This window comes from Periophthalmus magnuspinnatus, chromosome 5, assembly GCF_009829125.3.
Source record: "Periophthalmus magnuspinnatus isolate fPerMag1 chromosome 5, fPerMag1.2.pri, whole genome shotgun sequence".
Lineage (NCBI taxonomy): Eukaryota > Metazoa > Chordata > Actinopteri > Gobiiformes > Gobiidae > Periophthalmus > Periophthalmus magnuspinnatus.
The window spans coordinates 16315010-16431251 of record NC_047130.1 but is presented as its reverse complement, the minus strand read 5'-3'; the positions used below and the strand labels follow the sequence as shown (position 1 = coordinate 16431251).

Here is a 116242-nt window from a genome sequence, read left to right as displayed (position 1 = left end):
ATACATATATACACACGTGTATATATCACGTGTGTATATATCTATATATATATATATATATACATACACACACATATATGTATGTATGTGTATGTGCATACATATATATATATGTGTGTGTGGGTGTGTGTGTAGATGTGTGGGGGTGTGTGTGTGTGTGTGTGTGTGTGAAGACCCCGAGATACTTCACTTGAGGCAGAGATTTTCCATCCTCGCGGAGAGAGCAAACCACCTTTTTCCGGTCGAGAACCATGGCCTTGGATTTGGAGGAGCTGATTCTTAACCCAGCCACTTCACACTTGGCTACAAACAGCCCCAGAGCCTGCTGCAGGTCCTGGCTCGATGAAGCCATCGGAACAACATCATCTGCAAATAGCAGAGATGAGATTCTGTGGTTCCCAAACCAGACCACCTCCGGTCCCTGGCTGCGCCTAGAAATTCTGTCCATAAAAACAATGAACAGAACCAGTGACAAAGGGCCGCCCTGGCCCAGCCTTGTCGGCAACGCGAACACAGCTCCTGCTCTGGTCATACAGGGACCAGACAGCCCTTGGCAAAGGGCCCCAGACATGTGGACTGATTGGGCAAACTCTCATCAACCCTCGAGGACCTGAGAGCTGGTCCAGTGTTCCGCAACCGGGACAAAAAACGCACTGCTCCTCCTGAATCAGAGATTCAACTATTGGTCGGCTTCTCCTCTCGAATACCCTGGTATAGACCTTATCAGGAAGGCTGAGGAGTGTGATTCCCCTGTAATTGGAACACACCCTCCAGTCCCCCTTCTTATACAGAGGGAGCACCACCCTGGTCTGCCATTCCACAAGTACTGTCCCCAACCACCATGTGATGCTGCAGTGACGTGTCAGCCAAGACAGCAACATCCAAAGACTTAGGGTACTCGGGACAGACCTCATCCACCCCCGGACCTTTGACACAAAGGATCTTGCCAAACACCTTAGTGACTTCAGCCAGGGTGATGGACGAGTCCGCCTCTGGGTCCCCAGTCTCTGCTTCCTTCTCGGAAGACGTGACAGTAGGATTGAGGAGATCCTCAAAGTATTCCTTCGACCGTCCGACAGCATCCCCAGTCGAGGTCAGCAGCTCTCCGTCTGCACTGTAAACAGTGGTGGTTAAGCACTGCTTCCCCCTCCTGAGGTGTCGGGTGGTTTGCAAAATTTCTTCGAGGCCAGCAGGACTTTAACTGGAAACCCTCAGATCAGTAGACAAACGTTCAACCAACTGAGCCACTGTCACACCCCTTATAGTTTTCCAAGTACCAGCAGATCTTAACCAGGTCTTAAACAGTACTAAACCAAGTCTAAATGAGAACTAAACCAAGTCTAAATGAGAACTAAACCAAGTCTAAATGAGAACTATATCTTTTTTTCTGAAGTTCAAAACAAGGACTAATAGAAAAGGAGGAGAAACAAAAGAAATGTAAGGCATTAGCTTTTTGTAAAGCTAACACAACAGACTATATTAAAGGCACTAAGTAACTTTTAAGGTGTCTTCCAATTTCTTGTCTCCATGGAAACATTATTCAGTTAACCTCCTTGGCTTTTTGTATTCTTTATTTTAGAAGAAAAATACCTTGGGATATGGGGTCTCTTCTCCACAGATCCTGTAACTTGACGATTACCCACTTGTCTCCATGGAGATAGATCAGTTTAATGTCATATTGGAAAACATTTCCAAGCATCATTTCCATGATGAAAAGCACCTTCTGGAGAGTCAGATACAGTTTTTGCTTGTTTCCATTCTTTTATTTTGAATTCTCAGAGATAGCATACGTTCAGACTGTACAAGTTATTCATTTCCAACCCAAATCTCTGCTGCAGACAGTTATGAAAAAAACTTAAAACATGGACAAAACCTTGCAATGACATGAAGGGACCATCTCACAAAAATAAAAATTTAAAAGTAAAAAATAAGGGACAACAGTATGGAAGTTCAGTGAGTTATGAAATACTCAAATCTCAAATGCTGCACATCGCACAAATAGTGTCCAGTTCATCGTACAAGACTCCAGGCGATGTTGTTATAATAATAATAACAATGAGAACCACTCACTCATTTCATAATAAAAAAATATATATTGCACTACTCTTTACTCAAATTCTCAAATGAAACTACCTGGATTATTTCAAACATTGCAAACAACAGTGGCTCTCAGCTCATTGTAGATTTCATTCATTTTAAGGCAGCAAAGCATTTCAAAATCATACTATTATTTCCACGGTTTAGCCAGAAAGGTTGCTAGTTTGAATCCTGTTCTGAGTGGTAAATACAGTTGTGCCACTGAGCAGGACACATCCAGATTGATGTCTTTTCAATTACTGGCAGATTGTTAATTCTTCATAAAGGGGAATATAAATTGTAAAAATTATAATTAAAAAATTTGAACTAGTGTTGGTTTGATAAATATGTAATGTGACAATGCAGATATTGTTTATAATATTTAAATTTACCCTAAATCGTACGTAATTTTAAGTGTGAGTTCACACTCACTGTGTGGTATTAGTCCAGTCAAGTCCAGATGTATTTGGTTTGGTCTTGTTTTAGTCGTAGGTCGATTACTGGGTCGAGTCCAGCTTTAGTAACCTTGGTCTAGTCCTGTTTGTTAGTCCTCTTTTAGTCCTCTTTTAGTCCTCTTTTAGTCCTCTTTTAGTCCTCTTTTAGTCCTCTTTTAGTCCTCCTTTAGTCCTCCTTTAGTCCTCCTTTAGTCCTCCTTTAGTCCTCCTTTAGTCCTCCTTTAGTCCTCCTTTAGTCCTCCTTTAGTCCTCCTTTAGTCCTCCTTTAGTCCTCCTTTAGTCCTCCTTTAGTCTAGGTCCAGTCCCGGTCCAAAACAGGACTGTTTTTTCACTCCTGTTTTAGCCCTAGTCTAGTCCAGGTCCTGAGTGTGAATGTATCTTGAGCATTACTGGCATTATCCTATAAAGAAATTTGTCAAACTAAACCCTATGACTTTTCTTAAGAGCCGAGAGCCGCCGCTGTGGTCGTGATTATCGAGATCATCTAAAGCTAAACATTTCAAGTGTTACATTGAAAAGTGAATTCTTACATCGTTTTTGCGTCAATAAGTTTATCATATTTTAAAAAGACATTTAGAAAAAGCAGGAACAACGATAGATTGAAGCACAACAGTGGTCGTCGTCAGCCATTTTGAATACGTCCATGCAGTCTTTAGGGTTCGATACATACACTTAATGCTATGACATTTTAATATGTTTGGAACAAAATGGTAAAACGCCAGGCACTACACAGGGAGAATCTGTGTTCACATCTAAGTTTGGTTTATGCACAAAACAGTTACATGACGTGGGTATTTAGGTAGAAGAAATTATATTAAAAATGCACTACGGAACTTTTCTGATGTGGGGTCTGCCGCCTGCTCATCTCCATGGTGATGGTAAACTGTTATACAGTGCTTTTTCACCTTCAAGTGACTCAAAGCGCTTTACATGAAGGAACCACTCACCCATTCACACACACATTCATACACCAGAGTACACAGACACTGGGGGAGAAGTGGGTTAAGTGTCTTGCCCAAGGACACAACGGCAGCAGTCATCTGTGGGAGCTGGAATCACACCGCCAACCTGTGGGTCAGTGGATCTGACCGTTCAACCAGTGATGTTTATGTCAAGAGTGGGATTTGAACTGCAAAACCTTTGGATCAGTTGACAAACACTACCAACTGAGCTGCTTCATTTCTGTCCTGTCAATTGGACATTTTTAGCATTGATACTGGCTCAAATGAGTATCTAGTTTTGATACTAGTTTTAGCATCAATTAGCATCTGATTTTCGATACTTTTGACAGCCCTACAGCTCAACTTTATTCTGACAATGTTCAAATCGAGGCAAAAAACGTAAAGTTACACAGTATTGCTCTAATCTTACTTCTATCTTGCATTTACTCCAATAAAAACAGAACTAGTTCATTTCAAACAGTTTGCTGTGGTAATTACAGACGATAAATGATAATACTGAGAGCGATTTATGCCACTGACAGAAAAACCCAAGAGATTTAAACCACAAAAACTATTCTTAAGTCACAGATGTTACTAATTCAACGTTCTATGGCTCAAATCTGATCATGTAGCTAAAAAATAACCAAAAATCTACAAAGAGTCCGAAGAAAATGTACCCATGATAAATATTGATCTGCAATGATTTTGAGGTTTTTTTGCCATTACTGTAATGCTAATGACAACTAGCATGGTAACTGTGCACTTCCTCATTCTTGGACAATAAAATGCTTTACGCAGACAGTGAGCCAACTTATTTTGTATAAGCAGCTCTCGAGGGTGTTATACCTGTAGTACATGGACCTTTAATGCCACACTGTGACCTGTTCGTAACATCTCCACGGAGACGAGCAGGCGGCAGACCCCATCTCAGAAAAGTTACATAGTGCACCTTTAAAAACGACAACAAAAAGTAAACAGAGTATTCGACATACCCCCCAGTGCGATCTTTACTGCAAATATGGACAATCAATGTATTTAAAATCTTTTCTTACATAATATTTACAGAGTATATTACACAGTATAGAGAAGACACTGGGAAGTACTGAACCGTGAACCAAACCTGACCAGCCATTCAGATTCACTATAGAAACATGTGAGGGGTTATTAACATGTTTTTTATGATGTACTAGGGCTCATGGACTGTATAAAGAAGTGGACTAAGTGAGTGTGACGTCTCCCACAGCGTTCGGCTCCAAATGAAGCTCATCGAGGCTAGCAGGTACAGCGGCGAACATGGACCTGAATTCCGACTGGGAGTATCATAGCAACCAAAGAGCCAATCCAGAGTGACGCTTCTGAAAATAACGCCCCTTCTCGCCCGTAACGCTGGTTTAGCAGGGAGCGGGCGCTTAGCAACACTGTCAATCAAACCTATTGCTAACGCTAGCAGGAGCGACCTTGGGGAAAGAAGGCGTCTGATTTGTCTGTTATTAATGTTCATATCTTGATTTACAGACACAATAGTAAAATAAAAACCCCAGGATCACGTAGAGCGGATTAATATGAACATTTAAGACCAAAATGACAAGTCTGACAGCAGCAGTTACAGAGAGAGAGGACACAGTTTTTCAATGTAAAGTGAATTGGAGCCAGAGTCGATGGAGCCGGAAGCGTGTCCATGATCACTTCCTATTTGGAACGTGGCAGCTAGTGTGTTAGCTATGTCCATTTATATATAGTCTGTGGTGTATACTAGTCTATGTGTCTTAAACTTATTCGGATACAGCTCAAGATCATTCTAAAGATATTAAGGAAAAGTTCATTACTGTCAGTTGACCTTTTAGTATGCAAAAAATGCAAAACATAAGTAGTTTCGATACTAGTTTTAGTATTGATTAGTATCTGATTTTTGACACTTTTGACAACCCCACAGGTTAGTTGTCAACCTTATTCTAACAATGTTCAAATCTAGGTACAAAATGGTTCTGTTGAGCTGTGCATATGAAAACTTCGTTTGTTTGTTTTTTTCATTTAATGATCATGATATTGTTTTAAAACACTGAATTGTAATTTTTAAGTACATTTCAAACTGTTTTTGTTCTGCAAAGCTTTTTGGGGAATTACTTTGAACAATGGCAAAAATAATTGGTAGAGCACAAACTTTTTTGAGATAAAATACACCAAAATAAGAAAAATAATTAAATTTAACCATTATTTAAATTAAACAGTCCAACCCAGGGGAGTCGACGGGGGTCTGTTGTCCCAGAACTGGACCCTCCTCCTATTAATTTATATTAGAAGGGGGCCCATGTGTGACTTCTTGCCCTGGGCCCCCAAATGTCTGTCAATGGGCCTGGTCCAACTGATATTCAAGAATCCCTTTAATTCTCCTTGCCAAAAACGTAGAACCTTATTGTACATGTTTAAGTAAAAATCAGACAAAAACAGAAGACTGGAATGGAACCTGGGAACTTCTTGCTGTGGGGCAGAAGTACTAACCGCTACACCACCATGTCAGTAATATAAACTTAAAGTAAATGTGAATGGCTGATCAGGCTTTGCGTCAACAGACAAATAAAGCTGTATTTTTAAAGAGAAATGAGAACATATTATGAACTTAAATCCATTTTACACTATTCCATTTCATAATCGAGCCAATAAGACGAGGGCCCGAACTCAGAAGCGCAAATGTATTTACAAATGCAGATTTATGGAGTTTTCCGGGCGAGGAGGAGGCGGAGGAGGCACTGTGTTTTTGTGTCTTAAATTAAAGGTCCCTTATGTTATTTACTGAACACATTTTTGCCCTTCTTGCCCTCCTTGAGTTTCAGTTCCACTACCGGCATGGACCAATCATCTCGGGGCAGAGGAGGGGGAGAGCGTCGACATTAGAACGCCCGCTGGTTGTCCGGAGCCCATCCCAGCCAGAATAGCAACAGCCTCGGCAGCCCGCACGCTCATGCCGTTGATGGAGGGGGCAGAGATAGGGGGTGAGGGGGCAGGGACAGGGGGCGAGGGGCCGTGTTGGATCACAGCGGCTGGAGATCCGACTGGCTCTGGGTCCTCTGCTCCGCCTGCAGCTAGGTACATACACACACACATCACCCTTAGAGAGTGAGAGGTACAGGGGATTAGATGAGGTGGAAGATGGGACCAACAAAAATGAAATTAAAATACTGAAGAGGAGAACAACTGAAATAAATATATAACCAAAAGCAAGCAAAAAATGATAAAAAAAAATACTGTGGTATTATAAAAGTTAAGACATAATAAGGAGTGAGTGATATGTCAAAAAGTTTTTATCATGGTTCATGTAGATTCACCCAGTAATAAGGATAATTTGCCTGATTTAGACCCTGATTTGCTTCTTTTCTTTCGCCTCTTTTAAATCCAGGTTCAAAACTGCTCAAAACGGCTCTGTTTAACTGTGCTATGCTATGACTGAACATTTTTTATTCTGCCTCTTCTCTTTTATTGATAATTTCATGGTGATGTTTTGATTTGTTGTGTTGTGATTTTAATGTCTTATCTTATTCTGTAAAACACTGAATTAGCTTGTGGACCAATTGTGCTGTACAAATAAACTTTCCTTGCCTTGCCTCCTCCCTGAGTTCAGGCAGGAGTGACTGACTTTGGCTCCTCTTGTGTGTGGTGTCAATGCAACTGTCACATCGTAACCACAAAACATCACCACGGAAACAATAAAACAGACCGCCGAGAGCAAACTGATCTTTTGAACTCAGAGTCTCAAAGTCGTTTCACAGGGAACAGTTGACACGAGGTGCGCTCACAACTTTTAGCTTGTGGTGTGCGGTCTCTTCGCTGCCATATGCTACTGCAGTCTTCGCCTTTTGAGATTTACAATCTTATCTCTTTGTGTCTCTGGTCTGCACTTTTTAATAAACACTCTTAAATTAACAGTTGCTGTGTAAAGTTGAGTGTGGATCTTAGCTTATTATTTACATAATCCAAGAAATGATGTGACATTAATTAAAAGTTGGATAATAAAAAAAAAACATAAGAAAAATGGCAGTCAAATGATAGGTATTTTGCAAGGGTTCATATAGAAAAAAGTACAAATAGGGGTGGACGATATATTGAAAAATATTGCAATTGTTCTGGAAAAAAGCAAAATCTGAAAATCGAGTGTAATATTAAAACTTAAAAATTAAAAAGTCATTTAAAAATAAAATTAGCTGAACGTCTAGGGCCGTCTCCCAAACAAGGTTTTGTCAGGGCAAAAATGTCACTTTTGGCACTTTCTGGAAGAAGTACTCAGTTTTGTTACTAAAGTAAAAGTACAGATAACCAAGTAAAAGTATCACATTCAAAAATGTATTAAATAAAAGTATTGAAGAGCCCATTTTTAAAAGTACTTCAAGAGTAAAAAGTAAAAGTATTTTGTGCAGATTTTGAGCTTGAAATGTAGTGATTTTGATACAAATTTGTGCTGAATTTTGTTCAGCAGAATCAATTGAAATATTTAATTTTTTTTCTGGCTGTTTTTATTTGTGTATTTTTGTTGCTCAAATTATGAACGTGTTAAAAATAAACCCTCAGACTTGTCAGCACGTCTCAGACAACAATAAAAATACTTATACTTTTCAGTCCAGTTAAAAAATGTAGTGGAGTAGAAAGTACAGATACTGGTCTCAAATGTACTGAAGTAAAAGTAACTGCTGTAAAATGTACTTAAGTATAAATTATTAAGTACAGTATCTGTGCTTTACTTAAGTACAGTACTTTACTATTTTACTTCGTTACGGTCCACCACTGCCTTTTTGTGGTAATTTTTATTCATGTTCTGTGCAATACTTGAACTAGAGAGATATATGTTTTTGACAGTATCGTCCACCCCCAGGTCCACAGAGACATGAGATGAGTGACAGGTGAGGTTTTGAGTGGGCTGTACCTAACAGAGCAGCTTTCTTCTGCATTAGCGTCACTGGACAGTCTTTATGAGCCAACAGCAGCTGTTTGAGCTGAGCCACCTCATTCCTCAGGAGAGTCACCTCATTCTGAAACACAAAACATATAAACATGTAACATAATCATACAACAAGACATAAACATACAAACATACAAGACATAAACATACAAACATACAAGACATAAACATACAAACATACAAGACATAAACATACAAACATACAAGACATAAACATACAAACATACAAAACATGCACACATTATTATTAACCATAATATTTTTCATGTAATAAAGTAAACTTTTTCTTGCTCCAGTATAGGAATACTGTAAAGGCAGATCTTAGGGTCAAAATGAGGCCGCTGTGTTCGTCCACTGACCCGAAGGCTGGTTGTTCGAATCCCGCTCGTGACATAAACATCATAAACAACCATTGACCCACAGGTTTGCGGTGTGATACAGATTAAAAACTGACTCTTGTGAGATTTAAGTCATGTTATCATGATGTTACCTCCTCAAAAACATACCTGGAGTCGTTCTTTGTTGAGTAACACTTTATTATTAGTCTGTCTACATCTCCAAACCTCAAAATGCTCTGTTCCACCTTGTGATGTCATGAAGTGGTAGTTTTCAAGTTAAAATCTATCTTTTACCTTCAGTTCAGTAGAAATTGGAATTTCCAGGGCTGAAACTATCAAAAATGATTGTAGTGAAGGTGTGTGGAGTTTAGAAACACAGTGAAGCACTTCCTGTATTACCACATGATGACATCACAAGGTGGAACAGGGTGTTTGCAGTTTGAGAGAAGAATAAATATGCAGAGTTTGAGTGTTAAACATGTGTGAATGAACAAAACACAAGTCCAGGTCTGTTTGCGATGAGGAAACGACATTAGAACAGAGATCAGAAATAGCGTAACATTGGGCCCTTTAAGACCCCACAGGCTGCAGTAGTGTTGGTCTCCTGTGCATCTTCAGACTGACCGTTAGCGACACATTCATGGAGGCCAGATCTTCAGCCTTCTTCTCCAAAGAATTCACCCACAGTTTCCGTTTCTGTCGACACCGTGAAGCCGCCGCTCTGTTTCTCTCCAGGAAACGCTGCCTCCTCTCGTCCGGGTCCATCTCTGAGGCACGGCGCCGGCGCCCCCCGGTGGGCTGAGCGGGCGACACCTGAGACATAGACAGAGTAAAGTAAAGGATGAGATGAGAAGGAAATATATTCATCCCAAAGCAGAGAGACTGAAGACGACAGAACGATAAAAGCCAAGAATGATGCTGTGCCTGAGCTCAGACAATTCAGATTTATGCCTGTTATTCTGTCGTAGAATAAGAATGTAGATAGTGTGGGATAAGATTCCATGAGTGAGCTTAAGTGTAGGTTAATCTGTCTGTTTTGATAACAAAACAGACAGATTAACGTATGTATGTTTCCCTGTTGGATTTTTTACTTTCTGTTAGTTAAATCAATGATCTTGTGAACTTCTTGCTATATCAAAATAAAATGAATTGAAGACCATCATGAAAATGTGGCAAATTGCGATTTTCCTATTTTTTAACATTGGATAAGCAAGAGATGTAAAGACATAGTTTAATAGTTAAGATTATTCTCTCTCCCTTATCTGTGGCTGTGTGACCCTCTTTCCTACCTCCCCATCCCCTCATGCCCCCGCCCCCCACCCTCTCTATCTCCCTTTCTCTCTCTCACCTGTGGCTGTGTGACCTTCCCTCCTAACCATCCCCTCGTGCCCCCGCCTCTCCACCCTCTCTCTTTCCCTCCCTCTTTCTCTCTCTTACCTGTGGCTGTGTGACCCTCCTCCCTTCTTCCCCATTACCTCATGCCCCCACCCTTCCCCCCTATCTTTTTCCCCTCTTTCCCTCCTTCTCTCTCACCTGTGGCTATGCGGGTGAGGGGGTGTCTGAGTTCTATTTGGGCTGTTGGCTTTGTTCCCTCCGTCCGTCCTGTGGCTGTGTGACCCTCCTCCCTTCCTCCCCATCCCCTCATGCCCCCGCCCCCACACCCTCCCTCTCTCTCTCTCTCTCTCTCCCTCCGTCTCACCTGTGGCTGTGCGGGTGAGGGGGCGTCTGAGTTCTGGTTGGGCTGTTGGCTTTGTTCCTGTCTTTGGGGCACAGCTGGGATCGATCCTCCGTCTGAGCTAGAGCTCTGGTGACTCAGAGCGGCCTTTAACCTCTGAACATATGAACATACACATGGGTTCATACGGGGTCATTAGTGCTGAAGGGCATTGATCAAAGCGAACGGTGGCCATTTTCAAGAATCTAAACTATAAAACACTTTTTACTTTATTACATTATACACTGCCCGGCCCAAAAAACTAAAAGTCGGCACCTAGATTTAACAAAGGAAATAGATATGAGCCTCCTCCAGTTGGTCAGGTCTAGGTTAAGCAACAGTCTGTGCTCAAAGAATGAGGTCAGCTGACACCTGAATATACTCAATGTCCAGGTTATTCCATCAATGAATTTTTTTCTTCCCTGATGACACGGGCATATTCCAAGATGACAATGCCAGGATTCATCAGGCTCAAATTGTGACAGAGTGGTTCAGGAGCATGAGACATCATTTTCACACATGGATTGTCCACCACAGAGTCCAGACCTTAACCCCACTGAGAATCTTTGGGATGTGCTGGAGAAGCTTTGTGTAGCGTCAGACTCGACCATCATCAATGCAAGATCTGGGTGAAAAATTAATGCAACATTGGATGGAACTAAATCTTGTGACATTGCAGAAGCGAAATCGAAACAATGCCACAGTGAATGTGTGCTGTAATCAAAGCTAAAGGCGGCCCAACCAAATATTAGAGTGTGTGACCTTGTTTTTTGGCCAGGCAGTGTAAATGAGTTCATTCATAGTTTAAGACTTCAGTTAGAATCCACAATGTAAATAAAGACAAAACACTAAATGAAAAAGTGTGTATATGTTTAACTGGTAGTGTAAATATGTGTTGTGAGTTCAAAGGGCTTTTTATTAATGTTAATGTTCAAACAGAACTCATCACACATATATAATAGTTGTGTTTCACATTCTCACCATCTTGGTCTCTGAGTGCAGACTGTATCCAGACGGAGAGGACGAGCCGCTGCTTCCTCCACCGACCGGAGGCCCAGGAATCCCGGGGACATTAGGCACCGAGGTCACAGGTCGAGCCAACTGCAGAGACACACATAAACACGCAAACGCACACGAAGACACATGCAAATACACACACAAACAAAAAACACACACAAGTAGGAGATTAATAAGAAAATAAGACAAATGTTTTGTCAAGATTATGGTGCAGCAAAGAAAAGAAAAAAAAAATCTGACAAAGTTTATTGGCTGAAATGTCAAATGAAAATGAACCCGAGTGTGCTATGTAGATTATGGTGTCCCCATAGACTGTTTGTATACATTGTCATAGCTAACCTGCTAGCCGCTGTGTTCCAAATAGGAAGTGATCACGGGTGCACTTCTGGCTTCATTGACTCCGTCTCCAATTCACTTCAGATTGAAAAAGTGTGTCCTCTCTCTCTGTAACTGCTGCTGTCAGACTCATCATTTTGGTCTTAAAATGTTCATATGAACCCGCTCTACATGATCCTGTGTTTTTATTTCACTATTGTGTCTGTAAATCAAGATATGAACATTAATAACAGGCACATCAGACACCTTCTTTCCCAGAGGTCGCTCCATCTAGTGGTGACAACAGGCTTCATTGACAGCGTTGCTAAGCACCCACTCCCTGCTAAATTAGCGATGCGGGCGGGAAGGGGTGTTACTTTCAACAGCATCACTCTGGATTGGCTCTTTGGTTGCTATGATACTCAAATTCCAAATATGGAACTTGGCTCTAAATCGGCCGCTATGACTGCTCTAGCCTCGATGAGCTTAATTTGGAGCCGAACGCTGTGGGTGACGTCACACTCACTTAGGACACTTCTTTATACAGTCTATGGGTGCACCCAATATTTTTGTCCTCAAGCAAGCAAAAAAAAAGCACACATAGGATAAACATACCATTTCCAAAAAGAACAACTTGAAAACTATTAAATCCTTAAGAATTATAATATAAATTATAGCAATAGAAATTTCAATTCTTTCAAATGTACAAGATATAAACCACAAATGACTTACAGATATAACTGAGGTCATCTGAGGGCTGGGCAGGAGAGGAACAGTCTGTCCGTTGGGGAGGTGCCTCATGAGGGGGTAAGCGCTGGTTGGTGACCTGTATAAATGGTTTAACTGTTTAATTTGCGATTTATTTTTTAACTGCATAATTGTGTTCAAAGTTCACAATTCCTATTACTACAAGAGACCAAGAATAAGATATATTATTGTAAAAACTCATTGATGCCCAAATTGTTTTCCTCAGTAGGTTAAATGAACATGTATCAGTGGTCCCAGAGCCAAGTCTATCTATCTTGCCTGGCAAATCCAAACTGATCTCTCTGTATTTTTCATACAGATTGATATCAGTCTGGTTCCCTCATCCTCCATTGCGTCTAAAGCTCAGCCAAATGTGATCGTCCAATCAACTTTGTTTATTTCACTGTCACGTGAAACGAAGGAGCTCATTGGTCACTTATGATTTACAAAAACTTACAAAAACTTCCCTCACATCAGATTAGTTAAGTGCTTCGCTTAATGAAATCCGTGAGGTTTTTCAGTCCCCTGTGATGGTCCATGCTTGTCCCTGATTGACTAAGCCACCTGTCAATCATGCCCATTTGAAAACAGGGAGATTCACTGGTAGGAATGGGACAATAAACAATAATATAATTTATCATGATAAAAAGGGCTGACAATAATTGTTTGTGGGAGATTTTATATAATTGTGATAATTGCCAAAAAGGTTATCGCCATTATGTCACCAGGATGTGCAGAAAAAAACCTACTTACGTAAAAAAAAAACTACTTATCCACAGGTGAGTCAACGCGGAGGGACAAAGGGGTCTGTTGTCCTGGAGTTTGGGGGCCCAGAATTGGACTATCTTTCTATTAATTTGTATTAGAATCAGGCCCATGTGAAACTTGGCCCCCAAATTTCAGTTTACTGCCCTGCTCATCCAGAATATAACAGCTCTTTAATCATGGAACATATTCATAGGATTAAAATTATAATGATTCATTTTAACATCTTAAACTGTCAGCAACTATAATAATTATGGTGATATAATCGTTAATCACAATTATTTTGGCCATGATAATCTTGACACTAAATTTAAATATCGGCTCATGCTTATTCACCGGTGCCCAGACTTTCATGTCTTGACAGTCTTATCAGCACAAGATTTCATCAAAATAAAAACTTCTTCCAAATATCAGCACCCCCCCCCCCCACGCGGGCACCACTTTGAGCACCTTTGATACAAGCAGGGTAAATAAACGGCCTTACCCTAGTTGCCGGTTGGAGGGCGGTGCTTGTGTGATGACGGAGGTTGGAGAGGGGAGGGTGGGCTGGAAGTGTTCACTGCTCAGATGAAGAGGCAGAGACCCAGGACGCACGATGGTCGGTGTGGGAGCGGAGGATACCACGGGCTTCTGGATTATCTCCTGTGAACAAAAACAGAATTACATCTGAGATTACGGATGGTCCTATATTGATTTTTAAAAACTCCATATCTGAAATTTGTCGTGTTTCCTTCCACCAGAATGCTACAATATTAAAAATGAATATATACTATAACTATTGCAAATAGCTATACTCATCCCTCTGATTTGCATTCTAGTTTTTTTTTTCCAGAACATTACATAGCTATAAACATAACAAAGCTATAAATGTCTAGTTTATTCAGTTAAATGCAGACTGAGTAACTAGGCAACCATAGACTTTAAAGCAGCTTTGCTTGTCTCTCCATGGACGAGCACCAAAGAACATCTCCCACATGTTAGAGCCACATGAACCATCTCACACTCTGAGGACTAAACCGGGACTAAACCGGGACTAAACCGGGACTAAACCGGGACTAAACCGGGACTAAACCGGGACTAAACCGGGACTAAACCGGGACTAAACCGGGACTAAACCGGGACTAAACCGGGACTAAACCGGGACTAAACCGGGACTAAAGAAGGACCAAAGCAGGATTAAAGCAGGACTAAACCAGGACTACACCAAGGCTAAACCTGGACTAAACCCGGACTAGACCAGGACTAAACCAGGACTAGACCAGGACTACACATGGGGAATCAGCGTTTCAGTTTTGTGCAGTTAAAACCTGTAACAATCTTCCTGAAGATGTGAGACGGGCCTCTACTTTGACAATAGTTATGTTTAGCAGTGCATATGACTGAAAGGTGCTTATGATGCTTATTTATGATTATTTAAGTTTTGATTAGTTGGATTGTTATTTTAATGTATTTCTTATTCTGTAAAGCACTTTGAATCATTTTATGTACCAGTTGTGCTGTACAAATAAACCCGCCTTTCCTGTCTGCCATGTAGTTTGCATCGGCAACACACCAGAGGTACAGCAGTTTTCAGAAACAGCAGTTTCTGAAGCGAACTGACGCAAAACAAACTATAATTTCCCTTTCTTAGCCTCTTTAACCGTTTAACCCTGTGTGGACTTGCCTTAGTGCCTCTGGAGCTGTCCGACATGCTGGAGGAGGAGTCTGGACTTCCTGGAGCAGAGGAATCGACCTGTAAAGGGCTGTCATCTTCATCTTTAACGTCTGACGGAGTTTGTAAAGGAGCGGGCTGTGAACAAACAAACAAAATAACAGAAACATGAAATGGGCAAATATTACGCTGTTTTCTGATTTATGTTCTAATGTTTCCTCGTCACAAACAGACCTGGAGTTGTGTTTTGGTTCATTCACACAACACACAAACCCTGCATATTCAGGGTTCTTCTCCCAAACTGAAAACACTCAGTTCCACCTTGTGATGTCATCAAGTGGTAATACAGGAAGTGCTCCACTGTGTTTTTAAACTCCAGACACCTTCACTAGAATCATCTGGATAAGTTCAGCCCTGGAAATGCTATTCTCTACTGAACTAAAAGGTAAACGGAGCTGTTAACTTGAAAACTACCACTTCATGACATCACAAGGTGGAACAGAGCATTTTGAGTTTTGGAGATGTAGACAGACTAAGAATAAAGTGTTACTAAAATTATTTCCATGAAGAATGTTCCGAGGTAGGGATTAAACTTTCTATTTCTGTAGAATCCTGCGGTTGACTCTCCACCTCCAGAAAGTTCTATATTATCACTTTAATTAAATGTTTTTTCTATGATGTGTGTCCTAACACAGATAGTGCTCACGCTAACAGATGTCATTTACACTGACCATAGCTTTAGTCCTGTGCTCGTCGTCTTGTGTTTTGGTGAATTCTTGCTCAAATGAAGTGGCCAGCTCGTTGAATAATCCGACCTCTTCACAGTTTTTCAGGAAACGTGTGGGAGTTGGTGTTTGGTCTGAAACACAACACATCATTACTGAGAATAGGGCAAAATGTCTTCTATAGCAGGTTTGAATCTTACAAACAGAACACTTTCAGACGAGACTAGGGAAGGACTAAATATGAGAGCTAATTAAAGGCCTTGTATCCATTTCCCCATGTATTTGAGCAAAATGTGTCTTAGCCCAGTCTAGATATATTCTATAAGCAGCTCTTGAGGTCAAAATAAGTCAACATGCAACTATAAAGCATTTTACTGTACGATAATCAGGAAGTGCACTGTTAGCATGCTAGTTGTTGTCAGCTTTATCATCATGTAAACTCTGCTCTGGTCTAAACTCATTAGCATACTCGGAGTGCATAAGGTAAGTGACGAATAACTTTGAACTACTAGAAACTATTTTGATCCCACAATGAAGATAAAACAATGTAATTTTTATTTGCAAAAGAGACAATCCAGAGCGAGGATCATGTAGAGCGGGTTAATAGGAACATTTTAAGACCAAAATGATGAGTCTGACAGCAGCAGTTACAGAGAGAGGGGACACGGCTTTTATACAGAAAGTGAATTGGAGCCAGAGTCGATGAAGCCGGAAGTGCGCCCATGATCACTTCCTATTTAGAAAGTGGCGGCTAGCAGATTAGCTGTGTCCATCGATATATACAGTCTATGATCTTGCTTCCAAATTTGTTATCGTGACATGTCGAGTGAAAAGTTGATTTGTAAAGTTAACTTCTGTTTGTGGGCCTTGCTGCTGCTGTAGATTTTCAACAGTAATCTGATACTGGATGAAGATTATCCACATAGAACCATCCCTAAAAGACTAATGCTTTGCTAATCCAATGAAAATGAATGTAATTACCTGCAATGATGACGGAGTCTGTTCGGGCTGGGCCAAATTTTAAAGTCATTTCATGTTTGTGTTTGTGAACCGAGAGGTGGTCCTCGTTTGTGAATCGCTGGAATAAAAATATAAAAAGACACGATGAATGCAATATATTTAAAAGGGCACTGTTTCCGATCTCCGTTCTAATGTTGTTTCCTCATCACAAACAAATCTAGAGTTGTGTTTTGTTTCATTCACACATGTTTAACACACAAACCCTGCAAATTTAGGCTTCTTCTCTCAAACTGAAAACACTCTGTTCCACCTTGTGATGTCATCATGTGGTAATACAGAAAGTTCTCCACTGTGTTTTAAAGTACATACGCCTTCACTAGAATCATTTGCATGATTCTGCCCTGGCATTGCCAAACTAAAGATAAAAGGAGCTGTGAACTTGAAACCTACCTCTTCATGACATCACAAGTTGGAACAGAGCATATTGAGCTTTGGAGATGTAGACAGACTAATAATAAAGTGTTACTCAAACATGTGTGAATGAAACAACAAAACTGAGCAGGTAACAGCTTTAGAACATGACTTAAAGCTCACAAGAGTCCATGTTGTGTAATATAGGACCTTTAACTATGTCTTAAGAAGAACACTGATTCCACCACTGCCCTATTTACAAACACATTTTAGCCCATGTTGGAAAAGTGTGTCAATATCACCCATCAACATCGATAGATGTGTCCTACCTGTCCACATCCAGGGGCAGTGCAGACAAAAGGTCGGTCGTCCCCCATCTCCGAGCGAAATCCTGGGCCTCAACAGCTCCTCTGACCTGGAAATCTACAGGAAGGAACAGGTTTTTGCAAAAAGTTAGAGGCAGGAGTGCTACTTAGATGCATAGAGATTGTATTTGAGACTGGGCCCTACACTGTAAAGAACCAAAAAGACAATTTTGTACAAAGTTGAAAAAAACAGAGACACTCAAAAAGTACAAAAGAATGAAAAGCCTTAATTACCACATGGCAGATAAAGTTAAAATCATGCCCACACATTTCGCCCTTCGGCCTTCATCAGGCAAACTCGAGATGGCTGTCCCACATGATCAAAGTGGACAGGCACACAATCACCTGGTGCATGATGGGGCGTGTAGGCTGAGCCAGGTTTACATGACATTTAGATTATACATACATTCATGTCCATATTAGTGTAAATAACTACTACATAAAAGTAAAAAGACAAAAGTACTGGGGGAGGACAAATCACTTTGTCAGGTTTTTACTTATTTTGTACTTTTTGAGTGTTTCGATGTTTTTCAACTTTGTATTAGAGGAAGTTTTTATTTAACAAAGCAGGGGTGTAAATGGGTTCACTGCAACTTCAGTTCAAAATGTTTTCAGCCTCACTTATAACAAAGTACAATACTACATAATACAACGGCAATACTGGAGCGGCAGTAACTCAGTTGGTAGATTATTTGTCCACTGATCCAAAGGTTGGCCGTTCGAATCCCACTCACAACATAAATATCATTGGTAGAGACGTCAGGCAGTGCGATTCCAGCTCCCATAGATGAATGTTGTCATTGTGTCCTTGGGCAAAACACTTAACCCGCATCACCCCCAGTGTCTGTGTACACTGGTTTGTGAATGTGTGAATGTGTGAGTGGCTCCTAGATGTAAAGTGGCTTGAAAGTGGAAAACTATTGTATAAAAATGTGACCATTTACTATGACAATTGTTTAAATAAATATGGAAACTATTCATAATATTAAAATGATAATTAGTCATATCCGTAAAATGTTTTAGACTGTCAGCAGCTTTAATGATTATTGTGATATAATCGTTAATTGCAATTATTTTGGCCATGATAATTGTGACACCAAATTTCAATACTTTTCTATCCCTAGACAGCACCGTCAGTCAGTTTGGTCTGCACCTGGGCCTGAGAACAAAGATGTGTAATGAAACACGGAAAAGTCTTCTGAACACAAGGGCTACCGTCGGCCGTAACCCACACCAAAACAAGAGCTAAGTGAGTGTGACATCACCCACAGCGTTCGTCTCCAGTCAAATGAAGCTCATCGAGGCTAGAACAGTTATAGCGGACAATCTGGAACCGAGTACCATATTTGGAATTCCGACCGTGAGTATCATAGCAACCAAAGAGCCAATCCAGAGCGAGGCTGTTGAAGGTAATGCCCTATGTAGAGCGGGTTAATAGGAACCTTTTAAGACAAAATGACGACTCTGACAGCAGCAGTTACAGAGAGAGGGGGACAATTTTTCAATGTAAAGTGAATTAGAGCCAGAGTCGATGGAGCCTGTTTGGAATGCGGCAGCTAGCGGGTTAGCTATGTCCACTTATATATACACTATATGCCAGTAACTGATGAAGAGCGCATTCTCGTCAACTTGTCGTCATAGCAACCAAGTGTCACATACAAAAAGAGTTTCAACATAACATAAACAATGACAAGAACAACAAAAGGTGTCATAGCTTCATCTGGGTCAATATTAGTAAAACATTCTTATTCACAGCCTTTTGGAAGTTAAACTACTAATGAACTAACAAATTAATACTGGCTAGATTAATCGATCTAACAAAATTCTGTTTCTTTCAAGTTTATGTCTATAATCACATTGAAAACAGTTTGAGCTGACCAAAGTGCTTCACATAACAGTCACAACAAAAATTTTGATTTTGATCTTTTATTTTTTCTTCCATCTTCTCCACTAAATTTTCCACTGAATTGTCAAAACAAAAAAGACTGTTTCAGTTAAAGTTGTCATGCAGTAAACAGAAAACAGCTCCTTTTGGCTGAAAGGATCATTTTTGTTGTGGGCTGTAAATAGAAAAGGCTAAAGTGACAGTAAACACTGGTCTCAGAGCAGTCAGCTTTGGTCCTTGTGTTAAAACTCTGTGCTTTTCTCTGTGAGGGACACACAAACTTGTGAGTCAGTCAATCTGACGGCTCAACCAATAATGTTTATGTTGAGAGCGGGATTTGAACTGCCAACTTTCATGGACTTTAAAACATTTCAATACATTTCAGTTATATCACAAAAACATGAATCCACTGCAAAAAGATATCTGCACTTTTCTTTATAATACTTGCATAATGAACTGTTTTTTATGCATTACTTTTATGCATTACCATAATAATAATTATTATTATTACTATTATTACTATAATAATAGTAATACTAATTATTATAATTATAATGGGTATTATTATTACTACAATAATAATAGTAATAATAATACCCATTATAATTATAATAATTAGTATTACTATTATTATATAATAATAGTAATACTATTATTACTATAATAATAGTAATACTAATTATTACTAATTATTATAATTATAATGGGTATTATTATTACTACAATAATAATAGTAATAATAATAATACTAATAGGCTATTAGATGATTTTTTCCTATTTGACCAAATTAAGCTAAAGTAATGCCGCATGAGGACAGTTTATTCATATTTTAAAATTGCCATGACTGAATTTAGAAAACTCTGGGTATGTGGAATCTTTTAGTGTGATAACGTTAACAGTAACACAGGCTGTACTATTTAAGTCTGTAGAAAATAAAGTCTTGGGCCCTGTGATCGTTTGGCTTCAGGATTCAGCCCAAGGTATTTGTTTTAACCATGACTTGAGTTTGTTTAAGCTCGTCCATAAGTGTGACCTCATGTTTGTTATTCTATGTCATATACTGAACTGTCAGCAGAGCACACACACAAAATATACATTGTTCCACTATTATTACAATACATTTACTGGGGTGTATCTTTGCCTTTGTGAGTTCAGTGTCCAATTTCATATTCATGTATTAACTTGATTTTGTCTTATTTAGGTTTATCCATTTGTTGAACCCCCAATAAGATTCGCCTATTGTTAAGGTATGTGTTAAATTATTGGGCTAAAGAAACAAAACTGGAGAAACTGGAGCTGATACTGCAAACATTTAACATTATAAATAGTTTTTTTAAGCAGTCCTATTTGAGTAAGCATAAAAATAGCATCTAAAATGTTAAATATTTCACCTTTTTAGCTGCAGAAAAGACAGGAACATATTGGGTGGGTGTACTAGCATGTTCTTTGGGTTAGACCACGTTTATAAAGCATGAATAAATGTTTGAAAAGCTGCAGATTGTATCACATGTGCTCTGAATAGCTGTGTGGGCGGTGGTCCCTGGTTAACATGTGCTAGTTTGGCTTGGTGTGTCAATTCAAGAGGCTAGCTTCGACTTTATAAGGTGGGCCTGTGTCTGATTAGCATAGCATAACACAGCATCGGCTACAACAACTTCAACAAAAGCTTCCAAATACAACCATGTCACCTCGATACAACGGTAATATTTGACACCCGAACACCAGTACAAACATCTGGCAGGCCTAGCTAAGTAAAACTGCAATAATAGGTAAAGATATTGCAAAGTGCATAGCCTAACTGAGCTAACAGACATGCTAAATGCTAACTGAGGCTAGCTCACCTTTACCACGACAGATCCGCCAAGTTGGAGACGTGAATGTTCATGCTATTTCTTCATTTAAACAGCATTTTTATAAACTGATCACTCCATATAAAAACAACTATAATCCCACTGAAATATCATGCCTTGTATTATTTTATTTAGATGTAAAAATATGCCAGAAATTACCGATATTTGAGAGGCTTGTGTCCCCACTCCCCGCTGTTGACACTTCCATTCACGAAACAACGCGATATCAGAGGCTTCCACGAGGCTTACGTAACGAGATTAACCCCGAGACTTAAGGTGATGACAAAAATACTACCATAACAACAACTGCCTGCTAAATTTTAAGTTATAAAGCATTCTGGGTACAGTTTCAAGCATTAATAGCAGGGAGCTGGCTGAAGTGAATGCAAAATGGTGTTTTTTAAGTAAAGCAAGTGCATAGTAATCCCACATCAATTACATAACGTTGCTTTTGTTTACACTGTGCATAAATCCTCACCAGGCTGTGACTGTGTGCACACTGGCTGCAAAAGCACTCAACCTGCACAGCTGACTATTTAAAGATTTAGTATGTGACTTTTCTGCTCTTCTCCGTGGTGATTTTAATGGTTTTGCAAGGAATGTAACTACACTATCACAATAAACATAAATATCTTGTATTTTTTAAATTAAAGCTGTTGTGTAAAAATACCTTAAACATTACATATTTACTCTCTTCTCCACAGATCTGACCTGTAACTAGGCCTTGTGAAGTTACCTGCTTGTCTATATGTAAAAGATAGATGGGTTTTGACACCTTGTACTCTCCATGGAGATACTGAATGAAATGTTCCACAGAATGGCGTAAAATGTGGCAAGCTCCATGGAGACAAGCCAATGACATCACCAAACCAATATTTGTGTGCTATGAATAAAACTTAAATCAAATAAATAAACTTAAATGCTTTGCACTAATAGTAAAGACAACACTCGGCCAAAAGGAATACACACACAGACATTTAATTAAAAATCATCCACACAATGCATCAGTCTAATCATGCCCAAAGAGATCCAAAAACCATGTTATACAGGTGAAGGCACAGCTTAATTTGAGGCATAATTCTCCATAATACAGTGAAATTATCTAGTAACTATGGAAATTAAGAGAAAAAAAAACACTACAAATAGAACTGTAAAGATTAAAACAAACGCTACAGTGACACAATCCCAGACAATTCAGTAATCAACATTTTCAGATATAATTTCTATGCTTCATATAAGTGCGTCGTTATTCAAACTATGACAAATATATCCAAAGCTATACTCAATTTGACTAAACGTAGTACAAGAGCCCATATATATATATATATATATATCTATCAAGGAGTAAAAACATTTCAGACTTTAACATAAGTTACAAGTTTAAAGACGATAACAAACCCAACTACATGAAACTGTATAACCTTTTTATAACCACACAAAACATAATTACATAGATTTTATCTCAATGAATGAAGATAAAAGTCAAATATTATGCTACAGATTAAACTTTGCCCTGGATCCAGAACATATTTATTTAGTTCTTTATAAAAGTCTGGTCATTGCTAGAACAGCCCATTTTCAAATGGGCTTCATTGACAGGTGGGTTAGCCAATCAGGGACATGCAGGATCCATCCACATTGAGGAAAAAACAACAAAAAAAAAAAAAACCCCAACCAACTATATACCTCACAAGTGAGCTGAAAAACATGGTGGATTTCTGCAGAATCAATGAGCAAAGCCGCGGAGAAAAGCCTCGTCTCCATGGAAATTTCCACATTTCATGCTATTCCCTGAAACATTTAATATCTCCATGGAGAACACAAGGCGTCAGAACCCACCTACTTAGTGCATAGTGTCCCATTTTAACTTGCATCTACATGGAGACAAGCAAGTTACAGGTTAGATCTGTGGAGAGGAGACAATGTAAAAATCATGTTTGTAAATCGTACGTGAGCTCCTTCGTCCAATCGGATTTGTTTTTCCAGTGACGCATGTGAAACGATCATGTTTGGTTCTGGCTTGAGCCGCAACGAAAAGGGCAGGTACCAGACTGATATCCCTCTGTATAATAAAATACAAATATTCTGGACTTACAAGACAAGGTTAAACTAGTAAAACATCTTAGAATAACTATAGTCTTTACAGTCAAGGTCAGAATCGATTACAAAAGGAACTTATGAGAGAAAGAACAACAATTTGATAGTTAAATTATCAACAAGAAATTACTTTGTTTAAAGTATTTAGACACAGTTCGGTTCATTTTGACTGAAATAAACAATTCTCTCATTTAGCCAACATTATATTCCTCTTTCAAAACATAGAACACTCAAGCTCATGATTTCAGTAGACCTAGACGTTTCATGACTTCATAAATGTCTAAAAATGTGCACTTTGACACAAAATAATCCATATTTTCACTTCAAAACCGCAGTAAATTCCAATTAAAATCTATAATGGACAAGGCAGCCTGCCCGTTAATAATCTACACATGGGAACAACAACTGGAAAAGCTGTCCTCGAAAATATATCTCCTTATTTACAATTATGTACAAATATTATTATTATTATTTTTTACATATAATTTCATTTCAAGAGTCTACTTTGGTGATGGAGGGATGTTCTGCTCCTTCCCGCTGCGTTTAGATCCTCGCTGTGCAGAGAACGATTTGTTGAAGTTCCTGGGTCTGTCGCGGTTCTTGGGTGCTGGTCTGTCTGCGTCATGGGAACCTCTGAAATGGCGCGGGTGCTGGTGGTTTCTGGGTTTTTCAGAGTTGTGTTTGTTTGGGTGATTCCTTGGTTCTTGTACCCTGTTCACTTTGAGTTCCTGCAGGGGCTGGTTGGGCTGAGGTGCGGGGGGAGATGGAGGAGAGGAAGGATAGGGGGGAGACGGTTGGATGGATGGAGGGTCTTTGGCGAGTCTCTGGCAGACCTCGGCGTAGCTCAACTTTTTGGGCTCCTAAGACATTTTTAAAAATACAGTTATATCAGGCTTCAGAATGTCTTGTGTATTTTGATCTATTGCTACAGAGAAATAGTACAAATTTATAATAACATTTCTTGTTATTGTGTCGTTGGCATGATGTGGGGCCTTTTAAAAAGAGGGAACACTCTAGTCTATGCCTTTTCCTGATCTATATTAGGTTTCCTCATCAAAACATGGTTGGAGGTGTGTGTTAAACATGACTGAATGAAACAAAACAAACCCTGCAAATTTAGGCCGAGTTCTTCTCAAACTGAGTTCTTTCAGACTGAAAACACTCTGTTCCACCTTGTGATGTCATGTGGTAATACAGATAGTGCTCCACTGTGTTTTTAAACTCCACACCCCTTCACTAGAATCATTTCAGCCCTGAAATTGCCAATCTCTACTGAACTAAAGGTAAAAGGAGCTGTTAACTTGAAAACTACCACTTCATGACATCACAAGGTGGAACAGAGCATTTTGAGCTTTGGAGATGTAGACAGAATAATAATAAAGAGTTACTTAAACATGTGAATGAATTAAAACAACTCCAAGAGTCAGTTTGTGTAATATACGACCTTTAAATATACATCATTAAAAGCCTGGAGCTCGGCTGCAAAAAAACCCCAAAAAAATAATGAAGCAACAGTTTGCCATAAAATTTCAACAAAATGATTTCCACTATTGCATAAAAATCTACACACAATATTGAAACCAAAAATATTGTTCAATAAATGAACAATACAAGTCCCTATAGTAATTATCTTGACCTAGCTATACATGGTCTGGTCTAAAAAAACAAAACAAATTGAACATTACCTTAGTAACAATGGTTAGAAGATAAAGTCCTTCACAATTCAATACATAACTCACAGTACTGCCGACTATTTGTATGGCAATTCATACGTATAAAATAAAAATTAAAAAAATAAATTGATAAAAATGTCCATTTCTATGTAATTTCCAGATTCTTAAAGTGACCAGGTTGTCCTAATAATATGGCCAGTACATATATTTTAATATTTGAAAAGCTTTGTAAGTGTACTTACGGGTTCAGAGGTGGGGGAGGGGGCGCTGGGGGCTGACACAGTAGTTGCTGATTGGCTGGTTGTGGTCTGAGGTTCTTCTGAAACCGAAGTCTCCGACAGCAAGTTTGAAACCTGAGTGTCCACTTCAGTGTCATCTTTATGTGACTCAGAAGAGCTACTGTAACGAAAAGACAATTTTATACCCATGTATTTATTTATAAATGTAATATAATTTTGCATATTTACCATGAGGTTGCTGGTTCTACTTCTGGCGTAGGAAGTGAAGGAGACACAGGTTTGCTCTGAACATCATCTGGTTGATCTGTAGGTTTAGACTCTTTAAATTCCTGACTCCCCGTCTATAAGAGGGAATAAAAATATATACGTTAGCAATGTTTTAGCTTTAACAAAAAAAAAAAAAAAAAAAGTATATTACAAATGTGGTCGTGGCTGAACTAGGACTGCACCAGAACTGAACCAGGACTAAACAAGGACAATTCTTACCAAGCTCAAACCAGGGCTGCTAGCCAAACTAATAGGCCAAACCTACTGTTCCACAGCGTGCCATTCAACTTACTCCTCAAGCATTTATTTAACTTTGAGTGTTACCATACCTTACAGTGCACCTTTGAAAAATATTACCGCCTCATGTAATGCCATCTCCTTTGGATTAGTTTTTGTCCTTCCTGCATATTTCGTAACATATTTCGTCAATCTAATGTGTCAAAAGCTCGTCTGGGGACTGCCGTTTGGGAATTAGTCAAGGCCGTTAACTGTGAGGCTTGCACCAGAACACTCATAAGTTTGTTGCTTCTCACTTCTCAGTATCCTCACTGTCTTAATTCATCGATTTTATATGTTCAATACTTGTGGTCAGCCGAGAAAGACTTGTAATGTTTGAACTTGTCCATCTCTCATTACTGCAGGACAGCTTTGTGTAAATACAACAGCTACATAACACATTAGGACCAGTTTTTATTTTTGTTTCAAGTAAATAAATGCCGTTTTCACTCTCTGATGATCCCCCAATATGAACCCAGACCAGAGCAGATACTTCAAATTCAAGTTTATATAAAAATAAAAAGTTTATTTGTCAGAGACTCTGACAAAGCTGTAGAGCAATTCTAAACAGTCACTTATTGAATTCTGCAACATAATGAGGCCTAAATCATGCGCTTGCTTTTGTTATTGTTGCTATTCTCATTGCTGTTCTCGTCCCCGTCCTATAAACCGTTTAACATCAACCTGCCGAGGGATTGAAGATGGAAATTAGCCACATTGGCTGTAATCTTTACTTAATTACATTTTGAAATGTGCTGTCCCTTTACAAATAAAATAAGTAAAAAATAAAATTAGCCAATTAGGAGCAGATAAACTCTTAAGCTTCTGATAAATGATGAAGTAACACACACATGCTGAGACATCATCACCTTATCAGACACTTTGAGGCCGCGCACCACATCAGCCATGCACACGTCCAGAGCAGTTTCCTCCTTCGCTGTCACCACACTTCCTGGAAGAGGAGGGAAATTGCATGCAGCCAGGTCAAAGTTCGGAGGGGGCGGTTTGACCTCAGCTGTGGGATGTGGTTTCTGTGATGAAGACAGTAAGACAGAGGTTAAGAAAACGATTGACATGGGACTACTGTTTAGATGTTATGATTGCCTCATCTGCACTTTTATCCTTATTACATTAAAACTTTATAAACTCCAGCAAAATTGTTCAAATAGAGAGAGCAAGACAGTTATTTTACTTCCTGGTTGAACACGGGCGGCAGATATGACATGGCAAAGAGGTCATTCCAGTCCTGTTACCTAGCAACCGTAATGTTTACAAAGGCCAAAGCTAATTTAATTTACAGAATAGTGATTATTTGACACAAAAACACAGAACTGCATCTTTGTGTTTTGTCAAGTGAAAGTTTACGCATACGAAGGCATTTTTCTGACAGTTTAAAGTCCTACATTTTAGATTGAGTTTTCAGTGAAAATGACAGAGGGATTCCATTTGAGAACTCAGTTTATGGGAAGTTGAAGTACAAAAATACAGGAAGTGGCACTGACACAAAACTATGATAAATGTTTGGCGGGACAGTACCTGTGCTAAATAGAGTCAGAACTAAAAAAACAAAAACACCTGTCATTCACTTTAAAGTTTATTATGGTGAGTAAACAAAACAAACTTACAGCGTTCACATCATCTTCTTTTTTCCTCCTCATTCCTCTATGGTTCGGTCTCCTACAACAAGAAAACCAGATAAAATGGAAAGGTCTTGGAAACTAGGAATACATCATTTTAAAAAGGGGCAGTTATAACCATTACTTAACATTTTTATTCCACTGAATCCTACATAATTTGAATATTTATTTAAAATTTGCACATATAATTAACGTAATAACAGTACAGACATGTGTGGTTAATAACATTGTGGGACAAATAGTGGAACAGTGTTTACCTGGGTCGCCCATCTCCATTGTGCACAGGGGGCAGTAGAGAGCTGTCCTTGGGGTGGAATGAGGTCGGGGACAGGGCATCTGAGGGGGGTCGGATGGGAGCTCCGGATATTTGAGCCTGAGGAGCGACATCCATGAGGCAACCGGACCCTGCGTAACCCTGGTTTCTGCCACCGCAAAAACAACAACGTCAGATACAGCACTAATCCATATGATCCATGTGTGCTTGAGTTTAGGACTGTGTAGAAAATCAGATACTAAAACTAGCATTGAAACTAGATACTCATTTGAACAAGTGTCAGTACTGGAATAAATAAACGCATAACTGGATCAAATTTGACTTTTCCTGAACAGTTTCATCTTGTTTTTTACCATGTGACCTTACACTAGTTCTGATCAAACTCAATATTGTCTTAAAAAAAAAAAGGTAATCTTCAACTTAAAATGAGATAAAACAAACATCAAAATAATCATTTTAATGTGTTTGAATTATAAGAAAAACATTAAAATCACCATACAAAGTGCTTTACAGAGTATGTGTTTGACTTACAAGGTGAATCAAGATGAACGCCAAGCCAACAGGACTATTCTAGGGCTAAACCAGGTCTAAAATAGGACTACATTTGCTACAGTAGTTCTAAACCAGGACCAACGCAAAAAACGACACCGGACTAAAATAAACAGCATAACTGCAGAGGAATGTGAACACCCATCTCACAGTGAGACCAGATATGATTCTGAAATAAAGATTTAAGTCTCGTACCTGCTTCTGGGGCCATGGCCGTTCACAGACAGCGAGTTTCCCTTGTAGTTTCCTGAGCCTCTGTATCCGTTCATGTATCCACTGTTTTGAAAAGGGGCCTAGAACAAAAAGTTACACTGGTCACAAATATGGGAAAATACAGATCTGTGAGGACACAACTAGGTTTAAAAAATAATAAAATATATATATATATATATATATATATACACACACATGTGTGAATTCAACTGGCCAAAGTGTTCAGTGGGACTGAATGCATTTGTAGCCAAAATTAGCTATTAAAATGTATATGATAAAGACTGCTGGTTTTGTTTTATAGTTTACAATGAACAAAAATACTGTTTTGTTTTGTTTAACTAAAACTGCATTTCTAGAAATGATTATTCCAAAAGTGGCATTTCACCTGCCAACCATTACGGCTTTTAATTGCCATGTACCTGAGGTCTCCATTTTTTAAATTACTACAAGCCAGCTTTCACTTATGTATGAAACAATCTGAACAACTTTAATCAGCTTTAATGATGATGCAATAAGAAAATATTATATCATCGTCTTAATCGAAGTCTGTTTTGCATAATCTAAGGCCTATAATGGTGACTCTTTATTGCCTTATTAGCCTTATGCTGCCCCACCCACTTTTGCCTCTGGAAGTGTGGTTTAGTCACATTTAGTTAAGTGGGGATCATATTCATGTCAATAGAGAATTTGAGAAATGTTTTGCTGCTAAAATCTGATAAAGTGGTTCATTTGTGAAAAATGTTCAGTGTCATGTGACCAACATGTCAACACTGTTGATCCTCTGGATGTTTTAAAAGCTTTATGTGCTGTCAAGATCGGCCCCATGTAAAATATAACCCGAATGACGATGGCAGCTTCAGTCCATTTCCAGATTAGTCGAGTGTTTTAATTGATACTTTGCAGTGGCATTACACTGGCGGGGTTCTGCATGTATGTGTATGGCGGGATGTTCAGCCATTACCATGGTGCACACAGTAGCAAACACAGCCAAAGGGGAGTGACTAAATGAAAAACTGTTGGCTAATGCTAGCTAGCTTGTGACTGTAATGTTACGTGAGAGGGACTTAGAATAATAGACTAGTTAATTTTGTGCTGTTAAACAACTCAAGTCACTTGTTTAAAAAAATAAAATAAAAAATCTGACCAGAAAGAAAAGCTCAGATTAAAGTCTAACTTGAGTAACAGCTTCAGACAGAGCAGTGCCTGCAGTTAGCATCACAACCCCAGGGAATGTTGATTGATACTTTGTAGCTAAGGACAAGATTTAAAGTAAATCTGTTCTCACCAGAGGCGTCTCGAAGTAGGGCACAGGTGTGGGGCTCCAGGAAGGCGACACCACAGGATAGACAGGGTACTGCGGCTGCGGGCTGTAAACCTGCTGCATGTCGATGTAGACTGGGCTCCCGAACGGCTGCGGAGTCTGAGGAGGAGGAGCAGGCTGAGAGAACACACTCGAGTCCACGCTGTGAAATCCACTTTTACCGAAAAATGTGTTGATGGCTTTGATACGAGCCTGAAAAAAAGAAGTGTAGATATAATAAGATCATAGATGCTGCTCATTTAAAAAGTCAGAGCCAGTTTTCTCTTGGTATAGTTATGTTTTCAAAATCAAAATGCATTTTACAACATTTTAAAGACCACGCATCAAGTATATTAATCACCAAGATGGGATTAGTAATGAAAATACTATACCACAATATCCATTTTTACAACTCAGATACAAAATAAATCTTTACTTTTATGCCTTTCAAAAGAGTGAGAAGTGAAATGCAAATATACACTGTCAAATAAAGCCACAGTATGCAACTTTTTAGCCACAAAAATAGACAAAAGCATGCTTTTTCAGTTAGATTTTTATTTTTCTGAAAAACATGCGTCCTTACTATGGGGGCAGGCTTGCATCTCCACAAACCTGATTTGTATTTGGCCTGGAGGGGGGCCTCTTTCTGCTCATTTCCACAGAAACATTGTTGCTTTGGCTATTCATGGTTTTTAGACAAGCAACTCCTTCCTGATCTGAATGACTTTCCAAGATATAATGATTTACCAATTCAAATCAAAATATTATAATGACGGGAGAACGGTTGGATAGTGTGAAACCCATGAACAATCTTCCACAATATGGCATAAAACTTCTGAGACATGTCACCTCCTGAAAGTGACATACTGTGGCTTTAATATATTTTTATAAACTGTTTCCATGCCACTTGTTGCCAGCGTCACGCAAAAACACTTTTGTCCCCTCAGATCTCATAATCTCACGGTCATTAGGCCATAAAACAATGTACCGACTAGAGAGGGGGAGAGGGAGAGAGGAGGGAGAGAAGAGAGGAGAGAAGGAGAAACAGAGAGGGAGAAGGGAGGAGAGGGGGAGATGAGAGAATGTAGAAAAATAGCTCCTCTCAGCCAGAAACAGTGCATCTGGGTCCTTCCAAGCGCGATACTGATCATCACTGGGGGGTTACAGTCTACTGGAGGGTTCTGGTCTACTGGAGTTATGTAGGAAACAGGCTTCAAGTTAATTACTTTGCTTATAAGTTAGTCTGTTTTATCTAAAATTCTAAACTGAGGAGCTAGCTGTATTTATGCAGAATAACAACGTCATTGTGGAGCCATTGCAATTTGCATTCATTCAAAATGTGGTTTGTTAGACTTTGATTAACCTCTCAGCTCGACTGTGTGGTCACATTTAACCAGCTCCAGTGACAGCACCTTTAAGCCTGATGTTTTGAGTCTGTAAATCATCTGGCCTCATGTAAAGCTCATTGTTCTGTCTTGAATGTTCCACAGTGCGGCATAAACTGGGGATGTAACAGTAAGTCAAATATGGAGATGGCCCATGATACAAGTGTGTCTCTCTCTCCCTCCCCATCTCGCCACCTGGAAACTACATAGACCATGATCCTTTGCTCCGTTCCAGCACAGACAAGAAGAAATTACTTGAAAAGCACAGTTCTTTGGATTACGACCAAGTCTTTTGAAAGGCAAAAAGTAGCATTCTATTAAAGTCTCCAAAACAACACATAATAAATAGGAGGTAATTGTGTCCAAATCTCACTCTTGTATAAAACTTATCTTTCATTTATTCAATTACAGGTCTTTTTATGGCCAAAAAAAACAACACTTGTTTGGTGGAGCCTCTTGGTTGTTTTTAATGTCATTTTGGGGGACGTTCCAGGCAAGACTAACATCTCCATGAAGAATATAATGTTTCAGACCCTGCACAGTGTACCTTTAGTGAGGTTAGAGGGGCTGGTTTGTATGTTCTTAAAATGCATTAAGTAGGCGCTATGAAAGTACTGTAAAAGTAAAAAAATTGTGCTTACTATGAAACAGTTGGAGAATCAGTCCCATAATTGACTTTTTTAATGCAGATTTTTATAAACAAAGAAATTAAAAAAGTACTCACCATAATCGGTTTCCCTTGAAAGATTTTGACTTCTTCCCTCAGGTATTTCAAAGCCTGAAGAGTTACATTATTTTAATTGTTCCATTAACAAAAGTAAAAAAAACCTAAAGTAAAACGTGAGATTTACCTGCAGCGCATCGTTGTCAGACTGGAAGGTGATGTACCAGTTGCTATTGTGTGCAAACTCGGCACTCAACGTCTTCGGGCAGTTTTCATTGTTAAAAAGTGCTTCAACTTCCTGCAATAAAAACAAATACAAGGACAATGACATCATTTTAACCACAATCCAAAAATTACACAGATTAAAGTCTTAAAACGCACATATGACAGGTTAGGCTGCCAAAATGAAGACTACAAATTCAACTAAAACAATACTTCGGATGATTGTATTTAAAGTTTAAAATTTTACTTTGTGGTTGGACATAGGCAACAGATATGACATACGCAGAGGTATTTCCATAGATTAACTAGCAACCATAATGTTACCATGGGCTAAAACTTGTCTAAAGTGCAGAGTAGTTATGATTAGACTAATTAATTCAACAAAATAAAGGGGTTAAGCTTCAAGGGAGAGACACTGTAAATTTAGTCTTGCCAAAAAATGCTATGTATGTTACCAGTACATACTTGTCTCTATCAAATACATATATTTTTAAAAAGTCTTCTTTGCGTGTAAATAGTTCCTGTATTTTGATGGATTTTTTTTTGCGTTGATGACCTAAGCAGAGGGATTCTGTTTTACAACTCACTGCTACTTCCTGTATTTTTGTAATCCCCCCCCCCCCCCCTCCTCCTCCCCCCAACTACCACTTAACTGATGTAAAACAATGAGAAATATTTATCACAGGAACCATCGCACCAAACCAAATCAGATTTGGAACATGAAAACCTGTCATATGCACTCTAAGATCAGAAATAAAATGGGTACCTCAACGGGTGTGGTCTCGGGTACCTCCCTCAGGATAATTATACAGCGGCTGTAATTGGGTCGGACTTTCTCACCAGACTCATCAACTTGGACCAAAGGAGACGCTGCAACAAAAACAATTATTATTTCATTATTAGAGATGCGGTTAAGGTTGGGCTCATCACCACAAGATTGCAATAATTTCTTTTTATATTTGTAATGGACAGCCTGGCACCACCATAACTCTACAATGTTCTAATCTCAGTAAAAACTTTCATAATGAACCATATCATTCCTGCAATAAATAAACTGCATAATAAAACACTTTAGTGAAGTAATTACGAGCTGCAGAACCTACAGACAGATACCTTTGACTAGTGGTTGAGTTGTTTAGATCAAGAAAGGCCTCTGAATAAGTCAGTTTTACCAAATTCAACAGAGATTAAGTTAAAGTGATGTGGCTTGAGGGCATATTCACAGACAAAGTAGGTTAGCCATCAAAATTTTTTTTACATGTTTGATTAGCTTTGATCCCCTTCAGCTCATGGCGTGTTTTGGAGTCTGTGTGTGGACCTTATAGCCATTAATCGATTACTAATTTGGTTGCCAATCATCTTGGTAATGGATTAGTTGCAATTAAATTGATGGCAGTATATAAATATTTAGATAAGCATTTTCAGAACAAAACGGTAAGATGGTAAAGTCGCCAAAAACAACATATTAGCAAGTTTTATAAGTTTCCCTTTTGTTTTTGACACTGCGAGTCAAGTCACTTTCCCTTTCCATTACAATCAGCCTTAATGAAACTACAACTTCACCAACCTGATGCAATGTGCTGTAGTGTATTGTTTTGTATATTTATGGAGAATTGACATGTGGGAGCATGGGTGACGTAGACTTGTGGGCAGAGCCTTGGACAGAATCTTATAGCTAACCGTAAAGAAGGTTTGAGTAATTTAATGATCTCTCCCTGGCCCTAGTCAAACTGATGGATGACATGTAAAACCTCTTCAGGTGTGTTTTTGATGAGGGAATTATTACATTATAACATGGTACAAAGCTCCAAAAAGTACATTTTGAGGAATAAAAACAAACAAACATACAATTATTACGTGGATAAAATGATAAATTTGAGAGGCCTAAGTTGGGTACATGGGTTGTATTTATAGACTTCCATTTACACTCTGTTACTACTGTGCATACTTTGTCACCCAAACAATGACTGGTTCCAACACTTACTTTTCAAAACATCAACAATGAGTTCCAGGTCAGAGGTCAGAGACTTGATGTCCTCCATACAGGCGATGGTCCAGATCGGCACAAACTGATCACTGTCCATTTGGGAAATCAGATACAGGTCCTTGGACAAGTTTTCCCTAAAGAATACAAGGAATTATAGGCTGTAATATACAGTGGTGGAATAATTAGGATGTTCTGAATGCATAAGGTAAGTGAGGAATAACTTTGAACAACTGCAAACTGCTTAAAATGAGCCAGATCCGTTTTTGAGACCATTAAAAAACAACAACAACAACAACAACAACAACAGGTACAATGAATGCACTGAATGGGTCCATAAAGTACACGAACAGGCAAAAGCTTGGACACACTACCTCATTGGCAACTCTACAGTACCGTTAACATGTTTATGCAGTTTTCTGAGGTGATTTTACCTGGAGAAGTAGAACTCGAGTTGCTTCTTCAGAGACTCCCTGAGGTTTTCTTCAGACAGAGTTTTGTCAGCCATCACTTCCTCCTCTACTGTCCCGTTGTACGGAGGCTCAAACACCAGATACGCCAGATCAGGGTAATCGCACGTGCCCCCCATCACCTCTGGGGCAGCGGGGTCATAATCAGAGCCGTAGTCCGAGCCATCGGGATACACCAAACCAAAGTCCTTTCCATCCGGAGAAGGAAACTCGGAATAATCTAGAAATGAAGGAAAACGTACATGAGTACCAGAACACTGCAGGGACTGGGGTCTCCTTTATAAAAATTAACATGGAATTTCTACTAAAAAAGGGACAAAAAAAAAATGCCACAAACTTCCTAAAAACACCCTCACTTCTGAGTTTTTTTTCACACCAACTTGTCTTTTTATAGATCACAAGTATCAGTAACATTTTTGTACCCAAGCACACTTTATAAACAAGACCCCTCCTCTGTTCCCACTTCCCCCTTTTACCCATTTTATACTATACTAATGTTTATTCTGATAAAACAGCTGTTACCACAAATGTAAAATGGGTTTGCCCCAAGCTTTTGCCTACTCCCTCTGGGCATTGCCGTGTTACTGTGATTATAAACTGTGAAGCCAAAGTGCTCAGTATAATAAAGAATGAACACATCGTTCTTGGCTCTCAAAACAAATTTGTAACCAAGTAAACAATGTGCTGCAATGACAAAGACAAAATCTGACTTTGCAAACAGCACGTAAAACAGTCTGGGAAGAAATCTTTGAGTGGGGTTTAAAGATGTTTATGTAGTAGAGGTAACACAAAGCATCCATTAGCAGCACCAGTGCTTTAGTATTCTGTTTAACCTATAATTTTTAGATATTGTTTATAGTTAAAAAGGAGATGACAAGAGACAAGTTTGTACCTTCAACAAAGTCGATGGGAGGGGGGTAGGTGCTGATCCAGGCTGAGTCCTCAGTGACCTCCAGAGCGTCGGTCTGAAGGACGGGGACCTCCTGCCAAACCTGGGCGTTCGGGTTCAGACTGGTGCCCTGAGTTGTGACCTGGAAACACAATGAAAGTCAAAATTAACTGTATTTCAGATTTTTGATTTTCAATTTCATATATATGACCTCACTGTAGCCCCAGATAAAAGCCAAATTATTCAACACAAATATAGCTTTTACAAATAACAATTGTAAAATAAATGTCCTGTACTTTTGTAAGTATTAGACATTTATTTATTTTATAATTTGGATAATCATCTTGAGAACCAAAACACCAATCAGCAGGCAGACACGAGTTGAGAGGTTCCAGGCTGAAACATGAGACGTGGCCTGAGAATGAAAACTTGTGTGTGTCCTCTGTCTGGAGGTTAAGGCATTGGCAACCATTGTGACTGTAGTAGAGTGCAGGCTACATAAAGTTCATTTACTGGGCTTAACATCAACACTAGACAATGAGACAAATGAAATCTTAATTTGCGCAACTAACACTGCAGTCCCACAAGCAACCTGCTAGCAGATTTTCATATATTATTATTATCCAATCTTGACTTGAGGTGAAGTGTAAGAATGATTTCTGGTAGGGTTCGCCACCTGCTTGTCTCCATGGAGATGTACAAAGTTGAATGCCGTGTTCTGCAGTATGACATTAAACATATCTAAGCAAAAGAATAACCTCTCCATGCAGACAAGCAGATGATGGGCTCTCCAAAGTTAAAGGGTGAACCTTTAAAATGGTGAGTAAGCAAACCAAATGTACAATTTGGCCTCGGTTTGGCAGCTACTCATTGAAACACTTCACTGAAATAGTAATAAATACACTCTTGAGAACTTTGCCAGCAAAAAAGGCCTTGAACAGTGGATTTAAGAAGACCTGGATAAGACAGTGAACTCTCCCATAGACACAGAGCACCATGCATGTTTTGGAGATTCAAACTGCCCGTGTTCGGGTGACAGGGCAATCACAGCTTTCACAAAGATCGAATTTTGTAGGGATTCATTTATAGTTTAACTCCATTCACTTTTTTTTTTTTTTTTTTTTTAAATCAAACACCTAAAAGTTAGCTTGGTAAGATTTAGCCTAGCTTCGCTCCAACTCCCGCGCTAACTCCACGCTTGCATCTATCGCTCTGACGCATGTTTGTGACGTCGCACATCGAGACGATTTTTTTTTTTTCGCATTTCGCGCTAATGAACACAGGCAATTTGAAAACAACACGACACCATCTTTGGTTCATTTTCCAGATCCTATTACACTTCCATGCCTTTGACACACGTTTCTCCCACAAACACGAAACAGAGTTTTGATTGGTCCTCCGTGGTCACGAGTGAGGAAGTAGCGCAAGAGCGTTGATCCCGCCCACAGCGTTCGTAACTCCAACGAGCGCATTTTGACCTGTCATCCTTTCAAGGCTAATATGAGCTTCAATCCTCCTTTAAACCCAGACACATTTAAAATACACGCAATAAACAATATTTAGCTAAAAAAAATGCATTTAAATGACGGTGACAGTACCGCAGCGAACCGTATTTCGACGCATATGTGATTTCTTACGGGGTTATAACGGCAAAGCACATGGCACGGCTGTCCACCATGCTCCCACCACGCGCTCACGTGCGGCGTAACGATGAAACTAAGCTAACGCAAAGAATCAGCAAAACAAACTTAAAAACATAGTTTCAGTAATTCTACATTTTTATTATATACAGTTGACACAAATGGAGCACAGCGGAGTGGCGCGCAGTAAATATATTAAGCCACTTAGCCGCAGTTGTGTAACAGCTAGCTGTACGCAGACAGATTATGATTCACCACGCTGTTAAAGCATTCAATCACATGTACCGGGGCTTATCTGCAGGCATTGTCTCGCATAATGTCCACCCAGGGCCATGTTAATTAGTAACCCAACACGCTTCACCAGCAGCTTGGTGAAGTTTTGACCGTTTGACCAGTTTAAACCGCCCTGAATTGCATTTTGGCTAACCTTGGATAGGCTTAAGGAAGTGCGTCTCAAGTTACCAGCTGTGTTGATATAAAAAGTTACATTTTTATTTGACATCCTTCGTTTTAAAATGCAACTTTCATTATTGCAAGTTTACATCATGAACAGCGTGTTCCAGTGTCGTACCAGCACGAGGAAGGACGCACACACGCAAACAGGTTGTTGGCGGTGCGTTAATTGTCATTTTAAAGCCTAAATACTCACCATTGTCCCCGAAATATCGTCTTTTTTTGTCAGTTACTCCCAAAAGTCGTTACTTTCTTGTTTTTTTAAGCCTTAGTCACGTCAGCCTTCCCTCTACCGTATGGCGTCTCCTCGGTAACTCCAAAACGCACGGCCGAACAACGAGCCAAGCAACGAAATTAGCCAAACTTTCGCTTCCAAATACACTGTACTCACGATACAAGCGAAATTACCACCATAAGAAAACACATTTCTTGTTTTTAAGTAGTTGTTTAGCCAGTCGGTGAAGGTCCTAGCCTGCGCAGCATGTGACAGCAGCCGTGTCCTCTGCGCCGTGTGCGTCTCACCGCCTTTATCCCAACGACGCAACGTAGTAACAGCAGCGACCTCCCCCACAACAAGCCCCAGCGCGACTATATATAGATTAAACTGATAAAAATACATTTTCAGTGCTTACAATTGACACAAAATAATCCAAACTGAAAATATAGCATCAATTTACCAAACTAAACCAATGAGTGCGCATGGAAATGTAAATATCCTTTTACGCACGGACTTTCATTCGCCATTTTATTAGTTACACCACGTTCTCCAAAGCTTCTAATGTTTATCTTATCGGCAAACCTCATGGCTGTAACAGGTTTGTAAGAATGTAAAGGTGACTGTAGTAACAATCGAGTAAATATTGAGGTGAAAGTAAAAGATATATTGAAAGTAATCATTCACTTTATTTTAAGTTAGTAGTGCACTCCTCCTCAGTCGGTCAGTCAGCCAAGACCACTGCTCTTGGGCTCTGACCTTTGCCATCAATAATGCGTTTTCAACATAAAACTGAAACTAGAGGGTGTTTATGTGTTAGTGTTACCTACACTACCAGGCAAAAGTTTGGACACACCCTCTCATTAATTTTTTTCATCGTTATTTTTAATACTTTCTACATTTTATATATATGTACATCAAATATATGAAGCCAGGCATATGGAATTATGTAGTGAAGAAAAAAAAGTTATATTTTTCGACAAAGGGCGGCTACTTTGAATATAAAATATATTCTAAAAATTTGCATTTACCATTTTTTCTATGCTACATAATTCCACATATCTTGCTTCATAGATTTGATGTACATATATATAAAATTAAGAAAGTATTAAAAATAAAGCCCAAAAGAAAACATTGAATGAGAGGGTGTGTCCAGACTTTTGCCCGGTATTGACTCTAGCTAGACAGGATATCTTAGTGTTTTATGGTTGTTTTTTTTGTGTTAACTTTTGTGTGAAGCACTTTGGTCAGCTGAAGTCGTTTTAAATGCTCTATAGAAATTAACTGAATAATATCAATCTATCACTGCAACTCCACCAGCTTGTCTCCACGAAGACACGCAGAAAAGACATATTGCACCTTTAACTTATTGTAATCAATTATGATAGAAACACAAAACGTTCATTCATTCATTTATTTTGACAAGAGAATATAAATAATCATTTGCTTCTGATGGAAACAAGCTAACTTTTATGCTAGGCTGTGTTCACGTCCTGGTCTGAGCCCTGTTTAAGTCTTGGTGGTAGTTGTAGTAAACATGGGTTGGTCAAGTTGAAGTCTTGGCTTTGTTCTGGGTTTAGACTTGGTTTTGTTCCGGGTTTAGTCCCCATTCCAATGTGTTTGTCCTGGTTTGAGCCCTGTTTAAGTCTTGGTGATCATAGGAGTAAACATGGGTTGGTCCAGTTGAAGTCTTGGTTTCGTTCCGGGTTTAGTCCCATTTCTGATGTGTTTGTCCTATTGTCACACTGACAATAGGCTGGGATCATGTGACTTCACCTCACTGTCTTGGTAGTAGTAGTACTAAACATGGGTTAGTCCAGTTGAAGTCTTGGTTTCATTGTGGGGTTTAGTCCCAATTCCCATGAGTGAAAATGTGAACGCAGCCTTAATGACCTCATGTGTAGTAAAGTAAACAGAAATCTAGCCCATCGATATCTCCTCTTTCAAGAATCACATGTCTTTATTATGCCTTGACTTGTGCTCCTTGTTGGCTCTGTTGAAGTTGCTGCATCTTCATGTTCATTACTTCAGTTACACCTGAAAAAAAGTAAAAAAAAACAAAAACGTTTAAAAACATAATAATTAGTGTGTGTACATCATACGGTGCAGTGTCTTCCACATCTGATAATAGATTTGGGTTCAGATGAGTTCACCACACTGTAGAATCCCTTTAGAGCTGTTAAAGGGCCCATATTACGCTGTATTCTCATGTTCCATGTTCTCATGTTTCCTCATCACAAACAGACCTGGAGTTGTGTTTTTGTTTCATTCACACATGTTTAACACACAAACCCTGCAAATTTGAAAACACTCAGTTCCACCTTGTGATGTCATGTGGTAATACAGGAAGTGTTCTACTGTGTTTTTTAAACTCCATACACTTTCACTAGACTAATAAGGTGTTACTCAAACGTGTGAATGAAAGAAAACACAACTCCAGGTCTGCTTGTAATGAGGAAACAACATTAGAACAGAGATCAGAACATAGTCTAATATGGGCCCTTTAAATGACTGCAATGGAAGAGTGGAAATTGTAAACGTGTTCATTGTTTTGTGATGTCACTTCCTGGCTTGTGGTTAAACATGGTGTCTTGTTTAATAACGTGCTTGAGGGACAAAAGTAGAACTCAGGTGAAGTAACATCATTTAACGAGTCTATAGTATCAAACACAGGTGGAGGACAGGTCACTGCAGATGTGTGGACCTTGTTTATGGTTAGTATCTCTGTAATTACTGGGTCCTATCTACCTGAAACCAAACTGGGCAAAAAGTTCATTGTCTTCTCAGTCTAAATAAACAAATGTTTTTTTTTCCACAATAGCTTCAGAAAGTGGTGCCATATTAGCACCCAAGTATATCGCCAACATGTTAATGCCGTATCAACGATCTCTCGCACTCTGAGGACTTCACAGACCCACCTCCAGTTTACTCCTAGCTTAGTCCTGCTGTAGTCCTGCTCTTACTTCAAATATTTCATGTCTTTTGTATGTATATAAAATGTATAAAGTAGTTAAAAAAAAAAAAAATTCAATGAGCGGTCGTGTCCAGTTCAATGTACACTACCAGTCCAAAGGTTGAAGTTTTATCAATACATTTTCTGATACAACTACCACCTCTAATGACGATCTGATCCCTTTGACGAAGCCATATCAGGAGTCACTGTTTTTACTGTAGCTCTATGCTCCAACCACAGACTGAATAAAGAAGTGGATTTAGTGAGCGTGAGGTCACCCACAGCGTTCAGCTCCAGTCAAATGAAGCTCATCGAGGCTGGAGCAGTTATAACAGCCTATGTGGAGCAGAGTTCTATATTTGGAATTCTGATCACAAGTATCATAGCAACCAAAGAGCCAATCCGGAGCGATGCTGTTGAAGGTAACCAGAGCTTAGCAACGCTGTCAATCAAACCTGTCACTAACGCTAGCAAAAGCAACCTCGGGGAAAGATTTGTCTGTTATTAAATGTTCATATGTTGATTTACAGACACAATAGTGAAATAAAAACCGTGTCCATTTATACATAGTCTATGGCTCAAACACAGAAACTACACCACAAACTCCCACTCCTCCTCTCCTCCACTCCTATTGGTCAGTCTCTGTAAGGTTCTGAGTGAGTGACAGATGGATTCAACCAATCACAGTGAAGCATGGACTTTCAGGAGGACTTATTACATCTTAAAGGGAATCATAAAGCTTCCGTTTAGCTGTGTATATGACTGAAAGGTTTTTAATTTTGTGCTCAAGTCAATTTTATTATGACTAATTATGTTTTGAGTTGTTTTATGTCTTTATTCTGTACAGCACTTTGGATAATTTTGTGTACCAATTGTCCTATATAAATACACTTGCCTACTAAATATTACAACCGTCATGCAAAATTGAAACCTGAAATCCAAATTGTGAAAGAGCATACTCTGATGAGATGTATATTATACACATGTAAGCGTTTCTGTTTGTACACTGTAGATTATGTAAATAACAGAAAAATATTAACCTAAAACCCAGTGTGTTTCTTACCTTGTCTGATTGTGTGTTTCTCTTGTAAGGCCGGCTGAATTGACTCTATCTGCTTTGTAATAAAATCAATTTACGTTTGAAGAAACCCTTGCGCGTCGTCCACACTCTGAAGAGAGAAAGTGCAGTTTGCATTGAGCAGAGACACAAAGATAATGTGTTTTTAGAAAGAACGGGACTTACCTTTTCAACATAATACCCAGTGCCGACATCGACTAAAACATGTTCAACGTCATCCAGTGTTCCAGGGACATACATCTGAACAAGAACAGGTCAAGAAAACACATCTGACCTTAAACTGACCAATAATATAAATGGGTGTTCATAACTCATAATGCAGCACCAAACTCCTGTACACTGGCTCCACTGTACAGTCCTCCAGCTGCATTTTTAATCTACATTTTAGAATGTTTATGTGGTGCAGATCAGAACTACATTCATTTCAGTTTCATTTCTTTAGCACATTTAAAATACACACGCTAGGAGATTATTGCAAACAAATACGCTGAGATCCAAAATGTGTTTTCTGGTGATTTATTCGGTGAACACAGAGCTATCAGCAGCACAGCAGAGGACAATGGACATGGATGAAACAGCAGACTATGGTAATATGAGTAAATGGAGATAAAACTGCCGTGAGAAAATGTCGTCAACAAAAATTATGGCTATCAGGCCCTGACTCTCAAAAACCTGTGCCCGAGGTGAGTGCCAACCTTTACACACACATGTGCATGCGTACCTGCCCATGTGAGTCCCACACCCTCGGCTCTCAACCAACCAGACGCACACATGCAGCAAACACACCTTCCTTTTCCTGTCTCCTACAGTAATAGTCTTATACAGCTCGTTTCCACACACTCAAAGTCACTTTTTGTGTATTCTTCATCAAGTCACACTTGCTGGTGGTAATATTGTAGCCACATCTCCCCTGGGACAGACTGACGGAAGCAAGGCGGCCAACCGTGCCATCTGCCCCTCTGACCATCACTGATGCATGCACACACACACACACACACCACTTTCATACCAGGCAGTGTGGGTGAAGTGTCTTGCCTAAGGTCAGAGATCAGGCGAAATCAGGCTTTGAGAAGGAGGTTGGTTCCATGTTGTGCCTGTTGGCCCACTTTTCTTGTCCCTGTGTTCACATGACTAGCCACATGTATTTTAATGTGCATTTTAGAATGTTTATGTGGTGTAGATCTGAACTCATGTACAGGGTGTCCAAGTCTCTCTATAATTTAAAAAATTATTACAAAGACTGTTAAGATATGTTAATCAGACTTTTTGTGTTGTACTCAGAGTGTTTGACCTCATTTAATACACGAACCACACCAAGACAGGACTCGGGCTTTTCTTGCCATGCTCGCTGTAGCAGAAGCCTCATCAATGGGTCAATCACATCTGTATCTTATGCTTCTGTTCAGTAATGTCCCGTATCTTTGATGATATCTTTGATGATATCTTTAACATAGCTCCATAGAACCATGATCCACAATGTGCCTTCTTTTGAGGAGGAGCCATTTCTTAGGGTTTCATTCAAACGATGCCTCTATAATGAACACGATGCCTGACAAAAATGCAATGTGTTTAAAACTTTTATAAGCACTGAGTACAACAGAACAAATCTAATTAATATATCTTATCAACTGGCTTTGTAATTAAATTTTAAAATTGTAAAGCAACTTTATGGACACTCTATTGTTCTTGTTTCGTGGTATGAATACTTTAGAGACACCTTATACCCTGACAAAGACCATCCTGCTGATCCAAATGCAAAAAAGATCTTTTAATACAGTCTGTCAGCGTGCCTTAGGTTTGTACATGACCATTTTTACATCAAGTGAGGGCTACGTGTTGAACTTAACCCTCAAACAGCATTGGTACTGCCGGTTTCTATATGTTTTATGACCCAATGAACCACTCTGCCTCTCCTCTTAATCTGAAACGTTTATGTAGTTGATTGATTTATATATACAGTCTGATTACATCACAGCCTTGCAACTATCACTGGAACCTATTTTCTGTTAAGAGTTTTTTTTTTTTGTACAGAAGTCAGTGTTGAAAGGATACAGAACTGGTGAGTGGAACAAGCAACTCCTTTCCTAAAAACAGAGCAAAAATAATTAACAGAGAATGCAAAATATATTTAACAGCACAAGAGAACTTTTGAGAAACATAATAATTCTCACCTTTATTGTTTTGGTTCAAAACACTAAGACTCTCCTTCGCTTCCACAAACTTTGTCTGTCCACTTTGAGTTGCCCGATGGAGGAGGTCAGGAACTCGATCTCCTGGAAAACAAAAAAGGTTAAAGATTTATAATTTCATAAAAACAAAATAAATCCAAAAAAGATCTTTAAGCAAATTAGGAAAGCTATTCTCTTCATAAGTGAGCAAGTGAACAGTCAAGGGAAAACCACAAACTGTATAAGAAGTGGACTGGGTGAGTGTAAAGTCACCCACAGTGTTCGGCTCCAAGGCTAGCAGTTATAGGAGTGAATTTGGGGCCAAGTTTCATATTTGGAATTCAGACCACGAGTATCATAGCAAGAAAAGAGCCAACCCAGAGCGAGGCTGTTGAAGGTAACGCCGCATCCCGCCCACACACTGGTTTTGCAGGGAAGCGGGTGCTTAGCAACGCTGTCATTCAAACCTGTTGCTAACACTAACGGGAGTGACCTCAGGGGACAAAGATGCCCGATTTGTCTGTTATTAGTGCCATATCTTGATTTACAGACATAATAGTGAAAAACCCCAGGATCATGTAGAGCGAGTTAATATGAACGTTTTAAGGATTTCTCAGGATTATAAAAAATGTCCCATGAACATTTATGGTTGACCATTTTATCATTGTCCCATCCCTATTATGTAATGCAATGCAACAGTAATGAAAGGTCGACTGACATGGGTTTTTTCATGGTTTAAGCTTCCAGGGTACCTGATGGTAGATTTTTTTTTTAAATTATTATTATATATCAGCCCATTTTTACCATTTTCCCCAAAAATATCTGATTTGAAATTACAACAAATATGAGTTTTGTCAATACTTTTTACTGCTCTGCATAATTAAACTTCAATAAGGAAAGATAATCTCAATAGAAATTACTTTTAGACATTCAAAGCCCTGTTTTTACTACAAACCCATAATGGAGCAATGTAATATCACTTTGTGAAAGCCATCGTCGCTCTAAAGTCTTAAAATAACGCTTATATATCGGCTTAAGCAGGAGATTTAAGGACAAAAGTCGAATATCCTAACTTAAACACATATCCTAACTTAAACACATAAATAAGACAAAAAGAAATGGTGCTTAAACAAATTAGAAAGCTTTTTAGTTATATAAACAGCAAAGGGCAAACATTGAAAATATATAAAATAGAAGCAAATACATAATAGATATTATATCTACCAGTTTAAACTAAACGAACATATGCAAAACAATTCAATATTAATGTTGTAATTTGCAAACAAAGCCATAATTTATACATAAAACGAACAAATTACCCAGAAAAAAAAAAACAAAGACATAAGCATGAAAGTAAAATTATAACTTAAATAAAAAAAATCTGTAAAGAAACGATAAAACTATTCTATTTCTAAATGTAATAAAGCTAAAGGTCAAGCATAGAAAAAAATGTATAATATAAAAACACACAAGAGATACAAATAAATACAAGCAAAAAGAAAATGAAAGCCTTGAAACACATGCAAAGCAACGCAATATTCATGTTAGCATTTATAAACAAATATAAGAAACTAAAACTTAAATACGCTTATTTTAACAGAAGCTGATTTTTTTTTTTTTAATATATATTTAGTGTTTATAAATAGGAGTCTTTCACAGGGGGAGTGTGCTGTGGACACAATGCTAACTCAGGGAGAATGCTACACAGGGAGCTAACTTAGCAAACGCCATGTTCACCGCTCGCGTTCATCAAATTGAGTTTTTGGACACACCTTTGGCATTTACTGCTTTAATTATATAAAACCGGGGTTGTTACCTGGTCCATTTGCGCTTTAAAAGTCTCTAACTGAGGCAGAGAAACGTCTGTCAGACTCACAGCCATGTTGATGGTGAAAGCGCAAGGCGTGGATCAACCAAAACAACTCCTTCCGGGTTAGTGCGTCAGTAAAAACGCTGCCCTCTGGTGGTAATGTTTGAGATAACACACGGATCACAGTATTTACAGGTTTTCGCTTACAAAATGAAAAAAGGGAAAGAAAAACACCAAACTCTCTGTAACACAAAAAGCAATCTCCTATTTCAAAATACAATTATAAAGACAATTTTAACAGCCAATCAGAACTAATGATCTGTACCTTTTTAATGTGGAGCGCAGTCTGTATTATGTGTTTTAAAGATGGAACTGCATTAAAATTACAACTGAACTTGGGTTGCCAGCCTATTAAGGACTGTTTCAGCATTATGATCACGTTTACTATTTAAATTACATATGCATATTAAAGGAGACGTATGTAGCCTGCGCTATAACTGTACTAAGGTAAGACAAATAAGATCTGATCTCAGCTGAGTACCCAGAGCCTAAACCTGCAAATAGACATATCCAAGTGTGTTACATTGTCAGTATGTGGACAGCCCTCATGTGAAAGAACTTCAAATTCACTGAGCTGCAGAGCCTGCACTAGCACTGAGTCCTGATTGGCTCCAGGTGCTAGCTTAAAGTGAGGCAATGTATGCTCCTATTACAACATCATTAATTACAAACAATGGTGGAACCTAACAGAGTCAAAGGAGAACTATACTTAAAAATTTTACTTAAGTACATTTTACAGTGGATACTTATTACTTTTACTTCACTGCATTTGAGAGCAGTAACTGTGCTTTCTACTCCACTACATTTTTGAACTGGACTGAAAAGTAAAAGTATTTTTATCATAGTTTGAGACCTGGTGAAAACGCTGACTTTTTTTTTTTTCATAATTTCATTTTTTTAACAAAAATATACAAATAAAAACAGAAAAAAAACAATCCATTCAGTTGTTTGAAGAACAAAATTCAGTTCAAATCTTAATCAGAATCACTATGTTTGAAACTTTTTAGATCTCAATATCTACGTGAAATACTTTTACTTTTTACTCTTTAAATACATTTTTAAACAGGTACTAATAATTTTACTTTCAATGTCGATTTTTCCATGAGATACTTTTACTTGAGTATTTCTCTGCTCCAGTATTTGTACTTTTACTTGTCTGTACTTGTATTTGTACAGACTTGAGTACTTCTTCCACCACATAGTCCACTGTGATGGTGACTGGTTAAACCTCAGACTGGACACTGCATAGTCTTTTTCAGCTGTTGGATAGCCAGAGAGGAAAACGGTCCTAAACTTTTGGCTGGTAGTGTGTAAACATTTGAGAGGACGCCATTTTGTAAGAGGAAAAAAAACACAGATTACTAACTTTACATTTATTAAAATTTGATTGACAGGCCATCGTAAAAACATTTAAAATCTTGTATTAAAAAGATTTTAATAAAAGATTTCAGCTCATTTACACTGCAAAATACAAACACCGTTTAAAAATATTTAGACCATTTAGCAATTTTAGCAAAAATGTAAAATGCTAATAATTTTAAATTAATTCAGAAATGTGCTGGTTCATATGTACCCGCTACAGGCCATGTTCACAACTGGAGAGATGGAGGGCAGAAACTCGTGTTTGTTTGGGATTGGCTCCACCGGGTTGTCATATAAATATTCATAGCCTGAAGTCCTTTTAACAGACAAAAATCACATCTGTGGTGTTGACTTTTGTGGAAAAAAATAATTGAAATTGATATATATTCTGACCTTATTATTTTGTGCCACTTTTTGTTTCATGTGGATAAACTAGCGCCATTTCAGGATGTTGTGATATCGAATGAACACAACCTATTGCAGTCTTAAGTATCAGTCTCGTTCAAGGGTTTCAGAGCAGGTGGATAGGGAGGCCGTAGACCACTGGGGCGGCGCCGATGAGGTGTCTGAGGATTGTAGCCTGTCGAGCCGGACCCATAAAGTCCAGTATCGGGGTCCCAGGTTCAGAACTCAACCAGGACTCCAGGAGAGCCTTAGTGAACCGATCTATGTCCCGATCGGTCACGTCCCACAGGTTTCCCAAAACAAAGGGGCTACAAGAGAGAAAGATATGAAAGATACAAACATTCAAGTAGAACTAATCAGTAAAACAACTACTACAGCTACTACTGCTGCTTTGAATTTTTCTTTTACTATGACTTTCATGTGAAGCACTTTGGTCAGCTGAAGTCGTTTTAAATGTGCTAGAAATAAAAACAGAAATAAACTTAAATTGAATTTCTGACAGAGTGAACTCACCATCCAGCAATGAGGTAATAGAGCAGGAATGCCCTGTCCCTCCTTGTTGTCCTCTCACAGACAGGGCGGCACTAGAGGCAGCCGAAGAGCAGACGCTGCCCTCATCTGCTGCTTCAGAACAGACTGACTGTCCAAGAACCGAGCCCCAGCACCATGACCCACATAACTATGACACAGAACAAACAGCATTTAACTGTGAAATCATCTGGAATGTTCCTCTTTCATCAGACAGTGTGGAGTGAATGGATGGAGTAAAGTGATTTAAGCTCTTTGAAACTGAGACTTTAAAGCAGCTCTGCTTGTGTACAAGTCTATGGACCAGCACCAAAGTACATCTCCCACATGTTACAGTGTGAGATGGTTCATACGTCAGGGACCAGGTTTAGTCCAGGTTTTAGTCCCAGGTTTAGTCCAGGTTTAGTCCAGGTTTAGTCCAGGTTTAGTCCAGGTTTAGTCCAGGTTTAGTCCAGGTTTAGTCCAGGTTTAGTCCAGGTTTAGTCCAGGTTTAGTCCAGGTTTAGTCCAGGTTTCTTTTAATGTTTTTTTATAATGATTATTTATGTTGATGTATGTATGATGGCTAATTTGTTTGTATTGTGATTTTAAGATCTTTCTTATTCTGCTTGGACCAGGCTGTGCCAGCCAACCAGGGTTGGGCCATCAACATTTATGCATTTCTTAGTAACTGACAAACTTCCACAGCTGTTAAACGCAACATGACAAAAAGACGTTTATTCTCAGCGCTTGTGTCCACAGAAACCAAATAATACTCCGTTCCCTACACTAGTTGTCGCTTCTTTGCCTTTTGGGAAGCTGTGGCTATTCAAAATGTGTTTCATAAATGCATCTGATTTAGTTAGGAGCTTCAGACTGGAACTGAAATGACAAAGAAAACATGAACTCACATGTACAGATCCTTGGATGAAACAGCCTCCATAAGTTTGGCAGAATCAGGCGCCTCTCCACAGACGCCCTCCCAGTTTGACTGACTACAGGAGCAAAAGAAACTATGTAAATACTAAAACGCCCTCACGTTGTCCTCCATTGACACAAACAGGGACTTTACCTGCTGAAGAACTCTTTAAATCTCTCCTTTGAGTTTTCCAAATTTCCATCTGGATCCAGGACATAAAACACTTTGTTTGAGTCAACGCCCTGCTTCAAAACAGACCGAGGGATGATCTTTAAAATAAAAAATAAAATAAAAAGTTTACACAGTTACATCACAATAGGAGTACAGATTAACTGCAAACTGCAAAAGTGAATGTTAATTGTAAATGTTATTCCAAAGACTACAGGAAACATGTTTCAGATGTAACTGCAAAGAATGACCAGCTCATCTCTCGATTAAAGTTGCACTATGTAACTTATCAGGAGGGGCCCCGATCAAAGCGTCTCCATGGAGATGTTACTGCTTAGTCTGGAATTTTCCAGAGCATGGCATTAAACTGATCCAACTTGCATTTATTCAGTTGGTGTTTTATTGCTCAAAAATGCTGTGATGAACATGCTTTCTTATCATGAGCTGGTTTGCCTCTCCACAGATCTGGCCTGTAACTGGCATGGTGGTGTATCCCGTTTCCACAAGCAGGTGTTGGATCCTCCACCAGAAAAGTTACACTGTGCACCTTTAAATGTCATCAAGTATACATTTTAAGCTTAACAAACATGTTCTGAATGGTCAGATTCTTGTAGATCAAATTTGAGACTTTGAGGCTTTATGAAGGAAGGGCATCTGATCCAACCTTCTACATGTGGTAATGGGAGTATTCACCTCTTTGTCAATGCTCAGTCCGATCAAAGAGTGCAGGGAGGGCATCCGGCTTACAGAGCGAGACCTCAGCACAGAGATGGACTCCCAGGGCAACTTCTGCAAAAACTGGAGAGAAAAAGACCAATGGGGATCACAGCCAGAAATGATTTTAGTAAAGAAAAGTTTAACAAGACACGGGATTAAAGCCATGAAAACACAACATTTAAATTATTATTTTTTTTGTTACTTCCTGTACACATTAGCTGCTTGAAAACGTATCTCTCAATCTCTCGTATATCTCTTTCTGAATTTATAAGAAGTAAAACTACTGTAAAGCAGGACTCACACAACATCAAAATGAGACCACTGTGAGCTGCCTGCGACAAAATATACAGCGTTTTATCGTCAGAATAAAAAGAAGCTGTTAGGATGCTATTGTTATCAGCAAAACTCAGCTCTGAAGTGGAACTAAACACACACTTTTTTGGCGACAGTAATTTCAAGTACTAGGTGAAATCAAGCAAGACTGCCTTGATTACAAACATCCAAAAAAAAAAAAAAAAAAAAAAAAAAAATCTGTTATAAGATATTTAGATTTCATTTTGTATGTATTAAAATAAAGATGAACTAACCTTGTCTAGAATGAGAACCACATGTCCTCTGGGTTCCTCGCGGTCTAACAATTGTCGCACAGCGTTCTGAAGGAGCCGCTCACAGTCTGAGCCCCAGTCTGGACAAATGCCAAATGCAAAAGTCCTCAGGTCGTGATCAGACAGAAGCGGAGCAGCCGAGAGCAAGGCCTGGGAACAGGGTCAAGCTGAGGTCAGACTTTAGAGAAAGGATTTGAATGTTTTTAAAATGTTTTGTTGTTAAATGGTGTTGATTAAAAGTCTTGTTTACGTTTAAGAAATTAATACTGAAGGTCATTTAATTTTGAAGTCATAGTATGCAACTTTCTGGAGGTGGAAAGTCAACTGCAGGATTCCACAGAAATACAAAGTTAAAAGCATACTTTCCATGGAAACCAACAGTGACAGTCAGGTTTGTGGAGAGGCAAGCATATTCAGAGTAAAGAAGCAGGTTTATCTATATTTTTCAGTGCAATAAAAACACCTATAATAAAAAAGATTGCTCAAGAGAGAAATATTGACATTTATTTAATCGTCCAGCCTTACATGGCCCTCTCCTGGATGAATGAGGAATTACACTTTGAGATTATATTAAACGCTGCTGCAGATGGAGAGCTGTACTTTGATCTGAACATTTGAAGTCAATTTCTCATAAAAATACGCACTTTTAACATGTCTGTACTGAGGCGGACTCCTTTGGCAGACAGGGCTGCGTGGAGTCGCTGGACTTGTGTCTCGAGCTCCAAATCTGAGGTCAAAGGTAACAGAAGGCTCTTCCAACAGGTCAGCACCTCCTCCATCTCCCTCAGCAGCTCCTGCACAAAAAAGATATTTAAAATACAATATAAACACTGTCATTTATAACCACAACTCTGAATATTGTCCATCATCGTGAATCTAACATTTTGTGCAGTCTAAATACACTAGTAATCCTTCAGACTGGAAAAGTTTGAGACATTTGAGGGACTGGAAAAAATATATATACCGTACATCAAAATTCCCCAATTGTTAATATTAATAAACTTAATAAAAATATTAAAAGTTACAAATTTGTATAAATGGCACTGTAATGAAATTGTCCCATCCTATAGTTGTGCGAGTGTTGGAATGCTAGCAGTTATTAGCTTTACCACAAAGGCAAAGCTCCACACTGGTCTCAGAGTTTAAAAGAATTTATAAACTCAAGGTGAATGATTAGGACTAGGATGTTTTTCTCGTGGCTCACCTCCACCCTCGTGTCCAGAGATCGCCGTCCTTCCCACCATTTTGCTTTATCAGCCACAGAACTCACAGCCTTCTGCTCCACCTGGATACTGTCGATCTCCCGAACCATCCAGCTCAACGCCCTCTGAGGAGACACACACGGTCAAGACCAGAGACTGGGTGACGTCACACTCACTTAGTCCACTTCTTTACACACAGTGTTCGGCTCCAGTCAAATGAAGCTCATCGAGGCTAGCAGTTATAGGGGCCAATGTAGAGCAGTTTCATATTTGGAATTCCGACCGTGAGTATCATAGCAACCAAAGAGCCAATCCAAAGCGAGGCTAATGAAGTTAACACCCCTTCCCACACCACTGATTTAGCAGGGAGCAGGCGCTTAGTAACGTCGTCAATCAAACCTGTTGCTAACGCTAGAGGGAGTAACCTCATGGAAAGAAGACGCCTGATTTGTCTGTGAATCAAGATTAATCAAACCTTAAACAAAATAGCGATATATCATGTAGAGCGTGTAGAGTGGGTTAATACGAACACAAGACGAAAATTATGAGTCTGACAGCAGCAGTTACAGAGAGAGGGGACACAGCTTTTACACAGAAAGTGAATTGGAGCCAGAGTCGATGGATCTGGAAGTGCACCCATGATCACTTCCTATTTGGAACGCGGCGGGCGAGCAGTTAGCCATGTCCATTTATATATACAGTCTATGGTCAAGCGTAATACCACAATTACAGTATCAGTCTTGACCAAGAAGCCAGAAGAAACCAGAAGTTTACATGCCATATAAAAAGACAAGTTTGTTTCTCAGTGTCTGACATAAAATCAGACTGAAACCTTTCCTGTTTTAAGTCCATTAGGATTACCAAAATTATTTCCATCCATCTATTCCATCTTCTTCCGCTTATTCGGGGCATCAGTCTAAGCATGGTCTCCCAGACTTCACTCACTCCGGACACGTCATCCAGCTCCTCCGGTGAGACCCCAAGGCGTTCCCAGGCCAGCCGAGAGACATGGTCCCTCCATATGTATGTAAACTTCTGACTTTCTTCAAAGTCAGAAGTTTACATACATATCTTCTAGTATTTAGCAAATAGAAAATAATTTTGGTACTCCTAATCGACCTAAAACAGGAAAAGTTCAGTCTGAAAGTGTATGTTGCATGCATACTTCTGGTTTCACTGTATGTTAAATAGACAGAGGACACCATTTCAGACCATTTCCACAAGATACAGCACTGCTTTTTCGAACTACAGCTTTACAAGAGGTGTTAGGGGTTGTTTTAACCAATGCGAATAAAAACTCAAGATCGTTTTCCAGATTGTGTGATCAATCTTGGAAATTTTTGGAAAGTTGGGGTATTTAAAAACATTTGGGCAAAATGTGTTTTGTTTCATTTACCACAAAATCAAAAAGGGATATTAACAAATTGGCACGACATCAGCTGAGTTTTGGCTTCTCTCGTCCTGCTGTCTCTGTGTCTAAACACCGTCTAAAACACTGTAAACACAGTGATGTGCCTCCTGTTTTAGATGGGGTTGTTTAGACGCAGACAGTGGATGTGCCTCGTGAGACTCTGACCTTGCGTCTGGAGCTGGGGATGTGCACAGTGACGGGAGCGTGGTCCTTTTCAAGACGAGACAGAAGAAGAGAATCTCCCATCTGCCCCGGCCTTAGCCCCACAGCGGACAGAACGCACACCACTACTCCTGAGAGGGGTGGAGAGAGGAGAGGGTGAAGGATTGTGGGCAGAGAGAGAGAGAGAAAAAAAGAAAAGAGAGAAGGTGGAGTTTGGGAAGAGAGGGCAGGGGTGAAAGGAGGTGGAGGGCAGGTAGAGGAGAAGAGGAGGAAGAGAGGGGAGGAGAGAGAGGCAGGAGGGTAGGGGTGAGAAGACAGGGGGAGTGGGGAAGGCAGGGGAAAAAGGGTATAGGTTATAAAGGAAGAGAGGGTGGAGTTTGATAAAGGGAGTGAAAGGAGGAAGATAGAGGAGAGGAGAAAACAACAGCATGAGAAACTCTTTCAAAATATTCCAACTTGTCTATATGTGACAGGACAAAAAGCATTTTCAAAGAAACAGACACAACAAGAGTGATGATACATGACGATTGACCCATTTCAACGTTCCCACAGTTCTGACACTATTGGCTTTAACTCTTCTCAAGCCATTTCTTTAGTCATTTATTTTAAAGAAGCCATTTTTGTGAAGAAAAACGATTCATCTTTGAACAGGAATCGGGCCTTAGACATCATCTATCTCCTGTTTATAACGGCATCCTCAAAACAAAGTAAACAGTGCTAGCCAGGATGCTAATAGATGTGAAATCACTCATTTGTGGTTTGTATGATTATGATAATCAAGTCTCTCAGGCACAGTGCACTAGATAGACTCAGTAGACCTAGCCTACAAACAGAAACTGTAAACAATAGGTGCAGTAGCTTCAATGTAGCTAGCTCCTCCCTTCAGACAGATATAAGGCAGTGTCCAGCAGTAATCTCTAAAAGGGATCTGAAAATTCTGTATAGATACTTACTCATTCACTTGTGTTTTTAATTGGTCTCTGCTCATATTGCTAACAGTAGCTTACCTGGAGGAAGACGCCGAGTTTGCTGCATAAACTGGTGACAGTGGGTCTTTGGGAAATCTGAGCCGTCTACAATTGGGAAAGAAAAAACATTTTCGAGCTGTGCGAGTCTCTGAGCCGCTGACGCTCTGGGGTCGTCTGGACCAGGGTCATCCAAGGTCAAGGAGGCCATCTTGTCCTGAAGCTCGTTTGAACTCTTCTTTAGCTTCCTGCAAAAATAAAGCTTTAGCTCCAAGACATTATGCAACTAAAATCTGACTCTTACCATCTGAATGTTTTTTTAAATAGTTCAGTTCTTGGTTCTGGCTGTTGCTCTTTACTAGGTTTAGATTTTGACACAGTACTTCAAATACCACAAAACTTTATCAATACTACAATACTTGCCTGATAAGTCTAGAATGATCTCTGCATCTTTTTATACAGGATAATATCAGTCTGGTCACCCCTCCCTCCATCGAGTCTAAACCCAGGCTCAAACATGGCCATCCAATCAGGTTTGTTTACAGTATTTCAGTGGCACATGTGAAACAAAGGAGCTAAGTGGTCACATGTTCATCGATTGACAGAAATACTACCGTAAATTTCGGACTACAGAGCGCACCTTGATATAAGCCGCACCAGCTAAATTTGAAGAGAAAATCAATTTTGTACATATATAAGCCGCACCTGAATAAAAGCCGCAGGTTTTCATATTGTAACATGAGATATTTACACAGAAAGACGGTGCATCGACACGCTTTTTTTAAACTGTGCCTGAAAATTGGAACCAACACGACAACAACACGGGATGAACACATCTGCAGGTTTAGAAAATAAAGCTGCACCAACACGGAAAATCTGCTTTTATTTCCTCTGAAAACTTTTGTCGTCTTTTTACATTGACCAAGTTGGATTCATTGATGTCGAGCTTACGTGCAGTGGCTCTATTTCAGGGGTCGGCAACTCGCGGCTCCGGAGCCGTATGCGCCTCTTTCAGCCTTATACTGCGGCTCTGCGTGGCTTGGGAACTGACACAGACACAGCTCACAGTCCTGCGTAAAGAGCCCTGATTTTCAGACGTTGTGCGCACAGGGGTCAGGAGCAACTTTGGCCCGTCCCTAATGACACACTAATAAGCTCGTCCGTAGATGTATCATGAAAATCCTGCTGAAATCGCCACAGAAATCTATTTGATGTAGTAGCAAGTATATTATCTGCTCTTGTCTCCGCGGTGACGTATCACGTATAACACATCAGACACGACGCACAAAAGTAGAGCCACAAGCGAGTGAAAATGAGCCAAAACAAAAGTCTTTGGAGATCTTTTTAACAAAGGGGAAAAGGACAACTGAGGAGCCAGAAGAGGAGACTACGACCTCCAAGAAAAAGAAAGATAAATTTAACAGACAATGCCTACTTAAAATCTGGGTTTGTCGCTACAGGTGACTCTCACGCACAGAGTCCGCTCTGCGTAACATACGGGAAAAGCAAATAAGGCAATGAAACCTTCAAAACTGCTTTGGCACATGGAGAATAAGCACCTGGGATTAAACGATACGCTACGAGTTTTTTTGTTGTTGTTTTTTTAAAGAAACTGCGGAGTAGAGTAGACATAATCACATAATCAGCGCGATGCATGATGCAGCGGTTTGGTGAGTTGTATTTTTTTAATGCACTTAAGTTGTTTTTGCCATATTTATCTGCCACGTGTAGAAGGCTTGTCCGTGAAAGTAAAACCTACATTATTCCGTTACATTATTGTTATTATACAGTGTTATCTTCATTTTAGATGTCAAAAAGTATTTGCGGCTCCCAGTGTTTTATTTTATGTGGAAAGTGGGTCCAAATGGCTCTTTGCGTGTTAAAGGCCGACCCCTGCTCTGTTTCCTTTCTGTTTCTTTATCTTAAAAACTGCATCATATCCATTTCATGATGCGCAAAATGATCGTTCAAAATCAAAACTAGTGAATTCTTCAGAGCAGAATCTTTCCCCACGTCTGTCTCACTTTTACGTTTACAGCTAGAGAGCGCCCCCCAGGGGCCGTTATCCAGTAAAATTCCATATATAAGCCGCACTGCTGTAAAAGCCGCAGGGTTCAAAGCGTGGAAAAAAAGTAGCGGCTTATAATCCGAAATTTACGGTAGTTTTGTTTTTCAGTCTTGTGATATTTTTCCTTTCTTTTTTCCTTGTAAGCAGCCATATCTGTTTTGATATGGATGGATCAAGCATGTCCCTGATTAGTTAATCCACCTGTCAATCACACCTGCCTGCACTCAGGGAGATGCACCTGTGCCCAGACTCACATCTTTGTAAAGTATTGGAGAAGTGTGTATTCTGAATCCAGGCAAATACAATACTACAGTATTTTCTGCATCCCCGGTCAGATGCGACTTATATGCGAAATAATAATAATGTATAATTTCACATGTCGTTATTGTCACACCGACAACTGCGCGAGGGCACTCTAGTCTTGTGTACCAGTATCTACTACTCCTGTACCACTGAAAATTTTACATTTCAACATTACGATAATTTAAAAGACATGTGAGAAAGACTGAACAAAAATGCCCCCTAAAAGAAAAGTGTAATCTGCTGAGTCTGATGAAAGCTACGTAGAAAAGGAAGTGGAAAGCAGAACTTCCTCCGGATAAGGCTGAGTTATTCAGAAGCGTCATTGAGGATGAAGAATTCAATGGATTTAGTGATTTGGAGTGAGATCCAGAGTAAATTCATTAGGTTTTTTTATGCTTTATGCTCTGATTAACTGTTAATATCTTGCGTTAACAAACCAGATGCATATTCAGTTCTGTCTATGCTTCATGGAACTGAATAAATAAATAAAGCGTGTTACATTAGCGTGTTCCACTGCTATTCAGCCTGTTGTTCTTCGTTTTATTGTTATTATTATAACTTGCCTTTAAAGATAATATGTCTGTTTTTGGTCTCGGATTTTGTAAAATAAATTTCCCCAAAAATGTGAGTTATAGTCCAGTGCAACTTATATACGTTTTTTCTTCTTTATTATGAATTTTTTTGGCTGGTGCGACTTATACTCCAGAACAACTTATAGTCCTTAAAAACGATATTGATATACCGTGTTTTCCGCTTTTTCTCCTTATATTGTGTGGAGCTACTTCACAATTGTCACACATTTAAAAACAAAATAAATTGTTACTTGAGAGAATTGGCCAGATGCCTGATGGTGCGGTGTCGGCTGGAGATACCCAGAGCCTCGGTGTGAAGCAGGGCTGTGGTCAGAGGATCCTCTTGTCCAGTGGCCAGAGCCAGAAGAGCACAGACAGATGAGTAAACGTCTGGAGAGGGACAATGCTGCAGCATCAACCAGGCCGAGGACAGCAGGGACTTCACCTCACACAGGGAGAGGTCATCTAAGAAGAAAAAAATAGTATTGTTTATTTTTGTCAATACTGCCAACCCCTTAGAACAATGCCAGATACATCTTAATCAAAACAAAAACACAATTTGAAAGGTCACAATAGGCAAAATCAAAAAGAATGCAAAAAAAACCAAAACTCAAATATCCTCTGATTAGGCGAAATATTGTCTAATCCTTGTAGTTTAAACCTCTATAAACCTGTTCTGAAATACATGGGATTCTTGTATTAGTTCAGCAGCTCAGATATCAGCCTTCTTCCCGATGGGTTTCAAATTTGATGTTTTGGTATCAGGATTAGGTTCAAATCGTAATATCAATGCTCGTCATAAAAATTACATTAGACATGTTTTAGATATTCCAAAATCGTTCAACCTTACTAAAAACTAAATAATTTAAACGCTTACCTGGTTTGAAGTTGTCATGAGGAAGCTGGGTTTGTGCGCCCTCTGCTGGATGGCCTCTGTTCTTCAGCTCAAATAGATCACCTTTTCCCAAACCAAAAGCCATGTCTCGTCTCAGGACCTCGAGATCTGTGTCTGAAAGAGGCCACATTTAACATATGTGCACTCAATCAACTCTTGACTGGTTCTCAGTTTATTATAATAACTTGATTTCAGAGTGAACAAGTCAGTTGGGGAAAAAAAAGAAAGAAAGAAAAAGCCTTGTATTTTTGGAGATTCGTTTTACAAACTTGCCATATTAAATGAAAAAGTAGCCATGAGGAGTGTTCCATGGATATTCGTGAGTAAAACAGAACAGTCAGGAGCTCTTTGGAAGTAGTGAGTGATTCTTTAAAGTATTAAAGATGGAAAACAGTCAGACTCATCATTTTTATCTCACTATTGTGTCCGTAACTCAAGATATGAACATTAGTAACAGATAAATCAGGTGCCTTCTTTCCCTGAGGTCGATCCCACTAGCGTTAGCAACAGGTTTGATTGACAAGGCTATATTAACTGCGATCACCATTGTTATTGTATAATGCCACCACTTTTTAAATAAAAAAATTATCAAACTAGTAAACTAAAGAAAAGGAAAAGGAATATTGAGAGATTTTTTTTGTGGATAGGGATACGACATTCACATTAAACGAGGACCGACCTTTGCAAACTAGCCCAGTGAATGTAAAATGTCATGCTCTTACCCATGGCTGTTCCCTCCTCTGCCTCTGTATCAGACGCTCTCAGTTCTTCGATGCTCATGTCCAGCACCTCCACAGTCTCTTCATCGATGGTTCTCATTTTGTCTGGCTCCTCTACCCCATCTCCCTCCATCTTGGCTCCTCTGGTCGCCCTCTTCGATCTTCCTCTCCGCGCCGGCTCCTCATCCTCAGAGGAAATCATGTGGACACTGGCGGTACTCTTCTTGCGCCCGGGTCTTTTGGTGGTTGGGGTTTTTTCGGGGGCAGGGGTGACAGGCGCAACAGGTGTAGTTGGACTTTTGCTGCTCTGGACAGATTTTCGGGTGGAGCGGGTTTTTGGGGCTACTTTTTTCGTCGATTGAGGATTGGCCTCTGAGTCGCTCTCATCGCTAAAGTCGACCTGAAAAAATCATGGAAATTAGGACTCAACGTGTATAGACTTTTTTCTTTCCATTATGATTGGTTGATTAAATGTTTTGTTTTTGTGTGTTCTTTTACTTGTTCAGATATTTGTATATTTCTTTGTTTTCTAAGGAACTGTATTTCTCATTATTCATAATAACATTGTTAAATAAAAAGGCTTGGAAAATGTATATATTCCAAGCCTAGTCTCCAACTATTCAATGGGAGACTACATTTTTCAGGCAATTTCCATTATAATTTACAAGATACTGTGTCCAAATCATAAGGAATACAGGACATAAGGAGATATCACTGCACATTCTGTGGTTATTTTTACAGTCTCACTGTCACAAACCGTTCCTAGGAACGAAAGGAAGTAACAACCCAGATCGTAAAAGCGTAAATAATAATAAGCAGCTCTTTAATAATAAGTAAATGAAAGGGATACAAGTGATATCTGAAAAAAAGTGCCGTAACACTCTCATTTTGTGCAATATTTGAAACTCAAACAAGACATTTATAGACAGTTCAGTACATTTAATAATTGTGTTATTACCCAAAAATATTATTTTTGTCAATATTTAGGTGTTTTTTTATCGACAAGAAGAGTCTAAAGACAGGGGGCGCTCTTGGACAGTTATCCATTTGCTTGTATCCTGTAAATGAGAGTTAGTCTGATTTGGATGTTTCCTAACCCTAAAGTTTCAACTCATGTCCAATTTTCTCTATGCAAAGTTAAAAGTGGAGCAATAAGGTTAAAACATAGGTGCCCTCACCTTAAACCTCAGTCTCCTTGTGCGTCTGGGAGCAGCAGGGACTGGGTGGGCTGGCTCTGACTCAGGGGACAATTCTTCATAAACCTGGAACTCTGACGCTGTTTTGGTGGCTTTCTGAGCTGACGCTGGAAGTTTGATCCTGTGCACGGGGGTGCAGGCCAGAGTCGGTACAGCCGTGTTAAAATCAAATACACTTCGCTCTTTAGATGTGGATTTAGACTTAGACATCACTGGCGTCATAGGAGCCAAATTCCTCCCCCTGGATGAAGAACTTGAACTGTCCACTCTTGCTCTGATTATCTTGGGTTTCTTCAACTCTGTTTTGTTTGAATTTTCATTTTTAACTGCGTCTTTTGCGTTAGCTGTGGCGTCTCTCTTTGTCAAAGGTGTTGGTGGAACAGTTTTATGCTCAGTTCTAATCTCAGCTATGTCTTTTGGCAGTTTCCACTCCCATATATGTGAGAACAGTTCTTCTGGGAGACAGCCTTTACTGGAGGCCATCGTGACCAGTGACATAATTGCTTTAGTCGCCATTAGCCCTGCTTTGATTGGCTGTACCACCGGGTTTGGCGTAGAATCCACAAACGTTAACCCAGCTTCTAAGCCTTTCCATACATTGCAAATCTTACTCATTCTTGGGTCCAGTCCACACAAGGCGATGCTGAGATATATTCTTGCCACAACGTCATGCAAAAATAACGGTTTTGCGATGGATTTTTCGGCAAAGATCTTCGCTAATTTTGCCCTAAGTTTTCTTGATATATTTTTGGAGCGATCTAGCGCGGCCAAGTGTAGCTTTAGCCCGGTTTTAGCTTGATCGGAGTCGAGGTGGAAGTCTAAATCGGCACGTGTAGCAGCCCAGCGAACTGTAACTCTACCCAAATAAGGTTCAAAGCAGACTGAGCAACCGCAGTCAGTTTCATGGGAGAGAGCAGAAAGCCAACGACGTGGCAGAGACTTAAGGGGAGGGGAGCTGGTTGGGTCGGTCAGGACAGGAGTTTTGCTGATCCAGCGAGTGTTCAAAATGTCCGCCAGGTCGTCCTCAGCAGCAGGGGGAGGGGAGTTGGGCTTCTGACCTAAACGGCCTTTTCGGGGTTTGATTTTCACCTCTGACTTTTGTGGCTTATCTGAAACATCTAAAAAGGAGAAATAGTTATTCTCATTTTAATTCAATCATCTTTCTAGTATCTAATATTGTCTTGAGTATAAGATATCAGATTTAAAAAGGTGCACTGTGTAATTTTGAGTGGGAGGGTCCGCAACCTGCTCGTCTCCATGGAGATGTTACTGACTTGCCTAGAATGTTTCACAGTGGGTTGCCTCTTCACAGATCTAACCTGTAATTTGGTCAGTTGTTTGTGTATATGGCTATAGGACAGTTCTCTTCATAAACCAGGAACTTTGAGGCCGTTTTGGGCGTGTTCTAAGATAAAATTGATTCAATTGATTATGACTAGAATGCTCCACAGTATGGCATTAAACAAAGCAATGACAGTCAAGGTGACAGACAAGCAAAAGGCAGACCCTCTACTGGAAAAGTTACATAGTTACATAGTGTCCCTTTAAATCTAATACTAAGAAAAGAGCTTTAAACGACTATGTCCGAAACTTGACTATGTCCATATACTTTTTTGCATTGATTTGCAGAAAGGAATATCTATTTTCCATACGCTTTTAGTATTGGTTAGTGTGGGAGTCTGGGAATTAAATGTTTTGACCTAATTGTGACTTGGTGTAGAGTAAAATGCAGCAAAATGACACTGAGCATGTCCATGATATAAATAAAAAAACTGACCAGTGCAAAGCTCGAGCAGATCTCTGACTTTATTTAGATCGAGTCCACTCTCCTCTTTCTCTCCCTGCATCAGCTCCAGCTCAGCCTTCAACACCAGCAGCTCCGCACATCTACAGATTAACACACATTTAAGCTTGTGGTTAATACAAAAACACAAGGAGATCAATATAACACTATTGAAATGTGTGACTTTAGTAGACAATAGTGAAGGAGGAAATGGATGCAGCCATAGTCTGTAAAGAAGTGGACAAAGTGAGTGTGACATTACCCACAGCGTTCACCTCCAAATGAAGCTCATCGAGGCTAGAGCAGTTATAGCGGCTAATTTGGAGCAGAGTTCCACATTTGGAATCCCGATTGCGAGTATCATAGCAATCAAAGAGCCGATCTGAAGCGATGCTGTTGAAGGTAACACCCCTTCCCGCCCACACCGCTGGTTTAGCACGAGCGCTTAGCAACGCTGTCAATCAAACTTGTTGCTAACGCTAGCAGGAGCAACCTCAAGGAAAGAAGGCACCTGATTTGTCTGTTATTAGTGGTTATATTTTGATTTACAGACACAGTAGTGAAATAAACAAAACAGGATCATGTAGAGGAGGTTAATATGAACATCTTAAGAGCAAAATGATGAGTCTGACAGCAGCAGTTACAGAGAGCTGCCAATTTTTCAATGTAAAGTGAACTGGAGCCAAAGTCGAGCCTGAAGTGCACCCATTATCACTACTTAATTAGAATGTGGTGGCTAGCGGGTTAGCTATGTCCATTTATATATACAGTCTATGGATGCAACATAACAAAAGAATGCACCTAGCAAAGTTGGTATTGAACACTCAAAGTAAAACACAGAACCACTACGACTACCTACTCCGGTAGTAAATGTTTTCTTTGTATATGTCCCCTTTTCTGGTGTCACTTGTATAGTCATGTTTAAATGTATAAGTGTGTGTTGGACTTACTGGCTGAGTGCCTGCAGTTTGATGGCGAGTTTGAGCGCCTCGAGACACTGCAGCCGAGCGTCGTTCACGGCTCCAGATCGACTCCGAACAGAAACCATCTGCACCGAGCAGCAGAGCAGGTCACACAGCAACTGCCACTTCACACACAGGTTCTCCCCTGGACTCAAGCGGACATGCAGACACACACAGATGCACATAAACACAGAGACACAGACACAGTTAGGCCCTGGTTACGGTCATCAGGTCAAAGCAGAATCAAAATCATCTTTCTACAATTGGTTCTTCCAGGCAGGTCTTCTTTACCATTATGGAGCTCAACACCCCGCCCCCCATTCCCCCCCTTCCACAAGCAAATATTAATTTTCCACATAGACTTTCCAATAAAAAAAAAAAAAAAAAATTACATTACACTGACATTATACCAATGGGAGCCCAACCCATAAAAATGTCATCATAGACAGATGAAACTTAGTATTAAAAATATGTCACGTCAGGACTTGACTGTAAAAATGTATATTCTGGCCCGTAGCTGGTTATCCTCTATCAGAAAAATTTATTCCAGAACCAGAGCAGGCGGTCACGTTAAGCTTCCACTCTTGTTTTAAAATCTCACCCTGGTCGATGAAGCGCGCCTCAGAGTTCCCGGCACTGTTTCCGTAAAGACCTTTCCCGACCAGTGTGACCAGGAGGCTGCAGAAGAGCTTCAGACTCTCGTACACGGCTGTGTCGGGGCTGTGGAAACCTAAGTTTAGAAAACAAAGATTAGTATAGAGGAGATGCACCAGTCAGAAAAGGCTGTGCAATTAATCACATTTAAAATCAAAATGTCAAATTTATAAAAGTTTGAAATTATTCCCTTGGGACATGCACAAGGGAGCTTTGTGTATATTGATACTTTATGTGTCATCACACTGGGGGTGTTCCACATGCATCTCTGTGGTGGAATGTTCAGCAGTTACCACGGAGTCACAACGCTCACATTAGCAAACGGAGACAAAAAAGCTAAGATTTTCTGAAAACTCAAGAATAGAAAATGGATTTGGACAACACATTTTCAGCGTTCATTGTCCTGTTTAGCAGTTTAATTTTCAACAAAAAGGTGAGAGTGATTAACTGAAAAACTGCTGGCTAATGCTAGCTAGCTTGTGACTGTAATGTTATTTGAGCGGGACTTGTTTAAAAGCTGGAACTACAACAGGTGAGCCGATTTGTGCCAAGTCAGTTCCTTGTGGCCTGATTGTGTTAAAACAAAGCTCAGATTTAAGTGAACTTGAGTAGCAGCTTCAGACAGAGCAGTGCCTACAGTTAGCATCACATCCCCAGAGAATGTTGATGACATGAGCCGATATCAGCATCAGTGAACAGTATTACTTGGTTTCCTCTCAGTATTCAATACACTGCCCTTAATGTGCAGACAAACTTATTCTGTAAATTAATTAAAAATCTAGTTAATAAATGAATCATCAAGATCTCAGATGAGAAACCATATGTGATGAATATAGGACCTAAAGTGTCAAAAACAACTAGATTATAATACATTTGGGCATAATAAAATCATGGCGTTTCTCATAGTTTTGTCATAACATAACTATGAGAAACGCCATGCTGATCTGTAGTTAAACGATTATAACTACAGATCAGCTGTAGTTATAATCGCTATTGGTGTGTTAAATGCAGCAACAGTGCATTTAACACACTAGTGTCATCCTAATAGTGAAATGTCTTTATTTAAACTGACCGTGTGCTAGTATGATGCTCCTCTGTGTCTGTGGGAGGGTTTGTGGGTCTAAACACAAATACGAGCCAAGCGTCTGCAGAGCGCGAGCCCGGAGGAGGTACCAGCTCTTGGACTGTCTCTGGTCACTGGCCTCTTTAAGAACCTCACAGAGAAAAGGGACTCCACGAGAGACCTGAAAACAAGCAGTTTTAACACACCAAGGCAAACAAACTATATACAGGCTGTATAAAAAGGTGGACTGAGGGAGTGTGACATCACCCACAGCGTTCAGCTTCAGTCAAATGAAGCTCATCCAAGCTAGCAGTTATGGTTTAAAAGGTGCAATTCAATCTAAACTATATTCAAAATTAATGTTTTACCAAATTCAAGTAATTTTCCTTTTACACTTGAATGTGGAATAATAATGTATAAATAGGTCTTATATAGCGCTTTTCCAGATGCTTAAAGTAACTTTTACAGGTTTGTGCATTACTGTTGCAGCCATAGCTGCCTTGGGACATACTGACTGAAGTGAGGCTGCCAATATCTGTCATCAGCCCCTCCGACCACCAACTCTCCCTCTCCCTCTCCCACTCCCTCTCCCTCTCCCTCTCCCACTCCCTCTCCCTCTCCCTCTCCCTCTCCCTCTCCCTCTCCCTCTCCCTCTCCCTCTCCCCCCCCCCACCACCACCAACTCTCCCTCTCCCTCTCCCCAGGAGGTTTGGCTCTTTTGTTGATGATGATGCAGTTTACAGAGTTTAGACCTCACCTGCCCTGAGCTGTAGCAGTACTGAGCTTTTAACAGAGTCACCAGCACAGAGAGTGAAGATGGGCCTTCAGAGGGGTTTTCTGAAGTAAGACACTTCTCTGCTTTTTCAATTTGAGCCTGAAAACACAAATGGAAGACGTGCATTTGTGAATACATAGAGCCCATGCTGCCATCCAACGGTTCTCCAGCGAACACAGATCCTTACCAGTGCCAGTTCAGGGATCCCCAAGTCCAGGAGGATACTGGCCGATTGACAAAGGTACGAGGCACAAAACTGAGCTTCACCGAGCTTCTGGGCGAGACGAACGGCCAGTTGATAAGCCTCCACGGCTTTTAAAGGCTATTCAAAAGAGGAGAATCATTTGTGAATCGGGGACATTAATCATAAAAAACATAAAATTAGTTATAGACCGGTCACAATAACACATTTTGAAGAGCGATATGATCCAGAGATCCAGAAGATATTTCAATAAATGATAATATTGTCCTCGTCTACCACTTCAAGCCAGTGCCATAATCCTACACCATTGTCATCCTGGGATTCCCTTTCAAAAATGAACCCTATGTAAATGAATAAATGAATAAGATGCAGTAAATAACAACTTTAGTAGTGCGTCTGTCATGTTAATGCAGCCACCAAACAGCTGTTAACATACCAAAAAAAGTTCCCAAAAAGTAAATTCAACTACTACTGAAAAAATACTCATTGAACAGAGAGGCTCGGGCTACGCCAAAAATCATAAGATCGATATATCACAATGATACAATGGCTGATCTCGATGATGAAGATAAGTGCATGTTAATCGACAGGTTTACAGCCAATCAGTGTCTCAGTGTGAGTGTGTGGTTCTGAAGACAAGTCATGGCTCTTGTTTAGGCGAAAGATCAGGGCCACAGCGTGTCTCTTTATGCCTCCTCAAATTTCTTTGTGTTTCTCAAGTTGGGAATTAAATAAAAATAATAAAATTCCAGTGGCTTTTTCCCTATGCATGTGTGTGGTGGCATGTCTGAAATTTAAGACCTAATGTAGACCTCCCGCTCTTTATGCCTGAAGCCCACCTGTCTGTTTTCAATGTTTCCCCTAACCAAGACAAAAGCATTTCCTTGTCACAATAATTACCATAAGTTTAAATGTTTTTTACCTTCCCCATGAGTCTGAAGAGAGCGGCCATCACAGCGATGGAGGTGCAGGTTTGCTTTGGGCTCCTCACTGACGGAACAACCCCATTTTTCAGAAGGGCCGTCCAGTCAGATAAAGCCCGTTCCAAAGGCTGGCTCTGCTCTGGAGTAAGAACAAATGATGTGTTATAAATCTATTTGGCAGCATAAAGGCAATTCCCTTAATATATCATTAAAGGCAGTGTTATTGTCAAAATATTAAAAAGTTAAACTATAATAATAATAATGCATTCGTTTTATACAGTGAATGCTTTTCGTGATGCTCAAAGATGCTTTACAATATTGTACACTATTCATTCACTACACACTCTCTGGCTAATAATCTTGCCGTAGCTACCCTGGGCCAAATTGACCGACCACAAAGGACGGGACAATAAATAATATAATTTATCTTGATAAAAAAAATGGCCGACAGTAATCGTTTGTGGGACATGTTATATAATCGTGAGAAACATAAAGATAATTGGCCTTTATATCTCCAGAATGAGCAGAACAAACCTACTTCTCCATTAAGAACACAGAATATCTGGTTCATAGTGAAAAGTTATGTGTACAGACATGAACACCAATGTCTTGTTGTCACTTATAACAAAGTACATAACTATAAGAGCTGTTCAAATATGGAACCTGTTCATAATATTAAAATTATAATTATAATTATCCACAACATGTTTAAACTGTTAATCTACACTGTTACAACTTTATTATCGTGATATAATCGTTAATCGCAGTTATGTTTATCATGGCCAAAATAACACCAACTTTCAATATCGTCCTATGCCTGCTGACCACCACACCACAAGGTACTTCACCCAATTATCTTTGTACCTCAAGGAAAAAAATATATAATATTTTTCTTTGACAGAACATGTTATATTGGTATAAAGAGGATACTTCAGCAGGTATTGATGGGGGACAAAGTGGAGTTAATTCTTCAATTTTACTACAACCTTTCTTGTGAGTTTTGATATAGATTTTTAACAGCTTAAAATTGACAAATGGACATAACAAGATGAATACTGGCAGAATGAAAATCCCTATCGGACCATTCAAGTTATCCATGGTTTCAGAGAGATGAACATCTAGCACAGTCAAAACAAGCTTCCGGTAGATGTATTGAATGGGCAAAGGTTTTTAGAATATCAGCATATAAACAGTTTATTATGTGGCTCAAGTGGACATACTGTTCTGAGCATGGAGGCTGAGGTGGAGGCCCTCGTACACGGTGACGCTCTCCTGGTTCTTCTGTTTGTTTTCATATTCAAAGTCATTGGTGCAGGTCGGGTTAGTGCCAGACTGGGTTTGGTCTCTCTGCTCCTGGCGCCTCCTATCATCCGAAATGGCCTAAAAACAGGTATAAATGTTAGATAAATGAGTTTCTATTATTCACCTTACTCTGGAAGTCGCCATGGGTGCCACCATCGTCATTTGGGTTGTATTATTTTGTATGGAGCTGCCAATTTTGATGGCAAATAAGTTCTCTAGGGATTACAGAGCCGTTCTGAAGCCTCCAGAGAATCGGTGCAGTGTTGACTTGTTGTTGCACATAAACATTGTACATTTGACACAAACCAACCTACTTTATATAATATTTTAGCGCAGAAACTTTTCCTAAATTGAAAGGAAAGGGATTTACACTTAACTGGAAGTGCTACTACAATGAAAGTGCGGTTTAGTTGCATGGAAAAAGTGGGCGGGGCTGAATAAGGTCAATACAAACATACTCTTAAGTGTCAGTGCTTCTATGGCCCTGTATGAGGCTAAATCTTTAAGACCCCCAACTACCGTGTTCATAGCAAATGAAAAATATAAAATCTGTCAATTGGCCAAAACTTTGTAGGAGTGAAGACGTTTGGCTGTTCATCCAAGTCGCTTCTTCAGTTCTGGTCAGATTATTGGTGGACTTATATCTGTCTGAAGGGAGGAGCTAACTACACTTCTTTTGCTATGGATCAGACCTGGATGACTGAGGAATTACACAGATATTGTGTTCATTGATAAATAAGTTTGGAAAAGAATGTCTTCTTATAATGACCAAAAAAGAATCAGTGTCCAGTAATAAAGTGTAAACCCCAATAGAAAAGTGCATATTCCAGGTGTCCAAACTCTGGCCAAAATGATCAGACAGAACTTTTGACTTTAATGTAAATAATTCTATGACTATAACCTCAAAAAGTGACGATGTATTGTGACCACTGTCTATGGCCCGCCGCTTGGACTGTGTTTGTAAAAAAGTGTGGAAACCCCAGGCATAGTCAAATCTTATCTGGGTTATTGAACTGTGATGACATTCAGAGTGATGTTTGGGTTATGGGTCAATGTGTCGGAAACAGATCACCATTTTGATCATTATTAGGTTTGTCAAAAAGATCAAAAATCAGATATTCACAGAACAGAAATGAAGCTTTCCTGAATCTTTATAATGATCTTGAGCTGTATCTTTCACAAGTATAAGACACATAGACTAGTACACACCATGGACCACTATGAACCTACTGGACACTGAGGGATTACACAGATATAAGACACATGGGGAAAAAAACCACAGTACTGCCATTTAATGTGGAAAATCACATTCTATTGTCTAAAGAAAGAAGAAACGTTTTTCTTATCGTCGTGGTCTCATCACGACACCATTTTATATCACATCTTCATATCAAACATTTGAGTAAAAATAAGCCCCACCTCCTGCAGGTTTTTCTCCAGGCTGCAGATATAGAGCCACAGAAACGCATGGGCCATGTCGTCTGTCAGTTTGTCTGAGTTTTCTGGAGTCCTCGGCTCTGCCTCCAAAAGTCGCAAAGCCTCATGGGTAAAATCAACTGCAGAGCTGCATAAATACAGGAATCACAATCAGTTAACTTAAATCTTAAAACATACAGTTGCAACAAGATAAATTTGGTAGTCAACCAGTCAATACATTTTAACCAGATTAAAATAAGCAACAAAAGAATCCATATAGTTTGGTTTATACTTGACTACAGCCTTATAAATAACAAAATATAGCTTAAGAAGATCAGATGATATCACAACATTCTATAGACCAATAATATTTAATACAAACAGGGACAACTAAAAATAATAATGTTAAAATGCATCTAGCTTCTGTTCACTAACAGAAAAGACTAAGTTAAACATTTGTGAATTTGCCTTTTAGAAAACATTGTAATCTGCAATGAATTATCAATAAGAAAAACTGGCTCTTGTCCCTCATATGGGAGCATAACATTCTAGAAACTCTAACCCATCCATTTTCTTCCTCTTATCCTGGCCGGGTCGCGGGGGAGCAGCCTAAGCAGGGACTCCTAGACTTCCCCCACCCCAGACACCTCCAGTGGCAGCCCAGAGACATAGTCCCTCCATTGGTAATTATAATGATCATGGCAGACCAGTACTCACCAGTCGGTCTCCTCACTAAAGTCCTGGAAGCAGACAACCTGGGCCATGTGGACGAGGTGCACGGCTCTGAGGTGGCTGTGGGGGCTGTCCTCATGGCAGATCTCCAAGAGATCACAGAGAGTGTTGTACCGCTCTTGAGCTGTGTCTCCCGGGGTGTCTCTGTATGCTTGCAACTCCTCCTCCAACAGAGCCAACATCACCCCCTCCTCTGGGACGTCTGAGCCAAAACCGTCACGCAACGTTCTGAGGAAATATGAGAAATTATAAATTGTAAAACAGGGGAGATATAAAAAAAAACAAAAAAATGCTGTTGTTGTTTAGTAAAAGCCAAAAGTAAAATCTGTTAACTGGATAAAAAGTAGGAGTGAAGACGTTTGGCTGCTCTTCAGTTCTGGTCAGATTCCTGCTGGACACTACTTTGTTCTGTCTGAAGGCTGCTGTCATTTCAGAGTGGTGCAAAATTGACAAAATAACGTGCAACGTCTCTAGTGGATGGTTTGCCACCTGCTCGTCTCCCTGTAGAGGTTATTGTTGAGCTTTCACAGTATGGTATTGAATTTGGATGCAAAAAGGTGACACCACCGGGCCAAGTGGTCAGATCTGTACTCACTGTAATGCTGCGTTCAGACTGTAGCATCAGGAATGTCAGGCTTACATGCAGAGGCCAAGGGGGCCCCGTGTCTATGTCAGTCCAACATTTCTCAAGGCAAGTTTTAATAGTTTCAAGCGTCTGCCCTCAAATACAAAGGCTTAATCCAGGCACGATTTGACACTGAGGCGTGAGTGAGTTTTAGAGTGAATGGGGATGCACATAAACACAAAATGGTGATAATTTTGTATTAATTTGTCCAATATATAGATTAACAAAATGGAAAACACCTCAAGGAAAAGCAAAACTGGATACGATGGTGACACAGCTGCAATTTAATAATCTGGTAACAAATTTTTATACACACACCTGCTCCTGTTTTTAATGTTTTATATGAGCTTGTATACTTTTTTTTCTGCTTGCATTGTATTTTAAACAGGGCTCAGATGAAGAAGCAAGCCCAAGTGCTCTCAATAGATTCCCCTGTATAAATACACATAAAAACTATGGACTGTGCAGTTTTCCATAATGGCTCATCATTATAGATTAATAACATAATAACAACAATAATTCCAATTTAACTCAAATTTCTACAAATGGCTGATACAAACACATGGTCTTTTGGTTCCTATTTATTCTGACATAATTCAACATAATTCTTGAATAAATTAAACCATTTTATTATAATACTTTTTTATACATGTTTATTTTAGTTGTACCTTAACCTGATGTCTTCGTCAGAGGTTCTTGTGGCATCCATCTTCGTTTTTACCCACAATGCCACAGGTTCAGTCATGTGACCTGTGATTTTGTCTCCAAGAGCCTTCAGCCACAGAATGACCCAGTCCAGAGCTCGCTCCAAATGACCCGAACGTCGAGAAGTCTGGACCGCGAGCATGAAGGGACGACTCAACTGAAACAGACAGATGAGATCAAACTCATGTTATGTTCTTTAAAGCTTCATAGAAACAAGACGAGGAACCCAGACATGTGCCGTTAATCATATTTTTGATTCTGTAATTTTGAATGGTCAGGGATCAGCTTGGGTCTTTTTAATGGAAAGGTCCACAGCCAATCGTCTGAGTAAAATCAGAGTTCAGACTTTGGAGGTATAAATTTGTCTATTTTTTGTGTTATATGCATAGACTATGTATATAAATGGACATAGCTAACTTGCTAGCTGCTGTGTGCCAAATAAAAAAAAAACTGTTCCCTCTCTCTGTAACTGCTGCTGTCAGACATGTCATTTTGATGTTCGTATTACCTGCTCTACATGATTCTAGGATTTTATTTCACTATTGTGGCAGAGACTTTCAAATCCTTGCTGATCTGGGTCATAATATATTGTAGGGCTGTGCAATTAATACATTTTGTGATGATTATTTTTGCAGTTACAAAAATGGTGTAAATGGAAAAACAAAACTATAACCCACAGATACTATATATGTTATGTTATGGACATATATATATATGTTATGGACACGTCTTCAGACGCTCAAAACCAAGAGCAAAGCCACTTGTATTTTACACTGAATTTAAAACATGAATGACAAAACATTAGTCTATTCTTCCTCAAAAAGGATCCTCCATCGTGAGCACCATTAAGAACTAACCAAGACAATTGTAGATTAACATATCTACAAAGAACACCCTCTTTCAGTTGAAAATTGAGTGAAATAGAATTGCAAACATTACGTTTTCTGAATGACTCACCCGGTCCGCAGACAGTGAGGAGGGAGCGTTTCTGCTCAGGTCTTTACACAGGATCTCCAGGAGCACAAAGGCCTGATCATACAGACGCTTGTTATAAAGTCCACAGGCTAAATTACTCACAGCCACCACTGCAAGGAAGACATGGAGAGCAGTAATAGTTTTAATCTTGATCTGTTTAAGTTCATTCAGTCACATAACATTCAGTTTTAGTCCACTTTAATTTAATAAACATTTGAGAAAATATAATCATTTTTTATAATTATAATCATTGTGTTGAGCTTCTGCCACACGTACAGGGACCTGTTCTTTGACAAATACAGAAAAACGGAGGCCCAATCCACATCCAAAGTTTTACTCATTTATAATATCTAACTTTACATTTAGTTTTTATTAGAAAAATTATATTGAAGAAAAACTGTCAAAATATACTAGTGTGTAAAAATATCTGTAGTAAAACTCTGGCTTTAATGGAGTTATTAAAGTGTTAGTTAGACAGAGTAATCACCAGCTTTGATGCAGAGGTTTTCATTGTCCAGTTTCTGTAATTCTGTCATCATCTGAGCAGCTGAAGCCTGACAGAACAAGAGCACTCTGTCCAGTGTGGTGCCATCCTCCAACTGGGACAAAAGGGCACGTTTAACATGTTTGAATCACAGTATTTCAGTGCACATACGTGTATATATATGTAAACATGTACCTGTGAAGCCTGCATGCTCTCATAGGCAAACACAAAGCCTTGGTAAATACTGAAGCATAGGATCTGTTGAAGTCTGTTGTTTTCAGTTTGGCAGCTTGAGTTCTGAGAAAGAAATAGAAGGTTAAATGCAATGAAACTATAACAGTGAATCAATGAGACGCATGAGGGTCTCATTATAGAACATATAGTAAACAGTGTGTTTTTATGACATTAAACCCATATTTAAGTACTAAAGTTGTTTGTGTTTATTATATTATTTGGACCTTATTATACCCCAGTCCTTTATTCACTCCATTGGCTTCCTGTTTCTTTTAGAGTTGATTTTAAAATTTTACTTTTTGTTTTTAAAGTTCTTAATGGCCTCGCCCCGCCCTACTTGGCTGAACTGTTGGTGGTCCGAAATCCAAACCGGGCCTTGAGGTCATCAAATCAACTCCTTTTGGAAGTTCCAAAAACTAAATACAAACACTGGGGTGATCGGGCCTTCTCTGTTGCTGGGCCCAAACTTTGGAACAAATTGCCTCCTGTTGTGCGCACCATTACTGACTTCGGTCTTTTTAAATCCAGGCTTAAAACATATTTATTCAGACTGGCTTTCAACACTTAGTAATGTTGTGACACATTATCATTATTTATAATTTGTTGTATTAATGTATTTTATTCTATTGTATTCTCCTATTTTACCGTTTTAGTATGATTTTAACTTGTTTTAATTTGATTTTACTGGAAAGCACTTTGGTCACCTTGAGTGTTGTAAAGTGCTCTATAAATAAATGTTGATTGATTATTCTCTATGAGGCTGCAGTTTTAATAATAATGGGGAAAAAATCATTAGAAAAATACCTCTGGAGTCTGTACTAATTTCTTGGGGTCTTACTCTGAATAAAACCTGGCGACTCTGGTTTAGAGATGGTCGTTTATGCATTTGCTTAGTCTCAAATGTAAAGACAAATTTAAAATGCACTGTGGGCTGAAGTGATGAGACAGAAAAATTGTAATCTAATGTGGAATATTTGCTCAGAGATTTTCCAAAAATCATTCAACCTGTGAAGAAATCATCAAAATATGGAGCATGTTTTGCAGATGAGAAAGGTTTGAAAATCAACTCAAGAATATAATATGATATATTATATATAATATGATTATTATTACTACTACAACAAATGTTGAATCGAGTCAACTGAAAATGTAAAAATCTGTAATCTTCCAAATAAAAAAAGACACGCTTAAAGACACATTTAAAGAGACATTTTGATTTTGATTAATATAATAATATAATATTTGTCAATGTAGCTGATGGTAATAAGGCAGTATATTTGTTTTCATGAAAACAGTCAGACATCAGTCTGAAAATGATTATTCTAGATTGGTTTAAATTATCAAGATGTGTCAAAACTCTGTCTTTATTTTATTAATTCTGTCATGTGACCGCATGCTTTGTCCCAGAAGTTAAACAGAGAGAAAATAGATCGAGGGAAATGCAGAAAAAGAAAAGACGTCAGAGTTCAAAACGTGGGCTACATCCCTACTGCTGGTGATGTAAAGGCGAACGCAGTACACATGACTTTATTATACATTTATTTTAAAGGTATTTTATGCATCAGAGCTAGAGATGGGGCCGATAGATGGGGCCGATAGATGGGGCCGATAGATGGGGCCGATAGATGGGGCCGATAGATGGGGCCGATAGATGGGGCCGATAGATGGGGCCGATAGATGGGGCCGATAGATGGGGCCGATAGATGGGGCCGATAGATGGGGCCGATAGATGGGGCCGATAGATGGGGCCGATAGATGGGGCCGATAGATGGGGCCGATAGATGGGGCCGATAGATGGGGCCGATAGATGGGGCCGATATTTCCTCTTTTATCGTATCATATAGATAGCATATGGGCTATCGGCCTTAAATCTCCAGCAGAAATGATATTTAGTTTTGGCCGTTCTGCTGCCTGAAGAACATGCATTAAATTACACCAGAAAATTTAAATGCAAAGAGGCAACTGCACAAAATGTGACCACAGCTCTTAAGGTTGTGTGGTAAAAAAGGCTCTGGGTAGGGTTTTCGTACATTTAAACTATATCACTTGCCAAAAAAAAATTAAATCAGCCCTACACATCAGCAGAGCTCATCGGCTTCTCTGGATTTTAAATGATCAGCATCGGCCATGATAAAAACCATATCGGCGATTTCTAGCTGAGCAAACTTTCCTCCATCTGTCTTTTTCCCGGTATTGAAGGTGTGAAAGAGAATGAATAATGACACACATGATCGGTATCGAGTGCGAAGTGCATTTTTTATGAAGAAAACCACGGCAGCTTCAGTCACTATCAGAATCTGTTTGTTTGTCATTTCAGTATAAAAAATGCACAGCTTTAGGTTAACGGCAGCATATAAACATAAATACTTTGATATAGTGTACCACTCATTCAGCTCCATCACTCAAAAAAACCATACACTGTTCTACTGACCTTCTTAAGCACTTTAGAGACACACTCTTGATGTTCCTCCAGGAAAGAGAACCAGGCGAGGAGCAGAGTCCCGCTCAGAGCTTTAGTGTAACTGCTCTCCACAGCCCACACCACCAGTCCACACGCCTCCAGCACCGCATTAGCCTCAGTACCACCAACGTCCACCAGGGACCTCAGGGCTCGAGCGCATTCTTTCAAATACTGCTCAAACTCACCAGACTCTTTCAGTGAAACATAGATTTTTACTGCCAGTCTCCCGAGCACCAACTCTGTATATGTGAAATCAGGAAGTGCTCTAACTTTGCTCTGAATGTTATCCAGTAAGCTAGTGGCCGTGTCATAGTGGCCAGCCTTACACAAAACTTTGGTAACAATGATAACGATATGGAAAATTGGATGTAAAGTTGATTTCTTTCCATGTTGGTGATCGGCACTTTCTTCCCAAAATTTCGAAAAGCATTTGTGTATTTCTTCAGACAGAAACCCCGAGTCCTCCTTTGTCATTGTGCAGCTGTTCTCAAACTGTCCAATCGCGTCTTGGGTGTAAATTGGAGCTTTCGATGCAGAAGAATTGGTACTTTCTGGGTCTGACAGAAGGAGGAAGCACAGAGCCTGGAGCTGACAGTGGAGTTTGTCCCGTGGGGTCAGAGTGGCTTTGTCTTTAGAAGCAGAGAGCCCATTCCACAGAACAGAGAAACTGCTCCACACCAGAGTCTTGTGATCTTCACACTATTAAAATAAACAACAACATAAAAAATACATTTAAGCCTTCTCCATAATGTTCTCTTCTACATTGTAGTTTTCACTTAAGGCAAAGTATAATTATACAGAACATTTTTAAACTGTGCAAATTTAATCATTATCATGATATAATTGTTAATTGCAATTATTTTTGTTATAATTGTGACACCAAATTTCAACACTGTATCATGACCATTTGCATCACAAAGAAGAGTTAAGTCACATTTTTCTATCGCAACAATATTATATAAACTGTAATTATATTTTTAGAGTATTTAGACAATTACATCTGTTATGTTTGATCATTTTTAATGATTTTGAATATTTAAAAGCTACAGTATGTAACTTTTCCGAGGTGCCACTTCAGCTGCACGATTCCATGGAAATAGAACATTTGGAACATTCTCCATGGGGCTAGATACGTTTAATGAGATCCTGGAATTTTAAAGCCAAATGATCAACATTTCCACGGAAACAACCAGATGGAAGCTCTCCTACAGGCCAAGAGTCAGGTATAAAAAAGATGGAGATGCAAGCCGCTCACAGTAACAAGTGTTTTTCTATGCTTTTTCGGTGCAATAAAAACAATCAAATGAAACGAGGTGCTATTCTATGTTTTTTCGGGCTAAAAAGTTACTTACTGCAGCTTTAGATGCATAAAATTCATTGTAATTTCACTGCTTCACAATGTCAGTGTGTTATACATTTTTTTTTTTTTTTTTATGTAATACTGCCTGCATATCCCATTAGCACCACAGTGACATAATCAACTAGAGATGTCTACATTCAGAAGGACCTTTCCTGGGACCTGAGCATTCCCAGATCTTACCTGCTCTGCTTCCATCAGCCTAGTGTGCAGCAGCTCAGCCACCTCACTGAGCAGACCGGGGACTTCCAGAGCGCTCAGCTTCTTCAGGATGTGGAAAATGATCTTCTCCATGTAAAACGCGCTGCTTTGAGGCACACCGCTCCCTGCTCTGTCATATCCGCCCACAGCCACCTTCACCAGCGCCACCAGCTCCACAACATGGGCCCGGTCTGAGGGACTGACCCCGAGATGATGGTTACATGCTCGAATCACGCGGTCGCAGAGAGTCCGCCCCTGGAGCCCGGGTTGGTCCTTCACATACTCCTGAAAAACATGGACCAGTATTCAACATTTGAATATAGTATAAAAGTTTACAGTCAACTTCACAATCACCCAATCTTTATATCAATTTTTTCGGAAGCGTTGCAAGTTCATCATCCAAACTGATAACGGATAATTGCCAATGTACGTACTGTTTTATACAGTTGTAATTTGCATGGATTTGATCATAATAAACAAAACAGTGAGGAGCATTTTAACAATATGTACAAATAAACACATGAACTTTTATCAAGCTAATTTATTTACAGTGGTAGAACATAAAGTAAAAGAAGAAAAGAAAAGTTGTACCCAAAATTTGTACTTCAATGCAGTACTTTACTAAAGTGGATAATTTTTACTTTTACTTCAATACATTTGAAAGCAGTATCTGTACTTTCTACTCCACTATTTTTGAACAGGACTGAAAAGTAAAAGTATTTTTTATTATTGTGTGAGACCTGCTGAAAAGGCTGAGGGGTTTTTTTTGGTTTTTTTTACATATACAAAATACAATAAAAATATACAGATGAATTCAAAATATGAATTCAATTGTTTCTGTTGAACAAAATTCAGCTCAAATCTTTATCAAAATCACCACATTTGAAGCTTTATAAGACTCAAAATCTGCACGAAATACTTTTACTTTGTCCTCTTTAAGCACATTTTTAAACAGGTACTTTAATACTTTAACATAAGTACATTTTTGTATGTGACACTTCTACCAAAAAAAAAAAAAAAAAAAAAAAAAAAAAAATCACATTTACATTAATCTATTGTATGACATAATGAAACATGTCCAACTAGAAAAACTTAAATTTGAACTTGGAGGGAAAGTGGACATTTTTCACTTGACATCGGATGTTTATCTGGAGTACAATCTGGACAAACTGGTGAATATGCAATTATTAATTAATGTTATTATATTTGCCTTTTGTTTTGTTTATGTATATTTTTGGTATAATGATTGTATTCTTTTTTATTATTATACTTTAAAAATTATGCTGAAAAACGTTTAAAAAAAGATAATAAAAAAGCATAATAATAAAATATGTAAGAGTTGTAAATCTTATAGATAAATAGTCAGTTTTCATTGCCTAGAACGGCACATAAATGTTAAGATACTTATAAAAGAAACACGAGCTCAGTGTCTCATAACGTCTGATTAAAACTTAACATTAAACAAACTTACCTGAAGTTCAACTCGAAATAACTCCGTTTCTTTGGTGGAGGCAGTCCTCTTTATATATTCATCCAGTTTTAAACACTTCATGTCGACAGCTGTGACAAAAAAACAAGTCAAAACTGTTACTTTTACTTGGATTGTGACTGGTTTATGGTGTTTGTTGTTAGCCTCAGGGTTAGCTACGGCTCCTACATCTGACACGTCTCTACTCAACACACAAATAAAGTCCTTTTAACACGCTAAACGATAACTTACGTGAACGGGAAGTGTTTCTTAAGCTTAAAATATCTACGGGCGTTTAACGAACATAACTGAATGTCAATGTTATTCCTAAATATGTCGGTAAAGTTTTTAAATTGAGAAGCTCTGTGATCGTGGAAACCTCTACGTCGCCGCGCGCTGGTTTTGAATGGCGGCTTTTGACCAATCACAGCACACGTCCGCCAAAACCAGAAACGCAAGGGTTCATGGGAAATGTAGTGAATCACAGTACACGGTAAAAACTCACATATAAAGGCATGAAGGCGTCTAAAAGTAAAAATATAGCAATATATAAACTTTACATTTTCGGGTTAAGAGAAGGATTTGTGAAATAAGACAAGAAAACAGCAGTGGCAGTAGAATAGTTCATTAGTTCAGAGCCAACTGTCTCCACCAGATGGCATAAGATGTATTTTACAGTCTATTTAATCCCATGGGGAAAAATATAAATCAGGGGACAGGACTGCAGCTTGTAATATTGCATACATTTCAGCCAAAGTTATTATTTTTATTTTATATAGGCCTATTTTATATGGGCTAATAACCTTTTGTCTTTGAGTTTTCTAATCCCACCTCTAGTGTTGTAGACTATATTTTTATTTAATCATAATGGTGTATAATGTACAGTAACCAGACACCCCTGTTAATCTGGGACAGTCCCAGTTTTGAGCCCCGTGTCCCCTGTCCCAGCAGATTTATTCAAAACCAGTAATTTGTCCCAGTTTTACACAAGAAATATCCCAGGTGTCCCTATTTTTGACCAATTTTATACCCACCAAAAATAAAGAGGGGCATAAACTCTCTCAGATGATAAACTGACTCACAAAAAAATATGTGAATAAGACACAAATGGACCAGGAAAATAATAATATTCTTAATTACTTTTCACAGTTTTATTTTTACCAGACACCCCAACCCGCATGTGTTCCAGTTTTTTCTTTTGAAAATCTGGTCACTCTAGTATATTGGTACGTTAAAGTGGTACATTTACTTATTTTACTTTAGGCCTATTCAAATACAGGCCTTTTATTTTGTATTTCTTTCTTTATTGGTTCAATATGTAAATTGACCATGGGTTACTGAAAAAGTTGGCACTGAAGTCAAAAAGGTTAAGAATACCTGGTTTAAAGTGCCCTGTGAGCCTGTGAAAAATGGCACTAAACTAACCAAGCAGAAGCTGTATTGATATGTGCTGAACACACAAAAATAACAGGAATTCACCTTGATGTGTAAGGTCGGCCTAAGTATTACACAGAAAAGCATTAAGTAGAAACATCTCCAGACCGGCAGATCTTCACGAGGTCATATCATAATAAAAAAACACACTTCCTGCTTCCATAAATATAGCTTTATTATTATTATTCGAGTTGATTATTGCACGTGTCCACTGTTTCAGGGGTGTATAGCAGAGTATGTGTTTATTTGGGCACATGCCCTCTGGTTTTGACGATGTGCTCTATCTCAGTCTTCTCTGACGTGTCCAGGTTGATCTTGTATTTGGCCAGAATCTTCAGGATCGGCCTCAGCTTCAGCCACCACTGTTCGGTCGGGATGCGATGCCTGAAAGGAAAACATTTTGGTAGAGATACATTAAAAGTCCTATATTATGCAAAATTGACTCTTATGAGGTTTAATCCATGTTCTAATGCTGTCATCTCCTCAAAAACAGACCTGGAGTTGTGTTTTGTTTCATTCACACATGTTTGAGTAACACTTTATTATTAGTCTGTCTACATCTCCAAAGCTCAAAATGCTCTGTTCCACCTTGTGATGTCATGAAGTGGTGCTGGTCACATGATCACATTTTTATATAGCCATTCAAGTCACTCAAAGCGCTTTACATCAAGGAACCAGTGTACGGACACTGACACTGACACTGGGAGCGAGGTGGTTTAATTATCTTACCCAAGGACACAGCAAAAGCATTCAGAGAAAATCAAACTGCCAACCTTCAGATTTTTTATTTTTTATTATTTTAAGCCATTTATCTATTATCTTGTTTTACTGCATGCACCATTTTCCTTCTGTTCTTTAACTCTGCAGTGCAATACTGGAATTTCCCCACTGTGGGACTAATAAAGGCATATCTTATCTTATCTTATCTCAGTGGGCAAACACCAAGCTAATGTCGCCCCTTCAAGTGTTAAAGTGAACAGCTCCATTTACCTTTAGTTCAGTAGAAATAGGCAATGCCAGGGCTGAAATGATCCAGATGATTCTAGTGAAGGTGTCTGGAGTTTAAAAACATAGTGGAGCACTTCCTCTATTACCACATGATGACATCACAATGTGAAGTGTTTTTAGTTTGAGAGAAGAACTCAGCCTAAATATGCAGGGTTTGTGCGTTGAACATGAGTGAATGAAACAAAACACAACTCCAGGTCTGTTTGTGATGAGGAAACAACATTAGAACAGATCAGAAAATATTTTAATATGGACTCTTTTCAATTGTAATTCTTCTATCTAGTATAAAAATAGGAAAAATGGCTCACTCAAAGTCAGTGCATTCTTTGGCTTCTGAAAGAGGCTGGAAAACCATGGATCTCTTCTTCATTCCCAGAATACAGGCTGTGTCGGGAGAATTGGCAAAAATCCGACCTAGAATGTAAAAACAAACAAAATGAACAACATTAGGCTGAGCAACGACAAAAAAAAGAACATTTCAATATATATATTTCCCATTATCCCCATGACGATAATCAGACAAGACTTCTCCAAAGGAAAAAAAATCTGCAATACACCTATGAATGTTATAGTTTAATGAATGTTAAAGTACTGCACCAAAAACTGACCCCAAAAGAGCAGAAATATTAAACTCGTACTCAAAAGATAACCTTCCATTTTATTTAACATTTTTAAAGCCATTTTGCAGCCTGTTGTTAGTTCTATTAGGCTGTAAAAGATATACTTAATATTCTAATTTTGCAAATCGTTTTATATTATGAATTTAACAAACAAATAAATCAACACAAAACTATAGAACATTTAAAGTGCCCATATTAGGCTGTTTTTTGTTTTTTTTTTGTTTTTTTTTGTTTTTTTTTATCTCTGTTATAATGTTGTTTCCTCATCACAAACAGACCTGGAGTTGTGTTTTGTTTCATTCACACATGTTTAACACACAAACCCTGCAGATTTAGGCTGAGTTCTTCTCTCAAATTGAAAACTCTCTGTTCCACCTTGTGATGTCATGCGGCGATACAGGAAGTGCTCATGACATCACAAGGTGGAACAGAGCATTTTGAGCTTTGGAGATGTAGACAGACTAATAATAAAGTGTTACTCAAATATGTGTGAATGAAACAAACACAACTCCAGGTCTGTTTTTGAGGAGGCAACAGCATTAGAACATGACTCAAAGCTCACAAGAGTACATTTTGCATAATATAGGACCATTAAACAAAGCCGCTCTTACCGTGTCTGTAGCACTCCTTCAGTTTATCAGTCAACCAAAGCACAGACTTGAGTCCCATTTTTGTGCCAAAGTTCCTGTCAAACGGGCTGGGTGTCCCTCCCTGAACAGAGATTAAAAAAAATTATATAATTACAGAACAGTAACGGTGAGGAACAGTCAAAAGGAACTCAGTTCTTTTCTAAGTGAATCAGCAGCCATTTTGAAAGAGTAAACTACCAACTGGGAGTTTTGGGGGAAACATAAAATAGACACTGTAGCAATTCAAGTGAAATTCAAATAGCAGGAAAGGCCCCTGATAGGTTCTGGTTTTTAAATTAAATCTCCATGGAGACAAGCATGTAGTGGGTCTTACACTCAAAAAGTTACATAGTGTGCTTTTGATGTATCCTGTTTGTTTGTTAAACTCTGTGTAAACTGTGCTGCACCTGTTGCATGTGTCCCAGGACATTCTTCCTGCAGTCAAACACTCCCTTCCCCTCCTCCGAATACAGGTTAAAAATGAAGTCTGTTGTGTAGTTGGCGTTGCATTTTTCATTTCTGCATATAAATATTTAATAAATAAAAAGATAAATGAATGTAAATAAAGAACATGTTTAGAAAGGTTTGAGTGAATCTTCCACACCTCAAAATGAGTCCTCTCTTTACTGTGGTCTTCATCTTCTCCACCAGATGCTCCACGTTTACCTAAAACAGAAATGTATTATGCCTATTATGTCCTCCAACTAAAAATACTATAAAAAATAACTAAGTGAGTGTGACGTCACCCACAGTTTTCAGCTCCACTCAAATGAAGCTCATTGAAGCTAGCAGTTATAGGGGCGAACTCGGAGCTGAGTGCCGACTGCGTATATCATAGCAACCAAAGAGCCAATGTGGAGCGGGGCTGTTGAAGGTAACGCCCCTTCCTGCCCGCACCGCTGGTTTAGCAGGGAGCAGGCGCTTAGCAACGCTGTCAATCAAACCTGTTACTAACGCTAGCAGGAGTGACCTCGGAGAATGAAGACGCCTGATCATATCTTGATTTACAAAGACAATAGTAAAATTACAACCTCAGGATCATGTAGAGCAGGTTAATACAAACATTTAAGACCAAAATGACGAGTTTGACAGCAGCAGTTAAAGAGAGAGGGGGAACAGTTTTCTCTCTACTTATTCATTTATATTAGATGGGGGCCAATGTGAGACTTCTTGCCCTGGGACCCCCAAAGAAAACTTTCCCCCAAAAGAAGGACTTTCCATTGCACATTACATAATATATCATATATTTTTGTGAATTACTTTAGTTGTGACTACATACAGCGTAAGTATCGTACCTCCAGATCATGGATGTTGAATGGCTCCTCATAGATATAAGCAGCATCAGCCCCAGAGGCCAGCCCAGCCATGGTTGCCAGATAACCGCAGTATCCCCCCATCGTCTCCACTATGAACACTCTCCTCTTGGTGCCCGCTGCAGACTGCTTGATCCTGTCACAGGTCTACAACAGACACAAAAGAGAATTTAAACACATGTCTGGAGAATGCAATAACGCTTATGAAAAAAATTGATCCACAGGGCTGCATATTATACAAATAAAGCCATGCAGTTGTGAGGTTTTCAGATTTAAAGCTCCACCATGAAACCTTTTAGCCAAAAAATTAATAAATAAATAAAAATAAATGTTTTTGTTTTTTTTAAATATGTATATTTGGGATGTTTTTATTGCATGGAAAACCAAAGTAAAACATAAATCCTTAGTGGGCTCGCATCTCCACAAACCTGACTCTTATTTGGCCTGAAGTAGGGCCTCTTTCCATAGAAATGTTGTTCCTTTGGCTAGAATCTTCCATTATTTATCTCCATGGAGAATATTCCGAAGTACGTTTTTTTTACTTTGTATACGGTGTTACTTTAAAATAAACCTGAAAATCCAATTGGAATTATTTTGTTGAAAAAGTTGAATAAATTTGGTAACATTGAAATGACCCGAGGATAAACCTTGTTCCAAACCCTGGTGCCCTCCCACTGTATTATTACATTACTGCAGTGTTCCATAGACATATCATTGTAGTACCATGGTGATGGTGTTGAGGGCAGTGTCCGCTCCGATGCTGAAGTCAGTTCCTGGGACGTTGTTGGAGACTGTGGCCGGAACCACCACCAGAGGAATACACAGCTCCTCATACTTCTCCCGGGCCTGGACCAACTGCAGACCGCCCACAAACGCCTGCAGGACAACACAACTGTCATGGATCAGGTTTCGTTTCATTGTTTTCCTTGTTTTCCTTGTTTTTGTTTGCCTTATTTCGATAGTTGATGTGTTTTAGTTTGACGTGTGTCCTATGTGCTTGTGTTTTTGAGTTCTACTTCCTGTTTGTTGATGGAATGCAATGCCCTCATGTGTTTCACCTGTTCCTTGTTTCCTGAGGTATTTTGGCCTCATGTTTCCCCTCATCTTGTGTTGGTGCACGTCATCACTGTTCATTAATTTTCTGTGATTCCTTGGGTTTGGACTATTTTGGAGTTTTCAGTTTTTTTCTTCCCCAGTACTATTTTCTTTATTAAATTAGTATTATTAAATTAGTATTATTTCTTATTGTGACAACCTCCTTGTGATAACAACACTGTTAACATCAGTCACTCATCAAATAAGATCTGTGGACCTGAGCAGGACTGGGCCTGGTCAGGACACAGGGGGGCGCCAGTGGCAGGGGGGCAACAGTGGCAGTGGGGCGCCGTTGCAGGGGGGCACCAGTGGCAGGGGGGCGCCAGTGGCAGGGGGGCGCGTGTGAGTGTCGGTGGTGGGCTGAGAGGCTGATGGCGCAGATTGGCAGCAAACTGAAGTGAGGGAATGAATAATGCTCTGTAAAGTGTCTTTGAATGTCTGTAAATCTGATGCACAAAATTCAAATGTTTTAACCTCAAATCCTCCAATGATGATCAGGCTGTGGATGTTGAACTTGGTGATGCTCAGACTGATTTCCTCCATGAATTCATTTGGGAGAGATCTGTGTCATAAAAGAAAATGACATGTTGCATTATCCCATTGTATTATAACATTTAATACAGTTTGTCCACAATTTAAAAACTGAAATCAAAAGTACAAGTTCGTCCCCTGTTTTTAAGTTCATATTGCGGCTGTTCTTTCTTTCTTTCTTCTTTATTTGTCAGGGACCGTGTACAAATTCATTAATCTTACAAAAAAAAAAAGATCATTTGTGCCAGATTTAGCTACTGCTGCTTTCCATGTGCAGTCCCTGGACAGGTGAACACACATTAAAATACACATTTCATTACAATGACATTATAAGACTATCAGTTCATTGTTAACATTAGCAGTTGTGTCCTTTTGGCAAGACACTGCACTGTCTGGGCTTGGAGACACATGTAGACTGTATAAACTTGTGTTGATGTGGTTTGAATGTCTCACCTCTTAGTCCCCAACATGGATCCACCTTTTCCAGTCCACCCTCCAACATCACTCCAACCAATGGGCTCAATCTGTCAAACAATGTTAGAAATTACTACAGCTTTAATGAATATTTTAATAAATATTTGATTATTCATATTAACACATGAATATCAGATAAATATGACATCATATTTTGATCTAAAATGGCAGACACGCACCATGCCGTGAGCCAGTCCATCGAAGCTGTCGTGCACCGCTAACATCTGATGTCCCTGCAGAATGCCGATCCTCACGGCCGAGCGCACGGCGGCGTTCATCCCAGCACAGGGGGCGCCCACGTTCAGAATCGCAATGTTTATGTTACTCTACAGAGGAAGAACGTTTATTCAAATCAATTCTAGTTTATATGCGCTTTCCACAACTTTTGCTGTTATAGTAATGCTGTGCACAAAACAACTGTGCACTAAAAAACAACCAAAAAAACTCCATCCCAATCTGGATGTGTCACAGTTTTGAACTTTGAAAATCTGGGGACCCTTTCTCCATGTTCCTACCTTCACTTTGGGGAGGTGGACATGAGCCAGCATTTTGTAGGTGTTCCAGTTATTCTCAAAACTCCTGTCGTCAAAGAAAAATACAAACATTAAAATTTTACTCACAGTTTACATTTATCCCAGAATAAAACACGTTTCTTTAAGTAGAACAAAAACATGCATGCCTCACTTTCCCCTGAGCTTCACGGCCTCTTCAAACCTCCCCTCCGCCATCGCTGTGGTCACGTCTTTGGTCTGGGAAGTAAAAACAAAATATATGGAAACAATTGTCCAGAAGAATTGACAAAAAGACTAAAATATGAACTGACAAACTAATATAAGATTAGGTTAGCAGCTTTTATGTAGAATAAGACACGATGGAGACACAGGGAGGGCATCTGACACACAGGGGCATTTCAGAACAGGTTTGTACAGCTCTAAACTCCAGGGTTAGCAGTTTTTATGCAGTATGGGAGGATATTTTGTTGATACAGATGGGCAGATGTGGACACTGACCACTTGTACGCACTCCATGAGGGGCAGTCTCACGGCCTGGTTCCCCGACAGAGACACCACACAGGCGGGGGTGTCGGGGGTGGCCTCCAGCAGAGCCATGACCGCCTCCACCCCCATACGGCTCGCCTGGAACGCAGGACAGAGATGGACAGTGATGGGAGGAATACACAGGGCACATATAACACAAGAGAGGATTAAAAACAGTTTTATATTTGTTTCACTCTTTCACTGATCAGAGAAGGAAACATCTCCCCTGCCTCACCACAAGAGTAGTGTTTTAGATTTTTCTGTCTAATTCTGTGCAATCAGACCTGTTGCTAACGCTAGCAAATGCAACCTTGGGGAAAGAAGGTGCCTGGTTTTCTGTTATTAATGTTTATATCTTGAGTTATGGACAAAATTGCAAAATAAAAACCCCAGGATCATGTAGAGCGGGTTAATACGAAGATTTAAGTCTGACAAGTCTGACAGCAGCAGTTACAGAGAGAGAGGACACAGTTTTTCAATAGAAAGTGAAATGAAGCCAGAGTCGATGATCACTTCCTATTTGGAACGTGACGGCTAGCAGGTTAGCTATGTCCATTTATAAAAACAGTCTATGGATTTACCAGGATCCTGTCGAAGGCCGAGGGCGTTCCTCCTCTCTGCACGTGACCCAGGATGGTGCTGCGAGTGTCGAAGCCCATTTTCTCAGAGACCAACTGAAACGAAAACATTTAAAACATTACAATGACGTTTGAAGAAGCTAACGTAGCACAGCTCCGCTCCTGTACCCACCTTTTTGATCTGGTCACAGGTGATGGGTTTTCCTTTGAGGTCCATCGCTCCTTCAGCCACAATGATGATGTTCAAACGGGAGCCACGCCCCCTTTGCTGATGGACAGAAAGAAAATGTTACGTTTTAAATATAAAATAAAAAGGTTTGGACACACCCTCTCATTCAGTGTTTTTTTTTTTTTTGTTTGTTTGTTTGTTCCTAGGGAGGTGTTCTGGGCATGTCCCACCGGGAGGAGGCCCCGAGGAGGCCCCGGGGAAGACCCAGGACACGCTGGAGGGACTATGTCTCTCGGCTGGCCTGGGAACGCCTTGGGGTCCCACCGGAGGAGCTGGAGGACGTGTCCGGGGTGAGGGAAGTCTGAGGGAAGTCTGGGAGTCCCTGCTTAGACTGCTGCCCCCGCGACCCGGCCCCGGATAAAGCGGAAGAAGATGGATGGATGGATGGATGTTTGTTTGTTTGTTTTTTACTACTTTCTACATTTTATAGACAAACAATAAGTAAGATACATGGAATTATGTAGTACAGAATTTTCTAAAATATATTTTATATTCAAATCCTCAAAGTATCTGCCCTTTGGTTCGTCAAAAAATATTTAATAGAGTTATTTTGTAGGCTGAGCAAGGTAGCGTACAAATTTGGTTCAGTTAGACCAGTTCTGTCACAACGAATGGGCCAAAACTCCTGCCAACTATTGTGAGAAGTTTGTGGAAGAATATCCAAAATGTTTGACCCAAGTCACACAGTTTAAAGATGATGTAGCCAAATATTAATGAAGAAATTTGTCTTAAAAAAAGTCATTCTCTCATTATTCTGGCATTTAGCAAATACAAATAATTTTGTTAATCCTAATCGATATAAAACAGAAAAGTTTCATCTGATTTTATGTCAGACAGTGAAAAAAAAGTGTGTGTCTTTATACATATGTGGAATGTAAACTTCTGATTTACACTGTATGTGTTTGTTGTACGTTATTGTGTTCATTTACTATTTATTTTTTTATTTTCTGTTTTTTTTAATTGTTTTTTTTATGATAACATAAATGTAAAATACAATAAAATAAAATGTCTGATGGTTACATCACTGAGGCGTCTACAGAGATGCTCCTCCCAGCCGTTGTCAGGAGGCATCTCGGGGATAAAGACCCAGTCGGCTCCACAGGACAGAGCCGTGACCAACGCCAAGTATCTGCAACAACACACAACTCAGCTCTTTGGGCAAGACTTCTGATGCTGTCGGCTCATAATTCTGAAATGATTTTCTAGCAGGAAGTTTTGAAAGCAAATTTATTTACAAAAAAATATGTTCAACTCACCCACAGTGTCGCCCCATCACCTCCAGGATGAAGGTTCTCTGGTGACTGTAGAGAAACAGTAGTTTAGATACTGAAATCTTGTGTCATGATTCTCATGGCCAAAATAACTGCGATTAATGATTGTATTATGATAGCGGTTAAAGTTGCTGATAGTTTTAAAATGTTATGGATATGAATAATTATAATTTTAATGTTATGAATATGTTCCGTGTTTAAACAACTTTCATTTAATTGTATTTTGTTATCAGTGAAAACAAGTACAACCTAGAGGAGAATATTATGAATAAGCAGGACCGTCAACAGATATTTGGGGGCCCGGGTCAAGAAGCCTCACAATTCTGGGCCCCCTAAGGGGCCCAGAATTGTCACCCCCGTCAACTCCCCTGTGGATAAGAGCTTTTTCTGCACATTCTGGAATGCCGATTATCTTTGTTGGCAATTATCACGATTATATAAAATGTCCCACGAATGATTATTGTGTACCATTTTTATCACGATAAACGATAATATTGTTTATCGTCCCATCCCTAAACTCCACCTCTGTGCAGTGTTTCACTGTGTTCTGTTGTGTGCTCTGTGTGAATGTAAACATAACTCCAGTCTAAGCCCCACCTCTGCGCCGTGGTGGTGATGGCGTCGACGATCTCGATGATGCGGTGCAGAGCTGAGTCTGTGCCGATGGTCATGTCGGTGCCACAGAAGTCGTTGTCGATGGAGCCCACCATCCCCACGATGTTCAGGTGAGAGGACGACTTCGCCTCCTGAGCCGTGATCTTACCTGAGGAAGTAGTTTTGGTAAAGCCACAGTATGTAACTTTTTTCATATGGCTGTTTATTGATAAGAAAATCTGAGAGGACCTCTTCCTTCTAGTCTCCATGGAAACAAGCACAGAACTTCTCTCTCCATCACTAAATATTCCAAAGCATTTGTTTCAACTTTCTCTTTCCACAGAATCATGCAGGAGACATGCCACCTTCTCATAATATTCTAACACTATTTATATGTTTGGGATTTTAATTGCATTGTGATGGCCGAACCCCTTGCAGTCCCCCCTGCAGGTAGGGACATGTTGAGGCCTCACTTTCCTCTCTAAACCTCACCGGCCTTGAGCAGGTCCTGCAGTAGCTCCGCCCACTCGGTCCTGAACTGGTTTGCTCCGGTCAAACTGCCGTCTCCTCCGATCACACACAGGTTGGTGATGCCCAGTTTGACCAAGTTACAGGCGGCTCGAGTGCGCCCCTCTTTGGTGCGAAAGTCCTGACAGCGCGCGCTCCCAATCACAGTCCCGCCCTGAAAGAGACCGTAGACTGTTGACTGGACAGGTTCAGACGACATCAGAACATTCTATAGGACAATAATATTTAATACAGATGAGGGGCAGATAAAATTAATACAGTTAAAATGAAGATTTTTGTTGTAACACAGTGAGTTCTTGGGTCCAGTCACTAAAAGAAATGATCAGGTTCAACATTTATGAGCTTTTTGGGTATTTCATGGCAAAGTAAAAAGTAATCAACATGGAAAACTGTCTCTTGCAGCCCCATCTGGCCGTATGACATCATTACATTTTAGAACCTGAAAACCACCATTTGATATTCTGCAGTGACAGCTGTTTGTCTATGGCAGGATATTCAGCGGTTACTGTGGTGACATAATGCACACATTAGCGAAGATAGCCCAAAAAATGTAAAAATAATCTGAAAAGTACAAAATGGATTTAAACAACATGTTCTCAGGCGTTCATGGTCCTATTTAGGAGTTTGATTTTCAACAAAAAAGATGAGAGTGACTAACTGAAAAAACTGTTGAATGGAAAGTTGTCATGTGTAAGAATGGGTGAATCACAGAATATTAAAGCTAAACATAGGGAGAGTTTGAACAGGGACAGGGAGAGATCTCTAGATTACGCAAACATGCGTGGATGACATTTAAAACCTCTACAGGCATGTTTTTTGATGAAGGAACATTATGACACGGCAGGAAGTTAAAAAAAAAAAAATCCATTTCACATAACAGGTGGGCACATGAACCCTCTGCTCTGTTGGCACAGGGGTATTCTGTAAACTCTGGCATTTAAAGAGCCGTTTGACATTCACGATGCCCGAGACTCTACACTCTGACGTACAATACACACAAGTAACACAGGCTTAGATTACAGTTTTAATGCGCTCAACATTCAACAACAGTTTCAAGTCCCTATGGCAGATTAGACCACTCATTTTAAGTTAAGTTCATTATATTTAAGTGTTTGCTAAAAATGTTAGCCCCAATAGCCCCTCGTTCACTGCATAGGCCTGTACTGTTTAGTTTAGAGGTCTCTGTAGCGCATTCATTTGATTCGGATGCGCAGCTCACTACTTTCGGATCACATGACTCTGGCGTCTGGGTGAATATAAAGTTTAAAGGCTAACAACTCTAATAAAACCTGATTTCTGTCATAAATAGTGTTTCAAATTGACTGGCACAAGTATTTATGGATCATTATTAACCGTACAAGTCTTTGTCGAACTACATCTCACGTAAACTGACTGGATTATTTTGATTTTTGTCTGAGATGTGGAAATTCTCGCTCTTTTAACAGCTTGAGCTGAGGTAAGTGGCTAACAATAGCAACTTTACACACCAACAGTTTATTTAAGAGTGTTTTACAGTGTGATAAATCAGACAAGACCTGTCTCTGTTCACTTGTTTTTCCGACTCTCGCAATGCATTGTGGTCTATATTGACTGGTCCAGCGACCCCCAGTGCTCACTACTTTTCAAGGTGCATTGTGGGAAATTTTGAATACATTACTTTTTCACCAACTGGACATTTGGACACCACTAAAAATGTGTGATCCATAAGTAGTGCCCCTGTAGGAAGACTGGACATTCACACACAGCCCCAGTTTGGCTATTTCTATAGGTTCAGTTCATTTTTATATTTATTTTTTTTATAGATTCAGTGTACGCAGACACTGGTGGATGGTAAGAAGTGTCTTGCCCAAGGACATAACGGCAGCATTCATTTGTTGGAGCTGGAACTCCGCCAACTTTGGGACCAGAAGACGAGCACTCCACCAGGTGAGTTAGTGTCGTACCAAACAATGGCTCTTTGAGAAAACACTTTTTTGTAGTGTGAAGTCACTACAAAGTATCCATAAAACTTAAATTTTCTTTGTTCAATAGAGAGACAGAGTTTAAAATTTGTAAGTTTGACGTCTGAACGACCTCAGAGCGTCTGCACGTTTTGTCCAAATGAAATAAAAGAAAAGCTTGAGTTGTTTTTGTTATTGATGTAAAAAATAAGTTGAATTTTTCTGACCAGCTGCAGCATCATGGACACACTCTCCCACGTCGCAGGGCGGATGTTGTCTCCTCCGTCCACCAGACCCTGGTAACCCTGTCACCGAACACAAACAAAACAAAACCAAAACAAGAACACGTCAAACCTCCGGCAGAATAATATTTACTGAATCAAATCAACAGGACAAACACGGACACAGGAGAGTGTGTACCTCATGGACGAAGTAGACCTTAGCCCCAGTGTAGAGGCCCACTCGAACAGTGGCCCTCACCGCGGCGTTCATACCTGCACGTTAAAACACATATCATCATATTTGAGATTTTACACATAAAAATGCCTAGTTTTGTCAAGTATTTTTTATTCCTGGTTTAGTCTTTGGTTTAGTCCTGGTTTAGTCTCGGCCTCCTGCTGGTGTCCAGAGTCAGGACTAAACCAGGACTAAACCGGGACTAAAGTGGGACTAAATTAATTCTAGTTCTGATCCCAAGAAACCATAATGTAAACAAAAGCCAAAGCTTCACTGTTTAATCTGTCAGAGAAATGTTCCTTGTGCATAAATCGTCCCTGTATTTTGGATTTTGGACCTTTTTTTATGTTTTAGAACTCAATGTTTCTTCATAAACTGCCACTTAACTGATGTAAAACTATGATAAGTATTTACCTTGGGTCCTGTCGCACTAAACCAAGTCAGAATTACAAAAACATTAATGTGATAAATGTACTTTAATCTCTGTATCAGTATGTGTTTTTGAACTAAATGTGCCTCTTTTCAGTACAGAGATATTGTAAAAGCAGCTCTTCAGGTCAAAATAAGCCTGCTGTGTGCTGTCTGCATTTAATTATACAGCTTTAACTGAGTGTCTGAGAAACAGGAAGTATGTGTTAGCATGCTAGTTGTTGTTAGCTTCACCATGGCGCTCGTCTCAATGGAGATGTTACTGCTTTGAGTGGGATATTTGACAATATGCCCGTAAACATATGTAAGTCCTCGGAGAGCAAGGACAAGCGGGTGTCTGTCGCAGTACCCATCCAGGTTACAGGTCAGATCTGTGGAGAGGCGCTCACAACTAGGACAGAGGACCAGCTTTAGTGTTTTCGTTTGTCTGGGTTCAAGACGAGAGCTGAGATTATAACTGTATCTCTGGTTACACTCGGGGAGCAGCAGTCTGACCAGTGCCACCACTTCACTCACTCAGAAGGTCAAGTTATAATTAGACAAGTCACATTCACACTGAGCGTTAATGCACAGGAGAGAGAGACGAGCTGGACACTGGCACAAGGCTGTTCGTCTCCAAGGTCTCAAAACTCAAGCTGTTATAACACGAAGAACTATCAAAATATCAAAATTTTAATTTGACCCGCCTGTAATAAACTCGTTATGTGTTTTTATTTCAACTCCACTCAGTTGTTTTTTGTAATCCCTCAGTCGTCCAGGTCTTATTCATAGTGAACCCAAGTTAAATCTGTCACCTTTAATGGTCTATCTCCATCTCAAAGACAGTAATCACTCCTTTGAAGAGAGTGAGGTACAGGTCTGAGCCAGAGAAAAGAAATGGTTTGAGAGGGGAGTTAAACAAGCTATTTTTGTGAGGAAAGACAATCCTTCCTTGAACAGGAATGGAGGCCTTAAACATCATCCATCCCCCATCTATAACTCCATCATCAAACCAAAGCAAACAAAAAAAAGAGAACAATAGAGCGAGCCAGTAGGGCCATTAAAGGCTGAATAGATATGAGGCCGTGTCCAGCAGTAATCTGATCAGAACTGAAGAAGCAGCTTGGACGAGCAGCCAAACGTCTTCACTCCTACAACGATTTGTCCAGTTGACAGATTTAACTTTGGGTTTTACTGTACTCCCATCATTTGCTAACCTGGCTCACCATAGAGAGACTATATCAGCACAGAAGACAAGTCATATTTTGGGGTACACTCAGTTTTGCGACGGGAGCAAAGGAAAGAGAACACTCTATGAACAAAAATGTAAATCTACCAGCTGTTTACAGAAGAGTCCTCAGCCTTTAGAATAAGGAGACAGCAGGCCAGTCGAATGCTAATCTGGTACTGGACAATACTGATGATGAGACAATAGGGACAGAACAGGGACAGAACAGGGACAGAACGATCCGTAGTGTGAGCTCTAGTGAACGACGGCAGGGCAGTTTCAATTTAGAACTCCTCCCTTCGGGGTTGGGCTTGTTTAATTCACAGCAGTACAAGTGCTTCAAGACAGTTCCATCAAATTGAAAAAGGGTTCTGGATGGAGCCGAAACATCTTGATTGTAAAAACAGTGTCCAGGCGACCGTCATTGAAACCGTTTCTACATTGACCCTCACAATGTTTTCTGATCTCTGTTCTAATGTTTCCTCATCCCAAACAGACCTGGAGTTCTGTTTTTGCTTCATTCACACATGTTTAACACACAAAACCTGCATATTTAGGCTGAGTTCTTCTCTCAAACTGAAAACACTCCACCTTGTGATGTCATTACGTGGTAATGCAGGAAGTGCTCCATTGTGTTTTTTAACTTCACACACCTTCACTAGAATCATTTGGATCATTTAAGTCCTGGAATTGCCAATCTGTACTGAACTAAAGGTAAAAAGAAGCTATTAACTTGAAAACTACTACTTCATGACATCACAAGGTGGAACAGAGCATTTTGAGCTTTAAAGCTGTAGACAGACTAATAATAAAGTGTTACTCAAACATGTGTGAATGAAACAAAACACATATTCAGGTCTGTTTGAGAAAAATACAGACATTTATTTTGTGGAAAATGTGCAAAGGAAAGAAGCTTTGAGCATTTGTGGAGGGAAAGTGTTGTTTTGACACTTCGACCAATCAGATTCAAGTGAGAGCCCTTTCAGATTGATAAATGTGTAGAAGCCCAGTCAGAGTACTGCACATATCAACTGAAGTGAGCTAAGTTCAAGTAAAGAAGTCGACTAAGTGAGCGTGACGTCACCCACAGCTCTAGTCAAATGAAGCTCATAGAGGCTAACAGTTATTGGAGTAGAGTTTCATATCAGGAATTCTGAGTGTGAGTATCATAGCAACCAAAGAATCAGGAGCCAATCAGGAGCAAGACTGTTGAAGGAAACGCCCCTTCCCGCCCGCACCTCTAGTTTAGTAGGGAGCGGGCACTTAGCAACACTGTCAATCAAACCTGTTGCCTCGGGGAAAGAAGGCGCCTGATTTGTCTGTTATTAATGTTCATATCTTGATTTACAGACACAATAGTGAAATAAAAACCCCAGGATCATGTAGAGCGGGTTAATATAAGACCAAAATGATGAGTCTGACATCAGAGAGAGGGGACACACTTTTTCAATGTGAAGTGAATTGGATGGAGCCGGTTAAGGTACCAGTGATCACTTCCTGTTTGGAACGTGGCGGCTAGAAAGTTAGCAGTTCAAAAATCTAGTGAAGTAGATAGTACAGATACTGCTCTCAAATGTACTGAAGAAAAAGTAAAAAGTATCCACTCTAAATGTACTTAAGGAAAGTACAGATACCTAAAAATTTCACTTAAGCACAGTACTTTACTATTTTTACTTCATTACCTTCCGCCACTGTTGAAACTGTTGCGTCTTAAGGGGAGACTCAAGGTCGTTTTACATTTGCATTTGGTTTAAAGTAGGCGATTCTCACAGCCCAAAGGATCAGAGGTGTGAACGCTCCCTCCAAAGGTCACGCAAAGGTCACTGCCCTAATCAAGTGAAAGGGCAGAGATGTCGCACTCACTCTAGGGGGCAGTGTTTCGGGAGAAGTATCAGACTAGTCTGAATCCTGGTAAAATAGTATCTGAAAAACTTCATTTATCTGGTTTTAAATTTAAAAATGTCATAAAACAACATTTTGATTCTACGAGCTACAGCCTGTGATGTAATAAGTCTTGGCTAAATCGGTCAGGCAAGTTTTGCTTCTGACCTTTATGCCAGATGCCCTTCCAGATATAAATACTTTATAAACATCTACTCAAGCTTGCAATTAATCAAAAATACTCAAAGTTGGTGAGAATGTTTCAAGCTGTAGTGATATGAGGCAAGTAAAACAACGAATTTGAGCTTTTAAACCAGAAAAAAATAGATTAAAAAATATATATATATATATATATTTAAGGTTTTAAAAGCAGGCAACACTATTTTTTTTATATTTTTAGGGAGATATGTTTGAGTTATAAGGGAATTTTGAGATTGTGAAAAACTATTGTTCTAAAATGGTTGTGCTGAGGTACAATTTGAGCAACAAAAATGAATAAGTGTCTTGCTCAAGGACACAACAAATCCAACCTGTGCGCTCTACAAACTGAGCCACAGTCGTCCTTGCACTTCCTGTGACTGTTTTGTTTTGTTAGTTCAGAAGTTGCTCGAAATTCTCCAGTGGTAAATTACTGGATTTTTTTTCCCATGCACCTGGCCTCACCTCAGGCCGCATCACCGTTCCCCGGCGCACTCTTTCAAACTCAGCGTCATATTTGATCATTAATCTTGTGTGTTACCGTGACGACAGCCTTCCCAGACTGTGTGACCCATAGCTCACTGCACTGTTAAACCACTGAGCTCTGAACAATGCAGACGGACTCCCAAACACGCGTCCCCCCACAACACCGTACCCACCACACACCCCACACCCGGGCCCGCACTCACCCTGAGCGTCCCCTCCGGAGGTCAGCACCGCAATGGCCCGGCCCACCCCCATCTTGGTGGGGTCCACGGGCTGCGTCTGTGCCATGGTTCTGTCCGGTCTGGAGTGGACTGCAGAGTGGACAAGAGATTTGTGAGTAAGGAGCTCTGAGCCGGTGTGAAACTAAAGACAAACTAAAGAGAAACTAAAGTGGGACCCGGAGGAGCAGAGGAGAGGCAGAGGCGGAGATATGGAGCTCTCCGGGAATGCTCCGGGCCCGGCCCACGTGCACCAGCGCTATTTAAAGACTCAAGCTAAATGCAATCTGTCTGGATTATTTAAGTGACCTGGGACTCTCAGGAAACAAAGTCAGATTATTTTTTTATGTAAAAACAGAGAACGTAGAGTAGCCTAAAACTGTACTCAACTAAGAGTAATGTTACTTCATAATAATTTTACTCAAGTAGAAGTACAAAGTAGTGGTCCAAGAAATTACTCCAGAAAAAAGTATTTAGGAAAAGGACTACTCGAGTAACTTGACAAGTAAATGTCGGGACGTCACATCTGGTTTATAGTTTTACTTTTAAAATTTTGTACTAATTGAGTGTTATTTTTATTGAAGTAACAGTACTCTTATTGACTTTACTGTTTTTAAACTCCACACAGCTTCACTGGAATTATTTGGATCATTTCAGACCTGGAGTTTGCCAATCTCTACCTGACTAAAGGTAAAAGGAGCTGTTAACTTGAAAACTACCACTTCATGACATCACAAGGTGGAACAGAGCGTTTTGAGCTTTGGAGATGTGACAGACTAATAATAAACATGTGTGAATGAAACAAACACAACTCCAGGTATGTTTTTGAGGATGTAACAGCGTTATAACACGGCTTAAATCTTAAAAGAGTCAGTTTTGTGCCATACATATTCTCTAAAATTACAGTCACAAGCTAGCTAGCATTAGCCAACAGTTTGTCAGTTAGTCACTATCACCTTTTTGTTGAAAATCTAACTCAAAACAGGAAAACAAATGCTTGTACTGATCAGAGACTCTTGTAAACGTGCTGTTTAAATCCATTTTGTATTTTTATTTGAGTCGCCATGGTAACGCCTCCATAGACACACACTGCGGAGCATCAGCACGACCATAGCAGTTTCTATTTCGTAAAATGTCAGACAAAAACATATGAGAGTAAAATATGTGTGTTTACCTGTTTTAATGTCGTCACTGTCAGTCTCATCTTCACCACCTGAAAAAACAAACCCAAAATGAATGTGGAAACTTTTAATAAAATAATAATAATTTGAATAAAAAGACAAAGCTTGCGTCACACTCACTCGTAAACCCTTTTCTACAGAACAGAACTCTCTCCAGCATCTTCACTCATCTTCACTGTTTGTGTATGTGTGTGTGTGTGTATATGTATTTGTGTGTGTGTGCTTGTGTACTGTATCTACAAGCAGCAGACGGCTCCACTCACTTATCTACACACACACACACACACACACACACACACACTTATCTCACGTTGGTTCAGGGTCAATACAAGGCATACAGAACATTTGGACTATGTTTTTTAGTTTTTGTCAGGGGCAGACAGAGTAGACAAAAACTGTAAAGTAAATGGACCTTTACTTCAAAATAATGTTACGTAAAGTACTTGGGGAAACTACAACTCCTTACTGTCTGAACATAACATCTAATTTTTACATTAAAGTTAAAGGTACAGTGTGTCATTTTCCGGAGTTGGCTCGTCACCTGCATGATTCCATGGAAACAGAAAGTTAAAAGCATACTTGCAACATTCTTCATGGATGTAGGTAAGTTTTATGCCATACTGTGGAATATTACAGCCAAAGGGACAAAACAATTCCATCTTTTCGTGGTCTGAAGTAGAGTCAGCTCAGAGTAATTGTGCATGTTTTTCAATGCAAAAAATAAATAAATAAATAAACAACAAAAAGAAACCAGGACTGAACCAGGACTAGAACAGTTCTAAACCAGGACTAAACTAGGACTAAACCAAGTCTAAACCAGGACTAAACTGGGACTAAACCAGGACTAAACCAGGACTAAACCAGGTCTAAACCAGGACTAAACCAGGACTAAACCAGGACTAAACCAGGACTAGAACAGGACTAAACCAAGTCTACATCTAGACTAAACCAGGACTAAACCAGGACTGAAGCAGGACTAAACCAGGACAAAATCAGGACTATACCAGGACTAGACCAGGACTAAACCAAGTCTACATCAGGACAGGAACAGGACCAAACCAGGACTAGAACAGAACTAAACCAGGACTAAACCAGGACTAAACCAAGTCTAAATCAGGACTAAGCTGGGACTAAACCAGGACTAAACCAGGACTAAACCAAGACTAAACCAAGACTAAACCAGCACTAGAACAGAACTAAACCAGGCCTAAACCAGGACTAAACCAGGACTAAACCAGGACTAAACCAGGTCTAAACCAGGACTAAACCAGGACTAAACCAGGACTGAAGCAGAACTAAACCAGGACAAAATCAGGACTATACCAGGACTAGACCAGGACTAAACCAAGTCTACATCAGGACAGGAACAGGACTAAACCAGGACTAGAACAGAACTAAACCAGGACTAAACCAGGACTAAACCAGGACTAGACCAGGACTAAACCAGGAGTAAACCAGGACTAAACCAAGTCTACATCAGGACTAGAACAGGACTAAACTAAAACTAGAACAGGACTAAACCAGGACTAAACCAGGACTAAAGCAGGACTAGAACGGGGCTAAACCAAATCAACATCAGGACTAGAACAGTACTAAAGCAGGTCTAAACCAGGACTAGAACAGGACTAAATCAAGTCTACATCAGATACAAAACTGCAGAGTCATCCTCACCATAAGCCTCTATAATCGAAACCCCCCAGTTATAAATATGAAAACACACTAAAAATATAAAAATAACGTTGTACCTTGGTGTTTTCTGCGTATCCAGGAGACAAGACAGAGCAGCAGAGTGAACAAGAGCAGCCAGTGGACAGAGACGAGGTCCCCAAACCACATGTCCTCCTCCAGTCCGGCTCAAAACACAAAGCCAGGCTTAGTCCAGGGATAAGTCTGGATCAGTCTATTTATAATTTTGACGTAATTAGAGCAGGGGCTGTGTCCAGTGAACAGCATCAACCTCTGTGTCCAGTGAACAGCATCAACCTCTGTGTCCAGTGAACATCACGACCTCTGTGTCCAGTGAATATCACGACCTCTGTGTCCAGTGAACAGCATCGACCTCTGTGCCCAGTGAACAGCATCGACCTCTGTGTCCAGTGAACATCACGACCTCTGTGTCCAGTGAACATCACGACCTCTGTGTCCAGTGAACATCACGACGTCTGTGTACAGTGAACAGCATCGACCTCTGTGTCCAGTGAACAGCATCGACCTCTGTGTACAGTGAACATCACGACCTCTGTGTCCAGTGAACATCACGACCTCTGTGTCCAGTGAACATCACGACCTCTGTGTCCAGTGAACATCACGACCTCTGTGTCCAGGGAACATCACAACCTCTGTGTCCAGTGAACAGCCTCGACCTCTGTGTCCAGTGAACATCACGACCTCTGTGTCCAGTGAACAGCATCAACCTCTGTGTCCAGTGAACAGCATCGACCTCTGTGTCCAGTGAACAGCCTCGACCTCTGTGTCCAGTGAACAGCCTCGACCTCTGTGTCCAGTGAACATCACCAACCTCTGTGTCCAGTGAACAGCCTCGACCTCTGTGTCCAGTGAACAGCATCGACCTCTGTGTCCAGTGAGAAACATCGACCTCTGTGTCCAGTGAACATCACCGACCTCTGTGTCCAGTGAGCAACATCGAACTCTGTCTCACCGAAGGAAAAACACAGAACACCTCAGAAGAAGCACATCTGGAGCAAACATTTAGCATCAGATGGATTACAGATTTAAAGCAGCACTGTGTAACTTTCTAGAGCCACGTCATGTCAACTGTAGGATTCCATGATTGTCATGGTTTAGTGCTGGTTTAGCCCTGGTTTAGCCCTGGTTTAGTCCTGGTTTAGTCCTGGTTTAGTCCTGGTTTAGTCTTGGTTTAGTTTTGGTTTAGACTTGGTTTAGTCCTGGTTTAGTCCTGGTTTAGTCCTGGTTTAGACCTAGTTTAACTCTGGTTCCGTCCTGATTCAATCCTGGTTTCAAATATCATGTTGCAGATGTACCTAATAAATGACCCATCTTGTTAAATAGTTGTTGATTTTTTTTTTCCCATCATGCCTCTGTTCAGACTCAGGGTCTCTGGGGACAGGCCCAAATCAATATCTCTGTCAGGTAGTCCTCTATAGCTCACCCTGCAGGAGAATAACATAGAGACACATGTAATAGACATGGATCAATTCCACAACAGTTTATTTCCGGCCCAATGAAAGAACAGGCCCAGAAACTGGTCCAACCCATAAACAGGCCCACAAACAGGCGCACAAACAGGCGCACAAACAGGCCCACAAACAGGCCCACAAACAAGCGCACGGACAGGCGCACAAACAGGCGCACAAACAGGCCCACAAACAGGCCCACAAACAGGCCCACAAACAGGCCCACAAACAGGCCCACAAACAGGCCCACAAACAGGCGCACAAACAGGCGCACAAACAGGCGCACAAACAGGCGCACAAACAGGCCCACAAACAGGCCCACAAACAGGCCCAATATTTATGCACAAGAATATTATAAATAATAAATACAATAAAAACAAAGTAATACATCAGAAGTATATTTGTTTGGATACTTACAGTGATATGGGCAGTGAAACTTAAAGCTCCACTATGTTACGTTTTTGGTAGCGGATCGGCTCCATTTTGTCATTGTATTGAATGTGACCACAGTATGATATTAAATGGTATGGCAATCCATCTTATTAAATTACTAATGTGTTTTTGTTTCTTAAAGATATCTTGAAATACCTTGATTTTTACAGTGAGCAGGTCTCCTCTCCACAAATCTGACCTGTAACTTGGCCTTGTGATGTTACCTGCTTGTCTCTATGGAGACAAACAAGTTTACTGTCATACTGTGGAACATTCCAAGTGAAATAAACACATCTCTGTTGGGGAAAGCAGGTCCACAACATAGTGCATCTTTAACAGCTTAAAGATGTTATGTTATTACTTTGCTTGCAATGTTCCACAGTATGGCATTAAATGTATTGATCTTCAAGAAGAAGATAACAGTACCAGGCCAGGTTACAGGTCAGATCTACAGAGAGGCAACCCTGCTTACAAAAAGAATGCAGTTGTTGTACTCTGGAATATTCTAGGCATAATATGTAATAATATCTCCAGGGACACAAGCAAGTTGCGAACCCTTCTCCAGAAAAGTTCCAGAGTGCTCCTTTATTAAGTAGATCTGTTTAAAGCTTTGGGGAGCTTCTTCAAATGTTCTGACTCAAATGACTCAAGCAGCGTCCAGTGAATCTGACGTAATGACACAATGACGCTCTGAACCAGCAGGGGGCAGTATCTCCTGTGTGTTTCTGTGCAGAGCTCAGAGCACGAGGCTATGATGGATTACAAACAGAACTGTCAGGAGTATTGGATTTGAACGCAGTTTAATCAGTGCTATGAATATTTTGAGACCTGCTCATTTTAATTGGCGGAGATTTGGCTCTGCAGTGTTCAGTGTGCGGAGAGGAGCAGGGAGAGGAGCAGGAAGAGGAGCAGGGAGAGGAGCAGGGAGAGGAGATGGGAGAGGAGAAGGAAGAGGAGCAGGGAGAGGAGCAGGGAGAGGAGATGGGAGAGGAGCAGGGAGAGGAGCAGGAAGAGGAGATGGGAGAGGAGCAGGGAGAGGAGCAGGAAGAGGAGCAGGAAGAGGAGCAGGGAGAGGAGCAGGGAGAGGAGATGGGAGAGGAGCAGGGAGAGGAGCAGGGAGAGGAGCAGGGAGAGGAGATGGGAGAGGAGCAGGGAGAGGAGCAGGAAGAGGAGATGGGAGAGGAGCAGGGAGAGGAGCAGGAAGAGGAGCAGGAAGAGGAGCAGGGAGAGGAGCAGGGAGAGGAGATGGGAGAGGAGCAGGGAGAGGAGCAGGGAGAGGAGCAGGGAGAGAAGATGGGAGAGGAGCAGGGAGAGGAGCAGGAAGAGGAGATGGGAGAGGAGCAGGGAGAGGAGCAGGAAGAGGAGCAGGAAGAGGAGCAGGGAGAGGAGCAGGGAGAGGAGATGGGAGAGGAGCAGGGAGAGGAGCAGGAAGAGGAGCAGGGAGAGGAGCAGGGAGAAGTGCAGGGAGAGGAGATGGGAGAGGAGCAGGGAGAGGAGCAGGAAGAGGAGCAGGAAGAGGAGATGGGAGAGGAGCAGGGAGAGGAGCAGGAAGAGGAGCAGGAAGAGGAGCAGGGAGAGGAGCAGGGAGAGGAGCAGCTCTGCGTTTAGTCTCATTTATTTTTCTAAATCTAAAGGAGATCTAAGAGACATAAAATATATATATATATATATATATATATATATATATATATATATATATATATATATATATATATATATATATATATATATATATATATAATTATTATTTAAATAGATACATTTAAGCAGATATAGTTAAACATGTGACCAGATACAGACTCACATAGATCTTATTTTAGAAGTCACAGTTTGCTAAAATGAGTCATAAATTAATGGAATAAATTATTGTTTTAAATCCCACTGCTGCAGACCTGACCATGCTAACACACTAACACGCTAACAGCCCATATATTTTCAATTTGCTCTTATTTGGTCGATATTTCCCTGGCTCCTCCTCTTTCTCCCTGTGGACCTTTTATAAATTCATCTACAGCTCGCTCCCGCAGACAGGCCCCCGTTTACCATATCCACTCTGCACCTCCTCCCTGGGCTTGTCTCAGAGGAATTCCCCCTCTCCCCTCCTCCTCTCTCCTCCCATCTCCCCCTTTCTCCTCCCCCTTCCACCTCCCTATTCTCCCCTCCTCCTCTCTTCACCTCTCTCTTTCTCCTCTTCCTCCCGCCTCCTCCTCTCTCCTCCCCATTTCTCCTCCCCCTTCCACCTCTCTCCTCCCCCCTCCTCTCATTCACCTCTCTCCTTTTCCTCCGCCTCTCTCCTCCCACCGCCACCTCTCTCCTTCACCTCTCTCTCTCCTCCCTCTCCCCCCTCCCCTCTCTCCGCCTCCACCTGTCTCCTCTCCCTCCCCCTCTCTTCTTCCTCCCCTTCTCTCCTTCCCCGTCTCCTCCCCCTTCCACATCTTTCTTCCCCTCTCCTCTCTCCTCTTCCTCTCTCCTCTTGCTCCACCTCTCTCCTCCCATCTCCACCTCTCTCCTCCTCCTCTCTCCTCCCTCCAGTACATGTACATATTTAATCTGAAGTCCAGTGCAGATTTATCTGTATCTGCGGCGCGGCCGTTGACCTTCACAGACACATAGACTTGTCTGTAATGTCCTGGATTATATATGGGACCATAGTAATGAAATGTGGGATTAATACTTGATTAATGTGATGTGATATTTCCAGTAGAGAAATTGTACCTGAGTAAAAGTAACATTACTTAAAGATCCTGTATTACACAAAATGGTCTCTCGTGAGCGTCTAGCCGCGTTCTAATGCTGTTACCTCCTCACAAACAGACCTGGAGTTGTGTTTTGTTTCATTCACACATGTTTGAGTAACACTTTATTATTAGCTCGAAAACTCAAAATGCTCTGTTCCACCTTGTGATGTCATGAAGTAGTAGTTTTCAAGTTAACCTCCTCTTTCCGCCCTCCCCCTCATTGATCACCCCCTCCTTGTCCCTCTCTCATTCCTCTCCCCTCCCTCCCCCAACCATCCCTCCTTCCCCCCTATATCATCCCTCTTTTTCCCTCCCTCCATCACCCCCTCCTCTTCCCTCTCTCATACCTCTCCCCTCCCTCCCCCCTCTGTCCCTTTATATCATCCCTCCATCACCCCCTCCTCTTCCCTCCATCCTCTCTCCATCACCCCCTCTTCTTCCCTCTCTCCCTCCTCCGTAACCTATCCTGCCATGTCTCGTTATCTCATTCATCTTCATCAGATCAGGGGGAGGTCTGGAGCTCCTCCTCTCTCTGCTCCCCTCTCTGCTTTCCTCTCTACTCCCCTGTCTGCCCCCCTCTCTGTTCTCCTCTCTGCTCTCCTCACTACTCCCCTCTCCGCTCCCCTCTCTGCTCCCCCCTCTCCGCTCTCCTCTCCGCTCCCCTCTCTGCCCCCCTCTCTGCCCCCCTCTCTGCCCTCCTCTCTGCTCCCCTCTCTGCTCCCAGGATATAGCTCCAGACCCACTCGGCAGGTAAACAGATGGGTGGGGTTCAGGTTCAAGAATGTGATGATGTCGTACTCTCAGATGGAGGCACAAGAGACAGTTTTCACTATTGATCGTTCTTTGCCATGAAATATCCAAAAGGTAAATTCAACAACACAAATCTGCATTTTAACTATATTCATTTGAGCTGCCTCCATCTGTGTTAAAAATATTGGCCTGTAGAACGTCGTGTAGCCTGTTTAAAGACATGGACTAAGTGAATGTGGCGTCACTCATAGCATTCGGCTCCAGTTAAATGAAGCTCATCGAGGCCAGAGCAGTTATAGCGGCTAATCTGGAGCCAAGTTCCAGCTGTGGAATTTCGACTGCAAGTATCATAGCAACAAAGAGCCAATCTGGAGCGAAGCTGTTACGGTCGGTAGAAGGTAACACCTCTTCCCTCTACAGGTTTGATTGACAGTGTTGTTAAGCGCTGCTGTTGCTAATGCTAGAGGGCGCAACTTCAGGGAACAAAGATGCCTGATTTGTCTATTATTAATGTTCATATCTTGATTTACAGACACAATAATGAAATAAAAAAAAAAAAAACAGGATCATGTAGAGCGGGTTAATACGAACATTTAAGACCCAAGTGATGAGTCTGACAGCAGCAGTTACAGAGAGAGGGGACACAGTTTTTCAATAGAAAGTGAACTGAAGCCAGAATCAATGGAGCTGAAAGTGCACCCATGATCACTTCCTGTTTGGAATGTAGCAGCTAGCAGGTTAGCTATGTCCATTTATATATACAGTCTATGTCTGAAACCCAGTAATTGGTTTTCCCAGCAGCAGTGGGGCGGTGGAGTGGTCAGTCACCCGTAGCACAGCTCTGGGTCACAATAATCTGATAAATGCGGGGATCTCGTTAGTGGCATTCAGGGCCAATTAATGTTAGACTAATAGAGTAGACACTTCCTGTTATGGATATGTTCATTTGCCTCATATAAATCACACAGCTAATTGTTGTCGCATTATTTAATACGCTTTTTCATAGTGAGACATGAAGATTTACCGAAGGAGAAGTGCAGCTAAAGCAAAACAGATGACACGGGACGTTAGCTCGAACTGTTTTTGAAATTTGTTAAAATGATAAAAGGCTCGCTAAGCATTTATTTTGATTAAAAATGGGGCGATAATTGTGTTTTTCGACAGTGATATATGGGGATAAATAGGCTTAACTCCCTTAGTACTATTTATATAAACAACACTGTGTATTCTGCAGTCCAGACGTCCCTCTCCCCAGACACTTCATGTTAATAAGAAGAATGGTATATTTGCAAAGTTTGTGAAGAAAATGGTTCTAGAGTATGATGTAATGACCTCAGATGTGCAGGGGCTTATGTCACGCTATGGGAAAGTCACAGTTTTTGAAAAAAACATTCAAACTTAAGACTTTTCAGGTTCAACACTGATTCGATACTATAGATATAAGTATCTGCCAATCCCCGATATCGGCTGATACCAGAGGAGAAACTGATAACAGCTTTTATTTCCTTTAAAATAAAATAAAACTAAACTGATACAGATTTGTGTTGGAACTGCTGATCATTTCTTAAGTAACGACAGAACAGCTGTGTGTAAATAAAAGTTCAAACATTATGAGACTTTCTGAGCCAAATACAACCAGGAAATAGTATTATTACATCAGTTTATGTATCCATCCAGGACTGATCGAGTGAACCGATATTTGGATGTGATGTTTTTTAGTTTTTGTTTGCACATTCTGGTGACACAATAATGATATCTTTGTTGGAGATTATCACGATTATACAAAATGTCCCACGAACGATTGTTGTCAACCTTTATCACGATATTATTGTTTATTGTCCCATCCAAGACTGGGGAAGAGGTGGGTTAAGTGTCTTGTTATGTGTCTTGCCCAAGGACACAACAACAGTATTCATCTGTGGGAGATGGAATTGCGCCTCCACTCTTTGGATCAGTGGACACTCAGCTGAGCAAATGTTGCCCCAAAGAATGTGGAATTGGGTCCACTGCTCCTGACAGGTTGCCCCAGCGGTCCTGAAGAATGGGTCAAATGCAGAGGGACAAATTCCCAACATGTCATAATTTGACATGGAGGGCAGGGGCCTGTGCAACTCTATGATTCACTGTTTTTGAAAAATCAGTTGAATTCATTATTCTCATTATCTGTTTGGGATTGGCTCCACAAAACTACCATGTTTCTTGAAGTCCTAGCTTAAAGCCACAGTATTTATTATATTTTGTCGAGGGTGCGACTTATGCGACTCAGATGCCACTTATATCTGAAATTATTAAAATATATAATTTCACATCTTTCTCATTGTCTGTATTATTATTGTATCTACTACCCCTATATTATTGAAATTTTATTGCAGTAATTTAAAAGATATTTGAGAAAGACTGAAGAAAAATGTCCCCTAAAAGAAAATCATATTCTACTGAGTCTGAGTCATATCAGACACGTATTCAGCTTTGTTTATATTTCATGGAGCTGAATAAATATAAATGTGTTACGTTAGCGTGCTGTGCTGATATTCAGCCTGCTGTTCTCTATTTTATTGTTATTATTATAACTTGCCTTTAAAGATAAAATGTCTATTCTTGGTCTCGGATTTTGTAAAATAAATTTCCCCAAAAAAGTGACCTATAGTCCAGTGCGAATGTTTTTTTTTCTTCATTATTATACTTTTTTGGCTGGTGCGACTTATACTGCAGAGCGACTTATAGTCCAGAAAATATGGTAACTTTATAGCAAAGAAATAGAATAAAATAAAAGGCATCTCTTGTACCACACACCAGGGTTGTAGGGGCCCAGAACCTGACCGTCTTCTTATTCCTTTATATAATATGGGGGCCCACGTGAGGTTTCTTGCAAATTTCTGTCAAGGGGCCTGCTTGCATCTCCACAAACCTGACTCCTTAGGGCCTCCTCCTGCTTGTTTCCATGGAAATGTGGTTCTTTTGGTGATAATATTCCACAGTGCGGCCTAAAACACATTTATCTCCATGGGGAATGTTCAGAAGTGTGGCTTTAACTGTCTTTTCTTGGACTCATGCAGGTGACATGCCATCATCAGAAAGTTCCATACAGTAGCTTTAACTTTACCGTTGCGCCTGTGTATATGTGTCGTCTTATGATCGATCTGCTCGTCCATCTGTCTCCCTGGGGGGCTCCCCGTGGTGGGAACAGGAGTGGTAAACCGCAGAGGACCTTGTCTGTTTGGATCGGTCTTTAGTCCAGCCTCAGTGTCACACAGTCTGGCTCCTGGTGCGTTCACTGACCCCTTCAGTCAGTTCAAATCAGGACGATTGGCAGCTGTCACTCACTGTCACCACACTTCAGGGAGACCGGGGCAAACGCAGGTCCCTGTTCACCAGAGGGACGGGATGAGAATACATTTAAAGTGGATAAACAAGATGGCCGTTCGCATGTTTAAGTCTGTACAGTTGCACATGATTAGAGGCAGTTTGTTAAGAAAGGATTTGGACTTGATGGATGTTTTCAAGCACGTTTTTTACTGTTTAAGTCCTGCTGTATTGTAAAATTGAGATTTAAAAATGCCATGTCAAAATACATAATATGTTCCTTAAAGGTCTGGTATTACACAAAACTGACACAAAACTTGTAGCTTTAATCCATGTTCTAATGCTGTTACCTCCTCAAAAACAGACCTGGAGTTGTGTTTTGTTTCATTCACACATGTTTGAGTAACACTTTATTATTAGTTGTTACATCTGTTACATCTCCAAAGCTCAAAATGCTCTGTTCCACCTTGTGATGTCATGAAGTGGTAGTTTTTAAGTTAACATTTCCTTTTACCTTTAGTTCAGCAGAGATTGGCAAATCCAGCGCTGAAATCATCCAAATGATTCTAGCGAAGGTGTCTGTGTGTGTATGACAAGTTATTTATGTTATAATTTTGTGTTTTGGTTTAAGTCGATTGTCCAATCAGAAAGCAGAATGAGCCTCACATGACTCTCTTATTTGGGTTGCCAGTTTCGAAGCTGAAATCCAGTTGGTTTAAACCTAAAATGCCTCTCTCTGATTTGAACGGTCACTAACTAAACCTTATTAAAGCCTTATTTAAAACACTTAGAGCACAGGAGGCTACACACAGCTCCTTAATAGAATATAAAACCAAAATCCAAAATATGAACCAAGATATGAAATGAAAGACGTGTGCATGAAAACAGCTTTGGGCAGGTTGTTTAGAAGGAAAGACGGAAAGAGAGAGAGAGAAGAGAAAGAGAGAAGGAGCCCATGCACACGTGTCAAAAGCAGACAGCGAACACAACATAGACAAAAGGCAGCATTCACCTTTGAAAAGAGACGCGGCGTTCGGAGAAAAGACCAGAGCTAATATGAAGGAAGTGTCACAGTAAAAGGAGAGACGGAGCAGGTAAACAAGACCAGAGCCGAGGGGTGAGAGAACATGGAACAAGAGCCAGAATACAGACAGACTAGTGCCTCCAGGAAGAAACCATAATGTGACACACACACTGTCTGTAGATTAAAGGTCCTAAATTAGATAAACTGACTCTTGTAGCTTTAACCCATGTTCTAATGCTGTAACCTCCTCAAAACAGACCTGGAGTTGTGATTTATTTCATTCACACATTTGAGTAACACTTTATTATCAGTCTGTCTACATCTCCAAAGCTCAAAATGCTCTGTTCCACCTTGTGATGTAATGATGTGGTAGTGGCTCTCTGTAACTGCTGCTGTCAGACTCGTCATTTTGGTCTCAAATGTTGGTATTAACCCGCTCTACATGATCCTGGGGTTTTTATTTCACTATTGTGTCTGTAAATCAAGATATGAACATTTATAACAGACAAATCAGGCGCCTTCTTTCCCCGAGGTCGCTCCTGCTAGCGTTAGCAACAGGCTTGTTTGACAGTGTTACTCTCTGCTAAACCAGTGGTGTGGGCGGGAAGGGGCGTTACCTTCAACAGCCTCGCTCCCCATTGGCTCTTTGGTTGCTATGATACTCGTGGTCAGAATTTCTAATATTCAACTTGGCTTCAAATTGGCCCCTATACCTGCTAGCTTCGATGAGCTTCATTTGGAGCCGAACGCTGTGGGTGACGTCACACTCACTTAGTCCACTTCTTTAAACAGTTTATGCTACAAACATAACTATGGACTTAATTAATAATGCAGGGAACTGTGGCAATTTTGAGTATCTGGAAAATCTTTTTTATCCGTTGCTATCTGCTTCTATCTGTCGCTATCTGTTGCTATCTATTGCTGTCTTTTTCTATCTGTTTCTATCTGTTTCTGCCTGTTTCTATCTGTTGCTATGTGTCGATTTCTGTCTATATCTGTCACTATCTTTTTCTATCTGTTTCTATCCGTTTCTATCTGTTGCTGTTTCTTTCTGTCGCTTTCTGTCTGTCACTATCTGTTTCTATCTGTTTCTATCGCTTTCTGTCTCTATCTGTCACTATCTGTTTCTATCCATTGCTATCTGTTGCTGTTTTTATCTGTTTCTATCTGTCTCTATCTGTCTCTATCTGTTTCTATCTGTTTCTATCCGTTGCTGTTTCTATCTGTTTCTATCCGTTTCTATCTGTTTCTATTTGTTGCTGTTTCTATCTGTTTTTATCCGTTTCTATCTGTTTCTATCTGTTTCTATCTGTTTCTATCTGTTTCTATCCGTTTCTATCTGTTTCTATCTGTTTCTATCTGTCACTATCTGTCTCTATCTGTTTCTATCTGTTTCTATCCGTTGCTGTTTCTATCTGTTTCTATCCGTTTCTATCTGTTTCTATCTGTTTCTATCCGTTTCTATCTGTTTCTATCTGTTGCTATCTGTAGCTGACAAAAACAATCCATTGGACTCGGGGTGATAGGACTAAAGGTTAAATCCGAGGGCCACAGAGAGCAGTGATCAATACGTGACTGTCCAGAGTGGTACAGTCTAATGGCATCCTTACACAGACTCCCCTCTCCCCAGACGCTTCCCCTGCTCGCTTCATTATGAGCAGGAGCGCGGGGTCTCATTAGTGTGGGGAGGACAGTGCTGCGAAAGACAAACAAAAACTACAAGATTCACAACAATAATGTCCCTTTCCCTCTGAGTCTGCACAGAAGAGACCCAAACAGTCTCTGCCTTCCACCATGGGGAGAATTACAGATTAGTCGCTGTTTTTTTTTCATGGCCAATGCAGATTTTTTAGAACCTGGGAAAACCCAATGCCTGATAAGACGTGCTGATATTTCCAGGCCAATCTGTACACAAATTTACAGCCTTTTCCACAAATAACCTGATATAAACTAGATTAAAGTGACAGTATGTAACTTGCTGGAAGTGTAAAGTCAACTGTGTGATTCCATGGAAACAGAAAGTTAAAGCCATACTTCAAAACACTTTCAATGGAGTTAGATATGTTTTATGCCACGCTGTGAAATATTATAGTCAAAGGAACAACAAGCAGGCCAAGTAAGAGTCAGGTTTGTGGAGATGCGAGCCCAGGTGGAGTAAGGACCATAGACTGTTTATGTAAATTGATGTAGCTAACCTGCTAGCCACACTTAGTCCACATCTTTACAAGGGCACATGTTTTTGGATATTTGTTGGAGGAATAAAAACAACCAAAATGAAGAACATGCTTTTATTCTAGTTTTTTTTCTGGCAAAAAAAGTTATGTAATGTGGCTTTAAAAAGAAAAACTAGATATATAAATAGATCAGCTATTGGCCCATTGACCCATATCAACTGATCTCTAATAAAAACACCTGTAACTGAGCAAGTGCACCATCTGTAAGTTTAAAGTCATACTGTGGAACATTCCAACCAAAGCAATCACATCTCTATGGAAACGAGCAGGCGACGGATCCTCCACCAGAAAAGTTACACCCACCAATTATTATTCTATCACAGACTACACACACACATCTAAAAACACAAAGTACAAGAGAAACTGCAGCAAAAAGAACAGAGCCAACTGAGAATATTAAAGTTACAAAGGTGTGTCTGATGTGAGGAGAGAGAGAGGAGAGGAGGGAGGAGAAGAGAGAGGACGAGAGGATATGGCGACAGGGAGGAGGAGAGAGAGGAGGAGAGGAGAGGCCATGGAGAGAGGGAGGAGGAGGGAGGAGAGGGAGGAGGAGAGATGAAGAAGAGGCCATGGACCACTGACTCTACACAGAGGAGACCTGAAAGAGGAAAGAGGGAGGAGGAGAGGAAGAAGAGGAGGGGAGTCTGACTCTGGCCAGAGGGGGAGGAGGAGGGGGAGGAGGACAGGGAGGAGGAGAAGGGGGGAGAGGAGGAGGGGGAGGAGAGGGAGGAGGAGAGAGGGAGAAGAGGAGAGTAAGGCCATGGACCAAAGACTCTGCACAAAGGAAAGGAGCAGAAAGAGGAGAAGGAGGAGGAGTAATGGAGGAGAGGGGGAGAAGAGGGAGGAGGAGAGAGGGAGGAAAGGCCATGGACCACTGACTCAGCTCACACAAAGAATCTACACAGAGGAGAGAAGCGGAGGAAAGAGAGAGACAGAGGAGACAGGTGCAGAGGAGGGAGGGAGGAGCAGAGAAAAGAGGGAGGTGAGGAGGGAGAGAAAGGGCGAGAGGGAGTGGTAGAGGAGAGGGAAAGGGATGGGGAAAGAGGGGGGGAGTGGAGAGAGGAAGGAGAAAAAAGAGATAGAGGAGAGAGGGAAGAGAGACAGTTAGAAAGGGAGGACAGAAGAAAGGAGAGGGAGGAAAGGGAGAGAGGGAGGGAGGAAGAGAGAGATGGAGAGAAGAGGGGGAGAATGAGAAAGGGGGAAAAATGAGTGAGTGAGGAGTAAGAGAGAGAGGGGTTGATGAGAGAGTCAAAAAAGAGATAGAGGATAGAGAGAGGAGGGAAAGAGAGGGGTGGGAATGGAGAAGGAGTGAGAAAGGAGATAGAGGGAGAAGCTATGGAGAGAGAGAGATAGAGAGACAGTGAGAAAGGGAGAACAGATGAGTAAAGAGGGAGGAAAGGGAGAGAGGGGCAAAGAGGGAGAGACATGAGAGAGGGGGAGGAAAAGATTGAAAGAGAAAAGAGCAAGGGATGAAGGAGTGTGGAGAGAGAAAAGGGATGGAGAGACGAGGGATATGAGAGAGAAGGAGAGAGGGAGTCAGTGAGAGAGGAAGGACAGGTATCACGGGAGAGGAAAGGGAGAGAGGGAAGAGAAAGAGGAAAAAGAGGAGAGGTGGAGTCTAGGAGCCGCTGTGTCCCAGAGTCTTTAACATTCTCCACACAACACCAGGCTGAGACAGAGAGAGAGAAGGAAAGAGAGAAGGGTGAGAGAGGGCAGGGGGTGAAAGAGAGGGAAGAGATGGGGAGAGAAAGAGGGAGAGAAGAGAAGAGGAGAGAGGGAGGGAGGAAGAAAGGAAGGAAGAAAAGTCAGAGAGAGATAGAGAAGAGAGTGAGATGAGGAGAAGAGGGAGGTCAGAGGGCAGTGGATGGAAGGATAGAGAGACAACAAAGAGAGACTGAGAAAGCTTGAGGAGGAGGAGAAGAGGAACAGGAGCGAATCTGAGTGTTTTAAAAGTCTGACATAAACATTATTTTTGATTCATATTTTTTAAACACAGACCAATCTTTCAAAACAACAAACTCAGCAGATGATTTCATCTGCAATATTTTCAAATCTTCCACCAAAAGTCATGATTTTGAAATTAGGGGAAAATTTTTTATATCAAATTAAAAAAATACTTCACAGAACACTTTTAAAACAACTAATACACACAGGGAGGGCATCTGACAGACAGGGAGGGCATATGGAGACCCAGGGAGGTTTAATCATTGGTAGAGGACATTAAAGCCCCAGTATGCAACTTTTTTGACATTTCCCACTTTTTTATGTTATTATTGTACTTAACAATGAAGAAAAAGCTATGTCCTTTATGAGTGGGCTCGCATCTCCACAAACTTCTTTCTACTTGTTACCACGGAAATGTTGTTCCTTTCATGCAGAGCCGGCCCCCAATCTGAGAGCCCTCATAATATACACTGTATGTAGGACGTGCACAGACACATCTCCGCCATAGCACAGTCAGTAAACTCTATAAAGCACACAGGATGTGTTTGTATCGAGAATCTGGCAACTAGTTGAATGACAGTGCACCTGATCTTGTGATGATTGGCCAACTTCATTGTAAGGAGCACGAGCAGTGTGGGATAAACAAATGCATAATGTAACAGTGCTGTGTCTGACCGTTCATGGTCGTCTTCATTTTCTTCTCATCACGTCAAAATGAATCTACTTGTCAGATGAGGAGAAATGTAAAAAGAAGAAAATAGAAGAAGAGAAGAAACAACAATTGGGAGGTAATGTTGAGTGAATCTTACAAAGACGTCAGGGTGATCGTTAATGTGACAAGTTACGTTATTTTAATTCACAATGTCGCCACCACACACACCGCCATCTCCAGTATGTCAGCATGTTATTAGCAGTTAGCATAGCATCGCAGCAGCAGGTGTAGTAGCAGGAGACAAGGTCCAAACCAGGTCCGGCCCAGGCCCGGCCCAGGTCCAGCCCAGGTTCAGCCCAGCCTGGGGGTTTGGTGAGGTTGTGATTGCGACCGAATGCACATCCTTCTTCCCTAGTAGTGAAAGTCATGTGTCATTATGAAACATAACATTTTCATGATCGTGCTACCTTATATATATGTGTGTGTGCATGCATGTGTGTGTGTGTGTGTGTAGTATATTTTTGTTAGCCAGTTAGTGGGAAATCTGTTCTGCAGCTCTGAACATTAAATCCAGGCTAAGGCCAGTGTTGCTGTCAGTGCTGTCTCACTGTCAGTGCTGTCAGTGCTGTCAGTGCTGTCAGTGCTGTGGTGTTTGGTGCTATGTTGCTCGGCTAAATTATCGAGAGAGTCTGGGGGATTGATGGAGCCAACGAGAGTCTGTTCTTTCACATTTGTAGTAGAGCTGAGCAGCTCTCCAATTCAATGCACCAGTGTTCAACTATATGTATTCATAAGGTGGAGGCTTTTTGCCACTTCCTGCACCTGTTTTTTATGTACTGTGTCCTTTTTATTGTTATATGAGTGTAAAATAAATAAATAAATAACGTAATAATCACAAACAACTGCAAAGATCCTGTGATAAAGTGAGAAATTGTTATATGAACACAATTTGACTCAATGTTATAGCAAATATTATATTTAATTATGTATACTATCTATTAACACTGACTGACATAAAATATAAATATGTAAAGGAAAAGTATATTTAGTGGGTCTTATGTTAAAACTGGTTTAGTCTAAACAACCTGTTTTTGTAAAAATATCAATATCATAAATCATTTTAAAGCTTTTACAATGTGTAAGTATATTCTCACTTTAGCCAACAGGGCCACATTATAATGCTCCACCTCTTTTGATCTGTTACTGTGTATGACTTTAGATTCTTGTACAAAAGTTCGTGACAGCATCTCTCTGTACGGAGTGTTATTTACACAGCCTGTAATCTGTAGAGATCTGGAGAGTGTGCACAGTATCAAGATGCCATGTGGGATTTGTGCCATCAATAGCTGAGCTCGGTTGGTGTTGCTGATGTGGCGAAGGCCCCCAAGGCAAACTCTGTTTAGGGCCCAGTAAAGGCTAGGGCCGGCCCTGCAGCCATCCACCTCCATGGAGAATGTTCCGTAATATGGTTTTAACTTTCTGTTTCCATGGAATCATGCAGGTGATGTGCCACCAGAAAGTTCCATAGTGTTGCTTTAAATCAGAACCAGGTGTGTTAATAGCAGACAGTACATTTTTTTTTCCATCTGATTAAATCCACGTCTCCAGTCTGAATACATTTGAATTCCACAGTCTGTTTAGTGTAACATGGAAATATAATATGGAGATGGCCTGGGAAGGTTTTTCTCCTACAGACGGTGAACACATCGTAGGAGTTTCTCCTATAGACAGTGAACACATCGTAGGAGTTTCTCCTACAAACAGTGAACACGTTGTAGGAGTTTCTCCTACGGAAGGTGAACACATTGTAGGAGTTTCTCCTACAGACAGTGAACACATCGTAGGAGTTTCTCCTACAGACAGTGAACACATTGTAGGAGTTTCTCCTACGGAAGGTGAACACATTGTAGGAGTTTCTCCTACAGACAGTGAACGCATCACGGTGTCAGTTTAAATGAACAGACTGGAGAGAGCAGAGCACCCCAGTGACCACAGCTTAAAAAGTCCCACTGGGGACAAGCACTGGACAGGAGTACTCCACATACATAATTCAACACAAGACAAGAGTGTAAATGAGACAGAGAGAGAAGGAGGAGGAGGAAGAGAAGGAGGAAGAGGAGGAGGAAGAGGAGGAGGAGGAGGGGGAAGAGGAGGAGGAACAGCAGGAGATGCGATGGACAGGCCTCCTCCACATACATAATACAACACAAGACAAGAGTGTAGAGTGTAAATGAGACAGAGAGAGAGAGGAGGTGGAGGAGGAGGAGGGAGAGGACAAGGAGGAAGAGAAGGAGAAGGAGGAGGAGGAACAGGAGGAGGTGCACTGGACAGGAGTACTCCACATACATCATTCAACACAAGACAGGAGTGTGGAGGCTAAATGAGACAGAGGGAGAGGAGGAGGAGGGGGGAAGGAGAAGAGGAAGAGATGAAAGCAAGAGAAGGATGAGGGGGAGGAGGGGAGCAGGAAGAGGAGGAGGAAGAGGAGGGACACATGT

At 40.2% G+C, this 116242-nt stretch overlaps 5 protein-coding genes across 8 annotated transcripts; all 5 read right to left on the bottom strand.

Moving 5' to 3' along the window:
* Window positions 1-2629: 2629 nt before the first annotated feature.
* On the bottom strand, window positions 2630-21383 carry atf7b (activating transcription factor 7b). Of its 4 annotated transcripts, none has more exons than XM_033965900.2 (12): window positions 21323-21383; window positions 17393-17486; window positions 16674-16770; window positions 15699-15826; window positions 14980-15105; window positions 13801-13958; window positions 12537-12630; window positions 11454-11573; window positions 10458-10589; window positions 9383-9571; window positions 8385-8490; window positions 2630-6578 (listed from the first exon to the last, which is right to left on the bottom strand). In XM_033965900.2, the coding sequence occupies exons 2-12, from the start codon at window positions 17438-17440 to the stop codon at window positions 6574-6576; spliced, it is 1203 nt and encodes a 400-aa protein (XP_033821791.1). In that variant the 5' UTR covers window positions 17441-17486; window positions 21323-21383; the 3' UTR covers window positions 2630-6573. The 4 variants fall into 4 exon arrangements, with proteins under 4 accessions (XP_033821791.1, XP_055078063.1, XP_033821792.1 ...); XM_033965899.2 differs by having other exon boundaries at window positions 5609-6552; window positions 21323-21380; XM_055222088.1 differs by lacking the exon at window positions 10458-10589 and having other exon boundaries at window positions 5602-6552; window positions 21323-21380.
* A 742-nt stretch (window positions 21384-22125) lies between these two features.
* Window positions 22126-37937, bottom strand: larp4ab (La ribonucleoprotein 4Ab). The gene is made up of 15 exons (XM_033965898.2): window positions 37592-37937; window positions 35306-35444; window positions 34378-34633; window positions 33944-34080; window positions 32726-32829; window positions 31925-32035; window positions 31798-31851; window positions 29674-29901; window positions 28371-28468; window positions 27610-27774; window positions 27341-27392; window positions 26585-26746; window positions 25401-25513; window positions 25176-25332; window positions 22126-24120 (listed from the first exon to the last, which is right to left on the bottom strand). The coding sequence occupies exons 1-15, from the start codon at window positions 37592-37594 to the stop codon at window positions 23761-23763; spliced, it is 2139 nt and encodes a 712-aa protein (XP_033821789.1). The 5' UTR covers window positions 37595-37937; the 3' UTR covers window positions 22126-23760.
* Window positions 37938-39063: 1126 nt separating this feature from the next.
* On the bottom strand, window positions 39064-45705 carry pfdn5 (prefoldin 5). The gene is given in 7 exon segments (XM_033965910.2): window positions 39064-39646; window positions 41626-41731; window positions 41806-41880; window positions 43693-43724; window positions 43812-43871; window positions 43874-43913; window positions 45625-45705. Coding segments are annotated over 7 exon segments (453 nt in total). The 5' UTR covers window positions 45691-45705; the 3' UTR covers window positions 39064-39572.
* A 1642-nt stretch (window positions 45706-47347) lies between these two features.
* espl1 (extra spindle pole bodies like 1, separase) lies at window positions 47348-78577 on the bottom strand. The gene is given in 34 exon segments (XM_055222038.1): window positions 47348-47753; window positions 47959-47987; window positions 47990-48042; window positions 48045-48124; window positions 48863-48946; window positions 49024-49139; window positions 49732-49836; window positions 50343-50510; window positions 51005-51154; window positions 51565-51687; window positions 53139-53266; window positions 54143-54348; window positions 57295-57508; window positions 57921-58052; window positions 58661-59057; window positions 59836-60971; window positions 61631-61740; window positions 62587-62743; window positions 63200-63328; window positions 64325-64496; window positions 65073-65189; window positions 65278-65412; window positions 66215-66354; window positions 67436-67595; window positions 68937-69081; window positions 69651-69893; window positions 70959-71152; window positions 71953-72080; window positions 72458-72569; window positions 72650-72751; window positions 75120-75848; window positions 76690-76992; window positions 78179-78267; window positions 78428-78577. Coding segments are annotated over 33 exon segments (6480 nt in total). The 5' UTR covers window positions 78260-78267; window positions 78428-78577; the 3' UTR covers window positions 47348-47551.
* Window positions 78578-79766: 1189 nt separating this feature from the next.
* Window positions 79767-96505, bottom strand: pfkmb (phosphofructokinase, muscle b). Its single transcript, XM_033965897.2, has 22 exons — window positions 96317-96505; window positions 91877-91950; window positions 91684-91761; window positions 89481-89670; window positions 88992-89157; window positions 88380-88424; window positions 88144-88252; window positions 87067-87162; window positions 86898-86990; window positions 86290-86415; window positions 85964-86028; window positions 85795-85858; window positions 85459-85605; window positions 85259-85329; window positions 84749-84836; window positions 83903-84055; window positions 83162-83326; window positions 82471-82532; window positions 82274-82385; window positions 81849-81948; window positions 80926-81031; window positions 79767-79993 (listed from the first exon to the last, which is right to left on the bottom strand). The coding sequence occupies exons 1-22, from the start codon at window positions 96399-96401 to the stop codon at window positions 79852-79854; spliced, it is 2337 nt and encodes a 778-aa protein (XP_033821788.1). The 5' UTR covers window positions 96402-96505; the 3' UTR covers window positions 79767-79851.
* Between the last annotated feature and the right edge of the window lie 19737 nt (window positions 96506-116242).

Excerpts from the sequence above, each read along its gene's own strand:
- atf7b (XM_033965899.2), bottom strand. The coding sequence starts at position 17,440 with ATGGGGGACGACCGACCTTTTGTCTGCACTGCCCCTGGATGTGGACAG. Across the intron at positions 16,771-17,392 it reads CTGCCCCTGGATGTGGACAG|CGATTCACAAACGAGGACCA; the intron begins GTAGGACACATC and ends TTTTTATTCCAG. Across the intron at positions 15,106-15,698 it reads AGCACAGGACTAAAGCTATG|CCCGCTCCTTTACAAACTCC; the intron begins GTCAGTGTAAAT and ends GTTTGTTCACAG.
- larp4ab (XM_033965898.2), bottom strand. Across the intron at positions 27,393-27,609 it reads AATGGAGATGGGCGACCCAG|GAGACCGAACCATAGAGGAA; the intron begins GTAAACACTGTT and ends TTCTTGTTGTAG. Across the intron at positions 24,121-25,175 it reads CCTCCCCCACCTCTGAACCC|GAGCCCAAAAAGTTGAGCTA; the intron begins GTAAGTACACTT and ends AAAATGTCTTAG.
- pfkmb (XM_033965897.2), bottom strand. The coding sequence starts at position 96,401 with ATGGCACAGACGCAGCCCGTGGACCCCACCAAGATGGGGGTGGGCCGG. Across the intron at positions 84,837-85,258 it reads TCCATGTTGGGGACTAAGAG|ATCTCTCCCAAATGAATTCA; the intron begins GTGAGACATTCA and ends TTTATGACACAG. Across the intron at positions 82,386-82,470 it reads AAGAGAGGACTCATTTTGAG|AAATGAAAAATGCAACGCCA; the intron begins GTGTGGAAGATT and ends ATTTATATGCAG.